At 38.8% G+C, this 144,179-nt stretch overlaps 4 protein-coding genes across 6 annotated transcripts in view; 2 read left to right on the top strand and 2 right to left on the bottom strand.

The window, feature by feature from the left end:
* The window catches only part of cadm2b (cell adhesion molecule 2b), a gene marked incomplete at both ends in the record, with an annotated part of 61,203 nt that extends 22,802 nt beyond the window's left edge, over positions 1 to 38,401 (top strand). Inside the window, 5 exons of the mRNA XM_079823337.1 lie at positions 6,117 to 6,278; positions 6,954 to 7,044; positions 8,748 to 8,926; positions 38,047 to 38,169; positions 38,283 to 38,401. Coding sequence (XP_079679463.1) covers positions 6,117 to 6,278; positions 6,954 to 7,044; positions 8,748 to 8,926; positions 38,047 to 38,169; positions 38,283 to 38,401 — 674 coding nt within the window. The remainder of the gene's footprint in view (positions 1 to 6,116; positions 6,279 to 6,953; positions 7,045 to 8,747; positions 8,927 to 38,046; positions 38,170 to 38,282) is intronic.
* Positions 38,402 to 55,933: 17,532 nt separating this feature from the next.
* On the bottom strand, positions 55,934 to 65,563 carry bach1a (BTB and CNC homology 1, basic leucine zipper transcription factor 1 a). Of its 2 annotated transcripts, XM_079823811.1 has the most exons (5): positions 65,420 to 65,563; positions 64,530 to 64,784; positions 62,115 to 63,347; positions 60,829 to 61,035; positions 55,934 to 58,008 (listed from the first exon to the last, which is right to left on the bottom strand). In XM_079823811.1, the coding sequence occupies exons 2-5, from the start codon at positions 64,767 to 64,769 to the stop codon at positions 57,655 to 57,657; spliced, it is 2,034 nt and encodes a 677-aa protein (XP_079679937.1). In that variant the 5' UTR covers positions 64,770 to 64,784; positions 65,420 to 65,563; the 3' UTR covers positions 55,934 to 57,654. The 2 variants fall into 2 exon arrangements, with proteins under 2 accessions (XP_079679937.1, XP_079679938.1); XM_079823812.1 differs by lacking the exon at positions 65,420 to 65,563 and having other exon boundaries at positions 64,530 to 64,879.
* An 839-nt stretch (positions 65,564 to 66,402) lies between these two features.
* On the top strand, positions 66,403 to 101,479 carry mipepa (mitochondrial intermediate peptidase a). Of its 2 annotated transcripts, none has more exons than XM_079824583.1 (19): positions 66,403 to 66,881; positions 66,967 to 67,140; positions 68,255 to 68,343; positions 69,493 to 69,579; positions 69,926 to 69,989; positions 71,131 to 71,313; positions 71,468 to 71,624; positions 72,939 to 72,987; positions 73,349 to 73,409; positions 73,565 to 73,617; positions 74,711 to 74,864; positions 74,974 to 75,051; positions 79,248 to 79,452; positions 79,552 to 79,661; positions 80,633 to 80,707; positions 81,221 to 81,337; positions 87,397 to 87,518; positions 88,182 to 88,255; positions 100,388 to 101,479. In XM_079824583.1, exons 1-19 carry the CDS (start codon positions 66,738 to 66,740, stop codon positions 100,486 to 100,488), a joined length of 2,097 nt encoding a protein of 698 aa, XP_079680709.1. In that variant the 5' UTR covers positions 66,403 to 66,737; the 3' UTR covers positions 100,489 to 101,479. The 2 variants fall into 2 exon arrangements, with proteins under 2 accessions (XP_079680709.1, XP_079680710.1); XM_079824584.1 differs by having other exon boundaries at positions 66,583 to 66,881; positions 66,986 to 67,140.
* Positions 100,774 to 135,389, bottom strand: tnfrsf19 (tumor necrosis factor receptor superfamily, member 19). The gene is made up of 10 exons (XM_079824585.1): positions 134,929 to 135,389; positions 134,099 to 134,184; positions 132,936 to 133,046; positions 123,699 to 123,877; positions 117,809 to 117,894; positions 107,900 to 108,061; positions 106,485 to 106,607; positions 106,190 to 106,292; positions 104,405 to 104,649; positions 100,774 to 102,009 (listed from the first exon to the last, which is right to left on the bottom strand). The coding sequence occupies exons 2-10, from the start codon at positions 134,165 to 134,167 to the stop codon at positions 102,005 to 102,007; spliced, it is 1,083 nt and encodes a 360-aa protein (XP_079680711.1). The 5' UTR covers positions 134,168 to 134,184; positions 134,929 to 135,389; the 3' UTR covers positions 100,774 to 102,004.
* Between the last annotated feature and the right edge of the window lie 8,790 nt (positions 135,390 to 144,179).

The raw sequence follows: 144,179 nt of genomic DNA, 5'->3' as shown, positions 1-144,179 counted from the left end.
CCCCAACCCGTGGTGGAGGCGTCCGTCGAGATGACCTTGCGGTGTGAGATGGCTCCCATCGTCACTCCCCTCTGGTACCAGTCGGCTACTAACCAGGGCTCTAGGGCTGACACGCAGCCCTGAGTCACTCTGATCCTGAAGCCACCGGACGGCCAGGCCCTGTGAGGCACTCGGGCGTTTAACCAGCATTGCAGCGGGCGCATGCGCATTAAGCCCAGCTGGAGCACAGCTGCAGCTGAGGCCATACGTCCCAGCATCCTCTGAAACAGCTTGAGAGGTGCGATTTTGCCTGGCCGAAAATACGCAGCCATGCGCCGAACTTGGCGCGCGCGATGGGGTGACAGGCGGGCTGACATTGCCACAGTGTCCAGATTCAAACCCAGAAATGAGGTTGATTGCGTGGGCACTAATGAGCTCTTGGTCCAATTGACCGTGAGCCCTAGGCTGTCCAGATGGCTGAGCAGCATTGCCCTGTGGGCGAGGAGCTCGGCCTCCGACTGCGCCAGGATGAGCCAATCGTCCAGATAGTTCAATACTCGCATCCCTCGATTTCTCAGAGGAGCGAGGGCCGCGTCCATGCACTTCGTAAATGTACGGGGTGCTAGTGACAGGCCGAACGGAAGGACGGTGTATTGATAAGCCTGGCCGTCGAAGGCGAATCGTAAGAATGGCCTGTGACGCGGCGTTATCTTGATTTGAAAATATGCATCTTTCAAATCTAGGGAAATTAGCCAGTCTCTCGGGCGAATATGCGCGAGGATCTGCTTGGTCGTGAGCATCTTGAACGATCTTTTCATAAGAGCTTTGTTCAGACGCCTCAGATCCAGAATCGGTCTGAGCGACCCATCCCTTTTTGGCACGAGAAAATACCGGCTGTAAAAGCCTGACTCGCTCATAGAGTGGGGAACCGGTTCTATAGCCCCTTTGCACAGCAGCGTGGCTATTTCTGCTCGAAGTAGATGTGCTACTTCCTCGCTCACTCTCGTCTCTGTACGCGCACAGAAGCGCGGAGGGCGGCGAGCGAACTGCAGAGTGTAGCCGTGCTTCACTGTTTTCAGCACCCATTCTGATACACCTGGAATGGCTTCCCACGCTCTCGCGTGCGCCACACGGGATAGAACGGCCTCCGGGCTCGAAACGCCGCGCTTCGCGGGTTTGACGGCCCGTATAGGAGGGGCGGGCGCAGTGCGCGCGCTCTCTGTGCTGTGGGCCAGCCGATCGCTCGCGATGGCTGGCCGCCCTACACACTGCATCTCTGCCGCTTCGAGCGGGGAGTGGCTTGTGTGCGGCCCTACACTCATCGCTCCGGCCACCCTGGGCGGAAAATAAATGGTGTGTGGCGTGGCGCGTGGCGCCTGAGGCGTAATGTTCGCGAAAATGTGTGAGCGCGTTTGAGCGGGCACAACTCTTACGCGTGGAACATGACCGGTTAAGAGTGGCTGTGTGACAGCGCGTGTGGTGGTTAGTCGTGGACGCAAACAAGCGGACACGTGACCTAACTCTAGCACTCGAGCGGCCGGTGGCCGCTTTATGTGAGTGGGGGACACAGGGTTTATAGTGCTTGTGTGCAGGGGTGAACACAGAAAAGTGGGCACATTTACTGCATTTGAAACACATAAGGCGCGAGCCGTGCGACCAGAAATAATGCAACTTTTGTGATTTCTCTGGTTCGCCGTAAAAACGGCGGTTGTTGACAGGCGAGAAGGCATTTTTGCCGGCTCGTTGGCTGCGTGAAATCCATCTGCAGCAGCCACAGTGGTGGGGGCTGACAGGAAAAAGAGTTTTGACGGTGGTCCGGCCGCGGCGGGACTTAACCGTCGTTTCTCGCCTCTTGCTAGGAGGACTTTGGAGGCTCGGGCTTCAGCGTGATCCTAGGCCGGGGGCCCCGAGGTGGAGGCGGCTTACCACGGCTGGAAGAGCGCGATCTGGGGCGGCCGCTCGGTCTTCTCTGAGACGAAGGGGGCCGCGCTGGGCGCTGCGCGGAGCTCGTTGCTGGCTGGTCACGAGGACGGCGAGCAGCGGAGCTATTGCTAGCGCCGGGGCGTCGAGGCAGGAAAAGGTTCATGGCCTGCGTCGTTTTCTGCACTTCGGAGAAACGGTCGACGATCCCCTTGACCGCTGGTCCGAAAAGCCCAGACGGAGAGAGCGGGGCGTTTAGGAAGGCCGCGCGCTCTGTTTCTCGCATGTCCGCGAGCGTGAGCCAGAGGTGGCGCTCAGCTACCGTGAGGGAGGCCATAGAGCGTCCGAGGGCCTGTGCTGCGGTCTTGGTGGCGCGAAGGGAGAGATCCGTCGCGCTTCGCAAATCCGTGATTAACTCAGCGTCACAGCATTTCTCGTCCATGTCGCGGAGGAGATTAGCTTGGAGGATTTGCAGCACGGCCATAGAGTGCAGAGCGGACGCAGCTTGACCGGAGGCAGCGAAAGCGCGGCCGATCAGCGATGACGTCACTCTGCAGGCCTTAGACGGGAGGGCAGCCTTTGAGCGCCAACCAGAAGGCGGGCAAAGGTGCGCTGCGACCGCCTCTTCCACCGGAGGGATAGCGTTGTAGCCTTTCTCGGCCGCGCCGTCAACTTGTGAGAGCGTCGAAGAAGCCTGAGACGAGACCCTCGCGGAGAATGGCGCATTCCAGGACTTTGCGAGCTCCTCGTGAAGCTCCGGCAAAAAGGGTGCAGTCCTGGAGGTGGGCGCACGGCGGCGACTGTTTAGGAAGCATCCGTCAAGTCGGTTCGGCGCTGCCACCTTGGGCGGGGCCCATTCGAGGCCTAGCTGCTCGACAGCCCGGGTGAGAAGGCGCAAGAGTTCGGCGTCCTCACCCGCTCGAGAGCGTCCGGAGCCCCGGACTGAAGAGGATGCGGAAGACCAGTCCTCGCTGTCGGAAGCCATGATGGAGCAGCTGTCGGCGCGTTCTGCGGCCGCATCCGCCTCATCCCCGGAGGCGGCAACAGAAATGGCGGCCTGGGGTGGGGGCGGGGAAGGCGAGAGTGAAGCGGGCGGGAAAGGTTCCGGCGAGCTTCTCTCTGCGAGCTCCGGAGTCCGCTGCGAGCGGCGCTTCTTCTTGCGCGGCGTGGCAGGGACTGGAGGGATATCATCTTCGAACAGGACGAGTCGAGCCCGCAGGGTCGACATCGTCAGTTCTTCGCACTCTTGGCATCCGCCAGCGTGGAGTGCGGCGGCGGCGTGATCACGGCCCAGGCAGAGAGCGCAGATCACATGGCGGTCCCCGGAGCTGAGCTGCGCGTGACACGAGCCGCAGGTGGAACGAGACATTTGTATCAACGCTCGGCTCTTTTTGTGAAAAGTGTGACGCAGCGGCGACAACACTTTGAGCGTAAAAGGATATGGGGCTGCCGGATAGCAGAGCAGGCACGGAAGGCTGAAGGTGGCGCGATGCTGCCGGCTTCCTCAGGCGCTGTCCTCTGCTTGCTTGTCTGCGCGGTCACGGCGGCGGGTTCCAGATCCAGCGATGCGAAGGGCTTCGCTGAAGAAAAGAAAATCGAATATGCAGCCCGTGAGCCCTGCTTATATACACGTGGCCACGCCCCACCTGTAGGCAAATGAAGCCAGGTGGGCGCGAAGCGCCCTCATTGGTCGCCACGTCACGCGGGCTCACCGATAGGCTGCTGCAGTTGCCAGCAGAGCAGCCAATAGCACGCTGGAATAGCCTGCTATGGTCTGCCAGGCTGCCGCACTGCGTTGACAATGTTACAAAATTAAGGATAATTTTGGGTTTTTCAGAAATCTCGAAGAAAGAATACTTTCCCGTAGCGTAAGGAACTTACGCAATACGAGAGAACCTCTCGTAAGAGAACATGAATGTGTTTTGAGCTTGTGTTCACCACAGACCTTATTTCAGCCATTTAACCAAAACCCCATTCAAAAAACCCATTGACTTTGGGACGAGGGAACCTGAAATGCTAAAATGCTAACTCGCTTCCAAGTTTTGGCCAACAAAGTGATGTCATACCTGCACCCCTCTGTGCTTAATTACTACTGTTAGGGATAACAGTTTAGGACCCAAGACCAGTTGTGAAGAATGAAGAGCAAGAGTGCAATTAATTAAAGAAAAGTTTACTGAAGAATAGTTTGCAGTTTCATCAGCAGAAGCTAGCTTCAAGTCTCACAAGGAGTTCGTAGGCTGCGCTCTCCTAAATAAAATTTATCAAAGTTATACTCTTTTCAAGGTCTAGATACTTCATTACTGCAGGTTGAATGATTCTGATTGGCTAAGAGAAAATAGACAGTCATAGTAAATTTCCACATATTGTCAGTTAATCAGATGCACGTCTTCATAGATCACTTGTTGACGCTTTCACCCCGGAATTAGGCACATAGTGACCTTCCAGGTCTGGAGCAGGCGCCAGCTTGCCCAGAAAACAAGTCCACCCATCTCCTACGATGCTTGTAGTCCACCTCCAATCCTGGGGTGCGTTTCCCGTACAACGACGTAACTCACTGCTTAACTACCATAGTACGATGCATGGTTGAAGAAATCAACTAGCTAGTCACGACTGTTTCCCGAAACCGTATTGTCGCAAATATGTCGTTCAACCACGTTGGTTAATGATGTCACGCAGGTGGTGGAGTAATAAATGCTTTTAATTAATTATTTTGAGATCGAATTCATGCTAGATTTTTTGCTACACATTATGGATATGGCACCTGAGGAATAATTAAAAATGTTCTCAGTTATTTTGCTTTATTTCCAGATTCAAATAGGCTCTTTTTTACGTACTAGAGCACGTCCGCATATGCGCACTCTTCAAAAACGGTGCTTTAAATCTCTTGACAAACTAAAAGACATTAATGACATTTGTATGTATTCTAAATAAAAGATATAGGTTGTACTGAATGTCAGCTTGCTTATTTTGCTCAAGATAAGGATTTATTAAGTCCACATGTCATGCAAACAAGAAACTATGCTTCTAACCACAGGTCGAGAGCTGTCGTTGCAACCACACAAGTTTGCGACGCTGTTTGCGAACGTTCGTTCGAACGATGGTTTCGGGAAACACTGACTGGTTGAACTATGTTGATAACGACGGAACTTGCGACCATAGTTGGCTAACGATGCTTTTGGGAAACGCACCCCTGATCTGTAACACAGAATACTGCGCACATACACAGAGACACAGTTGTATGGAGTTGTTGGAGAGTCAAACCTAAAAACAGTTCTCCAAAACATACAGTTAACATGTTCTTCTCCTCAGAAAGAAGTACAGGCAATAGTACAGGCAATATTCTTCTATTCATTAGTGTTTCAGTAAAAGGAAATCATATAAAATGAATAAAATATAAATATATACAAAAAAAAAAAAATATATATATATATATATATATATATAATATATATATATATATATATATATATATATATATATATATATATATATATATATATATATATATATATATATATATATATATATATATATATATATATATATATATATATATATATATATATATATATAAACACATAATTCAGTCAAAAGGAATGAAACCAAATATTCAAGAGAACATTCAAACTTGAAGAAATAATTTAAATCATCTTTATATGTAGGAGGATAGATATTGATTAGGGCTTTGATTATACATTTAACTATATATATATTTCAGAATCCACCCCCTTCACTACTCAATCAGGTCACTTTATCTGACGAATTACAATTGTGGGTTAACGCAGTGCTGTTTTACTTGGTCAAAACTGTCATACTAAAAATATGTTTGAGTGTGTTGAAAGTTATGTTAATGTTACTCTGTGCATTAGCTCGATGGCTGGTATGAGACACTTGTTGGACAATGCAGTAAGATATCAGTTAGAATATCATATTAATAAAAGCTTGTGTTGCTAAATGGCATTCAGTTAATTTAAATATTTAAATTAAAACTATTACTTCAAATAAAGTTCTTTCTGACTATGCTATGCCAGCCACTTGACAAAATAGTGTTGCCTCTGAGGCATGGTACAAACATGTTACTCGCGGTAATTCAAGAAATGAGTATCACAGAACACTTAATAATCATAATTTATGATCTACTAAATGAAGTACCTTTATAGTACTGTATGTGTAACATTAGCTTGATAGGTCTTCTTGTTGTGACTGTGTTTTGGCAGGTCAGAAAGAGGTAAACGCCACTGGGAGGTCATTCACGGTCAGGAGCAGTGTACACCTCAAGGTGGACAGGAAGGACGATGGAGCAGCGTACACCTGCGTGGTGGAGCACGTAGCTCTGGGCTCTTTGCCGCACCAGGTCACAGAAGTGCTGGAGGTCCACTGTGAGTCATGATTTTGGATCAGTTTCCCTCCTGACTTTGGTTTAATGTAAACTGGTATTAGATCATCTGAAATGGGACATCTACCAGCACTAATTTGAAGAGCGTTATGTGTACAGTAACAGCAATTTAGCAAAGTTTAGTAGTAGTGTAACCGTAGCTCAGTAACTTTTCCATTATTACGTTTATTTTACCCCAAAGAAAGTGGTGTGTTGTTGCAAAGTGCTAGATTTTTACAATATCTGATTGTATAATGTATATATAATATTTACAATAAAGATCCTTTTTCCTCCTACATTTTTTTTTTACATTTTGTTGTGTTTTTGTTGTGTCTTGTGTTGTTTTGTTTTGTTTTGTTTTGTTTTGTTTTTGTGTCTTGTGTTTTTTCTTTTTCTTTTATTTTTGTGTCTTGTGATTTTGTTTTGTGTTTTTATTTTTGTTTTGGTTCGGTTTTTTGTTTTTGTTGTGTATTGTGTTCTTTGTTTTTGTTGTCTTGTGTTTTTGTTTCATTTTGTGTTTTTGTTTTGTTTTTGTTGTGTCTTGGGTTTTTCTTTTTGTGGTATCTTGTTTGTTTTGTTTTTTTTTGTGACATTTTTGTTTTGTTTTGTTTTTTTTGTTGTTGTTTTTTGTTGTCTTGCGTTTTTTATTTGTCTTGTGTTTTTTGTTTTGTCAATCCAGATCCTCCTCAGGTACAGATTGTGCACTCAGTAATAGTACCTCAAGAAGGCCAGTACTTCAAACTGGAGTGTGTATCCAAAGGCAACCCACTGTGAGTGCAGCTTTCTTTTAATCACCTTCCTGAACATTGTTTGAATACGGTTTGTCTTATGAAGTTGAACTTGCAGAATCATCACATCTCAAGGCGGCCCTTATCTGCATGCCGAGAACAAAAAGCAATAATACTAAATCAAATTGTGATATTTGGGAGAGATTTAGTGAGTCATATAGTCGTCTAGAGGCAGTTGTAACTCTTTTAGTGTGACCTTTCTGAGGCAGAGGACAAAACCATAAAAAGTTCCTTGAGCAGAAATGATAACAAAATGAGAGAAAAATATTTTTACTAAACCTATGGCCTATAATGAATACAGGAGCTGAGAATTTTTTACATATTTACAAAGGAAGTACAATAGGGCGACATTTACGTTGATGAGTTCTTGTTTTTAAAAATAGCTTGTTAGAGAGCAGCAAAAGGAACTTGAACGCTTTTTTTTACTAAACAATTAATTTCTAACTATTTTTTTTTAATTAAAATCCTGTGTAGTGTACCTTCTCCTGTACACTGGGGCAGGGCCGTAGCTAGGAAATTCTGGGCCCCCAAAAAAAAAAATATGATGTGGTCCCCCAATGCCCTCCACTCATATCATATACGGTATATATACAGTAACGGTGGGCCTATAAGATATGGGCATGGAGGCCCACATCTGGTACCATGCACCTAATAAGGATTTCTTACAAAATAACTAAACAGACAAATAAATAAATGTAAATAAAGGTTATTGATTTTACTTATTTTACATACAATGTTGTATATAAATATTATATAAAAAATGGCATTAAGTGATTAATAATGTTGTGTACAGTCATCAAGCAATTATGCAAGACAACAAAAGACAAGAAATTGAAAATTATTTATAAATATAAATATTTAAAATTATAATATATATATATATATATTTTTAAAGTAGTCATACCAGCTATATAATAGGCCTATAAAATGTATGTCCAGTCAGTCTGGTGTCTAACAGCTGAGATAAATATTCAGAAATGAAAAAGGATGCAGTCTAATGTAAAATAAAACTACTGAAGTTTCTCTTAATTTTTGATGAAGATAATGTGCTATTTTATTAAATAAAGCTACTAAATGTATCCATCAATAGCAGTGAGTTGTATTCGCGTTTTCTTGACAGTAGACTATTGTTAAAAATATCAGCAGCCGGCAAGTCTGTAATCCTTGGGACACTCATATTTTTCTGCATATTGTTATACAAACCAACAAACTACATAATAGTGCAAAAAGACGAGGACTTTGAGCGTGTTCCGTTCGGGCGGTGCGCACTGCGCAGGTATACAGAGATTGTACAGTACCAGAGTGCGTGGGCGGCGGGCACGGCAGGCATGGCATCCCATCACATTCTCTCCCTACAGTGCACTAAAAGAACGTTAATGTTAAAGAATGTTTTGATAGACTTAAGCAATTTTCCTGGCCTCCCTTTCCTTTTCATGGCATTACTGGTACTCAGATTTTTTTTACTTCCACTGTAACATTACTTCTAACTTCAACTACTGTTCTCGGAGCAGCCTCAACTATGATTGGTTCTGTTAACTAGTTGGGGTGGGTCTTTCTGTGTCTCTCTGCTGTTTGCCGCTGCTTGAGCTGAAATAATTTATAACCATTTTACTAAACCATTTTTTGGGGAGGGGAGAGAGAGGAGATCTACATAGCCTCAAGCTAAATCACTCTGTTGTTTTTAGGCCTGAGCCAGTTTTTTGGACGAAAGATGGAGGCGAGCTTCCTGATGTTGATCGAATGATCGTGGAGGGTAGAGATCTAATCATTACCACACTGAACAAAACAGACAACGGCACATATCGCTGTGAGGCCAGCAACATCCTCGGCACCAACAGGGATGAATTTACGCTGTATGTGTATGGTAAGTACTTCTGGGTCAACATCATCTCTGGAGGGCAATAAATCCATAAGTTTATTTTTTATATTCTCATGTGTTATCATTATTTATTTTATTTGTGAAAGTTTATGTTAATATCCATCGTAATCTGCATCAAAACACACATACGCACTCAGTAAACTCCTCCTGGCCTAGTTTACCAGTGTTCTTGTGTGTTGGGGGTATGTAGCAGAAACTGCTGGTGGCTGCAGAATTTGCCACCAAAGTGAGACGAAGCCAGAAATGATAAGTTGGTTCTCCAAAACAGGAAGTAAAGCACACAATTAAGGGTCCACTGCTAATGCGGATAACATTTGTCAAGCTAAAATTGGAAGGAAGATACAGAGCGCCTGGGACAAAGACGGATTTGTAGCATCGCTTTTTAATAGGCCCAACAGCAGTCACATTTTTTGTACTAAAACAAAGACATGGGATTTGTCACAGCAGGAGGGTCCTTTATGGACGGATGCCTTTTGAAAGTTGAGCCCACAACTCTCCGTGACTTTCTGTTGCCCTAGATTTATTTGGCCACATTAACAAGACAAACAGACACACAAAATAAAGATCTTCACTAGTATAGAAGCTCAGGTTAACCTTCATCCTTCCCTCGCATCCTGTAACAAATCCTTTCCTTGCAGGTCAAAACGACCCAAAGCCCTAAAATAATACATTTTTTGTCCAGAAAGCTTATATCATTTCATTTTTTTTTTTTTTTTTTTTTATTTACTTACCTTTAAATTACTAGATTTTATCAATAAATAATATAATCTAAGCACTTTCGTCACATTCTTTCAACGTAAATTCTAAATAACTCTCCAATACATGCAATCAACAGCTCAAAATATCTATAATATATGATTTTTTGTGAGAAAAAAAAATATATATAACATGATATTTCAACGCTATCTCACGACTCATTCGTACGTATCTGTACGAGATGGCTAATTTGTACGAATTCGTTCGTCCTCACTCGTATGATTTGTCTAAACCGCAGTGACTAGGTTTAGGGGCGGGGTTTGAGGTTAGGTCATTCGTACGGAATCATACAAATTATCCACCTCGTAAAATACATACGAATTGCCGTGAGAACAGGTTGGATATTTCATGCCTTTTGCCACTAGATAGCCTTATAATTTTATATGGAGCAAATGAGCTGTTCCGCTGCATCATAAAGTCTGGTCTCGCATTTATCTCTTCAGTATTCATTCAGAGACACTTGTAGACATTAAAAGATTTTTTGTAGCATTTTTAGCTTTAAATTTGAGCATTTGTTAGGTTTTTCTATGTATACTGAAGCATTCCTTGCATTCCATTTATTCCTAGGGGGTCAAATTGACCCGCGAGGGAAGGATTTGTTACTTTTTTTTACCACATAAACCACATAAACTCCTCAAAGTCAATTTGTTTTGTGTGTATATGTGGTTCAAGTGTGACAAAAGTCCTGAGGTCTTGAACCACTGCGATGAATACTCAATTTAAAGAAAAACATTTTTTTAAATGATTTTCTGATCAAAGTGACCAAAAGGGAAGGATGAACCAATAACATCTAATACCTGGAGAAAGCATTAGCATAATGCTATATTAGCGACATGCCAGACAAATATTTTTGAATAATTGTTATAATGAATTGTTATAATTGAATAATAACACTTTTAGTTCTATGAATAATAACACTTTTAGTTCTATCAGTTACTAGCAAAGACCAGCCAAATCATGCTAATCAGTCAAATGTTGACCTCCAGGTTAAAGAAATGAGAGGCAGCGAGATACAGACAGGTGTAGAGAGGAAAAGAGGGAAAATCTCATTCACATGACTCATTACCTCTGCTTCTAATTCATCTAGATGTCTGACTTCACCCAAGTGATATATATTACCGGTAAGCCCTTCCTCTCAGGATGAGTTGTCCGACTCGGCTCTGGAATGAACCTAATTTGCTAATGGTACGACTGCCAAGTGGCAATAAATGTCAGTTGAAATCACACAGTCTCTATTCATCTCCAGTTAGCGTTTTAATTTCCGTTTATTAATGTGTCTGCTGGCTAGGTACACTTTATTTTTCCAAGGACAGATAGAAATGTGAATGTCTGGTGTTTAGGAAAGGCAATAAATGCAAAGCAGGATGGCAAATTCTGTTATTTTAGTATTCTGTTATGGCAAATTGGGCCGTGATATTTAACATTACTCAGGTTTGTTTAGTGTTTGATCCTTAGAAATTAGTATCATAAGGAATTGAATGATTCCGATTCTGATTTCACTCAACTATTTTGGTTCTTTAACGATCCCTTTAACAATAATTATTTGCTAACCCTTGTGCAAAACAAAAGTGTGATAAAAATTTATAAAAAATAAAATAAAACCGTACTTGCAGATAATTTAATATTAATGAAATAAAAGGCTACTTTTGTGTACTTAAAGAGAGTTCGCTTTCATGACCATGTTTCTCAACAAACTTAAGTAAACTTTTGTATACTTTTTGTGTGAAGTGCACTTTGTGATCATGTCAAATTAAAAGTTTTATTTTAAAATAAATTTAAAATAATTTTGTTTTCTTTTGTTGCACTAATGAGACACTTATTTTGATGTGTTGACTAACATGTAAAGTACTTATAATTTTTAACCGTATTGTGTTATTCAATGTAACATTTAAAGTTAATATTATTTTAAATGTTCTAAATTGCAACTTTATCATTACAAATGTGTAATTACAAATATATTTAAATATGGCATAAGTTTCGATAGAAAAGGTATATACCATAAATGCTTGTCAGTATATTCGACGGAACACTTTAAACATATGTCAACATATGCCACTATGTTGGGCTGCTCAGGATGCTCAAATAAACATATCATTGTTTTCATAGTACCACGTTTACACTTTTTGCAGAAACATGCTAGTAATATTTGTATACGTATTAAAATATACACATCAGAGTTTGAGGTTTTTTTTTATAAATTCTATTAAATAAATAAAAGAAATGAATGATAAAATAGTAGTATTTTAGTATTATAAAAAGCCCATAAAGACAAAACTGAAACCTCCATATATTCATAAGTCAAGCCAGCCGCAGCGGACAATTTCTAGAAAGACAAGCATGAGCTAAAACAGCAGTGTCTACAGACAATCCAATTGCTCCTCTAGATGTGAAAATCCATGTATTGGTCTGCACGCTCCTATATATCTGAGTGTTATTGAGCCGTTGAGAGACCTGTGACATCTCTCCTGCAGGTGTAATGTATAGTCTAATCATACCCAGCAGTAGGTCGGAGCAGACGAGACTCCCTCTGGCTACTCTGAGCCCCGAGTTCTCCTCTGACTTTTAAATGAGCATCAGCATTTATGTCTCATGGGTTTAATCCAGCTCTTGCTTGGAACTGTAAAATATTTATTGCTTGCTTCTTATAATCAGCGTGTGTTCGCTATACCAACCCCCTCTCAATTAAAACCAAGAGAACAGATGAAAAAGAGTTTCGTTTACTTGCTCGAAAAAGCGTGCAAACATCCATAAAATTGGCGTCTTTTCAGAAGTGCGCCCTGCTGCCGGAGCAAGAGATGAAATGCTTCCAGAGGCACTCGTGGGGCATTTTGACCCTAAACGAAATCCTTGCCAAAGAGCTTGAAACTGCTGAGTTGTATTTATACTTCTTTTAACTTTTTCCTCCTCTTCAGTCTTAGGTCTTATTTAAAGAGCTAATTATGTATCGGTAATCAGTTCGGAAGACATGTAAAGGAAGAGCGTGGGCGGCCCACGCCACGCAGAGACTGATCAAAACAGCCCGCATTTGAAGTACAGGCTGAGGAAAACTAGCAAGTGATCACGTAGGTTTCTGATGTAGAAGTCAAGCATTAAACATTAAAGAACCAAAAGAGGAGCATTGACCAACAAGAAAAACAGAAAATAAACATGTTAATAGAGCGGTTTTCGCATAGTTTTGGACAAGATCTTTAGAACAAGGCAAATGGGTGATGTTTCCACAAATCCAGGCCATATTAGTTAGTCAGAAGCTTGAGGATGTGAGACAAACCTCCACAGACTGTGTCCCAAAATGAGACTACCTCTAGAAACATTTATATTTTTAATATGTTAAATATGCTGTAAATTCAGAAGTAAATTCAGTGCCTTTCTACAGAAAGAAATGGAAGCTTTTTCCTCCATGGAATAAAACGATTTAAAAGATAATTGTGACTTTTTATCTTGCCATTCGGACTATTTTTCTCACAATTGTGAGGTTTTTATCACGCAATTCTGAGAGAAAAAAATCTGAGTTGTAAGATATAGAGAAAAGAATTATGAGATCAAAATTACCTTTTTTATTTTTTATTCAGTGGAAAAAAGCTTCCATAGAAAGAATGTGTGCTTCACAACAACACCGTACTGCATAAATAAATATAAATATTATATACTTTTTTTTCCCTATATACCTGAGGCACACCAAAAATAAAATACATGAAAATGTACACTAGCATAAAAAAATGTGGGGATAATAATACATTTTTTCAGCAAAGATGCATTAATTTGACCAAAAATGTCAATAAAGACATTTATAATGTTACTAAAGATTTTTGTTTCAAATAAATGCTGTTCTTTTGAACTTTATATTCATCAAAGAATCATGAAAAAAAAGTATCATGGTTTCAGCACAACTGTTCTTAACATTAATTATAATAATAAATGTATCTTCATCATATTAGAATGATTTCTGAAGGATCATTTGACACTGAAGACTGGAGTAATGATGCTGAAAATTCAGCTTTTCTTTCACAGGAAAAAAATACATTTTAAAAGATATTAAAATAGTAAATGAACATTTTAAATTGCAATACCATTTCACAATATTACTGTGTTTACTGAGCATAAAGGTCTATTCACACCAAGAACAATAACTATAAAGATAACTATATTAGCGTCCACACCAGCGGACGATATCGTTTAAAATGTTGGAGCTCCTAAAGCAGGATGGATTCTGATTGGCTGTCAATGTTTCTATCGTTTAAAATTCTGTTTGGTGGAGAAAGAGTTAAGAGACTACTTTTCTAAGAAAATGACTGACCCCAAACTTGTGTCTATTTTGTAACTTGTGATACCCTCAGTGGCAACCTATGCAAAATCTCCATCAACAACACTAAAAACAGGCTTAATGTTCTGTAGACAAAGCTTAATTTCATACTTTTTTTATGGTGAAATATAGCCCAGACACGTTCTTGTCAGGACTCGTGAGATTCACCCACATCAGAAACCCTGGGGGAAACGCACTCAGCCCGCAGCACAAATGAGCCGGGAACAGTCACACAGCGTTTGAACTACAGCGGGAATGTTGATCTTTTCCTCTCTTCCCATCTCTGTCTTTCTCCATCTCTCTCGCTGCCACTTCATGTCACCTCCACCTTTTTACATCAGACATTCTTTTTTTTCCCCTGATTGTACAAATTGGACTAAAAGGTTTTTGGCTCCAGTGTTGAGGGAAAAAAGCTAGCCACAGATGAAATTCTGGTTGTCAGTCTGTCAAAGAGGTGAGAGATAAAAGGCATTTCTAATCAGACATCTGCTCTGTTTCAGTAAATCGAAGGACAGATTCTCCAGTGTGAACGAAAAAGCTTGTGGGGACAAGCAACATTGGGTCTCATTCACTAGTTATTGCGTGGATTATTGGTATTTGTTTGCACAAGACAACAAAAAAAAAATTACGATACGTGCATATGCACATAAATTTTTTTCTTAACCTTGTTCTGATATCAATGAATTTGGAGGATTCTAAAGCCAAAAGAATACTTCGTTTTTTTACGCCTATGTGAGCGTATTCGCACAGTCGAACGCACAACCTTGCAAAGTATACTTTTTTTAGACTGTGTTTTACTTCAGGCAGAACTGACAGAACGGCAGTTTCTTTCAGTTTGTCTCCTCCATTCCTGTTTTTGGTCATCCAGTTTGAAATGTTGACTACAAACATGGAGGTTTTTCAGATTTTCCGTCGCAGCGTTTTCTCTCTTTTCAGGATTCTTTGCAGCTTTTAGCTTCTGTAAAACTGAAAGTAACTCACTGTTGTCTTCTCTTTGAATTCTTGCACCCGGTAACCATACAAAGTCTACATCATTATGACTAAAAGTTTGCTAAGAAGTATTTCCTACTAAAGCAAGGCGGTATTTGACTCTGGTCAAGCGTATCCACAGCAGACTGGTGGGAGTGCCTTTGGATGGCAACATGCCCATTGCATCATGGGTGTGGAAGTCTTCCTACAGATTTGAAAAAAAAAAGGCTGTTTCCTCTAGTCAGGTAGCACCAATTTTTAAAAAAAAAAAAACTTTCTACTGTATAGGCAGCCAAGTTTTATTGAATGTGAAGTACTCCTTTAAGATGTGGTCACTTGAGCGAAATTTTTGTGAAATTTCACATGAAAAAAGGTCCATTGTCGATAGTGTTGAGACGTATGAAGTACATCTTACACTTTCAAGCCAAGCTGCTTTCTGTTGGTCAGCACGTCCAACATGAACATGAGTGAAATCTAAGTGTCACACTTTTTGCCTTACATGAAACACTCAATCACGCAAGTGTTTTATGCTAGTTTCAGCCTTACGCAGTTGTAATTTTCACGTCCAGCACCACATTGTTTAAATAGCAAATTATCTCGTGCCTATCTGTTCGCCCATAAGCGTGCTGGTCTGAAAACGTTCAGGCGCATTGTTGGCACGTTTTTGAGGCAACTGAAATCGACTGCGCCATTGACCCACAAAAACCTTGTCTAAAGTCAATAGGGCAGTATTTTTTGTGTTATTTAAAGGGAGCGTTAGTAATTTGCACTATAGGTGGGTGCACAACGCGTATATATTCTGCTTGTTCCTCACACAGAGACACACAGCAACACAACATTTTTACATTTTTAAATATTAAAAGTAAAAGGATTCCTCTCTGGAGAAGCGTTCAGTCTTTCCGCTCGCAAATTCCACCATGTAAATAGTGAATCTGCCATGGTGCAAGCGCAACTGGCTTTTAAATGGAATGGGAAATGAGACTCTGATTGGTTTATTGCACGTTACGCCTAAAACACACCCATTTATCTTTAAGAGTCAAGGTACAACCCTTTTGGAATCGTGATGCAGATTTCACACACATACTCTGTGCGTACACATTGTTAGTGAATGAGACCAATTGTCCCAATTTGTCTTGCCCGTTCTTTTCATCTGTGTAAGTTAAAGAGGCTAGTAACACAAATGACTAAACTGGTATTAATGCAGTAAAAAATATCTTCATCTTCAGCGGCTTGAAATACAGAGCGATTTGCATGATAAGAAACATCATTACAGAGCAGTGCAGCGGGACGTAGCAGACATAAGAGATTAGCAAGAATGTATAGATATGAAAATGTGCAGATGGATGTGTTTTGCAGGATGTGTTAGTTCGTACAAACCACATTTGTACTTGAAACCATTATGTCGTCCCAGTCGTCCATGTTCCATCATTCTGACTGCAGGTTAATGCTGTCGGTTAGTGTCTTCATTAATGGGTTTGAGTTTTTGTGGCCAGTTTTTTTTTTTTATTCTTTCCCCTTGTGATGTCCTCACCCTTGTCTTCCCTTACTGCCCCTTTCTGTCTGCGTCCATGGCAACAGCTAAAGATTTCCCAGGTACAACTACAGGTAAATATTTTTTGCTGGAGTGCTGACATCATCATTGCGAGCCAGGGCGCTGTAATGTCGCTTGTGGAGTGGTGGATCGGGTTACGCCAATTAACCTCCTCCATAGCATGAGCTGGGAGCCATTGCCTTGCATGGGAGCACTGCTGATCTTTGTGAAATGTCATGGTGCTCCATGGTGCTGTCATTCACACAAGGGACGCTTTTGGCCCACTTACTGGCGTCAATGAAAGGAAATGTATCTGATTTCTGTTAGGAAGAATCTGTAAACGTTAGAAATGCAGTTTATATTGTAGAAGGGTCGATGGCACAAGGATAGGCCTAAACCAGATAACAAAATATGTAGCTTAAAATGCATGTTTTTTAGAAATGTACATTCTACAGTCAGTCCTACTATGGGCAATCATTATTTATTTGTAATTTTTTTCCAAGAAAAAGCATTTTTCTACAAATTTGAACAACGTTGAGGCCATTTCAACGTCAAATGTCAAGTGGTGTAACCAATATATTAATGATAATACATAAGTCTGTAAACAAAACATGAGCCGTCACTGACCCACAAAATAGTTGAGCCTTAGTGAAAAAAAATATATTTTAAAGTTTTTAATGAAATAGTACATTTTATATAAAAATAAAACTCTTTCCAAGTCTTCTTTAGTTCTTTTTTGTTATTATCTCTAATAACCAGACTGACTGAATCTTAAGAAACCAGCACTCAATTCTTGAAGATAGCTCAGTGTCCTTGTAGACCATTTGAAAGGAGTAAACACAAAGCTAAAAAACCCTAGCTTTTAACTCACTAGAACTGAGTTGCAGCACTGGCTGTTAAATCGCTGCCATAAAAACATATTATATGTCATCAGTGTGTGCATGGTATGGCCTTTTGAGAACATGTTTTATTTTGCTATGTACAGTTTATGTCCTGTTTTGTTTCGTTTTTTTGTGAAACATTGATTTTTCAGCTTGGTCGTCTATTTTACTGGGGTCTCTGTGCTGAATGTTCCACCCCCATGTGTTAACTATTTGTCATAGGTCAGATTTCCTTAGCCTGCTCACCCATGAGGGAATTGATTTTAATTATTAGCAACTGTAATTTGTTTTTAAAAATCTAATCATATTTTATGCCACCCACACCATATTCCACTGAACATGAGCTGCAAAATGAGTGTGCGAGATGACAGCGCTTACAGCATGTAAAGATATATCTCAGGTGTAATCTGTGTTTAGAACACAGTTCATACTTTTAAGGAACTTTTCCAGTTTAAAGCAAATTAAGAAATTTCAAATTATTGTTGTAATGAAAATAACAAAATACCATCCAGAATGCCTTGCATTAAACACAATTTATGCTTGTTTTTGCAAACTGAGGGATGAACTGTAACTGTATTCTGCTTGTTTCTGCCAGGGAATAAAAAATATGTAATTACAATCTCAGAATTGCGAGTTTATATCGCGCAATTTGGACTTTGACTCACAGTTGTACGTTTATATATAACAGATCTGAGAAAAATGCGAGAAATAAAGTTAGAATTGTAAAATATAAATTCAGAATTCTTTCGCAATTGCAAGTTTATATATCGCAGTGCACTTTTTTCTCAGAATTGTTAGTTTATGTCACACAATTTGGACTTTATGATTTGCAATTGCGAGATTTTATCTAACATTTCTGAGACATAAAGTCGCATTTCTGACTTTTTCTCGTAATTAAGTTATAAAGTCTGTATTGCGAGCAGTGTTTGGTAAGTTATTCTAAAAAAGTCATGAATTACTAGTTACTAATTCATCAACTGTTAGATAACGTTACTAATTACTCTTATTTTATATATATATATATAATTTTTTTTTTTTTTTTTTTTTTTTTTTTTTTTTTTTCGTTATTACTAATTACTTTCTAAATCCCTTATCAACCTCAACCGGTTGAACAATACAAGGATGAAACGTCTCTGGTTACGTATGTAACCTATGTTCCCTGAGAACAGGGAACGAGACGCTGCGTCAGCTGACGCTACGGGGAACGCCTCCAGCGTGACAGGTGCCTGAAATCACAATTACAAAACGTCAATCCTATTGACCGGCGACAGCCTATGACGTCATCAAGGTGCAACCAGGAAGTATAAAAGGGCGCCTTGCCAACATGACAGTATCTAAACATCTGAAGGGACTGTTTGGCAGGAAATCCTTGAGGCATGGCAAAGCGACGCAGCGTCTCGTTCCCTGTTCTCAGGGAACATAGGTTACATACGTAACCAGAGACGTTCCCTTTCGAAAGGGAACTCGCGCTGCATCAGCTGGCGCTACGGGGAACGATATACCAACGCCGCCATGCCGAAAGGAGTGCATGCCCACTGGCAGTGACAACTGTCAGGACAAGCAAATTCAACTGAATGAACCACTCCCCTTCTGGTCACATTAGGCTGTCAGTGACAGCGCTCCCTACGGTCAAAGCCCAAGCTATAAACCTGAGAAGGAAACTTCGCATACTACATGAAGTCCTACCCTGGCCGCTTGAAGGCCTGGAACCAGCCCGTTCGACAGAAGGGGTTCCTTTAAGGGAACGTGGCAGGGGGACCCGAGGGAACCCGTGCCAGTCACTATTCGGGAAGAATTCACCGAATGCCACCAGGGAGGCCTGACCTAGCGACCTCTAAGTGGGACACGTCAGTTCGGCCAACCCCTGTCTGCTTAAGTACAGAGCCTCTGGTACTTGCCTCCGGAGAGACATCCTGCTAGGGTACTGCAAAAAAGGCAGTGTCCTCCACCAGCCGGACCTCAGAGACGGGTTATCCTGGAGAACAGCGCTCAGCGAAGTGCTTTCTAACCCTTGCTAGCGAGGGGAGTTTAGCCGCTCGATCCTAGGATCTACCAAGCACTTATTTTAAAACGTGCTCAGGAGGCCTAACAGGCCTACAGGCTGATCCTTGCTGGGAGGGGCCTCGAGGGGCCTACAACTGACGGATCAGTGCCAAGCGGCTATCAGCTCACAGAAGACTCTCACTTGAGAGGAGCTCCCAAGCCTGCCTGGTAGGTAACCATGCTGTAGGCGATCTATGAGAGTCCCTTCCTGTAGGGACCGCATAGTAGCAGCGTCGTCTCGTCATGCTAGGGTATGAACACCGCCTTCAGGTGCTACCGGCTAGAAACCGGCGCCTGATAGCAGGTGACCACCAGCTGTCAGCGTAAAGCCAGTTATCTGTTCCCTCCTAGGGAACTCGTCCCCCAGGGAGGCCAGAAGGGGCCTCCACCTGGTAACCTGTGCCGACTGCTCACGTGTCCAAACCACGGAGCTCGCTCTCAGGGAGGCCTAGCAGGCCTACCACCTGACCGCAGTCGAGCTAGCCCTCGAGGTAGCTGGCAGAACAGGGACTCGCTCCGTCAGGGAGGCCTAGTGAGGCCTACCACCTGTTTAGTCGTTGGGCGTTCCTTCAGGGAGGCTTAGTTAGGCCTGCCCCCTGACAATAGGTGCGCTAGAGATAGCTTTTTCACAGTGTCTAGACTCATCTAGTGACTGCGAAACCGGAACATGCCCTTAGAGGAGGCCAGGTGAGGCCTACAATCCAATAGCGAATCCCCCAGGGAAGCCGTGCCGCTTGCTACCTGTTAGCAACCCATGCTACCATGAGGTACCGGAACTGGGGACCGGGGAACGATCTCAGGGAGGCTCGCCGCCTACCACCTGATAGCAGAACGTGCTAGTCCTCCAGGGAGGCCTAGTGAGGCCTACTACCTGCTAGCACTCCACGCTCACCGCCACAGAGACTGGGAACCGGGAACTTGCCCTCAGGGAGGCCGGGTGAGGCCTACTACCTACTAGCAGCTCGTGCTAGCCATCCAGTGACTGGAGCCCGGGACCAACCCCTCAGAGGAGGTCCAGTGAGCCTGCTTACCCCACAGCAGGCCCTTAAAGAGGCTTGGTAGCGCCTACCACCTACTAGCAGCTCGTGCCAGCCGTCGAGGGACTAATGCCCAGGAATACCCCCTCGGGGGAGACCGGGCAAGGCCTGCTACTCACAGCAGGCTCTCAGGGAGGCCTGAGGGGGCCTACCATCTGAGCCAGGGTAACCCAAAAACGGGAGCCTACCCCTCAGGGAGGCCTGGCAGGGCCTACCTCCAAATAGGAGGTCTGCAGGTTCTATGAACCCTGCCGCGGATAGAAGAAGGCTGGCTGCTGCACCCGGGCTGACGGTAGCTGTCTGCTGCTGACGAAGAACTGGACATCCAGTTATCACCTGGGGACTCATCCCCAAGGAGGCCAAAGAGGGCCTACTGGTTGACGAGGTTTCTGATGAAGTTGACGTCGACGGAAAGAATCCTCCGGGGCCCACCTATGGGCCACGACGTCGAGACTCTCTTGTCCTGGAGTCCGCTGCCCAACCAGCTGGCCTTCATATGCCCGCACCTGGGGCTGGCTCCATCCCAGAGGCTAAAGGGCCATCGCGATAGCGCAGTCTCACAGGGCATTGCATACAGACATGAACCTAATCACATTGCCAACAGCAGTGCACTCAGCAAACAAATGCTTAGGAACCCTCTAAAGCGAGGGGAGTACAACTTACGTCACCTGCTTCAGGGCGGCCGCCTTACTTTCTCATACAGCGGTCTGCCGTTCGTGCAAGGACGTCAGCCATTGGTAATGCTCGGGCCTCAGGGGAGCATTCGATCAAACCGCCGCTTTTTGCAGAAGGTTGCGATGTTCAGCTCGACCCGAGCCCTAAAGAAGGTGGAGCAGAGGACATAGAGCATACAAAAATGTAACCCACCGGCCGTACCATCCTCCAGGATGAGGCCGGGGGCCACCAGATGGTGGTGGCCACACCAGCTCTGAAAGGCGGGGCACAGCAAAACTAAAGTCTTAGACGCACACAGCGAAAGACGCTCAGCCCGGCCCCACGACCACTGGCAGGGTCGCTATCCCTGCTGCAACACCTACACTGCATTACTAAATAACCCCAGAACGCAGAGAAGGGGGCGGGCCTTGGCCGGACTACTCTGTAATAAGAGGAGGCTGAATCAAGGATGCAGAAAAACAAGCACTGTTCTTATACTGAAAGACAGGCCTAGGGGCCGACATACCTGCTTTTAAAGGAAGCGCCCCCCATCCTTAGCAAAGCCTAGGCCAAGTGGTGCGGTGCTAAACCTGCACTAGATCTACCCAGGGCTCGGGAAAGAAATATTATCACCCCTTACATAAACAAGCCCAACATGGCTGGGCGCAGATCTACTACAGCTCACGCATTAGTGCTTAACCCGGTCGTAATGCTACTTTATACTTAAAGCTAGGAAAACAAACAACTCGCGCCACAAGCCCGCGAGCAAGGGCGGCAAATACAAACACTCACATAAGTGAGAGAGATAACACGGAGAGGCGGTAGATCTCTACTAGCTAAAGTATAGCATTATGCACAAACATATAATGTTGCAAAGAAGATCGTTCTTAGCTTACTCACGGGGAGCTGCAGGCCCTGCGATGTCCAGCGATGTTCCATAATCCCCCAAGCCCTCTCAGGAGAGCGAAAAGCGGAGTCCTGAAAACATTAGTTTAGAAAATGTTTCACCCTTCTCGAGGGGGACTCACCACTCGCTCTTCTCGGCGCTTCAACCCAGCCATCAAGCTAGTATACGACCACCATCCTGAGGGGGGCGCTTTCACCAAACAAACCAGGCGGGCCGTCAGAATCTTACATTTTCTGCTCATCATTGGCCCAACGGCCTGATGTAAAGCGCCCAGGGGAAAGCACAGGAGGAAGGGAAAAAGGCAGAACTCATCTGCGCGCCCTGGGAGGCGGAGTCCGCTGCCTGCGCTGGTTCCGGTTACCAGCACCGGCTTCCTTCCTCTTCTTGTTGCGGGTGTCCCGCCTTCTCTGCGCACCAGTCCTCCACGGAGGGGGCGCTCGAGAGGCGACGCTGGTTCGCTGGTCCCGTCTCCAGTCCTCAGATCGTGACGGGCCAGGGACACCCGGCTGCCTGGGCGCGGTCCCGGACCTCAGCGGGATGCATGTTCTAAATGCCGCCGAGCGCGCCTTCGCCTCCCTGAACTTTCCGACCACCGCCTCCACGGAGGTGCCAAAAAGTTCAGAGGGCGAAACCGGGGCATCCAGGAGAAAGGACTTCTCTTTCTCCCCGATGTCTGCCAGGTTCAACCACAGATGTCTCTCCATGGCTACCATCGCCGCCATCGAACGACCGATGGCAAACGCGGTTTGTTTGGCAGCCCGGAGAGCGAGATCCGTGGTCCGGCGCAACTCGGTCACCGCATCAGGGGTTAGTCCCTCCCCCTGATCGAGGTCCCTCAGCAGGTCCGCCTGGTAGGCTTGTAACACCGCCATGGTGTGCAAAGCCGCTCCAGCGTGACCCTCTGACATGTACGCCCTGCCGTTCAAACGTGATGTTGTCCTAAGAGGTTTGGTCGGCAGGGTGGGAGCCCTCAGTGTCGATGGCCGCCCAGAGGCGAGATAGTTCGCAAACGTCTCGTCCACGGGCGGCAACGACACATATCCAGCCTCAACCAGTCCCTCGACATCAGCGAAGTTAGCTCGCTGATGCCGATGGATGCGGGCTGAATAAGGCTTCTTCCATCCCTTCGAGATCTGTTGATGGAGATCTGGAAGAAATGGAAGACTCCCGGGAGCTGGGCGGTCATGAGCGGAGAGAAACCGGTCATCCAAACGATTTGGACGCACAACCTCTCTCCTTGCGCGCTGCCACGGCAGCTGCAGTCTACCTGCAGCGCGCTCCATGACCTCCACCAGCTCCCCGTACATGGGACAGGATGGATGTGAGGTTTCAGCCTCAGCTGACTCACCAACCTCTTCATCCATCCTTTGCTCAGTCGGAAGAGCCGCAGACGAGGAGGAGGAGCCCAAATCCCGCTCCTCCTCCGATTTCTGCCCCTCGCGTTCTGGATCGTCATCAGCGAGCACCACACCAGTCTCCAGACGACGAGCCAGATCCATCTGGGAACCCCAGGACTTCAGACGCCGCTCAGCCTCAGCTCGAGCGGGGCCGTCCCCAGATGCTGAACTCTCTCCCCTCGAGAAGAGAGCCAGACGAGAGCGGAGCGTCTTCAGGGGAAAACGCTCGCAGTTTGCACAGGAAGCTCCCTCGAGAACTTCCCGTGCATGCTCCTCACCCAGACAGTAAACACAGAGTGTGTGTGTATCCTCAGGTGTAAGATACCTGGTACACGGTTCCACACATCTACGGAAGTGGCATTGCTTCTGAGCACACTTCATTCTCTCGATTGTAACTTTCTTGACGCTTTACGTGAAATCGGCAAACAGTCCCTGAAGACGAAAAGATGCTGTCATGTTGGCAAGGCGCCCTTTTATACTTCCTGGTTGCACCTTGATGACGTCATAGGCTGTCACCGGTCAATAGGATTGACGTTTTGTAATTGTGATTTCAGGCACCTGTCACGCTGGAGGCGTTCCCCGTAGCGTCAGCTGACGCAGCGCGAGTTCCCTTTCGAAAGGGAACTGCTTTTAATTCTATCAAATAAATAATATAAAATTGCATAAATTGTTCTTAAACTGACCAAAGTATTTAAAAGGTTACATTAAAAACATAAATTTTTAACAGTAGATGTTACATTTTGATGTTTTATACATAATTGTATAGTCTATACAGTATTTAATGCAATTACATCAGAAGTAACTGTAATTAAATTCCAGATCCCATACTTTACCTTTTTCCAAGGGAAAAGTAGTTAGGGACCCACTTTATATAAGGTGGCCTTAACTACTATGTACTAATAATTTAATTAATCATTTGATTCATTGCACTTGTACATATATGTACATACATGTTTTTACATTGTACTTACATTTTTAAAAATGACCTGCATGTAATTACATCTGTAATTAATTTATGTAGTTACATTTGTAATTACACTGTTGACACTTCCCTTACACCTAACCGTACCCTTAAACTTACCCATACCACCACACCTGTTTACCCGTATCTCACCTCAATATCGGCAAAAGTATTTTGCAATACAATTTGAACTACATACAATTTGTACATTGTACTTATTTTTTGATGTAAGTACATAGTAGTTAAGGCCAACTAATATAAAGTGGGGCCCTAATTAGTAATTAATTACTTAATGCATTAACACCCAACACTGATTGCAAGATATAAAAATCAGAATTGTGAGATAAAAAGTCGCAATTACTTTATTGCTTTTTTTTTTTATTCCATGGCACAAACAAGCTTCCATAGGCCACAAATGCTGTCAGCTTAACTTGTTTTGAACCTGGAACGAATTAAAAGTGTTGCCTATAGACCTCATTTCTTATCTCCGCAGACATTTCTATGGACAATTTCACAGGGTCTTTGCCACAAATTATAAATCAAGAAATCAACATTAATTAATTCCACAGTGATTTATTTTGATGCAAATGTTCATTTAAAACGTATGAAGATTCTGATTGGGTGTGTGTGCGCCATAAAACACATTTGTTCTGTGCCTCTGGCCTTTCACACAATCTTAATGGAATTCATTAACGCTCAAGCAAAATGACTTACGTCTTTGGCCACATGTCGCCATCCGTGAATGAGACTAATGATCTCTTTACTTTCATAAACTAGCTCCATTTCCAAAGGAGTTCAGTATGTCTTTGCTCCATCAACAGAAAGATGCAAATCAAAGTCACTTTCAAGGAAAGTCTCGAAAGTCGGCAGCCATATTTTCAACACCTCGGGCATCCAAGACCAAGTCCTGTCTACTGGAATGGGGAAATCCTGAAATCTCTCTCTCAAAAAAAAAAAAAACCTTTTGATCTCACAATTAAATAACATATTTCAAATCACATAAATATTATTTCTTGTGCTCAATTAGCATTAATAAAAATCGCATTTTTCAGCTTAAACCAGCCAATGCGCACAGTCATAAGTATCTGTCTGAAAACACAGACTGCAATGTCATGATGACTTAATCAATCAGCAATTGGCTATTTATTTAGAAGGCGGGAGTTATAAGGCCATATTGTGATGGTGTTGCACTTTCTCCCATTCATAACTAATATGAGTGCACCATCTTTGTATAGATAAAGTCTTTGATACATTGCTTCTGACCTCCGTTAGCCAGCTGTAAATCTCTGACCAGATACATTTGGAGATGATATAAGTGTTTTCTATTCCATATATTTATTATGCAGATAAAGGGGGAAAATATTTATTTCCAGTGTTGGGGTAACACATTACAAGTAACTTAAGTTACATAATCAGATTACTTTTTATTAACCAAGTAATGAGTAAAGAAACGCATTGCTTTTAAATTTACAACTAAATATCTGAGTTACTTTTTCAAATAAGTAACAAGTTTGTTTTCTCATTTATTGACTTCTACTGTACAAGTGCGAATTTGCATTTCCTTCAGCCTGAGACTTATTCATTTCACTTTTAGTGTGAAAGGATCTTTACATTTTTCCAAAAATATAACTTTTTCTTTTGTTAATTAAAAAACAAACAAGCAAGCCCAGCCCAGGTGAGAAAAAGTAAATTAGCGCATTACTTTCCATAAAAGTAACTAAGTAACGTAATTAGCTGTTTTGTTTAGAGAGAAATGCAATATATTAACACATTACTTTTAAAAGTATCTTTCCCCAACACTGGATATCTCTCAAAAATGTCTTTAAAATAAATCATTGGCATATATTAATGTTACCGTGAACCACAAAAGCCGTATATGGAGTTATGGACAAAATATTGCTCTAGAAGTATAGCCAAGTGACAGCTGAATTTGAGCAAAATGCAGCAAAATTTGGAGCCTTTGATATCAACAACAAAAGAAATGGGAAACAGTTTATCCTCCCTCAGCTGAAAAGCACAATACTATTCAACATTTGAGGGTCAGTAAGATTTTTTTATTTTATTTATTTGTTCTTTTTGAATGTTCTATTTGTCAAAGAATCCTGAAAAACATGCACTGTGATTTCTTAATATTAATAATAAGAAAGTTTATTGAGCACCAAATCAACAAATTAGAATGATTTCTGAAGGACACTGGAAACTGGAGTAAAGATCCTAAAAAATCAGCTTTGCCATCACAGGAATAAATTACATTTTTAAATATATTCAAATATAAAAGAGTTCTTTTGAAATGTTAAAATATTTCACAATATTACTGTATTTTTATTAAATAAAATGCACTCTAAAAAATAATTTAGGAGACCTGTTACCACAACTTGGTTGCAAGTTAAAAATTCAAATGTATTGTTTTAATTAAACCTTTCAAGTTGCGAACTTAATTTTCTGTCATTTAAACTCAAATTTCTGCATTAATTGGCTTTTTTAATTAAGTTGTAGTGTCTTAATAACTTCGGAAATTAGGCAGTGGATTGTTAGTTCCCAGCATGCTTTACATAGGACTATGTAAGCAGAATAAATGTTGAAATGAAGTGTTTTATTTATTTGTTTTTAGTGAAGGGAAAGACCTGTTAGTGTTTAATGCTGTTATGTTCGACATTTTAAAGAGCTTCTGTAATGTTAAAATTTGTGTGGTTAACATTGTGCTGAGGAGTAGATACATGAAGGTAAAGACTACATCGATTCTATAAGTGATGACTGCTCTAATGGCAGTGAAAAGTAATACTTGTTCATTAAATATACATGTTAATTGGTTTTCAGGGCTACAGCTTTGGACGTTGGAGCAACTTAATGTCTTTGAGTAATCAACTTATAAAATGTATGCTACAAATTAAGTTCCCCTAACTCAGTGTAGCTTGTTGATTGAAAGTAAATTCACTCAAAGTTGTCATAACTCGAAGAAAAAAAATCATGCAAATTGTTGCGTTCATTTTTTTGTTGTTGTTGTTGAGCCAACATTATTTTTTTTAGTGTGGTGAGCATACAGTAAGAGACTTTCAAAAACATAAAAAAAAATTATATTTTGAAAGGTAGTGTATATATTGTAATATTTGGACTATGAACAATTATATTGTATGTTGCATTTTGTTATTTTGACTTAAAATTGTTTTTAAATAAATTAAATTAAATATATTAATATTAAATATATAAAATAAACAAATATCAAAGCACATAGCCCTATACCTTCTGTCACTTTTATAAGTGCCACAGAAACACAGGAAAGTTTTGTGGGTTAAGTATTAAAGTAAATGCAGTATTTCTTTTTTTTTCTAGCTTGACACAACCAAGGTCAAAAACAGCAAGTATGCTCCCACATGTAAAATCACGAGAATCGATATTAAAGGACCTTGAATAAAAGAATCAAAGTGATCAGTGTGAGTGTGCATGTGAATAAATTAGGAGATATTACCGTTAAGCTCTAGAATGTGAATCCTGCCTTTAATTTTAGATGATGTGCTCCACAACAAGACAAACATCATTATTCTTATCCCTGCTTTAAAACTGTCTATTCATGAGATGCCATAATGAACAGAAAATATCCTTATTATCAAGGGATATGCAAAACTCTACATTTCTAAGCAACAGCCACCTACAAAGCCGAGACGGCAAAGAGGAATTATTGCAATAGAATAAATAAACTTTTTAAATTGTAAATGTGTACAATTCCTGAGGCTCATTTAAATGGAGAAATCATGAAACTTCTACACAGCTCATTCAGTTAGAGTTGGGGGCAATACACTGAACTATAAACAATACATTTTATATTTTCAAACTGCATATTCATAAGAAAATAAAAGACATCTTAAGAAATAATGGCTTTACTAGACATGCAATAATTTTTTGAAGCTAAAGCCCATTTTGTTTTTCATAATGGCACAGAAAAAGATCCATAGTCTCAATTTTAGATTTTTTCCCCCCCAATTCAATTCAATTAAATCTAAATGTAATTAAATTGGGCGGCAAATACAACACAAGCTTTCCAAATTGAAGTAAAGCAAATCTCATGAATCAAGATGGCCTCTCATAAAGCTTACCATTGTTTGAACTTAATTTCCACGTGGCTTTTATTTTGCCTCAAAACAAAGCACAATGTTAATTGAACAAAATGGGTTAATTTATGTGTTAGAAATGGATCTGCAGCAGTCCCTGTTCTACACATCTCCCAGGGTCACTTTGCCAAGCGCAGCAGAAGTGAGAGCCATTCATCACTATGAGCTAATGAGAGCAAGTTCCAAGTGCAATAAAGACACATAGTTAAAGTTTACACCCTTGCAGAAGCACTGAAACGGCGCCCAACGTAGGGCCAAAAGGTGCTGTGTCAGGACACGATCGCTCCAAGTCAAAGAAAAACCATTTTGTCCTGTTCCCTTCAAGCGAGGTTAAAGGGACATTTCACCCAAAAATTAAAATCCTGTCACCCTCATGTTGTCCCAAACCTGTGTGACTTTCTTTCGTCTGTGGAACACAAAATGTGATTTTTTTTTTTAAAGAATATCCTAGCCTGAATAAGCATTTAAAGGTACAGTAAGTGATTTCTGAGAAACACTGTTGATATTTGAAATCAATCCGAACAAACGCACCCCTCCCTTCATTGCATGGGTGGATGTCTATTCTGAAGCGAAGCAAATCAATGTTACTCATGTATGGAACAGAAACAATGCAACCTCTGTGTCTGTTTTCAGTCCCTCCAGCGCTGGAAAGCTTTTCTAATATTAACATTAAAGCAACACTATGTAGTTTTTCAATCTTAAAATAATGTCTCTAAAATGATTTCAGTGTAGAACAACTCTTAAGCGGACGAATTATACCGCCGCTGATACCTAAGCATAGCCTGGTCTTACCAGACTCTTGTACATTTCATTTGTACATAGAGTCTGGCAACTCTCCATTGACAAGCGTTTACTTCCTTGAAGGTGGGAACTCTGTTGAAGTTTAAAACTACTGGATCTGCCAAGAGTCACCCTAGATCTGCCTAACCAATCGCTAACGTGACGTATGTCACGCGCCGTTCGCCTTTGATTCTCACAGTGTCAGTGATAAAATCTTGTGCATTCGGATTGTGATTTATTCACGGTGGAGAGGAGAGTTTTGTGATCGGAACGCGCTGCTCTCGTGCAATCATAACATGATTGTATATGCTGTAAATAAAATTTCATATGCTTGGTATGATAAGAATAAATGCTGCCGTAAATAACGGCCCAATTCAAATGTTTACGTGCTTTTCTTCTTTTATTTTTTGAGCGGTGATGAAATATTTTGCTCTTGTAAACACTTGCCAGCATTTAAAGAAATACAAGTCTAGAAATGCATCCAAATTACAGCGCACGGTGCTCTGCAGGGGTCTAAAAAGGATATAAACAGTGAATTTTGAGGTGATATATTCTTGAAAACTCAGAGATGTGATTCGGAGAGCTATTACATTACCACACGACCTTGGTGTTTGTCAAAAGCAGTCGGTAATTCAGTCTGGGGTTTTTTCGCGGGTTGTGGGAGACGGACGGCTTCAGCCAACTCCTTCAACACTAACGGAGCGAGCTGAAAAATACTTTTCCCGGACCGCAACATCATGGCCACCAACAAAACTTAGCAGAGATTGTTCTTGCTCCGTGTAACAGAGTTCGTGTGTTCAGGGAAGAAGGAGGCGGGAACCGGCGAACGTTTAACAACTTTTAATCAAATAATAAACAAAATGAAAGTAAAGCGGCAGCCCCTCACAGACGACTGCCACGCACATACATAACAAAACGTAAACAAAACACAACTTAAAATCCAGGCCTGGTCCTCTCTCGTCCTTCACCGGTGTCGCTCGTCCTCATATGCCTCCGTGCTCCCTCATGAGAGGACTCGAGACCGGTGTGTCTCTTTCTCAATCACGCACACCGATCTTGCTCGCTCGTCCACCTCGCCACACTCTGGCTATAACTTCTGGGCATTCGTCAGCGGTGCCACACACTTGCATCTTTCACCGGCGCCATTACTGAACTACAACTCAAACTAGCGCACAACATCAACGTCATCGCTCTCAACCACTCCCTCTGTTCGCTGAAGGACCGGTAAAAAATTGTTCAGGAGAAAACCTAAGCATATACAGCAGTCCCAGACGTAGTACTGAAGGAAAATGAAAATTGAACGGAAGTACGTAGGAGGGCGGAGCCAGGCTAACCTAAGCAGCCTCCAAGCGCTGCTCTGCCACACCCTCCAAGTTTCGTGTTCGGGTTGGTACCTGTGTGACTAGTTCATAGACATAAACAGAGAGAAGTATCTCCGGCTACAATGTTCTTACACAAGACACATGCAGTTTTGTTTATTAACCGCTAGAGCGCCAAAAGATAACCCTTGTTTTTCCTGTGATATTCCTCTGACTTTTTCTCTATTGTAATGTCTCTCAGCCATCTCTCTTTCTACACTCTTTCTTCAAATCTCCCTCTTGCTCACTCTCTCTACTCCCTCATCATGAGTGGACACGCCCCCTACTGCTGATTGGATACAAGTGTGTTGTGCTGCTCGGTCCGATCTAGCCTGGCTCCGCCCTCCTACATACTTCCGCTCAACTTTTCATTTTCCTACAGTACTTGGATTGCGGTATATTCTCTGTTTTTCCCCGGTCAAACTCGTGCACTAGTTTGAGATGACAAACGTCACGATCAAACGTTAGCAATTGGTTAGATCCAGAGTGGCTGTGGGCAGATCCAATAGTTTTAAACTTCAACAGAGTACCCGCCTTCAAGGAAGTTAACGCTTGTCAACGGAGAGTGGCCAGATTCTCTGTACAAATGAAATGTACGACAACAGCGTTTCTCAGAAATCACTTACTGCTCCTTTAAGCTTGGAAAATTTCACAAAATCTCCATAAATGAGGAGAAACAAACCAAAATTGAATTTGTTATTCTCTTTAGCCCTTTCTTATAAGAAGTATCATGAGCAAATCCATTATTTTTTTGTCAGAGATTTTCAGTGAGTCAATTGTTTCGGTTCGCAAAATGGATGACTTGTTCACTAATTTTACTGATCTGATTCAACTCATTGACTGATTTGGTTGCAGTGATTAACAGCACACAGAGGGACAGATTTTCAGTGAATGACAACTTAAAGTTTGTTCCTGGTACTCATGAACTTTCATTATGGGAAAGAGTGGCCAAGCTATTCATAAAAAAAAAAATCACCTTTTGTGTTCCACAGAAGAAACAATGAGAATTTAAGGGTGAACTAATCCTTCTACACATTCAAGGCAGGTAGTGACAGCACTAGCTGTCTAGCGGACTACGCTATCCACAGTGGGGACTTAAGATTCACGACTCCAGGTGGCGATTTATTCAGTAGAAGTTCAGAGGCGACCGAATTCCCCTAGTCTGCGCTCGCACACTCAAAGTTAAACCCAGGAGACAAATCAGCCTGCCGCAAACCCCTGCCGTTTTTAAACTTGCTGTATATCGCCATGGATTGAGTCACTTTGGTCCTTGCAGGGCTGTGTGAGATATGACAGGTCTTTGGTAGCTGTTCAGCATTCATGTGTAATGATAAATCCCCCCACCCCTCCCTCCTGCTGCCTATCGAAAGACAGTATAGAACATTGGCTTTGAATTGATGTTGTTTGGGCTCCAAAACTCAAAGCAGCATGACATGCTGGGGATGATTCTGTGATCCAGCATGGAATAAACACCAGTTTGCAATTCCCCAATTTGACTGCATGGGAATGTCATATGGCAGTTTATATATAGGAATGCCCAACCCAATATTCCCTAAATATTCAGTTGCTACAGAAAAGGCATTCTAAAAGCTTTTTCAGTAACATTATGTTATTAAAGCATCATGATAATGTCAGGGTGTATGTCAAACACTTATGATTCATAAGATTATGAAAATGGTTTTAATGACCAGTAATGACATTATGGGTCATTGAAAGAAATGAAGCAGCAGCAGTAAAAACACATCAAGTACTGGATTGTTTAACCTATTACCTGTAATGTGTTTTAAACATATAAATGTTATTTGTTTATAAAATTATCCCATCTTTTGTTTTAAACTAGATTTGTATATTTTTTTGAGAGGTGCTTTTCCATGCAAAACATAGTTAACTATCCCCGCCAACGCTTTTTTTAAAAGTTGCTAGCCAGTATAGTTGATCAATGTTACAACATTTTCATGGCCCCAAGAATATTTAGTTGTATGAGTATCTGAACATGCATTATGTCAAAGGAAAGATTAGGGCTATCTATATGGGATAGGCTATCTACATAACAATGTAACTAAAATTATTCAAACTGACAACAATATACCCCAAAATTACATTTTATGAATATAAAATTCCCATGCCTTAGGCGGCAGGACAATTTTAAGGTAGGCCTATGTTTACTTAGTATATTTACGCTAAGGGTTTGTTCTCACTCGATACAATGCATTTTAAACAAACAACAACAAATGTTTTATTCTAGCTTCATGCATTCTTTTTTTATCAACGCTTGCATGTGGGAAAGTTTAATTTGAAAAAGCACCATTTTGAACAAAAAGCTAAGAAAATTGTGTTTTTGTCAAAGAGTACAATGTGCATAAGTGTTTTGATCTGGAGATTCTCTACTCTTTCAGAAGTTGCGTAATAGTTAGACAAACAAAAACAACAAAAAAACGAGATGGAGAAATCTTAAAGGTTCACCCAAAAATGAAAATTCATTAATTTCTCACCCTCATCTCGTTGAAACCTGTAAGACTTTTGTTCATCTTCGAAACACAGATGAAGATCTTTTCAATGAAATCTGAATTTTTAAATGAGAGCTTTCTGTACCTCCCACTTTCAAGCCCCAGAAAGGTAATAAAGACTTCATTAATGTAATCCATGTGACCCAAGTGGTTTAACCCCAATCTTATAAAGCGCCATGAGTGCTTTGTTTGCACAAAAAAATATATATATTTACAAAATATTCATCTAACATGCGTTTTTTGGGGGCTTGAAAGTTGTAGTTGCGTAGTCTGTCAGCTGAGGGACAGAAAACTCTCCGATTTCATTAAAAATATCTTAATTTAAGTTCCGAAGATGAACGAAAGTCTTACAGGTTTGCAGCAACATGAGGGTGACTAATAATGAAAAAAATTCATTTTTGGGTGAACTATCCCTTTAAGAAATCAGTCCTACAAGTTGAGTAGTACAAAAATGCCTAGGTTACGATTGTAACCTCGGTTCTCTGAAGAGGGAACGAGCGTTGCATCGATGACGCTATGGGAACACAATGCGTGATGAAGTCATGAAGCACATGTCAAATCAGTCCAATGGTGAGACGAGACGCCAGAGCGGGTGACGTTACAAACCAGGAAGTTATATAGCCTGCCCAAAACAAAGCCGCGCTAGCTTCAAGAGTCTGAAGTAGTCGCTTCTGACAGGCACATCGGAGATATGGCAGGATGATGCAATGCTCGTTCCCTCTTCAGGGAACCGAGGTTACAGTCGGAACCTAGGCGTTCCCTTTCAAGGGAACTCCCATTGCATCGATGACGCTATGGGAACGTCTGTACCAACGCCACCATAGTGAGAAGTGTCCAGTGTGAAATTAGACAAGCAGCACTAGGACGAGAGCACTTGAGACCCTGGAGTAGAGCCCAGAGTAAAGTCCAGAGAGTAAAATCTGACGAATGTGTGCGGTGAGGACCACTCTGCCGCATCACACACTTCTTGCAGAGACACTCCTGATATAAGGGCCTTAGAGGCCGCCATACTCCTAGTAGAGTGAGAATGAACCGCCATAGGGGAAGGCTGTCCGACTGACTCATAAGCAAGTGAGATAGCCTCAACCACCCACTTGCTCATTCTTTGCTTAGATGCGGAGGACCCCTTATTAGGAGGCCCAAAGCACACAAATAGTTGCTCAGAATTACGCCACAGGGCTGCTCTGTGGACATAAGCATCTAATGCCCTAACAGGGCACAGCAAATTATTCTTCTCCTGGTCCGCATTTTGGAAAGGTGGAGGACAAAAAGCCTGAAGAACAATGGAACTGGCTACATTAGTAGGAACCTTTGGAATATAACCTGGCCTAGGATGAAGGAAGGCCTTAACCATGCCAGGTGCAAAATCCAAGCACGAGGGTGCCACCGACAGAGCTTGCAAATCTCCTATCCTCTTAAGAGATGAAATAGTGAGGAGGAACAAAGTTTTTAAAGTTAGAAACTTAGCAGGAACCTCCTCCAGCGGCTCGAACGGAGCCTGGGACAGGCCCTGAAGGAAAGTAGCCAGATCCCAGGTCGGCACCCTAGTGCGAACTACAGGCATCAGCCTCAGAGTACCACGAAGGAAACAAGATACCAATGGATCTTTACCCAAAGACATGCCACCTAAAGGAATGATGATAAGCACTTAAGGCCGCCACATAAACCTTCAAGGTGGAAGGGGATAAGCCTGCAGTGATACGGTCCTGCAGGAACTCCAGCACTGTACCAACCGGGCAGTTAACTGGATCCCACTGGCGGTCACTACACCAAGAAATGAAAACGTTCCACTTTAGGGCATAAAGTTTCCTCGTGGAAGGAGCTCTGGAGTGTAGAATGGTCTCCACAACCTCAGTTGAGAGACCTGCCCCTATGAGCTGGGCCCCCTCAGAGGCCAAGCCCACAGGTTCCACAGTTCTGGACGGGGGTGAAGAATTGAGACCCCTGCCTAGGACAGAAGGTCCCTCCTGACAGGTAACTCCAGGGGAGGCCCGTCGAGGAGAGATATTAGATCTGAAAACCATATTCTAGTAATGCCTAAAGTTGAAGACACACTAGCGAGTTATCTTTCCCCTGATACAGCATCTTCCCTAAAAGCCCCGACATTTCCCACTAAACCAGTAAGAGTGACATCATCTTTAGTGGGAAAAGCATACTCAGCATGTCAGTGCTGCAGGCATACCAGGCTGAGTTGCTAGGTGATATGAATGAGGGCGGGGGGATTGGCCCAGAGGTAGTTTGTGAGGTAGTTTGTGAATTTCGTCGGGCCACAGACCTGTTTCTCAGAGCCACCAAGGAGACGGCTAAATCAATCGGCCGCTCTATGGCAGCCTTGGTGGCTGCTGAGAGGCATCTCTGGTTGAATTTAAGTAACATTAACGGCGAACCGGCAGGGAACACCTGAACGGACTGCTCTAGGACCCTCCTCGGAGGGAGCGTGCATCCCAGGACCACTACGTTTCCGGGTGGACCCTGAAATACACACTCGCTGGAGACCGCTTTGCCCTGTAACACCAGAGGTGGCAGGGTTGGCAGAACGGCCCCCTGAGAGCAACGAAGGGAGACGGGCACCGTATGATGAGGTGTTGACCGCTCTACTTCGTGGGGGACTGCCCTCATTGGTCTGACACCACTGGCGTCAGGACCTCTTCCCCGCAGCCTTCTTGGAGATAATAACAGTCCTCAGATCCGCTTTACCCCTTGAAGCCTGCGGCAGAGTGTGCTTCCCGCGTCCCCAATCTTTCTAAGGTGGAGCACGAGATGCCACGCTCCGTTTCTGTGTGGCACAGTGTGAGGAACTGGCTTTAGATGTTTGGGGCTGCTCCCTATGCTCAGCAGCCCCGGCGATATGTGAGCGGCGGGGGAGGAATTTTGAAATGCAGCCGCTTGCTTAGCTGCCTCCTGGAACCTATCGACGACCGACGTAACGGCATCGCCGAACAGGCCCGTAGGTGACAGGGGTGCATCCATAAGGAAACTCTTATCCTTCTCCTTAATGTTACTTAAATTCAACCAGAGATGCCTCTCAGTAGCCACCAAGGCTGCCATAGAGCGGCCGATTGATTTAGCCGTCTCCTTGGTGGCCCTGAGAGACAGGTCTATGGCCCGACGTAATTCGCAAACTACCTCTGGACCAATCCCCCCGCCCTCATTCATATCACCTAGCAACTCAGCCTGGTATGCCTGTATGGTGTGTAAACATGCTGCAGCCTGACCAGCCGCTGAGTATGCTTTTCCCACTAAAGATGATGTCACTCTTACTGATTTAGTGGGAAATGTCGGAGCTTTTAGGGAAGATGCTGTATCAGAGGTAAGATAACTCGCTAGTGTGTCTTCAACTCTAGGCATCTCCCCATAACCGTGCTCTTTATAGTTCATTATAGAGGAATAGTGTGATGTTTGTGGACTATACACTCTATATGAGACCGATTTCTCCCATGATCTTGCCACCTCAGTGTGGAGATCAGGGAAAAAACGGCAAGCCCCGACATTGAGGTTGTGACCGCGATGGCAGAAAACGTTAGTCTAGTTTGCTTTTAGAACGAACATCTTGTGTATCTGCTGGCCAATCAATATGTAATTTATCAACCGCTCTGGTCACAACCTCAACCAGCTCCTCATATGCGCAAGACTGAGGTGGCGAATCCTCAAACTCTCTCATGCTGACGCTCTCCAGCTCCTCAGAACTCGGGGCGGAAGAAACCGTAGCACGGGCTTCCAAACCCAGAGTGAGATCAATAGATCTATCAGGTAAAGGCAGAGATAAGGCTGGGCCCGTCTCTAGCCTCGCTGATAGATCCATCTGCGATCCCCATGACTGTGATCGGCGCTGTGCCTCGGCAGCAGCGGGACCAAAGCCATGGGGAACGCGAGCCTGAGCATCCTCGCAAAAGAACGCCAGGCGGGATCGGAGCGTCCGCAATGGAAGCACCTCACAGTGCTCACAGCCAGCGCCCTCGAGCGCTGACCGTGCATGCTCCTCTCCCAAACATGCAACACACAGAATGTGTGTGTCCCCACCCGTAAGGAAACGCGGGCAAGGGTGCACACACATTCTAAAATGCTGCTTGTCCGCCATAGTGTTTTTGATTAGCTTTATTTTACTGAAATAGAAAAAACACTTGAAAAACCGCTGAAAAGATTTACAGAGCGCTACTGAAGACTCAGAAAGCTAGGGCGGCTTTGTTTTGGGCAGGCTATATAGCTTCCTGGTTCGTGACGTCACCCGCTCTGACGTCTCGTCTCACCATTGGACTGATTTGACATGTGCTTCATGACTTCATCACGCATTGCGTTCCCATAGCGTCATCGATGCAACGGGAGTACCCTTGAAAGGGAACAAATTACCCAGACCTGAACCTACCCATGAATCTAATGGGAAAAGCACATAAAAGTCACAAGCAAATGTTAACCATTTCACCATGTCGTACAAGTTTTGGCTTATGTCACATTACTTTTTTGATGCGCATCGGATTAAAAGGCTAAACTTTGTACCAAATAATATGTTTATATGCCTCAAACAAGCACTTTTTTAAAAATGCATATTTTGGAAATTAAATTTGCATCTGGGTCTCTAGACATGGTCTGGGTAAATCGGTGGGATTTTTTTTTTATTTCTGTCTGGCGGACGAAATTATCCCGTTTTATCGTCCGCCAGATGAAAATCAGTCTGATCACTTAGAAAGCCAACCTTTCCTCAACAACCTGCACAATTTAACACATCTAAATTGAATGGGATCAAGTGAAAAATGACTACCTGCTCCAGCTGAGATGCTTACAACAGTATTTAGTGAATTGTGGGAAGTAATGTGGGTGTTCATGCGTCTTATATTAACACACCGACCCATAATTGGCTAATTATAGCGGTTGTTCCACTGGCATCTTCTCATGCCATCCTCTCCATCTCCTCCTCCTCCAGATCCTAATGCTCTGACGCAGCACGGCCCCGACCACGCGCTCATCGGCGGAGTGGTGGCCGTGGTGGTCTTCATCACCCTGTGTTTCATCATCGTCCTGGGCCGATATCTGGCCAGGCATAAAGGTACGGCTTCCCTCCCCTCTCTCGCCCCCTCACCTATAGTGTGCAAAATGCTTCAACATGTCCACTGTTGTACCTTATGTGTCTATGTGACCTATGTGGGACTGTGTGGACAGGGACATACTTAACCAATGAGGCCAAAGGAGCGGAGGACGCCCCTGACGCAGACACTGCCATCATCAATGCGGAGGGGAACCACGCACATGCAGAGGAAAAGAAAGAGTACTTCATTTAGCACCTCTGTTTTTTTCTGTTCAGTATTGTCACGGCAACACTGCGAGCCAGCAGAGGAGGCGTTATAGCGCTCCGCTCCCTAACAGCACTAGTCTGGTCTGGCTTTGTCTCTGTTTGCAAACCTCTTTAAGGCCAAATTCGACACGCCACCTGCTGTAAAAGAATGTTGCCTTTTTTAAAATGATTCCTAATCGTCCAAAAAAAAAAAAAAAATTATTTAAGTCAGTTGAGTTTGTAACTGTAACACCAGGTCCATTTAGGCCAAAAAACCCTATCCCACCCCTCCAAAATGACCCCCGTTTGATTTGCCAAGTGCCAAAATATACAGACATGTGCTTGTCATGTTTGTTGCTGTGTTTATTCATTTAATTTCCCAGTGAATGCTGATTTCTCAACCACCCTCACTGTGCCTGTTATATACCTTTTTACAGATATTACCAGGGAGCGGCAAGAAATGTGGTTCATCTCAAGTCGGAAAACCTTGGCTTTGCCAATAATTACGCTTTAAGACAAGAATATGTGAGATGTATAATGTAAATATCATGTACTGTCTTTGTTTTTTGTGTGCGTGTCTGTTGTTTTCCATTGTGAAAGTGGGTGTTTTTTTGAGATACGCCCTGTAATAAAGAATATGCCCAAGAGATACGGACAATTATGTAACGTACGGACTCCTGAAACAAGCCGGCAGATTGAAAATGGCAGGAAGTCGATGAAGCACAAATGAGAATTGGTGTGTAACCATTAGAAGCAAGATTATTTTCTATTTCCATCATACCTGTCTGTATATTCTTGCACTGTTAATATTTTCTCCCCCGAGCGTTTATTTCAAACCTGAAAATGTACCAAACATAAGCACAAAGTCATTGTAAAATGTCATTGGTTTAGACAGTCTCAGGATGAAAAGAAGAGCCTAATTGAATTTGTCTTTTATCACTGGAGTGAATTAATTTCTGTTCTCGCTTTGTGAATTGATCTAAACAGCCATTTGTTCGACGTTTGAATGGAAGTTCGGCATTGTTTCATTTCGATTCGCTGACCGACCCTTGTTAATATTGCTGTATATTATTTTGCTAAAGTGATTATTGGTGGAATATTGTTAAACTATAGGATCCCATATATATATATATATATATGAGAAACAAATGTCAAAATATCTATTTCAAGTGTCCCATACATTTAGTTCCTATAAGTGAAGAAAATATTTGTTTGTTAGTTTGTTTTGTCCCAACCCAGGGAATGTATATAATGTGTATACTTAAGCATTTGGTAAGCTGTTTATTTAATTGAATTTGGAATCTTTATTGCTTTGTTTTATGCTACATGTGTGCGATTCCATTTTAGCCTCTCTACACAAAGTATGTTCCGACGGATAATTTTCATTAATACCAATTTATTGGGTAAATCTGATGGACAAACACAATACATTATTATTAGTGCTTTTATAAGCTTGTGAACAGGTAGGACCATTTGTTCATGAGAAGGTCAGAACAACAATCACCATTATTGCCTTTGTGTTTGCAACCAAACATACGACCACACATTGAAGCTCTGGAGCAGCGTAACCTTCAATGTACGTTTTTACGAAAAACATGTTTCCAGTGTTCATACTTTATTTCACTCTTTATAACATCACTAACTAGAACTAAGACATTTTTCTAAGAACTTTTGATTTGCCCTATGGTTTTGTTTTTTCTTTGTTTGTTTTTTTGCTGTATGGGAAAATGTGTGAGGTTGCTTTTACATTAAATATTCAACTTTTTCTAACTATGCCTCTGTAAGAAAAGAAAAAAAAAACTCAGAGTACTGAGTAAAATATGCACAAACTCAGATTTGTTTTTTCTTCTTCATGCAACACATAAGTGAAAATATATGTCCTACTTATAAATGTATATAACTTTGATATACACCGATCAAGCATAACATTATGACCACTCAGAGGTGAGGTGAATAACACTGATTATCTCTTCATCACGGCACCTGTTAGTAGTGGGATATATTAGGCAGTAAGTGAACATTTTGTCCACAGTTGATGTGTTAGAAGCAGGAAAAATGGGCAAGTGTAAGGATTTAAGCGAGTTTGACATGGGCCAAATGCTCATATACAGTGCCCATACTGACCCCTATCCACCTCTGAAAGCGCCAACAGTGGGCATGTGAGCATCAGAACTGGACCACTGAGCAATGTAAGAAGGTGGCCTGGTCCGATGAATCACATTTTCTTTGACATCACGTGGATGGCTGGGTGCGTGTGCGTCACTTACCCGGAGAACACCTGGCTCCAGGATGCACTATGGGAAGAAGGCAAGCCGGCAGAGACAGTGTGATGCTTTAAGGCCAGGGGTGGCGAACTCCGGTCCTGGAGAGCCTCAGTCCTGCAGAGTTCAGCTCCAATCCTGATAAAACTCACCTGCCTTTAGCTTCCTAGTAACCCTTCAGACCTTGATTAACTTGTTCAGGTGTGTTTGATTAGGGTTGAAGCAAAACTTTGCAGGACTGTGGCTCTCCAGCACCGGAGTTCGCCACCCCTGCTTTGGGCAATGTTCTGCTGGGAAACCTTGGATCCTGCCATCCATGTGGATGTTACTTTGACACGTACCACCTACCTAAGCATTCTTGCAGACCATGTATACCAGGGGTGTCCAATCCTGATCCTGGAGGACCACTGTCCTGCAGAGTTTAGCTTCAACCCCAATTAAACACACCTGTACTATAGCTAATCAAGGTCTTATTAGGCAAACAAGAAACTCCCAGACAGGTGTGTTGAGGCAAGTTGGAGCTAAACTCTGCAGGACAGTGGCCCTCCAGGACGGACTTTGGACACCCCTGATGTACACCCTTTCATGGAAACAGTTATTCACTGGTGGCTGTGGCCTCTTTGAGCAAAATAATGTGCCCTACCAAAAAAAATGCAGGTCAGGGCTGTTTTGGCCACAAAAGGGAGACCAACACAATATTAGGATGGTGGTTATAATGTTTTTTGCCTGATCGGTGTATATTGATAATGTTAGATTTGGATATATATATATATATATATATATATATATATATATATATATATATATATATATATATATATATATATATATATATATATATTAGGGGTGTAACGTACACGTATTCGTACTGAACCGTTTCGGTACAGGGCTTTCGGTTTGGTTCGAACGGTTTCCGAATGCAATCTTTATCAGTTAACAGTCGGCTTCTTTTAAGCACGGAACACACTTCAATCCGAGTTTCCACACAAACATATTAAGTATTCAGTCCATTTTATCACGAAATTCAAACGATAAATGCCGTTTTGACGCTCTTTAATGTGGCGTGACTGATCACTGATCACAGTTCAAGCGGCCGCGCAACACGATCATCTGTGAACGCGATCGATCATCTCTTCCTAAAGAATAAACACGAATTAGCCTATATATATAGGCCTATATATTAATTATATCCTACTTAACCTGTTAGTGATGTCTTGATTATTTCATGTATGTTTAAATAGCCTAAACCTGTCATGAAAATGACAGACACTGTGTATAAATGATTATATTTCAACAATGATTTGGAGAAACTATTTTATAATTAGATTTAGAAATTATTGCAAAAACGACGTTATGTGAAGTTTACATGTTTGCGTATGTTATTTGAGTATTGATAGACCTAAAAATAAATAGCAACTGAATTTAGGCTAATAGTTTGGGCTCTGTTGTTAACCTTTAATATTAATGTGCAATCTTCAATAAACTTTTAGTTATAATTTGAATTTTTAAAAGTAGAAGGACAGATACTTTTTTTTTCAGAAAAAACACTGTTTAATACAAATTTTAAAAAGCATTTTGTAGAACTGTTGTACCGAACCCGTACCAAACCGTGACTTCAAAACCGAGGTACGTACCAAACCGTCAGTTTTGTGCACCGTTACACCCCTAATATATATATCAAATTTCAGGGATGTTTCCTCCGAGGGGGGGGCAAGGGAGGAAGAAAAACTGGATGAGCGAATAATCTATATTACAAAAATGAAACAACGCAAGTATTAAAAAGTCACTAGTTTTTATTAAGTAACTGTCCAACAGTGTGCAGTGAAGTTACAATGGGATGCCGCCATAGTGTGCATATAACACGCGACTTTGGGCTTCTTTTTTTGGCAAGTCGCGTAAAAAAAATCACGTGTTGCGGGTTGCGTTTTTTGGGGCTTATTTTTAAAAAATGTGTTTGCTTGTTAGGAAAATATGACAAGCAACTTCGTTTCTTTACATTTATGGTCGCAGTTTTGTCCAATACATTGACTGACACTGTCTTATCACAGCAATAGCCAATCAGTGCAATGATACAAGTGCTGTAGTAATTCATCCTCATACATCCCGCCTCCTTCTCAAAAATTGCGTTCAACGTGCAGGCATGTGACGTTATGAATGCACGTAATGATAATTAGTAGACGTAAATAGACGTATACATTTTCACAAACAATGCCACCAACAGAGATGTACAGAGATGGAGAGGAAACAAGGAGAGACACCTAATTTAATTTTAAACATATTTTTATAATGTATTTATCATTACAGGCTATAATAAAAAAACAAGTTGGCTATACTAATAATAACAGTAGATATGGTTCAAATTGATTTTATTATAAATATGTGGCTGTATTGAAGCGCTCCCTTAGTGCTTGCCTGCGTCCCAATGTGCACACTATCCATCCTAAATAGTATGTGACTTTAGTCATTTTCAGTACTATTTAGGGCAGAGAGTATGCACATTGAAATGCAGGGCTTATCTTTTTCACGGTTTTCAGTCCATGTGTTGGCTACTCGCTGCTCCTAATATGTGTGCACTAACTCTGACTATGGATTACCATAATTGGCCTTCACGTCACTTTTTCTCTTTTTCCATCTCCAAACCTATTCTGTTCACAGCTGATCGGAGGCCATTTATTGCAATTTGATGATTTTTGTAAAATCACATCTGTTTTTGCTTTTCAAACTCCGAGAGGTTTCAGTTTAATATGTTGCAGGCTCATTTATTGATAAAAAAATAATTGATCATAAAATAATTGATGATAATAAATAATATAATAATATTGGGCTTGTTTTGGGCTTGTTTTTGAAGCTGCGGTTCCTTATTTGTCGCGAGAGTTGGCAACACTGGATGCCGCATCTCTTGTGCCTCTTCTAATGCAGAGTTCACACTGCATGATTTTAGGCCCGTTTTTTACTCGCTGAAAGTCTTTGCGAAATCGCCTTCAAATGCCTGAAATTTGAGGCAAATCGGTGCTGAGAATTTGAGAATTATCAAAGGTCCGATCCAAGAAAATATTTGGCATGCTAAATATCTGAACCTGTCAGCGAAAATCCCTGCTGTGTGAAATGTGTTCTGACTGAAAATTACATCAGCGATGACCTACAGCCAATGAGAGAGCAAGATACAGGGCAGCGGGAAGTTCGGGGAGGAGTTATAGACCAGAATATCAGAATTTTAATAGATATATTTACAATTATATCAAACAGAAACAAAGCACAAACATTTGCTTGACCAGCCACAACAGCAGCACATTGCAAAATTATTAGTTTACCTCCAACTCTCTTTGCAGAACACACAATCCCTGCTCCCCATGTCTCCCCAACCATTTCCTCCCCCATGATCTTTTTTTTCTTTTTCTCCTTTTCGCTGCAAATCAGAGCACAGACATTTTGGATCCCAAGCGTCTTTCGGGCTATCATTTTTAAAGGCCCCCTGAAATCTAAATTTAAGTTTTTTAGCTTTTAGTATGACTATGTTAGCCTTAAGGTTAGGAATAAGCTGGTGTGTTCCAAAACAATTACACAATTCGCATTTAGGAGATATAAGCATTCAAAACTTACAGTCTCTCACTTCCGTTAAAATGAATCACAGATTTTGATGACATCATCGCAGACTTCATCTTCTCGTCACATCTTCTGTCCAATCAAATTGTCTCTAGAATCTGAAGCGTCCCGCCCCCTACATTATAAATAGATGCTGAAGCTGCGTCTGAAATCGGTCAGTTGTTCACACATTTATTAATTTCTACATGGTGAAAGGCACATAGCGCACTATACATGCAATAGGAAACAATTCAGACATTTAATGCTTTCAGTTGAGGCGAATGAAGTCTGGTTTCACGTTAGTTTCACGCGCACTGCGGCAGCACACACACATACACACACCAACGGCTCTGGTCTAAGGTTAAAGTGATTGGCACAAATATCAATTTTGATCTTGATTCAGTATCAATATTTATTTATTGTTTGAATTTGTATCGTTTATTGTTTTGTTATTTATTGTTTGAATTTCGCATTAAAACCTAAAAAAAATTAAAAAGCTTAGACTTTGTTTAAAATCAAAAGCAGGTTTGGCAGTTTTCTCCCAAATGCGTGAGAGTTGGCAACCCTGGACTAGAGACACGAAAGTGCAGCGCAGATCATATGCGCAAGTAGGCGCAGACAACAAAACATATCGGACCCATTTAAATTCTGCACAGAATGCTGTATTTCAAAGCGGCATGGATAAAATTGTGATGATAAACGGTTAGAGATAAGGAGGAAACTGTGGCTTTACCAAACAGAAAGGCTCTAGTCAAACTGTAGTATTGACAAAACGCCATTGGCTGTTTCAAAAAAGGGGAGGAGCTGCTTACAGCTGGAGCCGTTTCAGCGGAAATTACGTCAACACATTGAATAATGCTGCGCGTTTCAAATTCCAGTCTCACGCGAAAACTCTGGCATGCACGCGTGATCTTGGCCAATTGAGAATGAAAGGGGGATAGTCACGTGAGAGGAGGCAATACCTCCATCGCGCTATGATTGGTATGATCGGCTATGATTGGATGCGATTGGTTCACGTGATAAATCCCGCCTCTTTTTTTCAAGCACATTCTGGAAATCGAATCGGCCTGAGTGAAGACAATGATGGCATAAATGGGAAGACTGATTAAAAAGTAAGTAAACAATTCTGCCACTTAGATATCACTACTTTATGTCACATCAAGATAAAACTTGAAATGGCCTGAAAACATGATGACTGTGGGGGTTTTAGTGAGCAATCAGCTTGATGAAAGGTAGGCTACATCTTCATGTCTGTGAAAAGCTGAACATAAATAGTATATAAAATAAAAATCCTAAATGTAAGCTAATATTATCAATATATAAATGTTAAATCAAATTATAAATATTAATAATAATATAAAAAAATGTATTATTTATAATAATATAACAATTTTTTGCAGGTTATTATGTGAGTAAATCAGGTCCTTGAGCTGGAATGATGGAGTAATATTTAATATATGCTGAAGTGGGCTTGTATTGTGAATTTCATGGCTGCACACTGCCACCAAGAGCCTGAAGCTCTCAAGGCATGAGTATGCGGCGGTACTTCTTTTCTCAAAGCTTTGTTTATTGTCTCCAACTTTAAGTGGCTTTCTGCAGAAAATTTTAAATCCTGTCCTTCTTCCCACTGTACCACCATGGTGACAGCTTTACATAATCCATAGTGCGAGTTGCCAGAAAAATTACAGGAAAGGATTTGAGGAGATCAAAAAAATTCAGAAGGAGCAATGCAGTGTGTTCAGCCTTAAATCTAGACTGAGGCTTAACAGAAAAACCAACACAAAACCATTACATTTCTCTGCGCTCACAAAGATTGAATGATGTATGTTTAAATGTTAGTTAATGCTGGTGGGTCAACTTCAATTGATGGAATTAGCCATTAAAACTGAATAGACATTACAACACAACAACTGAAACTGATCTATTTTCAAATGGGTACATCTATGATCATTCAGGGCTCTGGGCCAATTAAAAAATGAAGCTAAATCTAACTTTTTAAAAACAGAACATGAGCTATTGTAGTTGTTGATGATGTTTAGTAATGGTATTACTACCACCACTACTACTAATTTCATCATAATCATTGTAATCCTAAAAATAATGGTTATCTTACCTGATTTTTTCAAAGGAACAAGTCTTCATAGTTGTTTTTAGTTATAAATAGGCACATATCTCAGTAACCATGAGCATTTGATTTAGAGGTTCGAAAACAAAAATGTATATATTTTTTATAGGAGTGGTTTTGCATGTTAATTTCATACATCTAGTTCAAAGATTGCAATGATTTTTATTAATTTTATTAACCAAGCTAAAATTGTTGGAACCTGCCATCTGCATAACGTCTCAAGATACTTAATTATTAGGATTGATATTTTCCCAGTGCAGTTAACGGAATATTATTTGGCTTTTTCCCAATTTGCTGTTCAGCTGATTTCAAAGCAGTAGTGAGGCCAGAAATCTCCACGTGGGTGGATCTTTCTGAAATAGGGAGGACTTCTGTTCTGTGCCTCTGTCCAATGATGTTATTTACAATTATATCAATGTTTTTATGAACAAAAAAAACCCCAGTTAGGGTGACGACATCAGGCTCGCAAAGATAGACATTTAATTATGTATTATAAACATATGCATACTCCCTAATTTATATAAGTGAGTCAAAGACATAGGCATGAAATGCAGCAACTCACTGAATATTTTTGGAATCTGTTAATTTACAAGAACCATCTGGATTAAGTTCACAAAAAAGAATTGGACATTGAAAAGCCACATATGAGAGAAAGGTCTGTTTAGGATGAACCAATTCGGGATAAAGAATCGCACTTTCCATTCCGTTTCACTCGCATATACGTCACAATAGTGCAACTTCAGTTTCATGCCGACTTTAAAGGGATAGTTCACCCAAAAAATGTTAATTACCCCATGATTTACTCACCCTCAAGCCATCCTGTATATGACTTTCTTCTTTCAGACAAATACAATCTGAGTTATTAAAAAATGACCTGGCTCTTCCAAGCTTTATTATGGCAGTGAATGGGGGTCCTGATTTTGAAGCCCAAAAAAGTGCATCCATCCATCATAAAATTAATCCATACCGACTTATGGCCATACGCATCGATTTACGGCGAAAGAGTAACCCCTGACCTTCGGCGCATTGATGAACACAGAAGCGCAGAGGATAGAGCAAAACAAAACAACAATCATGAAATAGAAGTCTAAAATTTTCCAAAAATTTTCCCTGTCTAAAACTTTCCTGTAGCTCAAACAAAAGAGTGATGGCGCTAGCAACGCCCAGATCATGGGTTCGATTCCCGGGGAAAGCACAAACTGACAAAATGTAAACAATGTGTACCTTAAAATGCAATGTAAGTCGCTTTGGAAAAAAGCATCAGCCAAATGCATAAATGTAATAAATGTAAAACGAGAGAAACGTCGGAGGAGCTTGAGTTTGTTGCCCAGGCCTATTTGTATGAACCGCGAGAGGCATCTACTCTCACCTAATCTTACGCTACTCCTAAATCCGTTATACATCGCATCAGGGGTTACTCTTTTTGCATAAGTTGAAGCTAGTTATTTTAGTTCATAAAGTTTTAAATATGGATATTTTTCTTATGACAAAAAAATAATCGCTTTGCTTCAGAAGGCCTTTATTAACCCCTTGGAGCCGAATGGATATATTTTATGATGGATGGATGGATGGGTGCACTTTTTTGGACTTAAAAATTAGGACTGCCATTCACACCCATCATAACGCTTGGAAAAGCAATGATATTTTTTAAATTAACTCCGATCGTGTTTGTCTAAAAGAAGGATGTCATATACATTTAGGATGGCTTGAGGGTGAGTAAATCATGGGATAATTTTCAATTTTGGGTGAACTATCCCTTTAAGACAAACCAGTTCACTAGAATATGCCTGTACTATATTACGAGAGAGCTGACAATATGATTGTTTGCCAAAGTAATACAAATGTGACATCAAAAACAGTGTTCGTTGCACTTCACCGCTAATCATTCCACATGCTGTAGAAATATTGGTTGTGACTCTGCAGGCACGAAACTAATTTATTACATTATATGTATTTGTAAAAATACACATTACAAACTATTCATTTATGAGCCAAAACATATGACCACTCAGGTAAAGCAAAATTCGTTGATTATCTCCTAACAAGGCCACATGTCAATTTCTGGGCAGATTAGATGGTATGCAGACAATTTTTTTGTTATGGAAAACATGTTGGATGCAGGAGAAATGGGCAGGAATAAAGATCTGAGGGACTTTGATAAAGGCTACATTTTTGTGGTCAGACGACTGGGTAGCATCTCTGAAATGGCAAGCCTTGCGAGTTGCTCCCAGTCGGCGGTGGTGAGAGACAAGAGTGGTCCGAGGAGGGACAATCCAGTGACAGGGCATTGAGCGACCAAGGCTTCTTGATGCGCAAGGGCAACGAATGCTATCCCGTCTGGACCAAACTGACAGAAGCCCTTCTGTGGAACAAGTCACACTAAATTTGAATGATGGTTATGGGAGGAATACGTCACAACATTGCATTGCACCCTGATGCATATGGGGCTATGTCTACATTAATCCTAATTTGAAAATGGCGTTTTCATATCAAAACGCTCCCTGTCCACACTAGCATTTTCCAGAAGTTGCTCATCCACATTGAAACTGAAAATGCTTAAATCACCATACTGCATATGCGTAAAACATACTAAATCACAAGATGATACAGAGAGAGCAGACATAATAAGCTTTTATTTTTCTGGCACAATCATTTTATTAGCAAAATATCCCACCTCTCAGTGTTGCATCCAGGTTGCACCCAAAATCGCATGGTCTAAAACGCTATTATCATCATGTTTTGCTGCAGGACAGCAATTGCGAGTAAGTTTTCAGTCATCAATGCAGGAATGCCATATGAAGACTGTAGAAAGGAACTCCTTAGCAACACTATGAAAGTATACAGCAGGAACAACAATGCCGGTATAAAAATAGAAATCTATTAGACTGGGTAAACCCAGCCTGATCTGCCGGCGATTTGATTTTGCCCGCAGCTCAGGCTGGAAACCTGTACATTAATTAGGGCCTGAGCACCAATGGTGTGAGGACCCTATTGGAATTGCTCAGCCTATTGTTATTCCTCTCCCAAATTAATCGCATTTTTGAGGGCCTAAACATGCTCGAAAAATCACGAAACTTTGCACAAATTTACATCTGATATTTTCAGGGCTTCAGAATTAGGCGTGGCAAAATGGCTCGTTAGCGCAGTTTTTGCCATTTCCAGACGTTGTACTTTAACAAACTCCTCCTAGAGATTTAACCAGATCAACGTCATATTTGCACAGTTTAATCTAAAGGCCTTAGCAATGTTAAATGTCCATGGCAACCTGACAAAGTTCAATGCTTCACCATAAAACAGGAGGTTGTTGTAACTCGGGCATACAATGTCCGATCTGCCCCAAACTTCACATGTTTTATTAGAGTCCTGACCTGAAGACTCTACATGCCAATAATCTGATACAGTCATAGCGCCACCGGGCAACAGGAAATGCCTTGTTTTACATTGTGATTAACTCCTCATTGAGATTTAACCAGAACAACATCATGTTTGGTGAGTCTAATTTTGGTGAGTCTAAATTGTGAAGATCTTGAGTTTTCGCTGACGGGCGTGTCCGTGGCAGCCTGAAAAAGTCTGACGCCATGACACAGGAAGCTGTTGTACAATGTCTGACCTGCCCCAAACTTCACATGTTTCATAAGAGTCCTGGCCTGAAGACATCTACATGCCAATATTAGTTAGTCATAGCGCCACCTGCTGGCAACAGGAAATGTCATGCTTTACACTGTAATTCACTCCCAGAAACTCATTTAAATATGCCATGAAGTCCCAAACATGCTAGAAAAACATTAAATCATGCAACACTTGGCTAAGTGCTAATGTATGCGATTAACGCAAGGAAGTTGTTGTAACTCAGGCATACAATGTCCGATCTGCCCTAAACTTCACATGTTTGATAATAGTCCTGACCTGAAGACATCTTCACGGCAATATTCAGTTATAGTCAAAGCACCACCAGAAGGAAGGAAGGAAGTGTGGCACGTCAAAATAACGTTTCTGTATTTCTACTACATTTACGCGCTTAAAAGCATCTCGCTCACTATTCGCTGTTTTCCTGAGGCCACTGGGTGGCAGTGGCCCCGGGAGCAAGGGCCCTTTCATCGCTGTTGGCAGCTTTAATTTATCTTGCTTCTGTTACACTTTTGCGGGAACCAATCACAGACTGGCTTATCCACCTAGCGTGCTATTTGCGGGTTTAACACAATGACGGATAGGGAAGCGACGGATCGATGCTCATTGATCACGCCTCTTGTGGTCTGATTGGTTGAAGGACTATCCAATTGACCTATCGGTAAGCCCCTCCCCTCGAACGCAGATGAGCCAATAGCAGTTGAGTATCAGTTGCGCTGGGACCGGAACTCTGACATTTTTAGGTGTCAGCGCCATAGAGAAACATTGGAAAATCCGAAGCTCTCATCGGTTTGATGGTGTTTATGCAACAAAAATGCCAAAATGTCTTGCCTGAGGTACTGCAACAATGATTCCAGGGATCCTGAGAGGATTTTCTCTTTGTCATACTCTCGATTTGAGACAGGGGAAAACATATAAGGAGATTAAAAAAACAAACACTGGATGGATTTTTATCATTATAGGATGGTTGTGTACAGGCACTGCCAACACAAATTTCCTTACAATCAACTTGTAAAAGAGCATGATCCATTATATGACCCCTTTAATCACGCCTCTTGTGCAGTAGAAAATACATTGCAGACTCCCCAGACCAATGTTCATTCTTAAAAGATTGAGCTTGGTCTGTTGATAGCCAGATAAGAAATATATGAGGGTATGGGTCACATGATATGCGTCACATGACTAAACACCTCCGTTTTCACAGTCCACACTACAACGTGAAAACGTTTTCAAAAAGCTCCGTCTTCATTGACAAAAACGCTGTTTACTTGGTAAAAGTGATGAGACCAAAATGCACTTTGGGATGACGACAGTGTGGTGCTCTGGGCAACGTTCTGCTAGAAAACCCTTGGTCCGGCCTTTCGTGTCAACATCAATTTGACATGTGCCGCCTACTACAGTTAAAGGTGTTGCCCTGGCCTACAAATTCCCCAGATCTCAATCCAATTGAGTATTTGTGGGATGTGCTTGACCAACAAGTTCGATCCACAGCGGCTCCACCTCGCAATATACAGCACTTGAAGGATCTTCTGCTATCTGGTATCTGGGCCGACACTATATGTTTCTGTCTGGATATCTTCAGGGGTCTTGTAGAGTTCATACCTCAGTGGGTCGGTGCTGTCTTGGCAGCACACGAAGAACCAACAGCATATTAGGCAGGTGGTCATGTTTTTGCTCATCGTTGTACGCGACATGTTTTTTTTGTGGTTATTGATGTTTTATTTACATAGGCTACCATTAGCATATTCTGGCAGCTTTTATTGGGTGGACCAGTCATCAATGACTCTTTATGCCAATCACTGGATGCAGAGAAAAATGATTTTAAAACAAATCCAATAACAGATCGAAACAACAACAGCCTATCAACCAGCATCTCTAAATTAGCATTTCATTTCTCATTGCATTGTATCGCTATGCTGCCGTGGTTTGATTATATGCGGAGTATCCCTTCCTGTCATTGTATGGCATGTTGACTAGCCTACACCACCGGAATATTTCTAAGCACACACCTCATTAAAGACCTTTGAGAGGAAAACAAAACAAAATAAGTAATTTGGAGATCTTTAGTATGCACTGAGGAGGTAAACAAATGAGATCACCTTGAAAGGACAATTAAGAATGAAGCTAAGAACCTGTCGGGCCACACAGAGTAATTACAACTTAAAAGATAAATGATTGAGTTTTTAATGGTGTTCTGAATCTAGTTAGTTTCAACACAACAAGGAACGATCAATACACTCACAGAAGACCACAAACGTACCCAATTGGCAAGGTTTAGCTTTAGAATGACTGACTTTGAAATGGCAATGACAACTGGCATGGCGACCTTGAGCAAATGGACCAACAGAAAATGGGTTTTTCTGATTAAAACCAATGTACCCTAGACATGGAAGATTATTTAAATTCAGTGCGGGAGGGCAAACCAAACACAACTTTATCTTAATAGGGAGCTTTAAAAGGAATTCACTATAAGACTGGGCTGCTCAAGATGGAGATTTACCTTCCTGCAAAGGACAAAATAGATTTTTAAGGTTTGCCTCTTGTACTTTTATTTTACAGCAAGCTAGAGACTCCAACCCGATTGGTGGCAAAATCGTATGCATTGCTATGATGTGATTTGTACGAAAACGTACATACAATGTACAATTGAACTGTACTGGGGCATAAGCAGATCATATGAAAACGTATGATTACAGATTATTAAAAAAAAAAAATGTTGCCTCCAACCCGCCAAAACGCAATAGATTGTGTTGAAGATTCATATTCTGTGATGTGGTCTTATAAAATGTGGTGTTATAAAAACACATTTTATAACAATCCCTCCATTGCACATCGTTCAAGCAATATGAAAACCGTTTTTGTCATGCACAATTGTTTTTTAATGGACAGTTAATGCATTTTCCTTCTGTAAATACAAACAATAAAATACAACCAAAAGTGCATAAGCTGTCTATTGTGTCATAAATGTCTGTTAGATGGAGAGAAGATGTGAAAGATGACTAACCTGAACTCTAATAACACTTGTTGATACCAAAAAGCCTTGCCCTGTCAGTGCAGAGTGAAAGGTAGCAACATCTCTGGTCTTTCCATGTTGCTTGAGCGCTGCTGGAATGCCGGGGATGGATGGTAAAGGGTCTCCAGTGACATTTCCTCTGGTCACAGAATTCAGATTCTGATAGAAATAAAACATGTTTTTGCCTCTTCATGTGCCTGGATGGAGGCCTCATGTTAGAGAGTGGATTGGGCAAGGCAGGGATGAATGGAGGTAATTGGGTCAGGGAAGGGATCACTAAAGTAGGAATCATGGTCGGCCTTGTCAGCATCTTGCTTTTTTGCCTTGGGAAACAATTTGATAAAATTTATTTAGGGCCCATCATACACCCAGACCAATGCGATGCCAGGCGAAATCTTTTCAGTTATCATTTTCACATCCAGCGGCACGTTGTTTAAATAGCAAATGCACTCGCGCCCATCTGTCCATCTTATTACACACGCATGGATGCGCAGAGCACACAAACATTTTTAAATATTAAAAATAAAAGGATTCCTTTCTGGAGAAGCGTTCAGTCTTTCCGCTCGCAAATCCCACCATGTAAATAGCGAATCCGCCATGGTGTAAGCGCAACTGGCTTTTAAAGGTAATGGGAGATGAGACTCCGATTGGTTTATTGCACGTTACGCCCAAAACACACCCATGACTCATTAAGAGACTAGGTACAACCCTTTTGGACCATGTGCCTGGTGTGCCAACCATTTTTTCCGTCGTTAAACTAGCAAAAGTGGATTCGGACACGTCCTAAGTGCACCTGTGCCTTGTGCTTCAGATCATGCGCTCAGATCATTAAAATAGAGCCCATAGTCTCTTAAAATTATTAATTTTTACCTTTATTTGTGCCAGAAAATGTGTGAAAACAGCTTGAAATAAATTAATATTAAATTAAAATTAAAAAATTAATGTAGGCTACATTCGGTTCTTTTAATCTTAAAAAAATGGACCCACTTTATATTAGGTGGCCTTAACTACTATGTATACTAACATTTTAATTAATCATTTGATACAATGCACTTATTGTGTACATGTTTTTACAGTGGGGCTGAACAAAATTCTACATTTATATAAAAAAATAAATGCTTAAAGAATCCATTAAGATGAAATCAAATTTGTGCTAATGCTTGCCTATCCATTGCGATCACAAACAAACAACTGATCTAAACAGATTGCACTAAAGTTGCCTCACATCAACTCTGAAATGACTCCTTTGAACAAGCGAAAACATATTCATATCCCATATTCCTCCTCGGATCACTACCTCCGTGTGGAGCTACTAGCCTCAAACGCTATATCAGCTCGTTCCTTAGGTTGTTTTCTTAAAGGGTTAGTTCACCCAAAAATGAAAATAATGTCATTTATTACTCACCCTCATGCCGTTCAACACCCGTAAGACCTCCGTTCATCTTCGGAACACAAATTAAGATATTTTTGTTGAAATCTGAAGGCTGAGTGAGGCCTCCATAGGGAGCAATGAAATGTACACTCTCAAGATCCATTAATGTACTAAAAACATATTGAAATCAGTTCATGTGAGTAGAGTGGTTCAATATTAATATTATAAAGCGACGAGAATATTTTTGTGTCGAATCAGCGAGTCGAATCATGATTCGAATTGCGTGTCAAACCGTCAAACTGCTGAAATCACGTGACTTTGGCGCTCCGAACCACTGATTCGATTCGCTGATTCGATACGCAATGAAGCTTCATGCAGCAGTTTTGAAATTGGTTATCACTATATGAGTCGTTATTTAGGTTTTTTTGGCGCACCAAAAATATTCTTGCGCTTTATAATATTAATATTGAACCACTGTACTCACATGGACTGATTTAAATATGTTTTTAGTACATTCATGGATCTTGAAAGTGTAAATTTCATTGCTCCCTATGGAGGCCTCACTCAGCCTTCAGATTTCAACAAAAATATCTTAATTTGTGTTCCGAAGATGAATGGAGGTCTGACGGGTATGGAACGGCATGAGGGTGAGTAATAAATGACATTATTTTCATTTTTGGGTGAGTAAATGATGACAAAAAAAAATATTTTTGGGTCAACTATCCCTGTAACAGTGACGGCGGGCCCTCCCACTTGGAGCATAAGCCGCTCCTGCTTGGAGGTCTCCAGGCTGTAGCGATACCTACTTGGAACTTACCACTCCCATCTGCACTTTTATTAGTGTGTGTGCAGAACCCTTATTTGCCCGGTTTAGAGTAAGAGTTTAGAGTTAAGTATCTGCTTGTGTTGTGTCTTGAAAAGGTTCATTTGCTTTAAAAAGTGCATCCTTGTACTATATGCGCTGCGCATATTACATGTATACAATAACAGTGTATTTAAAATCATGTAGGGTCTACTTGTGTCCGTGTGTACTCGCTGTCCATATTACATGATTATTCTGACCTCTTGTGGTGAAGTTACTCAACTGCTGACAACCACTGGCCTCCATCACATCTTGAGAAATGTTCCCATTTTGGATTTTTATTTTGAAATTGTTTGACTTTTTTAAAACATCAGCATCTTGAGAAATGTTCCCATTTTGGATTTTTATTTTGAAATTGTTTGACTCTTTTAAAACATCAGCATATGTCGAAAGTGGTTCACTAATGCACACTTTCTCTTACCCAGGAGTTTATCGTTTAAAACAGGGCTCAGGGAAAAACAATAACGAATTGTGTGGTAGCTAGAGAGGATGGTGAAATCTGTGTGTTTACGAAACATTACTGTTGTGATCTATCACCTCTTCAATAGTGACCCTTTTTAAAAATCAAGCTAAAATATGCTTACATGTATATTTCATGCATTACATTTTAAAAAGGTTGATTTTATTTGTTCAGCCTCTGTTATCACATTACTTTTAGCAAGCACCACTGCATTTACACATTTAGTGGAAAAAAACATATTATTGACATTTTATTTGCTACTATTTGTTAAATATGGATCAAATGGTGAATTATACAGTGCATTACATGACAGTATTTTGGTTACAGGGTTAAACAAAAAAAAAGTAAAAATATAACATTTCATTGACGCTACAATGGCAAAATTAACAAGTTATATTTTTAGACTAAAAAGTGTACAGACATTAACATTAGTTAGTTTATCTAAGCATTAAAGTCAACAAGAAACAGCATACACATCCATTTTACTTCCATGTGGAGTAGAGTCAAACAAGACATTTGACCTGAAGTACATGAAAAGTGAGCATTCTGTACCACAATGAGAGTTCAAATAATGCCTGAATCGCTATTTGTGTTCCGACAGCCAATACACTGCATTGCCAAGATGACATCAGCTGAAAAGGGTATTACAACTTTTCATTGAAATAATGTGGTATGAAGAATCATGCACAATAAGACCAGAAACATGTATTAAAGTAAATAGGATTAATCATGATTTTATGTTGGCCTTTTCCAAACTCATTCCACTTTAGCAAGCAAAAAGTGAACAGCCTCTAAACCTTTTTTACTATTTTCTTTGTTACCTTACTTTAGAGAGACTATGGATTCAATGTATTTTTCACAAATCCTACATGATATGCATGAAAACTTACATGGCAGTTATTTAAATGTTACTATATTTATGCATATACGAATACTTAAAAAAAAAAAACACAGATGCATATTCAATACAGAATTCTCATGCCGGTAAGAAGAAAGACGTATTAGGCTACACTGGAATGTACTTGTATGCTCTACATCGCATAACAAAATCATAATCATTAACATAATAAAGAGAATTACAATGATTGTCCATAGTGGCAGTGTAAGTAAAAAATAATGCTAGCAATTAATCCAGTCATTCCTGTTATGTAGTACATTTGCAAGTCTCCATTATACATACAAATACTGTATATAAGTGTATAATTGGATAAAATATAAAACTGAAGTCATATTCGTTTATCTAAAAAGCATAAAAAGGCATTTATTGTATTTTTCTCGAAATGTTAAATGCAAAATGGGGATCTTAAATATTTCCTGTGTCCTTAAAATCACTTTCCACCCTGTTATGTATTTTGAAAAAATCCCTTTAACTAAAAAATGCCATCAAATTTGATGGAAAAACAACAGCATAAACATGTAAGCAGTTAACTCGATAAATTATTTGATGTATTGTGCTTAAGTAGATTTTCTTACTTTTCCACCCTGTTGGACAAAATGTTAAAAAATTGGTATGACTGAATCAAAATATCAAAAGATGTTTAAAAAAAATATCAAAATTGATTTGAGAACTATCAATCCATAATAAAAACAAACCGTCTAATTCCACCCTGTTATTCATCTCTTGCCATTATCTAAATAATCATGTTATAATTAGCAACGTTTATGCATATGAGCTTCGGCAGAGAAAAATGAATACCCCTTGTGTTGTATTTTAAAGTTTCAAGAGTTCAAAATGTGTGAAACGTAACAGGAACGACCCCTATGCAAGGAATGAAAGGCATAGTAGCATTTCCATATGAAACTCCTGGTAATAGTGCAAATTTAGTCACATCCATACTTCAAAACATTACGAAAGTGCTCCTAATAAGAAAGTCATGCTCAAAAGTGTAACTGACGGCAGCAGAAAGGTAAGCTCCTGAGTAAAAATGAAATATCAGACCGCTTTACTCTGTTGTACATCATGGAGCTGGATCTGTAACAGCACTCTGAACGTCGTCTTGCAGGGAGGCAGCGGGCGAACTGAGTGCAACTGTGTCTCCTTCAGGACAAGTGTCTGGAAGAAAGGTGTTCAAGGAGGTGTTCGCATGGTCGTCCCGGTCTGGTCCAGCCAGGCTGGGAGAAGCCATGGGGGTCAGGAGGATGGAGGTGGGACAGTCGGAGGAGACGTACCTGGCCAGCGCTTGCAGCTGCTCAGACTGCGGTGAGGTGTCCGTACTGAGGCTCTGGCACAGGCCCGAGAGGTTCTGACGCACATCCTCCAAGCTGAGCTTCAGCTGGTTGCGATCTTGCAGTAATTTCTCCTTCTCGCTCCTCTGATAAACGTGGAAACAAAAAAGGAGATCCATTTCAGGATTGCATTCTGTACTTTGACATTCTTTATGGTCAAAAAAACATTCATAACACATGCTATTGATTTTCTTAATGTGCGGAAAACGGTACATGTCCGTTTACTCAATCTCCATTTGAAAAAGGGACGATAGAACCAATATAATTGTAGACTTTATATACTAAACTCTGATAATAATAATAAATTATATTATAAAACTGCTTCCAAAATATAATGTATGTATACTTGCTCATATTTAATAAACCAATGTACATTTTCTTAAGATTTAACATTTTTATTACTTTATTTCATGGCCATTTTTTTTTTTTTTTTACAATGAAAGTATCATCGATTACACAAAACTGTAACTGTATTTTCATTATCAAGGTGATTCCAGGTATCACAGTTTTTACAGTCATTGTTCAATGTCATGATAATTTTAATTGTGATTTTTTTTTTGGTCCCAATAAGTGTGTAGTGAAATCTATCTAATCTGGAAATAAAGCAAAACAACAGAGAACAAAGATAAGAAAATGCCATGTTTGTTATTTACAGCAATAATCTGAAATTAATTCACATGAATTTCAATTCTCAAACCAATTAATTAGCAGAAGTTATTACTCCACCACCTGTGTGACGTCATTAACAGCTCTTTACGGTTTCCCCAACGGAGTTCAATTGACGGATGTGCGAGAATTAATACTTTTTTTGTGACAAGCTAGTTCATTCCTCCAACGAAGTATTATACTATGGTAGTTATGTAGAGTTGCGTATGGGACCTTTTAACAGGTCAACCTTGAGCCCTAACAGATTCAAAACATTAATTTGAGAGTTCAAGACTGATTCTTTTGATTCATCCATTAAAACGGTCTAATTTCTCATTCCTCTGTAAATGAGACTACAATGATCCTGCTGCATGTTTGATTGCTCTAAACTAACAGTTTACTAACAGTACTCATTCACTAAGCATGCATACACACTAATTTCTCCTTGACGTCTGCGTACGAACCTTTTCATTATTGATTCATCAATAACTTTTGTTCTAAAATGTATTTAAAATGTATGAAAAAATGTAGGAACAACTAAAACCCCTCGTATGCATAAATCACACACTTGGTGGCCTTATAAACATGCCAAGATGAAATTTTAAACAGATGTAGGTGTAGGATTCTGGCTAAGAGGTCTGTAATGTCTGTTGTAATGTCTGTAACCGCCCTTTTTTTCACAGGATTGGATCCTATCGAAGTGAACTCCAGATCTGATTGGTGCTAATGGGACCAAGAGGCAATAAAAGGATCTGCAGTGCCTGAAGAGGGAGCTCTGCTCAACCTGTGATTTCCTGTTGTTCAATTGCACGTGTTGTTGTGCATTTGCTACAGTGTGTTGCTACTGCTAGCTGGCCTGTTGATCTGCCTGTTGTGTGCAGTGTGAATTTTGGTTTTGAGTTGATAAGTGGCTGTCAAGCTCATTTCCTTTTTTTGTATATTTTGTAGATTACTGTACATATCTTTTCCACTCTTGGGGGAAATGTGCCAATTAGGGGGGTGAGTGCCAATTCTTTTGTAAATACTGTTTTCTCCTGTTTTTCATCAGATAGGGTTATTTGTTGTATTTGTATTTGTTTTCTTTTGTTAGGGAATTTCGTTTTTTCCTGTTAGGAGTTTAGCTGGTGTTTGTTTGTTATTTTGGCCTTTGCTCATCCCTGATACCTTGTTGCGGCCTCACCCTAGACGGGGTCGTAACACTGTATAAAAGGTGTGTATTGTGTTTAAACTTGTTTTGAGGATGGCACTTTTGGATCTTGTGGCGAGACACATTGTACGATTTACGAAAGATGACCAATAGTGGCAATTTCTGTGGTCGTGGATCCTAAACGATGGTCCTAAGTCGTACAGTAGGCCAGGTTCAAAGACGGCCGTTGTCATGGTCTTGCAACCAAAGACTTTAATTTTCTGGCAGTGTCAGAAATTTAGCATGATCATCCCACAGTGTTTGCTTACGTCTACTGACTAGCCAATAAAAATGCAACATGAAATGGCATATTGATCAACGCAACATGGCGCCAAAGCTATTTACCTCAAGCTCCATTCGCAAAATTGGCATGCCAAGTTGGCCTCTTTTCCCTACAGCCATGACCGCATCAATATTCTCCTCTTTCAAGTCCTCCTCTTTTTTTTCCAGTACACATAAAAACCACAACTGCCAAACTGCAATTCATCTTGCTCTATTTGTTTACCACTAGTGCATGCTAATGACGTTTTATTCTTTTACACTACCTTGAGTCGTAGCCTAAGATTCAATAGGTGTCATAATTTTACAGTCTACATACATGTCGTACCCAGGTTTGTTAGGACCATGTTGTACAGTGTGATTTGTAATGATCTTATAGCATTGCCGAAATCGCACAGTCTGTAGCAGGTTTTAGAGAACATACTGTTTGCTGAGGGTGACAAAAGAAAAGGGTGTGCGGAATGACCTTATATGGAGATGGCTTGGGCGTGTTTATGTAAATTACTTACCTTGGCCATGCGGTCGCTCATTTAGAATACTCCAAATTCATCAACATTAGAATAAGGTTATGAACAAATTGATGTGCGTACGCACGTGTTGTGAATTAGGTGGAAAGTTTTCATGAAGTTCAAATAGTGACCCAGTGTTTATGTCAGTTTTTAGAGTAATCCTTCTTGGCTGATTCAATCACAAGTGGGCACTGCTTCATACATGGGTAAATGGGGCCCAAATTGTTCGGATCGCTCAAATAACATTCGGAGAACATTAACAAAATGTCACTATAAAACAGACATACCAGTTTCTTGATGTCTCCCTCCAGCCAATAGATACAGTCTAGCTTCCTCTTGCGGCAGCGCTGTGCAGCCACGCGGTTCTTACTGCGCCTTCTCACATCCTGAACAAACTCCAGCTGTTCTGCAGTCAGCTTCTCGCGTTTCAACATCTGCAGGAATGCTCTCCGGGTCATGCTGGAAATTTGCTCCACAGGGAATGGCAAATCCACCTGGGAAGAAAACCGTGACGTCAACACTGCATTATGGAGGATGTTCAGTTTAGAGGTTGGTTACATTTTTTTCAGTAGAGACTAGTGTTGTAGTCAAGACCACCTAAACTGAGACCAAGACCAGAGAGTGTTGAGACCAAGACTTTGTGTTTGTGGGGTTGAGATTAAGACAAGAAGACCAAGACAGGGCGAGACCGAGTCAAGACTAATACCGGACCAGCACTTCATTTAAAAATCAATATCTACTGTCTAAGAAAGGTCTTATTATTCTAATTATATTTATTGATTAAGTATAAGACACTATAGAGCTGTGACCAATCAAATCATTTACAATATAATTCATCTTAGTGTTGCAGAGATTGCAAAGAAGTTGCATCTGAATTGGTAAAATTACACCTGCATAAATGTTTTGAAAAACATTTTGAATATAAATAAAATGATAGGTCTACTTTTAAATATGAAACTGAAATCAAAACACTTAATCACTGAGTCACATAATCATTTATTGAACCGATTTGTTCAAAGCAGCAGATTCATTTAGTAGCGAAACACGTTGCCGAAATAGCAAAAACGTAATATTAACTTCTTGTTTATTGAATGTTTGTACAAAATCACTATCACGTTTTCAATCATGCTCATATTCGTGAACATTTTTGTGGGCATTTGTATTCATTTTACTTTTTAGAGACAATCTTGCATTGATTTCAAACCCGGCACCACAGTAACAAAAGAAATCACATTAGAAATAAGTTATTGATTGCATTTTAAGCAGTACGTTTTACATCAAATCACATTAATGATGTAAAAAAAGAAATCAGACAATGCCCTGGCAATTTAGTAATATCCCCGCAGTTGTGGTCTTGACCAGTCTTCTTAGTCTGAGACCGAGACAAGACCTTCAAAAAATGGTCTTAGGACCGGTCTCGGGTACTACAACACTAGTAGAGACTGAAACTTTTATTTGAAGCATGTCAGAGAATCTCAACCATGTACAAAATATTGGTGAAGTTTGCAATTTGGCACCAAACTCCACCTCTAAGTTCATGAAGTTTTGCAACCGTGAGTGCTTGCATGCTCACCTCCTGCACTTGTTCATTGCTACCACATTGTGCACAGTCTCCATCCGATTCACACTCAGAGTTTTCCCTTGAGTTAATTGGGGACATGCAGGGACTGTCTCCTCCAGTGTCCTCGTTGGACAGAGTGTGTCCTCCGCAGTTCTGTCTGTCACTGGAGCTCAAGTCCCTCAGGAAGGGACAATCATCAGGTGCAGCTCCCAGATCCAGATGCTTCAACCAGTGGAAGTCTGAGCCGTTTCCTGCAGATGACTGGTCGATAGAGTCCAAAGGCAGCGGCTCATTTAACGCGGAGCTCAAATCCGGCCAAAAGCCCTTCGCAAGATGCTCAGCCACTTCCCTTTCCACTATGCTTCGTTCAGTGAAGCCATCTTTGGGGGTCAGTTCAGAGAACGTTTGTTTGTTGGAATCAAAGACCTGGCTGTCGTCTGTGCCAATGCTACTGAGGTCTGGAGCGCAAGAAATCCCGTCCAAAACCCCGCTTGACTCCACAGAATTCAAGGGACATAGTTGGCTGCAATTGGTGGGTGGCATTAGAGACCCTTCAAGTTGGTCAAAGTGGCCATCTGTGATACTGGCTATGTTCAGGTCTTTATCCGTAGGTGGTTCACAACGTACCTCCATTGCTAGTTCCTTCTGGAATTGTTCCTCTATTGCTAAAATGTCCCCACTACAGCCAGATACAGCCGAATGCAACTTCTCATTGTCACTACTTGAAGTGGACAAGAAAGGACAAACTTCACCGGCCACCACAGAAGAGGAAGGCAACTGTGGGCCACAGTTCTGCAGGCAAAACTGGTCTTGGCCATCACCCATGTGGTATGAAGAGCTTCTTGTGTACAGCGGGGATAAATCTAACTGCATTTCTTTGCCATTTGAGACAGGGGGACCATCTTTAGGACTTTCTACAGAGGATGTTGTAGATGCAGCCTGCATGACTGGTCCTGCATCCTGAGATACACAATCTTCTTCAGTTTCAGGGTTTTGGTCACTGGGACTGCAGACGGCATGGGATTTCTTACTGGATGCTTGGCTCTTGCTTTTCCCTTTCAATTTCTTTGAGGTTCCACCACCGTCAGAAAACTTCGGGACGAGGAATTCAAAGCAGGCTTTATCGAGGTTTTGGAATCCAAGAAATTCGGCGCATCTGTGGATCTCCAGGATGTTTTCTTTCGTGAAGTGAAGTTTTGCAGTGTAGGCAAACTGCAGAAGAGGCTCAAATCCCTCCACAGTGACCTTGGGAGATTAATGATCTAGTCATGATTACTGCATGAATAAATCATTTACAAATTGCATTACTGAGTTATTACTGTAACGTAGTTTGCTCAGTTTAATCCCAATATATAAGGCCTAATTTGACAGCAATGCAATGTAAACAATTTTTCAAGGAATAGTTCACGCAATAATGAACACTTTGTCATCATTTACACACCATCATGTCATGATATATGTATATATACAATACACTTTTCCATATTATGAAAGTGAATCAGGATAAATGGGATTATGAAAAAGTGTCAAAAAGAAATGTAGAACTTTTAAACCATGTTCATGAAATGTTTAAAAATGTGGTGTAACCATCAAGTAAAAAGTACAAATATGTTGAACACATGAGTGCTTTATTTACATTTCTATTTTATTATTATTATTAACAAATATCATGAATTGTTAATATCTTTATTTATATATAGATCTTTATATATTTATATAATATCTTTATTTTGGGGGAGTCACATGACATTTTGCAACCTGCATTATCATAAAAAGGTCAAATTATCTGTTATTTTAAGAAACTTATTGACCTTAACAAACAGTTATGAGGGACAGCAGGAGTTCTCTCTGATAAAATGTTGGTCAGACCACATCACATTGATTTGTGGACAAATATTAATACAAAAAAGTTCTGGTAAGTAATAATCATAAAAGATTCATTATTATTCATTGTATTATTTTAATAAGGCTTTTTCTTCATTATGGTTTTAGGACAGTTGCATCAACATTACATTTTTTACTTTTTACCCTTTTTTAAATTAATAAATATAATTATATAATAATATAATAGGCCTATTTAATCATAAACATGGTAATCATAAAAGTGGTGTATTCAAGTAACAGTATGCATGTATGTATGTATGGATAAATGAATAAATATAGCCGTGCAAATAAATAAAAATGTGTCATGTCATTGACCCTCAGACTGACCTTCATTGGGTTCAATATATATTCATACGCGAGTAAATGATGACATAATTTTCATTTTACTTTGAATTGTTTGTTTTAGAGTTTGCGCAGATTTTTTTTTTTTTAAACAAATGTATCTGTTAAAAAGAACAACAAATCATAAAGAGAAGACAGCTTAACCATAGGTTTCTCAAAACCTCCAGGTTCAACCCATCCATCCACCATATCAAGCATTACCTCATCCGGTAAGCTGACAGTGAGGTTTGGTCGGCTGTGGTTTGTCAGTCTGGTGTAAAAATAGTGGCTGCAGGAAGCCAGCACTGAAGAGTGTGCTCGAAAGCTCCTGCGCTCCACTTCAACCGTCACATCACACAAGAGCTCCTTCTGCCTCAGTTCCTCCAGAGACCGAAGAACATGATGGCTGTGAATAGCGGACTGAAAGGTGAAAACAGAGGTCCGGGGGCCATCCACAGACATGACGCAGGGGTTTAGCTACAAAATAACAGATACATAGACACAACTGTGTAACAAGGTGAAAATACAGAAAGAGATGCATCAAGTTACACTTGGGTGGAGTGATGTCCAGCTCAATACATGGTGATGATGAGGGGCACGTACAGTACACAGATGCATTTACAATTAAAGAAATGTAGAATGCAAAAAGTGAAATATATAAATACAACCAACATTATCTTACTTTATCAATGTTAAAATATTTGAGTAACCATTAGGATAAGTAAACAGAGTGACTGAGCATGACTCTGCAAAATAAGTATACATTAAAAGCATGTTTTCAGTTTACGGCTAAACAAAAGATAGCTAATCTTTCTGTATATGTGTCAATCATATAGTTAAACGAATAGTTTTCACTGGATGTGTCAAAATAAGCCAAAATGAGTGTTGAGCAACTGTGCAAACATTTGTTTATGAGCTGGCATAAATAAACATGGCTTAACTATAATACCTGGAAGTTCCGACTTGTCAATATGGCATAATCTTCGAAATGATAAAACAAAAATGGGAACTAGCCAGTGGTTTATAATGAAACTGACATTGTTTTAACCTATCTTAACACAAGCATGTTTACCCGTGGGGTTCGTATGTCTGTAAAGGAATATAACACTGACCTGACATATCACTGGAGAGCAGAAGCCGTCAAAAATCCCGCTCTGTCCATCGCTTTTCTAGTCTAAAAGTAAAAACGGATTAAAGTTTGACAGCGAACGAGCTCCATAATGCCTGTCATGTGACTGTACAGTGCGGCAGTGAGTGCGCGTCACACATCACGCACAGAACGTACTGCGTCATGCATCTAAAAACCACGCCCACCTCCATCTCCTTAGATAGACACGCCCACCTCCATCTCCTTAGATAGATAGATGGATAGATAGATAGATAGATAGATAGATGGATAGATAGATAGATAGATAGATAGATAGATAGATAGATAGATAGATAGATAGATAGATAGATAGATAGATAGATAGATAGATAGATAGATAGATAGATAGATAGATGGATGGATGGATGGATGGATGGATGGATGGATGGATGGATGGATGGATGGATGGATGGATGGATGGATGGATGGATAGATAGATAGATAGATAGATAGATAGATAGATAGATAGATAGATAGATAGATAGATAGATAGATAGATAGATAGATAGATAGATAGATAGATAGATAGATAGATAGATAGATAGATTACATTATATTATTTGGGAACATTTCAATTATGTAGCCTCCAGTGAGTTAATGAACTCAAATTATGAATTATGCATATAATTATTATTAGTAGTCTCATTTTTTTATGTAAATGTTTAAATTGATGTTAAACAATTATGTAAAATAATAATAATGATAATAATAATTATTATTATTAGTAGTAGTAGTAGTAGTAGTAGTATATACAGAGAACTGATGCTAAGTCAGTTAGATAATGGGGGATTTTGAAATAAGGGAATAGGAGAAAGAAAAACGTAAATGTTGATGTTAAACAGATTTTATTATTATTTACAGAGAACAGTTTTCAGAACCTTTATTTTGAAAGGAGAAAAAAAATTATTTTGAAACACCATGAGATGATTCGCTTCATTTTCACTTGCTGTTTAAACTCACTTTAACATCTTTGGGTATCTTGTGAATCGTTGTGAATAATCAGACCACAACTGTATTCATAAAAAAAAAAAAATAATTATGCATATTTGAACGTTCTTATATAGCGAAATATGATTTTAGAAATTCACACGATTTTTTAAAGTGTCGAAAGTGCTTCTTTAAATCTAAGCGTTTACTGTCATTGGAAGGAGCATGTCAAACCTACTGCGGTGCTTTTCCGTTTGTTGGAGTTGTTTATTCTAGTTAGTTTAGCTGTCGGATGTTCTGGCTGTGAAGAGTGAATTGAGAGTAGTTGTTGAATCGCATGCTGACTGCCATCAGCAATGTCAGCGTACAGACCGCTGCTGTATTTGCTCAGGCAAGGGACGGTAGCCCGGGTCTGTAGGACAGTCACCACCTGGTCACCTGTAGGAGCTGCTTTCAATGCCAAAGTCCAGAGGAGACTAGACCTCCTCCACCAAAATGGGGTACGTACTTGTCTGTATCTATGTCTAATTTCAGTTGCTGTTTGATTGACTTTTAATAGCGTAAAATGCAAACCGTGTATGTCAGGGGTTGTTTGGTGTCCCAGAGCTCAGCTCCATTGAAGGTTTTGAGGTGGTCCAGGACAGAGCCCTGCAGGAGACAGAGCAGCTGGTGGAGAAAGCCTGCCACTGCACCCCAGGAGTCCAGACTGTGGAGATATTTGACAAACTATCAGACAGCCTATGCAGAGTGGCAGATATGGTAAACAAGTTTTATTTATTTTTTTTTATATATAAATAAATAAAACTAATAATAATAGAGGATTACACATGAAAAATGTAGCATACTGCTCCTCGGCAGGATATATTTTTGTGGAAACCATGGTACATTTATACAGTTTAATGAATAGAAAGTTCAAAAGAACAGCATTCATGTAAAATGTAAATATTTTGTAACATCATAAGCTAAATATATTTATTGTCACTTTTGATCAATTTAAAGCATCTGTGCTGTCACAAAAATAAATTATGTATATAGAAATAAATAAATAATTTCTTAGGTGGTATGTGTCAAAGTAACATCCACATGGATGGCAGGACCCAATGTTTAATAATATATAATATTAATAATAATTCCTTACATTTATATAGCACTTTTCTGGGTACTCAAAGCCGAACATTGCCCAAAGCATCACACTGCCTCTGCGGGCTTTCCTTCTTCCCATAGTGCATCCTGCGTGAAAACAGAAAACGTGACTCATCAGTCCAGGCCACCTTTTTTCATTGCTCCGTGTTCCAGTTCTGATGCTCACGTGCCCACTGTTGGCACTTTCAGAGGTGGACAGGGGTCAGCATGGGCACCCTGACCGGTCTGCGGCTATGCAGCCTCATACGCAACAAACTGCGATGCACTGTGTATTCTGACACCTTTATATCAGAACCAGCATTAACTTCTTGAGCAATTTGAGCTACAGTAGCTCGTCTGTTTGATCGGACCACACGGGCCAGCCTTTGCTCCCCATGTGCGTCAATGAGCCTTGGCTGTCTATGAACCTGTCACTGGTTTACCACTGTTCCTTCCTCGGACCAATTTTGATAGATACTGACCACTGCAGACCGGGAACACCCCACAAGAGCTGCAGTTTTTGAGATGCTCTGACTCAGTTGTCTAGCCATCACAATTTGGCCCTTGTCAAACTCGCTCAAATCCTTACGCTTGACCATTTTTCCTGCTTCTAACACATCAACTTTGTTGGACAAAATGTTCACTTGCTGCCCACTAACAGGTGCCGTGATGAAAAGATAGTCAGTGTTATTCACTTCACCTGTTATAATGTTATGCCTAATCGGTGTGTGTATATTTATTTATTGTGTAGGCAGACTTTATCAAGGTGGCACATCCTGACGTGTCCTACCGGGAGGCTGCAGAGAGGACTTGTATAAACATTGGCACTATGGTGGAGAGGTGGGCCTGGATTTATATCCACTTTTTTATATATTTATATATTGTTAGTATTTTCACATAAAAATGTTTTTTATTTTTATGTAGTTTCCAAACATTCCTTTTGCCATTAATTGTAATAATTCAATGAGATGCATAAGTTGTCTGTCAACGGTCGGTCAGTCAATCTGATCTCATCCCTACGAGTCTGTCTGTGATTACATGAAGAAACTGAGACAGATTAAATCCAGAAGAACTGCAGCAAAATCTCCAGGATGCTTGATGGAACCTACCTGCAAAGCTACCTGAAAAACTACGTCCTAGTGTATCTAGGACAAAAGATCTATAACAAACTTCATGAAATCAGCCCTAATGTTGGAAGAAGTTTCTATCAAACCGATGGGACCAGATTGTTTATGCCCATTCCAGGATAGGCCATTCCAGGATGTCACACACGTTTTTAATTCTAGGAGAAGATCCACCAACATGTTCTTTCTGTCAAAACTCTTAATCATTGAAGCTTAGATTTAGCTTTATCTAGTTTTTATCCCTGTGAGAAACTTTTTTTTATTCAGTTAACTCGTGAGGAAATGTTTAACAAAGTTAAACCAAATATAGTTTTAGAGTTTGTAAAAACCTGATAGAGTTTTACCATAATTTTTTCTCGCCATGAAAATTGCCACAGAAGCTGGGATGGCGTTAAAAACAAACAAACCTAGGACAAAAGCTGTTTTAAACTCAAAGGGTGGTCACACCAAATATTGATTTGATTTAGTCATAGAAGTTAACTAATAAATCAAATCTATTTATGACATTATTTTTGAAAGCAGCCTCACTTTACAGCATTTTTACACAAGCGCCTTAAACTTTTTACAGTCCTGTAGCTTTGCAGGCAGGTTTCTTTGAGAGTCTTGGAGATGTTGTCACAGTTCTTCTGGATTTAGTCAAAAATCTGTCAGTTTTTTCAGTTTCTTAATGTAATCCTAGATGGACTTGATGAGATCAGATAGGTAAGATCAGATCTCCGAGTGGAGCAGTTGACAGACAGTTGTGCATGCGAAAATCTCAACTGGATTATTACAATTAATGGCAAAAGGAATCTTTGTAAATGTAAACTGATAGTTTTGCACAGTTTTTTCCCTGAGATATTTTGGTTTTTATTTTGTCTTACAGGCTCAATACCAATGTTGAATTGTATAAGAGCTTAAAGGACCTGTTGGATGACAAAGAGATCTTTACCAAACTGGACCCGGAGACGAGGTATAAATCAGATCATCTTTTTTTATTTCATGATAGAGGTGCACGGCACGCGTTATGCTCCATGGGTAATCATTATGCCAGTCCATGCCATCATTTATTTGTTTGTGCATGGAAATTATATCTCTATCTATCCTATTATAAAATAGGCATAGTTTGCAAACCTGTACCTTACTTCATGTTTGATAACTAATCAAGGTTTTACATATAATTTTGTGAACATTTAGTGCCAAATGCTGGCAAACAAGTTCATGCCCAAGCATGAAATCCCAGTCAAATTGATCTTGTTGTCGTGTTTTCTTTGTTAAAAAGAAATTGTAATATTCTCTATATGGTTTTATTGATGCAGAAGAGTGGCTGAACTGTTCATGTTTGACTTCGAAATAAGTGGAATCCATCTGGATAAAAAAAAGGTTTGATTTATTATTTTTTAATTAATTATTCATACATTTTTTTTGACTTGTCTCAGTTAGAGCTGCACAATCATTAAAAGTTTGCGAGCTCGATTCAAACACCCTGCAATCTTATTCCTAAATGACAATGTTTGGACCTTTGACTAGATCTCAGCGAACATTCAAATCTGCTTTCGCGCTGCCGCTGACCCAGACAGAGCAGTTGTCATATATAAAGTACGAAACGGCACACAGTATTGATATTTCTGTCATATAATAATTCAAATGATCACCGAAGAACTGGGATAAAAGTTCATAGTTCGGATATAAACACTGATGTCATTAAAATATAAAAAAATACAAATAATTCATTCAAATTATTATTTTTTTTTAAATAGACTGCAGCAATTAACATTTTGTCAGAACCGCTAGTAGTATATTACATGTTATTTTGTTTAGTTGTCTGTTCAGAGGAAGCTTGTTTCTGCCACAGAATAAAAAATAAAAAGGTAATTGACTTTTTTAGCTATAAAGTCAAAATTGTGAGATATAAACTCTGAGGTAACTTCAAACTGTGAGGTAAAAATCTCATTCATGTTTGAGCGCTCTGAGAGATTTCTATTTACAGCGTGTTTTTACAAGCAGTGAGCATTGTAGCCAATCTCAATCATATCTGTTGAGGGCGTGAACGAAATGGTCAATAAGAGGCGTTGGTCAGAATCCACTTAACACCGCTGAAAATATTTTGTTTGTTCAACGTGAGGCGCACGCTCACAAATCCTTTCATTATAACCAACAAAGTGTAAACACAATTTCAACAAAAGATTAATTGTACAATTAATACAGCTTTTTTATTATAACGAGAGTTTTCGCGAGATTGCAGAATTCAATGAGCTTGTGCTTTAGAGATTGAAAGCCTTTTGCTTTCTGTTTACTACAACATGATGACTGCGATGATTGACAGTGATGACCAACAGATGAGACCATTTTTTTTAAAGTACTTAATTCACCAGTTTTTGCTCTGGTACCGAAGTTGGTACAGAGAACTGCAAATTTCACTAGTATTGGTACCGACTATACTGACAACTATACTGACAGTAAAATACATTTGTGTGTAAGACACTGCTATGCATCTCGCAGATTACCTTTTCCTATTTCACAGAGGAAAGAGGCTGTGAACTTGAATGTGAAGCTGTTGGATCTGAGCAATCAGTTTCTCATGAGCTGCCACATGCCCAACAGAATAGAAAAGAGAGCTCTTCCTGAACACATTCACCAGCACTTCAGTAAAGATGGAAAGTACATTCAGATCAGCGGCCTGCATGCGGACACACCTGATGATCTGGTACATCACTTTCCTTGATTAGTACCATGTTGCATAAATATTGATTGAAATGGTTACAAACTCTTTTAATATTGTACATTTTCCTTTAGACCCTCAGGTGGCTTTGTGTGGTGTAACTGGTGTTTTTTTTTTGTTGTCTGCACATATTTTTCAGGTCAGGGAAGTTGCGTATAAAATTTTCCTCTACCCGAATGCAAATGTGATGCGCATACTTGAGGAACTGCTGGCCTGTAGAGATAAACTGGCTCGCTTGGTTGGTTATGAATCTTATGCGCACAGAGCATTAAAGGGAACCATGGCCAAAAGCCCAGGTAACATACTTTGTCTTTTTTTCTTTTTTCTCATTTTCATATTTTGCCTTTAAACTTGTGTACTTTCTGTACCACTAGCTGCACCAAACAGAACGGCAAGAATAATGATTGTTTCTTGTGAAGAAATACACCATTTTATATTATATTTAGTGCTGTCAAATCGATTAATCACATCCAAAATAAATGTTTGTGTTTACATGATGCGTGTTTGTACTGTGTATAATTATTTTGTATATATACATAGACACATGCATGTATATATTTAAGGGGGAAAAAATTATAATATAAATGATATAAATATATTTACAGTATACACATGCAAATATTTCTTAAAAATGTATGTGTGTGTGTTCAAATATACATCATAATTATACACAGTACACACACATTATGTAAACACAAACCTTTATTTTGGATGCGATTAATCGTTTTGACAGCACTAATTATATTATATTGCATTATCAAATATTTAAAGGTTCACTAGGTTACTTTTACATTCTTGTAATAAAACGAGAATCAACATCGGCTTGGTTTTTCGGAGATAGCGAGAGCATGTACTTTTTTGTCAGAATCCAACTGTTGTAAAAGTGCCACAGATTGCATTTTTTTTACTCAACAAGCGAGTAAGTTATTTTATTGAACAGATCAATTGCTCTCAATAAAATGTAGCTCTCTAACAGAGTTGATTGTAAAGCATTATCTTTTGTGAAGGGTCATTCCATTTTGGTTGTTGTAGCGCTGTGCTAGCAGTGTTTAGCTCTAACTTGCCTCAGCACACCTGCCTGGAAGTTTCTAGTAAGGCCTAGTAAGGCCCTGTCCCAAATGGCACACTTCATGTGCACTTTCGGTCTTGTGGACTTACAATGGCCGCTGCGTGCGCGTGTCCGTTAAGTCCATGAGACTGCAAGGTGTTCCATTTGTCATTTTAGGTCTCAGAAGGGTGCTCGCGAGCGCCCCCTTTGAGGTCGATATGCGCCCTCGATGCGCACTTCTGCCGAGCCCGCACTGGTGTGGTTCTTCCCGGCAGTCAAAGCGGCATTACGTTGTGAAAGTGCGGACTCCGAGGAAGACCGTGAGGGTTTAGGGTGCCATTTGGGACAGGGCCAATGACCTTGAATTAGCGGGTTCAGGTGTGTTTAATTGGGGTTGAAGCTAAACTCTGCAGGACCGTGACACCCCTGAGCTCTCAAGCACAATCAAAAAATGTTTTGATTGTGTGCAGTTTTGTTTCAACTGCTAGAGTGCCAAAAGCTACAAAGTGTACCATTAATATTATTGGAATACAAGTTTATGACAAGGTCTGTTTCTCTACAGAGGCAGTGATGAGCTTCTTACAGCAGATCACCGACAAGCTCTCAGACAGGTTGAGTTTTCTCTCTTCAAAATTTGACAGTTGCATAATAATGAATATATTATGTGCAAAAGTTACAGTCTGTTTTTATTAAGAAAGCTTAAGCCTAATTTGTCTATCACGGTATTGTCATTGTCTTATTCTAGCAAAGGTGCCACTAGGTGTCGCTGTCAACAACATTATAAATGTTGTTGCAGCTATTTGAAGATACTACATTGTATTGTATTGGTTGCATGTGTTCCAAAAGATACATATTTTTAAAAGAATATGTATATTTGTGTATATGTATGTATAGTATATCATTTGTTTAATGTAAAATATAATGTTTATATATGTTATATAATATAAAAAACAATATTTCTGTAAACCTTAGGACTGAAAAGGATTTTGAAATGATGAGGGATATGAAGACAAAACTCAACCCCAAAAATTCTGTAAGCACTGCTCAATTATCTCTGATATTTGCATTTTCTGCTCTCATATTGCATAATCTTGTAAAATTGTACAACTTTCACAAACGTAATAATACCTTCAAGTTTGTTTAAGTGAGAAATAGTCAATTTAAACTGAATTAAATCTTTCTCTGTAGGAAATAATGCCATGGGACCATCCGTACTTCAGTGGTGTGATACGTGCAGAAAGGTGAGAGATTTGAGAAAAGCGTCTAAGAATCTAAGAATTTTCTCCTTAGATAATACACTAGACTACTGTTTAAAAGTAACAGTATTTTTCTTAGCTATAAACACAATTTTGTAACTACACACCAACTTGTACAAATCTCAGACTGTCATGTCAAAATCAACTATTTTAGTCAAAAACATATTCTCTTTTGTCTAACTTTGTCCTCAGATGACGCTCAAAACCTAACAAATGCACAGACTACTTTTCTGAACACAAGTCAGATCTATTCAAAACCGTGTCACAAAAACCTCTTATTGTTATTCACGAATCCTCATCTAAAGTAGTTGCTGTGTCCTGTAATTATACTGTATGTGTACGTAGTATAAAAATCCTGTTGATGACTCTTCTCCAGTGTTAGGAGGCATTTTCTAAAGCACAATCAGTTGTGCTCCTATTTATATTATCCTGAGATTGTGACTGGTGTGTCATCAGTTTTGCTACCTAATGTTTACTCATGGATAAATGTGTGCTATTTGAGTTCACATCGTGATGCTTGAGTTAATTATATTATGTGTTTGTTTTTTTCTGAATAAGAATATGGTTAAAGCTGTGTAAAATGAGAGCATTTTGTGTAGAGTTTTGCAGAAATGTGTCTTTGATTTGAGAACTGAATGAATAATTTTGGAAAGTGGGCCAACTGAATCAGTTCTACTGTGTTAGCATTCGAAAAAACTGTGAAAGTAATGGTTTTATTCAGCAAGGATGTAACAGTAAAGACATTTATAATGTTACAGAATATTTCGTCTTCTTTTTTCTTTTTTTTATAGTTCTTTTGAACTTTCAAAAGATTAAAAAAATATGGTTTCCACAGAAACATGAAACGGCACAACTGTTAACATTTGATAATAGTAATAAGAAATGTTTCTCAAGCACCAAATTGGCATATTATAATGATTTCCGAAGGTTCATGTGACACATGCTCTGATTTGTGCTGTATGATTTCCACAGTTCTTGTCACATCCTTGTAATTTCTCTTTTGTAGGTTTTAGTGAGAAAAATGTGAATGGACATTCAGCCTTTAATAACATGGCATGTTTATGTTTTGTCTTTGCAGATTCAACATCGAGCCAAGCCTGTACAGTCCGTACTTCTCTCTAGGAGCGTGTATGGAAGGTCTGAATGGTCTTTTCACACAGCTGTATGGTGTATCACTGCTGGCTGAGCAGCCCAGTGTGGGGGAGGTTTGGAGTGAAGATGTGCGCAAGCTGGTGAGATCATGCTTCTGTGTGATTAACAGACCCAAAGGGCTTAAATGAGAGCTCATCGTCAGGTCTAGCCAACTTCTTTTCTAATGTCACATTTTAATTGTCCCTTCAGGCTGTGGTGCATGAAACAGAGGGACTGCTGGGATATATCTACTGTGACTTCTTTCACAGACCTGAGAAACCTTACCAGGTGAAGAAATCAGATAAGCCATCTACTCTTGTTGTCCTTAGTTTGTCCATCTCAAATTAGTATCTGTTATACAGTGTTATACAACAATTAGTTCCAGTCCTCTAATTTGATTGGCTTGAGTGGTGATTCATACTGATATTCAGTTACATCATTACACCAGTAGGTGGCAACAAGTGAGTGAGTGTCTTTATGAGTGAGTCACTCATTGCATTTGAAATCAAATAATTCCCTGCTATATAGTTTCAGAAAAACAGTACGCCAACAAAACACTGTAGCTCTTTTTTTCTGCATCATAAATGACTTGCGTCTCTGAGTGTGCAGACGAATTGCAATAAATGCTGTCGTGTTATCTTGCGTTTGGATACCTGGTGTTTGAGAATGCAATCATGTGAGACACTTCTGGGAAGTTATTATACCAATCATCAGTTTTGACATTGTCTTATTTGTGCTTTTTTCAGCTGCTTATAAACATATTAGTGCTGGGAATCGATAAAAAAAAGTAACTAATTAATCGATTTTTTTTATGTAATTAATTGCGATTAATCGTAAGTTTTTAATATTTTGATATTGTAATAATTTCAGTTACTCTCCCGCGCACTTACTGTCCCGCGCATCTCATTTCCTCACAACTCTTTAAGTTCATTTAAGACGTTATTTAACTAATTTATGACTCCAAATATGAGAATACTCAAAATTCTCTGTGTTGTTGTTATTGTTTGTTCAAGAGCAAAAGAGAACTTGATGTGAGCAGAAGACTGACACGAGTCTGTCTGTGCGTCGAGTGTGTGTGTGTGTGTGTGTGTGTGTGTGTGTGTGTGTGTGTGTGTGTGTGTGTGTGTGTGTGTGTGTGTGTGTCCCTCGATTAGCTGACATGAGACGCAGCCACACAGACAGGACACTGACACACACACACACACACTCTCTCTCACACACACACACACACACAGACAGGACATTGACATACAGCGCGTTCTCTTGTGTCTTGTCGCGCTTGGAAGCATTTACATGAATAGGAGCGTGATCATGTAACGCTAGGCAAAAATGGATATAAAAATGGACGCTGCGTTATTTGCGTTAAATATTTGTAATGCTTTAAGCTGAAAAAATGTATCGCCCGCGTTAACGCGTTAATTTGCCCAGCCCTAAAACATATTAATGGCAAAAGTGTAATTACAGGCGTTGACGTGTGGTATTTGAATCTCAAAAAGCGTGCGCTCCGTGGGTTTGGTCGCATTACCGGATAATGAAGAGGCTCGCGAACGACTGACATCTCTCTGTTTTCAAACAGATTACATAAACACAGAATATTTGTCTCATGTTTGTGTGATAAGTTTTCACTAAGCTACAGGTCATTTTCTGAAGACAATCAGATTGGACATCATTGTGAGAGAGGCTGCAGATCGTGCATCATGTTTGTTTTCTTTATTTTGCAGAAAGCACAACAATTTGTTTTTTTCTGACTGTGCACGAAAAAAATGTAAACTTATAATCTGAGTTGGACAGTAACAAAGTACATTTACTTGAGTACTGTACTTAAAGCTACACTGTGTAACTTTTTTAGTCTATTCTTGGCTAAAAACACTTAGTTCTTTCAAAAATATATGTGCTCATTAATGTATATTTACTTCTTTCAAGTAATAAAGTATTCTCGTAAGTTTATAATATGCCATTGAAAATACATAAGGTAATGGGATCTAACGGTGGTCGCCATGTTGCCCCTCCATCTTGAAAGTACATTAGCCAAAGAGGGACATACCCGTAAATTCAAGCTTCGCCTTTCGTGTTTTAACCGGTTTTAATACTCGATGGCACTGTACAAAATTCTCTGCCTCGCGCATGTGCGCGTCAACTTGTTCAGACTTGTCTGGTGCATGTGCAGAGAGTTTTCATATCAGCAGCGTCCAGTAACAGAGTTATACAGAGTTTTCCTGGCTTGTTAATTCCTCAAAAGTCTGTTTTTCCTTGTGTGGTATTTCTGTGTGTTAACAACTCTGTAAGTAATAATAGTTATTGTCATTGTAGATGTGTTTCAGAGTGTGTCATCGCGTAATTCAGTTGATGTCACCTCAGAAGTATTTTTGTGTCAACATACAATAGCGTAATGCTCACCTATTTGAATAATCATTCAGTTATTTTGTTATCAACAATGTTTATTCGTTTATAGAAAATATTTGCTTGTAATGTATGTTGATGGAAATATGTATCAGGTCTGATCAGCATATTAACAATTGTTATACAGAGCGCACTGCAGTGCTAACGTTAAAGCAGCGCACACACACTTTTGTAACCGGACACCACTTGTTAGCAGCAGCAGCGGCAGCTCCTTTTAATGCAGCTGCATTTAGCGCCTATATATGGTACAATAAGCTCTGGTTTACGGTTACATTATACAAATGTAACTTATAAGTATAGTTATACAGTTCTTAACTGTTTATGTATATGTACCATCCTTATTTGTTCTCTCACAGAAACCACATTTATGTACATATCCACGCAAACCTGTTTATGCCTTGCAATTGGATGACTGAATAAACATTACTATCATCAAAGTTCACTCTGGATTAGCTGTAGTTCTTTCTAGCCGAATAATTAGGCCAGTTGAGTTCCAACCATCCCACTGCGCACAGAATATCCCACAGGCACCGTGTCGAATGTGGACGAGGTCGAACTGGAAGCCATGTTAATCTTGGACTAAATCGGCCACCGTAGGAGTTGAAACGAAATCAGAATTGTGAGGAACAGAAACTAAAATTCACTGGATGGTCATATACCTTTTCACCACTAGATGGGGGAAAATATCACACAGTGTAGCTTTAAGTACACTTTTTGAGTATCTGTACTTTACTGGAGTATTATTTTTTAGGGATACTTTTACTTTAACTTCACTACATTTGAAAGACAAATATCATACTTTTTACTCCACTACATTTCTATCAAGGTCCTCAAAAGTCGAAAGTCGTTTCTGTAGCAGCTTTAAAAGTCAGTGGATGATTTGTTTCTTCTTTAAAAGGTTTTTTTTTTTTTTTTTTTTTGCAGACAGCCTATCAGTAATCACTCTTGTATAGGGTCATGTGAAGTTTCCCAATTTTTTTTTAACACTGATCAGTTTACAGCAAAATGGAAGAAGACGGTTCCTTGGCACAGTGTGTGCACCCTTGGCCATACTTAAAAAGTATGTTTCAGTTTTCTCAAAAGATTAAAGATTAGTTTAGTTGGCATACACTTTGATGCATGTCTCATAAAATGTTAAAAAATGTAAATGTCTGGGAGAAAGAGAAGAGTAAATATTTGGGAGAATATCAGATGCGTATCAGTGTATAGGGTCCATGCATTCAGCCTTAAAGTGACAACAGCTTTGTAAAGAGCTTTGTAACTTTTATACAAGAAATTGAAAATTTCAATACTTGTATAAAAGTTACAATGCTCTATACAAATGTAAAGAAATTAGTTTAAGGTGGTTGTATGCTAGCATGTCGGATGGAGCATCACTGACTGGCTTAAACCACCTTGGTGGCATAATGTGCATTTATACAACAATGCAACAATAATAAATTAATGCATTGACATAAAAAAGGAAATTTACTTTTGATACTTAAGTATTTTTAAAAACAAATACTTCTGTACTTTTACTTATGTAAAAATCTGTTTTTAGAACTTTCACTTGTAACGGAGTAATATTTGACTAGTAGTACTTTTACTCTTACTCAAGTAATAGAGTTGTGTACTTTGTCCACCTCTGCTTATAATGATGTATAACACTTGCCTGAATGATAAAAAATGACTTATCAGTGCCAAAGAGACTCAAATAACTCTGATAAGAAAAAAAATGAGTCGATTGCCCGACTCGAGGGGATTAATACACACATTCATATATAGAACATACTTCGTAACGATTAAAAAAAAAAAAAAAGTAAGTTTGAAATCAAATGTAGTACCCACTATACAGTATGTGATTTTGGATGCAGAGATTGAATCTTTCACTCAGCCAATTCATTTAAAAACATCAAATCTTTATGAGGGAGTCATTGAATTATTAATTCAAGCGATTTGTTAGGAAACCGATTCATTCAGGTACAAATCTTTGCTGATTTTAGCTAAATTAAACCAACATTTGTTTCGTTTTTTTTTTTTTTCCAGATAATTTTTTTTGCAGCCAATCAGTATTAATCACTTCAGCTTGTTTGTGTCCAACTCAGGACTGCCACTTTACCATTCGTGGTGGGAGGCGACTGGATGATGGCCAGTATCAGCTGCCGATGGTGGTCCTGATGCTAAACCTGCCCCACCCCACGCGGTCCGCTCCCACATTGCTCAGCCCGGGCATGATGGAAAATCTCTTCCATGAGATGGGCCATGCCATGCACTCCATGCTGGGACGTACCAGCTACCAACACGTGACGGGTACGATATGATCAACTCATTTTGTTCACATTTGTGGCCTTCAGCTTTTACAACTTCATCGGAGCAGCATAATCATGGTGACCTTGTTTTTCTCTTAAGGAACCCGATGTGCCACTGATTTCGCAGAGGTGCCCTCTATTCTCATGGAATACTTTGCCACAGATTATCGCGTGATCAGTCAGTTTGCTCGCCACTACCAGACTGGACAGGTACACTGCAATGTTCATGTTGGTCATGATCAGTTTGATCATTATTTCAAAGATTATTTTTAAGGTCCTATTATGTTTGTGTAATGTTGCTTTTTGTGCAAAGTTAAAATCAGTCTGCAAAGCACAAAGTCCACTCCAAAGGAAGTTCTTTTCTATTTCAGTAAGCTCTGTTTCTGAACTTCCTGAAATGGCTCCATTGTAGTATTTGGTTTTCTTACAGTAATGCTCACGTCACAATATTCATAATTCCTAATTTAAATAATTTTGGCATACGAGGCCAGGTTGAGTTAAGTTAGTTTAGGTGTTTTTCTACCCCAAATCTAAACCCCCTTTTTCAGCCTTCCTAAGACAGACAAACTTAGGAACATCACATTTCAAATGAAAGAGAGGTATAAAAATAAATAATTACCACTGTGAAACGTCCTACACAAGTCGTGCTTGTGAAGTTGGTTTGGGTTTATCAGCTTGTTATTGTTAATTGTTATCGGACTCTGGCTTAACGCCATAGTTGGCGTAGTAGTAGGTTTTACAGCGCCTCTCTGGTTGTAGTAAGGGGCACAAGAGGTGAACTAATCACAAAAGACTGGGGCCAGCTATCCAATCAGAGCAGACTCCACTTTTCCGAAGGCAGGTTTTAAAGAAACCGAAATGAAAACGGAGCGTTCAGACAGAGGGTGAAAACAGGTGCTGCAACAACATAAATTATAGGAGATTTTTTTTTTTTTTTTTTTTGTTACATTAAATTATGTAAACGTATTCTACTAGACCCAATAAATAAAATTATGAACTTGTAAATGAGCATAATAGGACCCCTTTAAATTCTAGTTCTATACAATAAATTAAAATGTATGGTTATTTTTTTTAAACGGAAGACCATAGCACCATAAAAGTAGGAGATACAACTCCCAAGTCTTCTGAAGTAATTTCTGGGTGAATGTTTAATAGAAAATATCATTTTATTCTCATTTTAGCCTTTGCCGCAGAGCATGGTGGCCCGTCTTTGTGAGTCCAAGAAGGTCTGTGGTGCGGCTGACACTCAACTTCAGGTATCTTCTCATTCAACAACGAGAAAGATTTCCAACATAACCACATTTTTGGAGTGTAAAATATAACTTAAATGAGCTGGATTTTCCAGAGAGAGAATTATACTTTTTAGGGTTAATATGCTGGGCCATATCTTAAGTATGCACTGATATGAAACTTTAGTAGATTTTATATATATATATACTGTATGTGTGTGTATATGTATATATATGTATATATGTATGTATAGATATAGATAATATATAATTTATTATTATTATTATGGCCCGTAACTGATCTGATGATGAATATGATTTTTATTAAAAAACAGTATTCACAGTAAAGCTCCAATGTAGAACAGTTTTGAATTAAATTTTTAACCATTTAGGTATTAATGGTGTACTTTTAAAACCTAACATTGAAAAACACTGTATTGTTTTAATTGGAAATCTAATTAAATTGGATCTAATATTGACTGAACATTTTCATAAATGGTTTGGTATCTGAACGCAGTTTTTGTAAATGTTTCTCTTTAGGTTTTCTATGCAATCCTGGATCAAGTTTATCATGGAAAACCACAAAATCAATCAACGACAGATATCATGATAGACATGCAGAAGAAGTATTATGGCCTGCCATACGTCACTAACACAGTAAGTGTGTTTCATTTGAGTTAAAAAATATCATGGGTGCAGTGTTTTTTCCCCATGTAATAATTTGTTTATGTTTTTAATAATGTTTTTAAATGTTGACGCCACCATGTTCTGCATTTTTCTGCCAATCCATTCAGTAGAAACGGCTTTAATGAAATAACTTTGATTTATTTAATGCCCCTAGAAATCGTTACTGCACAAAAAGCACATCTCCCAAATGTAGGTGGTCTGTTGCCCTGAAATGAAGTGATCCACTGGCGTTATTGAAGTTAATGAATGTTTGGGAATCGTTCCTTGACTAATCCGTAATAACATCTTATACTCCCGCTTCTGAAGTACAAAAACACATCAACACACCTAGGTAGTTTAGTTTTGGCCCCTTTCCTGCCCTGTGGTTTTTCTGCACAGACACTGCACGGTTAAAGGATTAAAATGCTTTTCTCCGCTCTCCGGCCCTTTTCGGGGGCCTTTTTTGCAATAACAAAGCAGAGATATACTTTGAAGAAGCACTCCCTGGGGGAAATATTTGAAAATCTTCTTTCAGAGTCTTTTTGGAAGGGAAAACCTAGTTTGAAATGCTTTTCTCAGCTCTTCGGCAGCTGTAGAGATGGCCGCCTGAGAGCTGGAGCGATTTAAAACACATATTTTATTTCGGAATGGCCTTCATAAACCATTCATCCTGGCCTGTAATTATGTGGAGCCACTGGGAATCAGGCCTCCCCCAACTCTAAATATTCCCCTCTCTCTTTAATTGCCTCAGCCGTAATGTCTTTACCATCGTCTAAATCACCCAGCTTCCCCCTTCTTATCCGTTATTACTGCCTCTCACGGGAACGCAGCTAATAGTATGCGTGTGTCTTTCATTCCTGTAGGATGCATGTTTTATTGACTATTAAAGAACAAATGAAAGCTTTTCTCAGTCCACATATGGCCGTAAAACCCTCGGCATGCAATTCTGTTGAAGTATCACAGCTGTTTTGACACATTATATCGTTGAAGATATAAAACTAGATTTTTACCTGACAAATTTTTGGCCTGACAATCTTTCCATGACACACACAGGAACATTTTAGCTGACCCTCCTTCAATGTTCACTACCCTTCAAAAGTTTTAGGTCAGTAAAATAAAAGAAGTCTCATATGTACACCAAGATGGCATTTATTTGAACAAAAATACAGTAAAAACAGTAATATTGTCTAATATTTTTACAATTTAAAATAACCATTTTCTATTTGAATATTTAAAATGTAATTTATTTCTGTGATTCAAAGATGAATTTTCAGCATCATTACTCCAGTCTTCAATGTCACATGATCCTTCAGAAATCATTCTAATATGCTGATGTTGAAAACAGAAGTTGTGCTGCTTTATATTTTTTTGTGGAAACGCTGATACATTTTTTCAGGGCTTTTTAATGAATATAACGGTCAAAAGAACAGCATTTGTTTAATTTCAGGATTTATTTTGCCCATTTTATTGTCCACCAGGGGGAAATTTAAGTCTTATTGCTGAACAAAAATAGCATACCACACCAAACGTATTATACCACAAATCGCACAGTACGACTTCGGCACCAAAGGTTCATACTGAGGTTTGTTCAAATCACCAAATGAGTAATAATAGTGATCCTTGACCATTAATAAAGAGTGTGGCCAATGACGGAGATGGTTAATGACTCACAGAGAGAGCCGTATTTACAGTTGTTTGACTTATGCTGACGTTGATTCGGTTTACTAGGGCATTAATAGTGTTCTGGAAGATAATGTCAGCTGTTAGAAACATGGACCAGATGGAGGTTCTTGTACTGTTGCTAATATTTGGGAACATTTGCGCAGTGTTGCATTCCTCTGGCCGCTGAGATGCATGATGGGATGCAAAGAGCGTACATGTCCAAAAAACCATGGTATTACCTTGTGAGAGTTGGTTAGATTTGATTAGCTCAAGGCCTTAATGCAAAGTACTGTAAATGTGATATTCTTATAAATGTAGATTTTGAAGTATCTTGTGGCCGGCAGCCTGACAGAACCCATCTGCAGTGAAAATATTTCCATAACCCAATACAGATTTTAGGCGAGTGTTGATAGTCAAGTAGCTGTTCTGTTTTGCGAATGTTTAGCTTTCGGATGATACGTCTCTGCAGGAGTGTGTTTCAGCTTACTGAACTCATTAGGGGCCATATGGGATATGTCTTGCTGATACTCTGGGGCTTAAGTCTTTATTCTACAGCAGTTTCACCTTCCTCAACCATAATGTGTCTCTCATAGTGCTGTTTACACAACCCTGGCTCTCTTCAACAACCTCACAGAGAAACACTTACACACACACACACACACACACACATTCTGTGTAAGAACAGACTGTCCAGCATGTCCCTTACTAATCATTATAGCCAGATGTCTTTGTGGAGTCCTTAATATTCTGTAGCATGATAGCATTGCTTTTATAATGTACCGACTACAAAAGAATATAACGCGTGTATCTGTAAGATTCCTACGTTCAGGAGGTTGTAACACTCTGATGTGAATCATGTATTTAGCGGACCGTAAATAAGCCTAATGTGCCTAATGTTTCCCTGGGCCCTGTGATAGGAGAAGAAGGTCCTCTATGGTATAAAGCCTACTTTTGTTTGTTCGGTTTTTTTTTTGGGGGGGGGGGGGGGGGGTGTTGTGGGTTTGTTTGTTTGTTTGTTGATTTGTTGTCTTTGTTTTGTTTATGTTTGGTTTGTCTCCTGGTTTGTTTGTTTGTTAGATTTCTTTTCTTTTGGAGGGGGTGTTGTTGTGGTTTGTTTGTTTCTTATTTGGGATTTTTGTTTGTTTGTTTCTTGATTTGTTGTCTTTTGGTTTGTTTATTTTTGGTTTGGTTTGTTTTGTCTCCAGGGGCCCGTTCTTCGTACGTTGCTTATTACATCTGAGATGATTTGGCAGATCCCAGATCTTTTAATCGTGATAACTGATCTCAGGCTAATTTGGTTCTTCAAACGAATTTGCGGATTGGATTTAAAATATCTGGATTAAATGATCTAAGATTACTGAGCGTTCTTTTTTCCCCTGAAGAGGGCAGATGCATCGATACTCGAAACCACGATCAGCAATGCAGCGATTGGCTGGCGTCAAGACAGCAACGTAATGACATCATATAATTAAAAAGCCACCTGGCAAAAAACTTGACAAATTACACACAAAAAAACCCCCACGAATTTCTGAACCTTTATAAGGAAACAGCCAAACGACCAAACCAACATAAAAGTTATAATAGATAAATGATAAATGGTTTTTTTTTTTACATGATTACCAATTATTTATATTCACAATTTTATACAGTATTTGTACACCCTTTACATTTTTATTTCAATGTTGTAATTAAATTTTTTATTCAATTTGAAGCAGATTTGTAACGTGACAGTATTCAAGTTTCTTATGGGTCAAGATCAAATTATCCTCTCTCGCGCTGCATCAAGCCACTCCCATAATATCCGTGATCACTTAATGCACGGCTCAGATTAACTGTACAACATGTGTGTAAACCAATAAAATTAAAATTATATAAAGTAATTATTCCATCACAAATAAATCACTCAATCAAGTCTATAGTATTATACACAACATTATACATTCTCATATTCATATACAATATAACATTTTTATATTATTATTATTATTATTATTTAAAATTATTATTATTGCCCCTGGTTCAGTAATGAACTCTTGTAATAAAGTAGCAGTGGCTGGGACAGATTTTAAGTATCACCTCAAGATGCAATCTAATCCTGTTTACATGAAATAAGCCTGCTCCCGAGCAGGTTTAAGCTTACGGACCTGTTACTATGACAGCAAGTCCAGGATGAGCTTCGAAGAACCAAACAATCCAAGATCATGCCAAATCATCAACAATCAAATCCAGCTAACTGAGTTAGCTACGTACGAAGAATGGGCCCCTGGTTTGTTTCTTTGTTTGTTTGTTAGATTTCTTTTCTTTTTTTTTGGGGGGGGGGGGGGGGGTTGTTGTGGTTTGTTTGTTTGTTTCTTTCTTATTTGGGATTTGTGTTTGTTTGTTTGTTTGTTTGTTTGTTAATTTGTTGTCTTTTGTTTTGTTTATTTTTGTTTTGTTTTGTCTCCTGGTTTGGTTTGTTTCTTGGTTTGTTTGTTAGAGTTTTTTTTTTTATTTGTTTGTTTGTTTCTTGATTTGTTGTCTTTTGTTTTGTTTTGTTTATTTTTGTTTTGTTTTTTCTCCTGGTTTGGTTTGCTTCTTGGTTTGTTTGTTTGTTTGTTTGTTAGATTTTTTGTTTGTTTTGATTGCTTGGTTTCTTGTCTTGCTATTTTATTTGTTTTCAGAATCAAAAAGAGCTTTATTGCCAGGTATGTTTGCACAAATGAGTAATTTGTTTTGGTGACAGAAGCTTCCACAGTACAAACAGAATGAAAGTGACAGGACATCGATAATAAAAATATAATAAGTAAATGTAAATGGGAAATAACAATATATAAAAAAAAAAAAAAAATTTAAATGCACAGTAACACTTTAGAATAATGGTCATTAGTTAACATTAGTTAACTACATTAACATTAAATAATAATGAACTGCACTTATAAAGCGTTTATTAATCTTTGTTAATGTTAATTTCAACATTTACTAATGCATTATTAAAATCTTGTTAACATTAGTTAATGCACTGTGAACTAACATGAACAAACTATGAACAGCTGTATTTATATTAACTAAGGTTAACAAAGATGAACAAATACAGTAACAAATGTACTGCTCATGGTTAGTTCATATTAGTAAATACATTAACTAATGTTAACTAATGACCATTATTCTAAAGTGTTACCAAATGCACAATATACATAAATAGACAATAGACCGTATATGTTTTTACAGGTATGTTATGTACAAATGCAAGGAAATAAGCAACTAAGAAGTGTGGTTTGTTAAATAAATAAATGTTTAAAAAGTGGTGTATTGCACATGTTTAGTGCCAAGTGGGGCCATTAAATGTTCATGAGATGGATTGCCTGAGGGAAGAAACTGTTCCTGTGCCTGGCCGTTCTGGTGTTCAGTGCTCTGTAGCGCCAACCAGACGGCAACAGTTCAAAGAGGAAGTGGCCTGTGTGTGAGGGGTCCAGAATGATTTTGCCATTATTTTGTTTGTTTGTTATTTGTTAGTTTTTTTGTGTTTAGTTTGGTTTGTGCTGTATTATTATTAATATTTGTTTTGTTTCATTGTATGTATTTTTAGTTTTGTTTGTTTCTTGGTTTTTAGTTTTGTTTGGTTTTATTTGTCAGATACAGTAGAGAGTCACCGGATTTTGGGGGATGGGGGCAAATTCAGGTATGCGTATCCTGCATGAGCACCCTGGCTGTGTCAAGACAATGCGAGACCCACAAAACCACTGATGCGACAGAAAATAACATTAAAGTAATTGCAGATTTGAACGTTTTAGTGGCAACGTCACACCTGTAATTACAGTGATGAAGAATGTCTTTCATTATTCAGTATATCAAATAGCAGTTACAGTTGACTTTTTGAACCCAGCTATGTTAGACTAGCTGTAGCTATAAACTGATTTTATCGTATACCAACAGGTTTGTTGCCCCTATTTACTGTCATATCAAGCGTAGTGTGCTCGGTTCATTTCCTGCAGGGATAATGGTAACAGCGGGTGTCTAAGCACGTCTCCATCCCTGAGTGATTGCGTTTGAACTACTGAGCTCTTTCAACACGAACCTAGCCTGTGTTTTTATGGCGAAATACTTCCCCGGCTTGCACCCACCCAAAACCTTATCACTGTCTTTAATTTACCTCTGAGTAAAGTAGCCATGGGAAAGGGCTTTGCACCATTTGTGCTCTGGGAATGTAAATATTTAGTGATGAATATGGTCCTGAAGGCATTGTGGAAATATCTTAACTTGACTGTTCCACTTAATTGGGTGAGAGATTGAATGTTGTTAGCATCAGCATGTTTCCAGGTTAGGAAATAACTTGGCAAGCGTTTACAGAGATGTAACAGGAATATTCCTACGGCAGCTTGTGATTAGTTCACCTGCACCTGTCTCTGCAGGCCTGGCAGCTGAGGTTCAGTCACCTCGTCGGCTATGGGGCGAAGTACTACTCGTACCTGATGTCACGGGCGGTGGCCTCCATGGTGTGGAAGCAGTGTTTCCATAAAGACCCCCTCAACAGGTTTGTGAAAGATGGTTAAATCACCCTTGTATTGCACACTACATTTTTTTTTTACTCTAAAGTTTGTTCCCAAATGGGGTTTTAGGAGAGATGTCATAGAAGAACCATTTTTGGTTCCCCAAAGAACCTTTTAGTGAAAGTTCAGAACAATTTGGGCTGTGAAACTTGGCTGGTGGTAGCTTTTTTCAAAAACAAACCTTTTCGATTAGGAAACTTTTGTCCAATGGAAAGGTTCCAGGGATGTTGAAGACTCTGAACCATATATGCCAATAATAAAGAACCTTTGTTTTTAGTGATTGCAAGCATAACCTTCATTAATTGTATCTAATGAATGATGCCATACCATTTCAATCTATAAAATGTGTTATTTAAATATGTGATAAATGTGTTAACATGTAAGAGTGCACAAACATATAAAGAGGCCTCGAAGTTAATAGGCACAGACTGAAAACCACAACTCCTGTTTTCATTTCATGGGGTCTTTCAAAATACCAGGATATCTTAACTACTCCACTGTGGTTTTGTTCTTTAGCACTTCCTTTTGTTTGGACAGTTTTGGACATGTCAGGCAGTTAGAGGGGGAACATAAGGGTTTATGGGCTTGGATTGTGGGAACGATGCTGGTAGTGTAAAGTAAACCTCTGTCTGCTCACGTTGTTGCAGGGAAACCGGAGAGCGTTACCGTAGAGAGATGCTGGCTCATGGAGGAGCGAAGGAGCCTATGCTGATGGTGGAAGGTAAGAAAAAAGTCTGCACCTGAGAAAATGAACACAAAGTTAGTTCAGTTCAATCACTGCCATTTTGCTTTGTCCCTTAAAGGACAACTCCGGTGAAAAATGAACCTAGGGGTAATTAACACATGGTTACCGAGTAGATCGTTCTCTGGGATGCGTTTTCCTGAAAATCGAATGTAAAGAGTTTTATCTCTAAAAACAGATTAGATTATAATGCTAGTATATGGGGCATAGAATAAGTCAAATTAAATCGCTAGGTAATACCACTAACAAGGCTCAAAATAGCCTCACACTAACACGGTCGCATAATGAGGGTCCCTACATGCAAACCGAAGCATTGAGAACTTTGTACAAACAGTTTGATAAGAAGATACTTTATAAAGACAGTACATTATGTGTATACCATAGACCGTAAAAAAATATGGACGACGCGACTTCATTGACTTCCGCTTACCATAGTTGAAGCTTTCGGAGGCCCGTACACGGCGCTGACATCTTGGGACCGAGTCTGCGCAGTAGCGATCTCGGGACCGGAGTTGCGCAGTAGAGAGCAGGAAGTAGAGGTGCGATTATCAAAAGCCCGCCCACACTCTCACAGATGCAGAACAATTAATTATGATGGTGTGAAATAAATAGTTATGGAAATGTAGAAATGAAAGCTAAAGCTCCAATCTCCTCCCAAAAATCCAGAAAAAAGTCTGTTAGTGCCTCAGTGACAACTTCACTCAGAGAAGCCGTCAATCTCAAATTACAGAAACCATCTTTTTAGCATTGAGAACTTTGTATGTGTACAAACAGTTTAATAAGAAGATACTTTATAAAGACAGTACATTACGCGTTTACAGACAGGAGCCATCTTGGAAAACAGCCTCGACAATTCGAGCCACGGTTGAATAATCCGCCAACTCTTTAGTGTGTATCCTTTGGAAGCACTAGTCTCTGTTGCGTTCAGTTTTTTAAAAAATTATTTTTATTTATTTATTTTCTCTGTTGCGTTCAGTGCTTTCTTCCGGAAACAACGGACCATATGAGAGATTCCAAGTCACAGTTCATCACTTAGCACAGCGTTCGTGGCTCGACTTGTCGAGACTGTTTTCCAAGATATGTAAATGCGTAATGTAAATAAAGTATCTTCTTATTAAAGTGTTTGTACACTTACAAAGTTCTCAATGCTTCGGTTTGCATGTAGGGACCCTCATTATGCGACCGTGTTAGTGTGAGGCTATTTTGAGCCTTGTTAGTGGTATTAACTAGCGATTTAATTTTACTTATTCTATGCCCCATATACTAGCGTTATAAGCTAATCTGTTTTTAGAGATAAAACTCTTTACATTCGATTTAAATCCATGTGTTAATTACCCCTAGGTTCATTTTTCACCGGAGTTGTCCTTTAAAGAGGAAACATCAAAATTGACCTCATTTTCTGACCTTATGTTTCTGGTTTTATATTGAATGATTATTCAGTGCATGTTAATTACGATGAAATCATCCCGCGTGTGTGTGTGTGTGTGTGTGTATATATATATATATATATATATATATATATATATATATATATATATATATATATATATATATATGTATATGTATATGTATATGTATATGTGTATATATGTGTGTGTGTGTGTGTGTGTGTATATATGTATTGGTATCGACTGAAATTTCTGCATCACTGCGTTCACTTGCTTATTTTCCCTATTCCTTAACCAGTTATATATTTAATTATTAATGGTCCGGTTCAGAGGGGTCCTCCTTAGTGTGCCGCCGCCCCCCTCCTCTGGGCCGGATCACAGTGGAAGTGGAACAAGAGCCACCCTAGAGAGAGCCTATAGCCTGGGCCATTTTTATCTGCTGGTCTCCTCGCTCTGAGCTGGCCGGATCCCAGGCCTCTGGTGCTGAAAAGTCCAGGCTGGATTAGATGGCATAGCAGAGAGGGGAAAGTGACGGACTGACGGCCATGCTGACTGAAGCCCTGTGTTCTCCAGCCATGGGCGGCACAGAGGCGTCTTTCATGGCCTTCAGCTTTCCCAGGGACCTCTATTTTAGTGCAGAAGGAAAGACTGAAAGAACAATAGCACAATCGAGCACCTGGGCTGGGATATGTTTTAGCGCTGCAGCACACAGATGGTGACATGCATGAGTTTTAGACACAGGATCACAGGAAGGTTGGGTTCACCTTGCTTTCAGATGTTCTTTGATGGGGTTTCAATTCAAATAGTTTGTGGCCTTTATAGCCAAGTACAATATGCATCAATATGCAATCATAAAGAAGGGCAGATCTTATAAATAACTACAGATTCTCTGGATTAGACCGTGAAGGAAATATAGTGGTTGAATGGGCAATAAAAGAATACTGGTTTATCTAATTCTGTATTGATAAAATGCCGCCCGAGAGTAGTCCATTGTCACAATTGACAAATCCCAATTCAGTATGCAAATTTTGTGATGACGTCATTGCTGTTGGGTTTTGAATACTGAGCATTCTATCAGTGAAAATTAATCGGGGCGGGGTTCATGCATTTCTTAAATTATGTTTAGAAAAAACTAAGATGGCTCATGAAAAATTTTAATTATCTAAAAAAATTTAAATTGAGTGCATGATGTCGCTTTGTTCTGACTTTAAGGTATAGCTCACCAAAAAATGAAAACCTGTATGAGTTTCTTTCTTCTGTTGAACATAAAAAAAGAATGAATTTTGAAGAATGTCGGTAACCAAACTTTATTTCCCCCCATGCAATGGAAGTCAATGGGGTCCATCAACTGTTTGGTTACTTCTTCAAGGTATCTTTTGTGTTATTGGTTTAGAAACACAATAGTTTTACCAGAATGTTTGAGGAAAAGCAATACATTGCTACCTTGTGATTTATAAATGTTATATCATACAGTAATATAATAAATATATTCAATAATAATATTATATAGCGATAAAAGGAGGTTTAAATGTCCGGATCCAAAACTATTTACACTACCTTATGATACATTTGTGACATTTTTGAAGGATGCCTTAAACTAATCAAAAGTGACAGTTAAGACATTTATGATTTTAAAAAGTAAATGATTGTCATATGACATCAATGATTCTCACATCAGTTTAAAGCAAAAACTCTAGGCAACAACACCCATTAATCAAAAGTCTTGTGGACACATATCTATTGTGAGTTTTTGAGGCCTTAATTTTAAAACTTTTTTTATTTTTTTTTAAACCATGCATAAACATTTTTCTCTCAAAAATACAAGCATGTACATACATGTTGCTCACAAATTATGGTAGCCCAGTTTGTGCTGAATACAGTGTAATTACACTTTTGCCATTAATGTGTTTATAAGCAACTGAAAAGAGCATGTCAAAACTTCTAAAGGGCCCCAAAAGAGCTCAGACACCTATGGGGTTAAATAAATGCTGTTCTTTTTAACTTTCTATTCATCGAAGAATCCTGAAAAAAATTATCATGGTTTCCACAAAAATATGAAGCACAACAACTGTTTTCAACATTGGTAATAATAATAAATGTTTCTTGAGCATCCAATCAGCAGATGTGAATGATTTCTGAAGGATCACATGACACTAAAGGCTGGAGTAATGATGCTGAAAATTCTGCCTTGACGTCACAAATGAATTACTTTCTCAAATACATTTGAATTGAAAACTGTTATTTTAAATAGTAAAATATTACAGTTTTTTTTGTTCAAATAAATGCAGCCTTGATGAGCATAAGAGACTTCTTTCATTTAAAAAAAACCTGACTCCAAACTTTGGATCAGCACACATGAGCCAAAACATGCCTAATATTAGGTTATTGGTCCTCTGTATGCTGCCAAAACAGCGCCGACCCACCGAGACGAGATGTCCTGCGGTATCTGTATCTGGCACCAAGACGTTAGCAACAGATCCTTCAAGTCCTGTATGTTGTGAGGCAGAGCCGCCGTGGAACGAACTTTTTGGTCCAGCACATCCCACAGATACTCAATTGGATTGAGATCTGGGGAGTTTGGAGGCCAGGGCAACACCTTGAACTCTTTATAATGTTCCTCAAACCATTCCTGAACAATGTGTGCAGTGTGGCAGGGTGCATTATCCTGCTGAAAGAGCCCACTTCCACCATGGGAACACCATTGGTATATGCCAGGGCACCACCATCTCTCAAGACCTGAAGTGGTGCAATCACATTGACTCCATTTGTGAAAAAGCAGAGGTTGTATTTCCTGCCACAGGAGCTGCTGACACAGTTCTACTCAGCTGTCATTGAGTCTGTCCTGTGCTCATCTATAACTGTCTGGTTTGGTTCAGCTACCAAATCAGACATCAGGGGACTACAAACGACAGGCTGAGAGGATTATTGGTGCTCCCCTGCCCACCCACCAGGACCTGTACTCTTCCAGAGTGAGAAAGAGGGCAGGTCGCCTTGCCATAACTTCTGACCCAGTCGCCTTGCCATGACAATTTGGCCTTAGCCAAAGTTGCTAAGATCTGTATTTCTGCTCATTTCTCCTGCATCCAACATGTAGATTATGAGAACTGATTGTTTGCTTACTCTCTAATCTACCCAGACCTTAATATGTGGCCTTGCTAGAAGATGGTCAACGGTATTCGCTTCACATGTGGCTCATCGAAATATAGTCCGTAATTCAAAGGTTAGGAATCTTAAATCTTCATTTAAATAATTCATGACATTACATGTGAACTCTTTGTACAGACGATCAGATGTTAATGCTTCTGTTGAAGCTCAATGTGCACTTTGGATCATCTCAAATCATGCTGGAGACCATGATCATCAGGTTTTGTTCATCAAAGCAAAGGAGGCACACACACCAAATGCTAACCATTCTTTTATTAAAAACATTTGTTGATTGTTCAACGTTACTCAAATTGATATGCTCATTACTTCATTTGGAACTAAATGAACCAAATGCAAAATGGAAGCAAGTAGAATTTGGAACCTTCTAACTAATATTTATGTGAACAATTGTTTTCATACAGACAATAAGCCACATGATTCATGTGCATAATCCTTGGAACCTGAGCTTTCTTTTTATTTTCTGACAAAGCTTTGAGACCTCCAGTTTTAATTACAAAGTCAATGATGAAGTAATTTCAGCCTTAAGGTATATCATGAGCTTATTGCTTTCAACTCGCGACATGTTTCAAATAGTTCCGAACGTCAAAGCCGTGGAGTAACCAGAAAATCTCTTCATCTGCTGGGAGGGAGGCTGTAATTATCTTCTTAGTCTTTAAACATTGCTCAACCGAGTCTAAGCAGTATGCATGGAGACCAGGACTGCTGGAACGCATAACCAAACCTTCAACTCGAGAGATTCGGTTGCACAATTAAGTCGACCAAATAGTATCTTGTGTCAAGTCCTCATTTGACCTCTTGTTAACCCTGTCCTCTTTCATATGAAACCCAAACCAGCACTACCTGAGTCATGTTCCACCATGTCTCGCTGTGCCCACGTAACTGCACAACCTCAAGGTGTGGTGTACGGCGCAGGAGCCAAAGAACAGCGTTTAAACAGGGATTAATTGAGGAGAGATGAGCCTGCCTCACTTTGATGTGTCCTTAGTTTCATCATCCTCCAGTCTCAGTCATGAGCTATTCTGACCAATCACAAAGAGCCTCCTCATCCTCTTGTTCTCCATGGATAAACGAAGCTCTCTGTGAAGGGAAGGCGTTTGAAAAGGCATGTCGGACATTCGTTCTGTGGTTGACCTCCATTTCAAAGCACACACAGCTGGATTGTTCAGGGCATCCTGAACTAGAAAGTCCCTTTGATTCATAATAAAACACACAATGCACCTGCGCTGATAAATATGGCGACTTTATTCCGTCCATCCCTGCAAATGTTTGATCCTGTCAACCAGGTGATCATGTTCCCACATAAAAAGATGAATTATTCCTCTGTGGTAAGGTTTTATATATACACACACACACACACACACGTAGTTTTCTTGTCTCGAGTGTCACACGGTCCTTCAGAAAAGATTCTAATATGCTGATTTGGTGCTCAATAAACATTTATTATATTAATAGATTTTTTTCAGTACTCATTGAAGAACAAAAGAACAGCATTTATTTGAAATATAATGATTTTGTAACATTTTAAATGTCTTACTGTCACTTTTGATCAAGTTAATGCATCCATGTGGAATAAAGGTATTCATTAAAATAAATCTTACTGACATATGTTATACACCGATCAGGCATAACATTATGACCAGGTAAAGTGAACACTGATTATCTCATTATTACGGCACCTGTTAGTGGGTGGGATATATTAGGCAGCACGTGAACATTTGTCTTCATATTCGATGTGTTAAAAGAAGGAAAAATGGGCAAGCGTAAGGATTTGAGCCAGTTTGACAAGGGTCAGTCAGAGCATCTCCAAAACTGCAGCTCTTGTGGGGTGTTCCCGTATCTATCCAGTATCTATCAAAAGCGGTCCAAGGAAGGAACAGTGGAGAACCTGTGTGGTCCAATCAAACAGAGGAGCTACTGTAGCTCAAATTGCTCAAGAAGTTCATGCTGGTGTCAGAATACACAGTGAATCGCAGTTTGTTGTCCACCACCAAAAGCGCCAACAGTGGGCACGTGAGCATCAGAACTGGACCACGGAGCAATGGAAGAAGGTGGCCTGGTCTGATGAATCACGTCAGGGTTCCAGACTGCGACTAAATGGTAGCATTTTGCGTATTTTTTTTCCTGCTGGTGCGACTGAATTTGGTTGGAGGTCGTACTGGTGCTACAACCGCGGTGCCATTTCTGTTACATTTGAGAAACATTGGACGGCAAATGAAACGAAAGCGGAACGGACCCGCACTACTTGTTTGAGCTGTGCTGCGCGGACGTTTATCAGCTTGGAGCAATAATAGACAACGCAGCGCGAGCTCATACATGGGCCGATCTCGATCACGTGACACGTTACTAAACAGCGCTGAGAGATCCAGTGAGAACGCATTTGAATTCACCACAGTATTAATAACATCGCTACTGCGAGACCTAGTGGGAAGCGTTTGGTGCAGAATTCTCTTTTATAAACCACAGATATCAGAGCAAACAGAGCTGACGTGGAGACCAGGAGAAACATTTCAGGGGTTTCAGTCCACAAATCATAAACATTCACCATGTATTTAATGTAGTAACACCCCATTGTATTGTGGAAGAAATTAGTCAAATGTTTTTTTTTTACATTATTCATCTCAGTACAACCTTTTGAGAGTGAAATTCAAACACTTTTCAAGTGTTTCACACTTTTTCCAGCACTTCAAAGCTCTAAATATTATCCAATTTTAATATTATTTTTAGTGTGATGATTTGTAAAACTAAAAGTTTAAAGGTGCTGGCCACTTTATGGCAAAAAACAAAACAAAACAAAAAACCCATTATAACCAGTAGGTGGTGGCATATGAGCACTTATTTGACAGTTCCACTTCCAAAAGTAGGAAGTCACAAAGTCTCATGGAAAACTAAAACTTTTCTTCAAATTGTGACTGGATTACACAGAAAACAAGGAAAGAGTGTTCTAGGGATGCACCGAATCCAGATTTTTGGGGTTCGGCCGAATACCGAATCCACTGGTTAAGATTCGTCCGAATCCGAAACCGAATACCGAATCCTACTCCCATCCGCAGTGCATTATCACAGTAAACACATTAATGAAGTTAACAACGTCCACAGCAGTGTAGGGATGCTACTGACCATTAACTGTTTTGGTCAAGTTTACTAAAGTAAACATTGTCGTGTATGTTCTTCTCGCCGCTATTTCATGATGGTTTATAGAAAAATGACCCTGAGTCGTCCTCTGTCGTTTCAAAGAACAACCCAACAGAGAGCGCAGGAGGCGCGCGCTAGGGTTGTGCCGACATCGAGATGGAGCGCCACCACCGTGATGCCACGCCCCCGTTGCGTGCGACACACACTAATCCTCTTCTATAGTATTAGTTAAACTAAAAACTTAGCAGGGATTGCTCTGTAAATTAAATTGAGAATGTAACTAATGCATATATGCTATTTTAAATACTGTAGTCTATGCCAGATATATAGCCTAGGCTACATTTTGAAATCATTTGAGGCTGAAACATCCATGCGTGTTTATTTTAGCACTTCGGTCAGTGAAACAACACAGCCTATAAAACAAAAATGATTTTCAGTAAATAATGGTAACCTCAAGAATATATGAAAATTAAATATTAGTTAGAAAAATATTTGATTCATACTATTTCCCAGCAAAGATGCGTCATATAGGCCTACGCTCTGCACTTTGAGAGGAATGGGACACTGAATAGACACCTTCTTGAATATCTTCGTCTTCATATGTTCTACTGATGTTGCAAAGCAACACTTGCTGTAAAATGTCTGAAGAGCGGATTTTATTTTCCACAGGGTCAAGACATTTAGGCAATGTTTGATTATTCACTGCCAGAGAAAACGAAACTAAAATCACCGGTGTGTGGGAAATGCGCTATTCAAATAAACCAAACTTGACGCGCCTTACCAAGTTTAATAACAAGAACAAACTGTGTTAAATACAATTTGAAGTAAAAAGGTATTCGTCTTACAGTGTTTTTTATACTTTCCCACAGTAAAGGATGTGAATAGTTAGACTTAATTATAAACAAACGAAAGGAAGAAACGTTTATAATCCCCTGCGAACATGGCGACGTGAGTGAAGATTTGGGAAAAGAAATGAGAGGTCCATGTCCATTGGGATAAAATAAAATAAATGAGCTCAACTCTTAAGTGGAAGGAACCTATTTTTTCCCCCTCACGTGCAACCTAGCGGATGAATCATTATTTGGGTTAGTAAAAATAACGAAATTATGGTTTTAAGAGAATAGTATATTATCTACCTATTTACCTAATTCCGGTTCTTCAAAGCTAACGGATTCAGTGTATTTTCGTTTTGTCATCTTAATTTGGTAATTATTTAAGTGAAAAATATTTAGTGTAGGCCTATATATTTTATTAATTTTATTTATATTTGATCTGATCTATAGATCTATAGGCTGTTTGCACGGTAAAATAAAATACATTTTGGCTGCTGTCTGTAGATTCCTTCATGCACAAGTGTTCATGTATTCTCTCGGGTTTCATATGCAAATGTTTTAACAGCGGCTGTTGTTTAGGGTCCTTGTCATCATGAGACAAATCGGCATTGCAAATTGAACGCGTAGCTCAACTTGAATCGCCTTCTTTTGACTTAAAGTATACTGCCACGTTTTCTGTTCATGAGTTCCATTTTCACTTTCAACAGCGGCGTCATTACGTTCGACCAGCGGGGCGCGCATAGTGCAAGCCTATAGGGTTCAGGTTCGGGTTCGGTGGAAATATATTCTGAGGTTCGGCAGAAACCGAACCCAGTCAAAAAGCCCAATATTCGGCCGAATCCGAACCCGAACCCTGGATTCGGTGCAATGATAGTATAGAGAAGAACAATAGTACATTTAATAAGAGTGGAATATTAAAATTTTCCTTATAAAAATTTGGTTTTTGCACATTTACTGTTGTTAATAAAAGTTGACGTTTTCTGCATAACAATTCAAGCTCAGCGCTTCACTGTTAAATTTCCAATAAACAAACATGCACTATTATTAGTAACTGCACTTGTTAACAAAATGCAAAACAATAGTAATTTTATGATTAAATTAACCTTAGGATTCATTTTCATCCAGCCACTGCTCGCAAATGTTAGTCTGGAGCTGTTAGTCTGGAGCCCTGTATTATCAAAATATTTATTAGTAATACAGTGGAAATGAGTAGATTTGATTAGCATGTTGATTTACGGTGTGCGCCCCTAAAATTTTCAGTTGGGGTGAAAAAAGTTTGTCTGGAGCCCTGCACGTTTTCTTTGACATCACGTGGATGGCCGGGTGTGTGTGCGTCGCTTACCTGGGGGACACATGGCACCAGGATGCACTTTGGGAAGAAGGCAAGCCTGCGGAGGCAGTGTGATGATTTGGGCAATGTTCTACTGGTAAACTTTGGGTCCTGCCATCCATGTGGATGTTACTTTGATGCTTACCACCTACCTAAGCATTGTTGGAGACGGTATTCCCTGGTGGCTGTGGTCTCTTTCAGCAGGATAATACGCCCTGCCACAAAGCCAAAATGGTTCAGGAATGGTTTGAGGAGCACAACAACGAGTTTGAGAATTTGGAGGCGACCTCAAAACCTCAATCCAATCGAGCATCTGTGGGATGTGCTGAACACCTCGCAACTTACAGGGCTTAAAGGATCCGCTGCTAACATATTGGTGCCAGATGCCACAGCACACCTTCAGGGGTCTAGTGGAGTCCATACCTCAACGGGTCAGGGCTGTTATTAACAAAAACATTTTAAGAAAGACTTTATAAGGCCTTGGTAGTAATAATTGCACACAAACATTCACACATTTTAATTGCTCTAATTTATTTTGATTCGATCATTCAAGAGCAATAAGAAAAAATAAAATATTATATCCCAACTCGTTCATTCCTTCATATTTATCTGCTATCTTTATTCTCACTGGATATGGCTCTTATTTTTTTCCCCCTTTTCAAAAACAAGAATATACAAATTGAGTCTGGATAGTCTTGTAGTCTAAATCCCCTCTAGAGTGAACTCAGGAAATGAACATCATTATAGAAAGTGCCATTGATGCTGGAGACGTCTAGTCCTAGTGTGATTTATTCGGAGATTAAATAAATAGTCCACGTTACATCTTTAGCTGTCTGAACAGCATCTGTGTTTCTGTAGCAGTCAGCTTAAAACAACATGAGCACAGTAAGGTATACACATTGAGGTGTGACTATTTACTGTTACAGTCATAATGCCAGCATTTCTTTGTTTTTCTTTTTTTTAGTAGTACTGGTCTCTTTCATGCCCAAGTCATGTCCAGTAGGTCAGAAACCACCTATTTAGCAGCTTGTGCTTAAAAGTCTATAGAGCCCCTAAAGGGACATGGTGATGGGGAAAAAATGAAATGGAAGGAAAAGTTCACACAAGCTTTGTCATTGAAATAAAATGAACACATTTGCACATTTTCTTGGGGGAATGCAATACTTTTGCAAGAGAAACAAATGTTTTGCGCATTAATGCATAGTTTGTCTCACAAATGTTTTTAAGAGAACAAAAAGTTTCACTGTGGAACGAAAAGTTTCTCAATGGGACGCAAATGTTTTGCAAGAGAACGCAAAGTTTCTCACTTGCTTTCCACAGAGAAACTTTGGATTCAATGACAAAGCAAAGTTTTCCTGGGAACTCAATACCATTGTGAGAGAATGCAAATGTTTTGCGAGAGAACGCAGAATTTTCTCGGGGGAACGTAATAGTTCTGCAAGAGAACACATATTTCGTGAGTGAATACAACTTTGCAATATAATTTTTCCTCCCATCTCAAATCCCATCACCATGTTCCCTTAGGAGCACTGTCCAAATCTACATCCGGTGTATAAGTCATTATGAATTGTAACAAGGTAATGTAATCAAATAAAGCCGTCGTGTGATTGTGACCAGGTTTCAGATTTTCATCTTATAATTTAGTACAGAATCACAATGTTTGTCAGAGCAAATATTTACACTACTTGTAAAATTTGTTTCGTTTTGCAGAATTTTCAATGGGAATAATGTGGGTCAGAGTTGCATGAGATTTTAGTGCAGCCTGTTGCTGTGTGGACTTGGCCTCCTCAGTGTGTGTGTGTGTGTGTGTGTGTGTGTGTGTGTGTGTGTTTTAGAGGTGACCTGTGCAGGAAAGAGGGGGAAGGGAGGAGGACCTATTTACATTGGCAGTTCTACAAGGGGAAATGAGCAGACTTCAAAGCGCCAGCACAGAGGAATTGTAAATCGAGTGTGCACAGTTTAGCAGGACGGCTCACTGTTATTGGCTGCACTGTGTTCACTGAGCAGGGCAGAAAAAAACGAAATGCGTCAACCTGTGGAAGATCATATTGTCATAATGTAGCATGGGAAAGATAAAACCTCTGCTCTTTTAGATGCTGCTTCTCTGCCATAGTAAATTCGGCTCAGATTTACAGTGCTTCTTACCCAATGCAAAGTATATGGTAAACATTCACCTAAACAAGTCATTAATGCAGGAAAGTCATCCTGCTATAAACGAGTCTATAAACGTAACTGGAATTTGCCCTTCTTGTTTCATGTCCAGGCATGTTGCAGAAAAGACCCTCCATCGAGGACTTTGTCAACGCCCTCGTGTCTGATCTGGACCCTGACTTTGAAACTTTCATCATGGACTCGGAAGGCTGAGCATGTTTGGTGTTAAGTTGAGTAGTGTAACTTTATCTTCCCTGCTGTAATCGGTCTTTACAACTGCCTGAACAATCAATATTCATGTATTGAGAAGGGAAGCAATTCGTCAAACACAATTGACAATTGTTAGTGAATTTCACAAAACCTGTCAATAACTTGTCCAGAAAGTAAGTATATTTTGTTCAAAGAAAATGTTCTTTTTTTTGTCACATTTTCAAGACAAAAAGAACTGCAAGTAATGCAGAATAAAATAAATACATTCAAATAATCACTGTTCTTTTTAACTTATTTTTATTCATCAAAGAATCCTAAAAAAAAGTGTCACAGGTTATTAAAAAAAATCATATTAAGCATCACTGCTGTTTCCAGATTTGAGTAAAGGCTGATGAAAAGTCAGCTTGGCATCACAGAAATAAATTCTATTTTAAAGTATATTAAAAGAGAAAAATATTTCACAATATTACTGTTTTTCCGTGATCAAATAAACGCAGGTTTGATGATCAGAAGAGACTTCTTTCAAAAACATCAAAAATAGTAATGTTTCAAAACTTTTGACCAGTACTATATATATACACTTCTCACTTTCAACTGCTTTTCTTCCCACAAATTTCTTGACGTGTAAATATGTTTGAATCTAAAAAGATTCAACAGCTGAGACATAAACTGAACAAATTTCAGACATTTGACAAACAGAAATGGAATAACGAGTCCCTGTGAAAAAAGGTTTTTTTTTTTTGTCCATTTTTGTTCTGATTTTGGGATAAAATATGACGTTTTGTGACATTCACCATATGTGATATAAAAGAGGGTTAATATTGTTGGTTAGTAATTAAACACATTGTATTGTTTGTTCTCAAAAATAATGGTTCTCAAATGTGAATTTACTCAGGCCTTCTAAAAATACAGTGCTTTGTATATTAGACTTTGTATACCTTTCTGACAAGCGATATTTTTGCAAGCCATCATATTTCCATTAAAACGCTCAAGCAAATCTTGTAAAGTTTTATTTACAATTTCACCAAGTTCACCAACCATCAATACGAAAAGCAAGAGTGAAGGCACAAGATGAGTATCTACATTATAAAAAATATTGTCCTTCTATTTCCTATAATACAATATCTACAATTCAGCACACTGGAGATCACACACACACACAAGCGCAGTTTGATCTATGGAACTGGAATGTACTGCAAAGAGTCTGCAAACCATTCAGGTCGACTGCAACTAATAATACCTGCAGCCAAACCTTAACTTCAACCCACCTGAACAGGTAGTCAGTGCTGGGGAAAATAACTAAAGGTTTCCTTACAAAAGAGAGTCTTTCGTCTTACGTGGTTTTGTTTAGACATTAGTCTCTTTAGACCTCTGTTGAGCGTCACACACTGCTGGAGAAAGACGGCGAAACACACGTTCTCAGTGTGTAGCCTGATGTAATCTGAGGTGGGATCTTCCTTTGCTCTTTCTACCTCCAGAGTGACTCTCAGAGGCCAACAACAGGTGAGATAAGAGTAGGTCATCCTGGAACAAGACAAAAAGAGTGCAAGAACAAACATGTTAATCGCTTGGCAGTGAATCAGTCAAAGTAAATTAAAACTCGTCTCATGAAGTCTCTTAATTTATGTAAATTAGCACAGGCACAGAAGAGCAAGATTTGGTCTGGTCACTTTAAGAGATAGTTCTCCTATTTTTTTATACAATGGAAGTGAATGGGGACTGGGACTTCAAGCTCCAAAAATGACACTACAAAAGTAGTTGATATGACTTGTGTGCTATATCCAAGTCTTTTGAAACCATATGATGGTTTTGTGCGACGTTTTGGTTATTCACTGAAAATGTTATGCATGTTCAAATATTCAACTCAAAATAAAAATTAAAGCTTGTATAAATGAGATGTTGTATGTACAGAGCAATGGTATCATGGCTACAAATTAAGAATTGGATTCTATTTCTTATTTATTCATGCCCTCGTTTAAATTAATAGTCCACCCAAAAATCTTGACACCCTCATGTCGTTCCAAACCTGTATGACTTTCTTTCTTCAGAGGAACACAAAAGAAGATATTTTGAAGAATGTTGGTTCCACTGTATGGTCATAAAATACAATGGAAGTCAATGGGAACTGCAACTATATACACACACACATTTGGACTACTTTTTAACTACTTTTATGGGGTTTTTTTACGTCATTTTGGAGCTTGACAGCCCCAGTCCCCATTAGAAAACATTATGAACAAATTTCTCCTTGTTCATTCCAAGACAGATTTGGAACATTTCCTTTTTGGTTCATAATCTCACATGTCAATGGTTAAATACTAAACAAAACAAAAACAGAAATCTATCTAACCATATAATTCCAAACGTCTTGATTTATCTTGTTTAAAAATCGATACTATCTGGTGACAGATAGGAAAGGAAAGGCATGACTTCACGTGTTTCACACCAGCATGTTGTTTGACAATCAAAAAGCCCTTTTATGTGTTTCAAAGGAAATTGAATAATTTGTTCCTTTCATGTTGAGCTTTTCACCATAAGGCTTTTGTTTCCTGCGATCGCAAGTGTTTACACACACCACCCTCGGCTCTTGATGGCATAGACAGTTTGTCAGTCGCTCATTTACTTTGGCTCTCATAAACGCAGAACACAGAAGCGGAGTGTTTCAACATCTCAGTTTCCATTCGGCTCACGTCTTGAATTCTGTTGCGAAATTTGGAGTGTGTTAATATGGTTCAGCTTATAAAGAAAATGAATAATAAATCCCTCTATTGCAGACTCCCCTTGATTTTATTTATTTATATTGATTTCAGAAACACTTTACAATAAGGTTTCATTTGTTTACATTGTGTAGATATCATGAACTAACAATGAATAATACTTTTGCAGCAATACTACCATGCAAAAGTTCAAAAATACAGTAAAAAACAGTGATATTGTGAAATATAACATTATTTAAAATAATGTTTTCTATTCAATATTTTTGTGGAAACTGATACACTTTTCGGAATTCTTTGATGAATAAATAGTTTAAACAACATTTATATGAAATAGATTTTTTTTTACATTATAAATGTCTTTACTGTCATTTCTGATCAAATTAATGTATCCTTGCTGAATAAAAGTATTCCCTTTTTTTTTTTTATTACTGACCCTAAAAATAACTGACCCTTTACATAAATTAACATTAGTAATTTATAATGGCTTTTTAATTTAATTTAATTTATTAATAATGCACAATGAACAATAGTGTTGTTCATTGTTTGTTCATGATTACAATCTATTAAAGGGATAGTTCACCCAAAAATTTAAATTCTGTCATCATTTTCCCACCCCATGTCGTTTCAAACCCGTAAGACTTTCGTTCATCTTCGAAACACAAATGAAGATATATTTAATGAAATCTGAGAGATTTCTGTCCCTCCATTGACAGCTACACATCTTGACGCTTCAAAAAGTTCATAAAGAGATCGTAAAACTAATCCATATGAATTGAGCAGTTTAATCTGAAGAGACACAATCGCTTTATATGTTGAACAGATTGAATTTAGGCTTTTATTGACATACTTCGCTAATGGGACCGCACTTGGAAGTTGCAATTGAAAGTACAATGTTAGAATTTGCATTTTGTGTACTGTTAATGTATATTCTCAATAAACTTTAAAACTCATTGAGTTGTTTTATGTTCTGTTGAACGTCATGGTCTACATTTCCCATCATTCTTTGTGGCAGCATGAGAATATGCCCAGCAAATCCAATTTATTTAGACCCAAAATATTTAAACATCATAATTATTACTCTTAAACAGGAATCTAAATGCAGCATTGATTCACAAATAGTTTGTCCCTGTAATACATTTTCTGTAAGTCACTTTGGACTAATTATTATCAGTATAATGCGTTTCACCTGTAGCATCACTCACCTTCAATTGTAGACAGCTGTTGCTGAAGAGGCCGACTGTTTGACCCATCCTCAGGCTCAGCTGGGCTCAGGCCTGAGATCTGCAGGTCACGCTCCTCGTCCTCTTCACACGAAGAACATGTCTGTGTGGACTCCTGGGCGTGCTGGAGATCGTCTGTGGTTGTACTGGTCTGAACGAGCGGCCAGGCCTCATCAAGTGCACATCCCACATCTGCCTGGCTGGTTCCCAGTGATGGGTTCACCAGTCTGTTGAGACGAAAAACATATGTCAAATTTCATAGAGTTCAATGGAGGGATAGTTCACCCTAAAATGTAAATTAAGTCATTTAATCAGAAGACCAACGGCCAAGGTCAGGATTTTCTTTAAAGAAACATTTCACCCAAAAATGAAAATTATGTCATTAATTATTTACCCTCATGTCATTCCAAACCTGTTAGACTTTCGTTCATCTTTGGAAAACAGATGAAGATATTATTAAAGAAATCTGAGAGATTTCAGTCCCTCCATTGACAGTTACACAACTACCACTTCAAAAGTTCATAACGAGATTGTTAAACTAATCCATATGAATAGAGCGGTTTAGTCCAAATTTTCTGAGACAGAATTATTATTATTATACATAATACATACATTCTGTGATACTTCACTACTCATTGCCATTATATATGGACAAGTTCGAACAAGACGTATATATTTTTTGTATTCTCCTTTTGTGGGTCGAAAAATAAAGAAAAAATAAAGTGCATACCGCATTAGAACAACACCAGGGTGAGTAAATGATGCCATAATTTTCATTTTAGTTCAAAAGTTTGCGAGATTTTAGTTAATAAATTGATACTTTTATTTAGCAAAGATGCATTAAATTGATCAAAAGTTACAGTAAATACATTTATAATGTTACAAACGATGTCTAATTCAAGTAAATTCTGTTCTTTTTACATTTCTCTTCATCAAAGAATCCTGAAAAATTGTTTTTAGGTGTATTCTTTTCAACTGTTTTCAACATTGATAATCATAAATGTTTTTGAGCAGCAAATCAGCATATTAGAATGATTTCTGAAGGATAATGTGACACTGAAGACTGGAGTAATGATGCTGAGAATTCTGCTTGGACATCGCAGCAATAAAAAAAAGTAAAATATTTTCAAATAGAAAAAAACGTATTTTTTATAAAACAGTTAAACTGTATTTTGTATCAAATAAATACTAACCTCAAACTTTTGAACGGTAGTGTAAAAATATCATTAAAAACCACTTTGTGTATTGTAAATATTATGATGATATTTACTTCAAATAATTGTGTAAGTAGTAAAACAATAAAAATGCAAATGGGGCAAAAAAAAATTATGATAACCGATGTATTTTTAGACCGATATGTTAGCAATTATTGTTTGGTAGTCGTAAGCCACATGTGTGAACTGATATTAGGCTAATATTGTAGATCAACCGCTGTGTTGGGTTTTGCTCAATGCTATGTGGAAGAAGCAAGATCATTTAATAATCATATTACCATGTGGTGAACCTATGATAACTCATATTTAAACAACTATTGCTTTGTGTTGTTGGCCAGATAAAATGACATAAGATCATTTTTCAGTGCACCAAAACGCCACAAATCCTTACAAGTACAATTTTGGCTGTATTATTTGTGTCCCCTTCAAAAAATTGCCCTTGAGAAATTTTATGTTTATTGTCCCCCCCAACTGTTAGATGATATTTACGCCCATGCCAAACCTGATCCTTTATAATCAAGTAAATGTGAATGTGTCTGCTTGAAGGACCCACCCTTCATTGAGACTACTCTGAGAGTGAAAGGGCCGACTCTCACGGCCACGGCTCTGGCTCCAGGTGTCATCGCAGCACAGAGACGGGATCAGGTGTACAGGACCTGGAAAACAAACCGCACATGAATCTAATATCATGACAATCAACATTCCCATTTAATAAAATGCTCATCTGACAGATAATTACGGGCTAACTGACATGTTTGGACTCGTCCAAGAGCTCCAGAAAGAACACAGGATTCCTCCGTAATATTCTGTCGTATTAGTACGACTTCTGTAAGGTGTGTGAAACTCACCGCAGGTCTGTCCTGATCCGTGACGGCAGTGACAACAAGGCCGCTGGGAAAACTCCAGAACTCGCCGATCTAGACAAGACAACTCTGAGCCCACATAAGGACCTTCATGGGACCTCAATGAAACTGAGACATCAGCACATGAAACAACAGCAAAAACAAGCATGAAAACACAACCTCAGGTAGCTTTTAAAAAATAGCAGGCAACAGTGACATGATAAAAGATGCCAACATTGAATACATTATTGATATAAACGCCGCACACGTCTGGGGTCAGTAAGATATATATATTTTTTTTAAAGAAATTAGTACTTTCAGCAAGGATGCATCAAAAGTGACAGTAAAGATTTTTAAATTGTCTGTTGAACTTTCTATTCATCAATTCAGCTTTGCATCACAAGAACAGATTACATTTTAAAACATATTATAATTTTTTTTTTAAATCAGTTGTAATAATATTTCACAATATTACTGATTTTTTTTATGAAATAAATGCAGCCTTAGTGAGCGACTTCTTTAAAAAAAGAGACTTATTTTAAAAAAAATCATTACTGACCACAAACTTTTGAATGTTAGTGTAATTAATTAATATTAATAATCTAAACTATAAACAATCCACCTAGAAATATAAGCTGTGTCCCAAATGACACACTTTACACTATGTACTCAAACGTGTAGTGTATGAACTTCATAAGGTTATTTTGTCATTCAACATCAGAGTCTGTGCTACCATTCAGTGCTAACTGACTAGAGAAAACAGAGACAAAAAGGCTGTTGTCTTCCCTTTTGACAAAGGTAGGAAAACTTCCACACCCATAATGCACTGGGCATGTTGCCATCCAAGACCACTCCCACCGGTCTGCAATGGATATGCTTGACCAGAGCCAAATATCACCTTGCTTTAATAGGAAATACTTCTTAGCAAACTTTTAGTCATAATGGTGTCAACTTTAGAATTCAGAGTAAACGTTTAGTGGGAGTGAGTTACTTTAGGTTTTCAGTGAAGGATCCAGGGCTTGTAGGTAGTGACTAAAGGCCGCAAAGAATCGTTAACACAGAGAGAACGCCGCAATGGAAAATTTGGAAAATTTCAAACCGGATGACAATGAACACGGTGTTTTAGGCCTAATGGAGGGGAAAACTGAAAAAAAACGGCCATTTTCACTAAAGCCATGGAGCTGTCAAAAGTCCACTGGATGGTGTGTTTTGCGTCATACAGTGGACTTTTGCTGACAAATAAACGTGAATTTCTCAGTCCAGGTAACACAGACAACGAGTAAACATTTTTAATATCTATTTAATAGCCATAATTATAAAATTATACAAGTATTCCACAAGCTTTATAATCATAAACCACGTCTTATACTAAAAGAGTGATAAGCACAGAGATCAGAGGATTCGGCAGTAGTGTGAGTCACCTGGTTTCTTCTCCAGAAGTTGTCTCTTACAGTAGATGACACACAGGATGAAGAGGGCAAGCAGGACTGTGGCCAGCGCACTGCAGATGACGGCAGCTAGAGCCATGTCTCTGGGGCTTGTCACTGGAGGCTGGAGTGGGACAAGATTCACTCGCCCCATACCTGGCAGGTACACAGGAGACAGGAAGTGAGGTCACTAAGCAATTGAGTAAAAACGAAACTGGAGACGCTCATTTTTATTTTTGTTTCTACCACGAAACTGAACAATTTAAAAGATAATTGCGTGTTTATACAGTATCTCACAATTGTAAGTTATAAAGTCAGAATTGCGAGATATAAACTCAAAATTGTGAGTTATAAAGTCAAAAGAATTGCGAGATATAAACTTGCAATTGCGCGTTATAAAGTCAGAATTGCGTAATCTAAACTTGCAATTGCGAAAAATAAAGTCAGAATTGCAAGTTATAAAGTCAGAAAAATTGCAAGATATAAACCTCGAAATTGCGAAAGTCAGAATTGCGAGTTATAAAGTCAGAAAAATTGCAAGATATAAACTCGAAATTGCGAGAAATAAAGTCAGAATTGTGAGTTATAAAGTCAGAATTGCGAAAAAATCTGAAACTTGCAATTGTGAGAAATAAAATATGAATTTCGAGTTATAAAGTCAGAAGAATTGTGAGATATAAACGTACAATTGCGAGTTATAAAGTCAGAAGAATTGTGAGATATAAACTTACAATTGCAAGAAAAGAAGTCAGAATTTTGAGATATAAACTTGCAATTCTGAAAAAAAATTCTCGCAATTCTGAATACTTTACTCAGAATTGTGCCAATTTAATTGTCACAAATGCGAGATTAAAAAAAAGGCACAATTTCAATTTGCTTTTGCGTTTCCAAATAAGATTTTCATCTTCGGGGCACATCCTGGGCATGTTGCCATCCAAGACCACTCCCACCGGTCTGCAATGGATATGCTTGACCAGAGCCAAATATCACCTTGCTTTAATAGGAAATACTTCTTAGCAAACTTTTAGTCATAATGGTGTCAACTTTAGAATTCAGAGTAAACGTTTAGTGGGAGTGAGTTACTTTAGGTTTTCAGTGAAGGATCCAGGGCTTGTAGGTAGTGACTAAAGGCCGCAAAGAATCGTTAACACAGAGAGAACGCCGCAATGGAAAATTTGGAAAATTTCAAACCGGATGACAATGAACACGGTGTTTTAGGCCTAATGGAGGGGAAAACCAAAAGACCCAGCTCGAGTGTGTGTGTGTGTGTGTGTGTGTCACATATCTCCTCTCGCTGTGGTTGCGGCTGGGAATGTGCTCCAAAGAAAACGGGGTTTAAATAGCAGAAATGTCCTGGAGGTGAAGGGCACATTCCCAGCCTGCCGATAATTTTTCACCCCTTTACCCCGGGCCAGTCGGGCCTTCACTTGCCAGTCTAGCGAGCCCATTATTAAGAGGCAGATCAAGGCCATGGGCAGTCACTGCTATATGTTTGAAGTCGGTTAGGGAATGTGTAATCAGCCTGAGAAAACAGCTGCCACAGTCTGAAGGCACCACAGGAACTCTGATGTCACTGTCTAGAAAGCCTTCCCTACCCTGAAGACAACAGCCATCTGAGAAAAAGCTAGGGACTATCAAGTGACTGATCTAGCCTGAAGAAGGGGTTTTACACTCAGTCTTCTACTGACACCGACTATTAAGTCATCGAGATAATTGGGGTTATCATGTTATCTGGTGTGTACATCAATGTATCCGTCACTTAGGACTTGGAAAATGGCTGTGTGGCGAGCTTTAAAGTGTGTAAGTTCACATAAATGGTTATTTCGCTAGTAGGAGTTAAACAATTAGCAGCTTAAATTTGCGCACTGGGCAATGCGTTAACAACTACGTGAGGTGCACAGGAGACTCTGCATTCACAATAGACCATTCATTTTCTTCATAGGGGAATAGATTTTTAACGATATCTTATAAACTTTTAAAGACCTGCTGAGAATTCAGAGGTTGTTAATTGATGGTATGTTGGAACCATCAGCCTGCATTATTTCCATGCATCTTTTTTAAATGATCGATGGAATTCCTGGTGAACAACTACACTGCCCATGATGCTGTACAGAAATTTCCATAGATATATATGCATAGATGCCTCATAAGCTGCTGTTTCTATGGGACGCTATACATAAGCCGTACATACACTATATTGCCAAAAGTTTTGGGATGCCTGCCTTTACAAGAACTGACAAAATGTAAAAAATGTGTACCTTGAATGCAATGTAAGTCGCTTTGGATAAAAGCGTCTGCCAAATGCATAAATGTAAATGTAAATGTTTACATGCACATGAACTTTAATGATGTCCCATTCTTAATCCGTAGGGTTTAATATGGAGTTGGCCCACCGTTTGCAGCTATAACAGCTTCAACTCTTCTGGAAAGGCCTTCCACAAGGTTTATGAGTGTGTTTATGGGAATTTTTGACCATTCTTCTAGAAGCGCATTTGTGAGGTCAGGCACTGATGTTGGACGAGAAGGCATGAGAGCGACCCATTCATTCACAAATGTTTGTAGAAGCGTCTGCATGCCTAGGTGCTTGATTTTATACACCTGTGGCCATGGAAGTGATTGGAACACCTGAATTCAATGATTTGGAGGGGTGTCCCAATACTTAAGGCAATGTAGTGTTTGTCATATTGGAACAGTCAAAGCAGGTCGATGAACACTCAAGAGCAAGTTGATTGAGAATCTGCAACTGTAGTTTTTACGCATGTATGAATATCTATATCTGCAATCCACCTTCTTTTTTAACACGGAAGTAAGGTGTTTTTCGTGAATGTGCGAGACTTCCGATTTATTAACCGCTATAGGAAAATAACGAGAAGAATATAAAGTACAGTGAACTGTAAAACTGTTTGTGCTATAAACCAGCGTGTTGATAATTAAAACAATACATTCAAATAATATGGTAAGAAATACCAGTTTGCAATATAAAGCAGCATAATGAGCTGTTTTGTACAGCTAAAAATAATTGGAAGCGAATGACACCGGAAGCCAGACACATTAAAATTACAAATGGCCATGCACGCTCTTACCTGGAAAATAAGGTGGATAGACTTGATGATTTTCATAGGATTTAGTTTATCATTAACACAATACAAGACAAAGCTGTTAGCTAAATAACACAACATTAAAAAGTTTCCATAGTTTAAAAACGTGTAGTATTTAGTTAATACATAGAAAAACACAAACCTGTGAAAGGAAATCTCTGTGTGTTCAAGAATTAAAAAATGTTTTAAACCAGAGGCTGCTCATTGTCGTGGCATCTTGGAAAACTCATTGATTTTTACTGTGAGGGATGACATTACCTGACTGACATGTTGACCGTTCCAAGATGTCTGACACGTCGATGTGTCTGGAGCGGATGATTGTGGCATCTACGTATACGGTCACAGTGATTTTGCCAAGTAAGACATGTACTTGGATCAACATCTTTGTTGACCGTGGAACAACATTAATGTCCGAAAATGTAATCCTAGCCCTATCCTTACCCCTAAACCTAATTGTACTCATAAATTATCCCTAAAATCAGAGGGAAATGATAGGTGAATAACACTGATGTAGACGCACATAACCCTGATTTTAAGGTTTTAACCCTGGTTTTAAACTTGGCATATGTAAACTTGTCCCTCGAATCTGATTGGTTGATTGGAATGTTGTTCAGGATCAACAAAGATGTTGTACTTGGTGATATAATTAATTACATTTATATAGCGCTTTTCTAGGCACTCACTCAAAGCGCTTATACATAGAAGGGGGGAATCTCCTCAACCACCACCAATGTGCAGCATCCACCTGGATGATGCCACGGCAGCCATATTGCGCCATATATCACATTCACCCTACGGATACATACCTATGGAAAATTCAACCAACCAGAGGACCATAAATTGTGCCAAAAGAACACTTTAGTGCAATAAAATAATATATATCATAATTAACATCTTCTAATAATGGATGTTGATAGAAGCGATCTACTATTGATCATCGTTCTGAATCCGATTCAGACACAGTCTTTGACAAATGTGATTTTCTCGGCTTTTTTTTTTCAAAATGTTTTTTTTTTTTTAATGAAACCTACCCACATTTAAAAAAAGAATGCATGCGTTTTTTTAAAGCAGAGGCTCTGTTCTTTCTTTTGATGTATTGCATGTTCAGATATTCATACAAAAAAATGGGGGTGATGAAATTTTTGTGAAAATTATCAAAAATGCTAAAGCTGTTTAGAAGCCATTTTTGTACTTTTGTTTGTAAAAAAAAAAGTTTATAATGTTGTGATTAACCTTGTAGCTGGATGGTTTGGTTCATGACCTATAACTCTTTAACAAGGTCTCTGAAAAAGTGGGCGGGCACTAACGCACTCAATTGATTTCAGTAGAGGTCAAAATAGTCACAATCGTCAAAAATACATATGCAACACAGTTCTGTGCAATTAGACTTCTTCACGAAAATGCAAAAATCTAGTTAAATGTAAAAGAGTTTTGCATTGTTTTTTGTTCAATGCCAGCAATGTAGAATACATCAAAAGTTAAGTTAAGTACAGACATGCCTACTGCTAATCCTACACGGTCAGATTTCGGAACAAAGACAACAACACATAGAAATAAAGACTGTGGACTTCTTTATTCCGATGTATTATTTTGCTGTAATGAAGTTAAATATGAACCAGATATTTGTTTAACATCTTTTCATTCATTGGATGAACACAAGCATTCATTATTTGCTCTATGGTAAATTAATCATTAAGCAAACATGGGCTTGGCCTTCACAGATACAAGTGCTCTTTGTGAGACAATGTCAACATCAGTTGAGCCCTCAAAAGATGTTTCTTTGTTAAAGATGTGTGCCTTTGTGCAGTTCGTTTGAAGACATAATCAAAACTGTAGGTGCAGAGCTCATCATTTAGTCCTATAGTGACCTTGTTGAGCAGCTGGATTTAGAAAATTTTTATCATTGTTATGCAGTCGCTAAGGTGTTGCTATAGGGTCCTAGGCGGTTGCTAGGTTTTTGTGAGTGCTTGCTAAGCGGTTATTTTCTGTCCCAAGTACAACATCTTTGTTGTTCCTGGAACAACATTCCAATCAACCAATCAGATTTGAGGGACAAGTTTACAGTTTATGCCAAGTTTAGGCTTAAAAAAAGTGCTTCTACATTAGTGTTATTCAGGTTTGTTCTGGTTTTTGTAGAACTCAATATGCAATATCCATAAGCTGAATTATCACATTAACGATGAATTAAATGCTGCTAATGTGTATTGCAGATAGATATTCATACATGTGAATAACTAGGTTGCAGATGCACAATCAGCTTGAACTTGAGTGGACACAGACCAGATTTGACCCTTCCTATGTGGCGGGCGCTTACTTATAGCGGCCCATAGCAACATACACCAATGGGGCTATATGTATATACATCTATGGTTGTGACTGGCAGTGAAGCTATACAACTGACACTGATAAATCATGTGACAATGACAACACAACGGATGTATTTCGTCCGAATTTCATTCATACTATCAACATCCATACTATTTAGAACATACATTACACAAAGTATTTGCTAAGAAAAGTATGCCAAAAGTTTAATTGGTTGTGAAAGTCATGGAGCACTGGCTAGCACACGCTGTGCAGGTTTGAGTCTGATCTGCATCATGTCCTGATCCAATTTCCATTCTCTTTCCCCAATAATTTCCAGTTTTTTTCCCCAAATCAAAAATTGCACATATGCAATTAAACTGAAGGCGAAAGATGTTAATGAGCAGAATCACATGAAGAACCAGCATTGCATTTGTACTTCTATCTAAACCAGTCATGTCTCAGTGCCAGCAAATCTGGCCCAGCTGTGTGCTGTCCTCCTTCCCTTCACCTCCCCCAAAACCAAAGCGTTTCCCCTCTTATCAGCGGCCCACAGCTGCAGCAAACACAGACAAAGGGCGGCCCTTGAAAAGATCTCACCTGCTGATACTATCGCAGCACTGCACTCCATGAGCCAATAGACTGTTCTCTTTGATATGTGCGGCTGTTGACTTTAGAGAATGCCACACTGAAACACATGGCCTTGAGCCCGAAACAACTGTGGGGTAGGTAGTATAGAGGATTGTGTTGATCTAGATCCCGAAATTCCAAGCAGGTTGCCGATTAAACGCTCCATAAAAGAACGACCGTTATTCACTTCATTAGTTGCCCAGGTTGGGGTTTTTAAGCTGAAGTGTAAAATTTAGCTCTGTTCTAAAACACAGGCAGCATCATAATCATAATGAAAACACATAGGTAAAACAAAAAAAAACAGTTTTCATGTGAAATGCACAGGACACTCGATTCACAAGTGATTTGAGTACAGTTTGAGCAGCACAATAATCAAAAAATTACTATTATATTATTAATGTATTACTATTATTATGTATAATGTTATATTACATTTTAAACAATTCAACAATATTTTCAATAATAATAATACAGTAATATATAATAATACATACTTGTGTTGTTTATTATTCTTATTTTTAATGTTATATTATATCTAATTAATATATATTAAGATATAATATACTATAATATACGTATTATTATTATTATTAATGATAATAATAATTTGCAATTAATATTTTAATAATTGAAAAATGTTACATATATTATAATATATAAATATATATATATATATAATATATATATATATATATATATATATATATATATATATATATATATATATATATATATATATATATATATATATATATATATATATATATATATATAAATAAATATATTTTAAAAATCCAGTATTATATACTTGTGTATATTTAATATTTTATTAATTATATTATATTATATTATATTGAATACTTGTGTATATTTTTTATTACTATTGTTATTATTACTACTATTTTCTACTACTATTACTATCCTATTTTTTCCAAAACTTGAATGCAGCCCCTATTCTCGTGTGTCCTGTTATATTACGTTATTATCTGCTTTTAATCACAGGATTGTCTTTAATGTAGTGCTTCATCAGACTAATCAAATCAGTCCATCAGTGACCCACAAGACATGAGACTCCAAGATGAAAGCCAAATGTGGCGTAATCCCCTTCAGGTCAAATACCAAATCACTCATTCATACTCTTGCGGTTCAAGCTTTCTTCAATATGTACAATACAGCAATGGTCGCCTTTCAAGCTGGGCTGCTTCAGAGGCTCTAAATTCAGTAGCTTTGTGCTTGAATCCTAGATGTGTTTTGCAAAAGCAAAAATGCCATTCTCACCCATTACCGACCCAGCAGCCGCCCAGCTCTCATGTGACCCCTTCATAAATTGGCTTCTCATCAGTTCAGATGCTTGGATTGGACAGCTGTGAGGGGCTCTGCCAAATATTTAGAGCTATCCCATGACAAGAAAAGACAGCAGCAGATGAAACGCATTAAAGCAGCTAGAGGAACCCATAAAATGCTCTGTTTTCTTCCTTTCGCTCTCAGGATGGGCCAAGGAGACCAGAGTGTTTCTGGATTTATGGTTCTCTCTTAAGACAGACTTCCTCATGCAGCTGCGTGTTTGCCCCGGGCCGATGTGGGGGCTATTAAAACCATCAGGCCTTTGAGTTTTCACCGCCCTCTGTCAGATAATGCCAGAGGACAGGAACGCTCTGGAGTTTTTTCAGCCATTTGGCACGCACAAAGGGTCAGAGCAGCTTTGAGTTCCTACATCAGATTCAGTTATGGTCTTGAAGTAAAGCTACAGAAGTGTAAAGGAAATTCGTAAACGGAGGATAATATACTGTAACTCAACAACTTCGTCCACAGTCCAAAAGGAGCATTTAATAAAACTTGGCTGCAAAACTTCTCTTTTTGATACCTGCAACTTTTTCACTAATTTACCCAACACACCTACAATTACATGAAGTCAACTATGGCATTCAGACACTTTTTGCTTTGTGAAATACACAATAATTCTCAATGGCAAACTCACAATTATTTTATTTTATTTTATTTTATTTTATTTTATTTTATTTTATTTTATTTTATTTTATTTTATTTTATTTTATTTTATTTTATTTTATTTTATTTTATTTTATTTTATTTTATTTTATTTTATTTTATTTTATTTTATTTTATTTTTGTTTTGTTTTGTTTTGTTTTGTTTTGTTTTGTTTTGTTATTAAAAACAATTTTCAATAACCAATAATTATTTTAATTTTCTGTATAAAGCCAAAGCTCTTTATTTTATTTTACATTCTGTATTCTATTATTTTATTTGATAATTTATGGTATAGTTTAATTTTAAATTCTTTTTAAGAAAATAGTATTTTATTATTTATGGCAGTTATTTAAACAATTCTCAATAACCAAGAAATCTATTTATTTTTGTTTAAATAATGCCAAAGCTCATTGTTTAATTTTAAATTGATTTTATTTTATTTCATTTTTTTATTTTTTTTATTTGTTTATTTTATTTGATTACTATGTGGCTGTTGATAAAAGAAATATCCAATGTAACCGAGCAATCATTTTCTGAATAGAGCCCAAACCACAAGTAATTTCTTTCTGTCTTGGAAAAAATTTAATTATGGACATTAAGGAAAAAACGAAATGCTAAAGAAATGACTGGTGTCCCCTCCTCTGAAGACTATTCAAATGAACACATAATGATTACATAATAAGCCAGAGTTTATACAGAGATCACATTTTTCACATACACGGGTGGAGCTGACCTGTATGCCTGTAGGACTATGCATCTGGCGAAGGAGTGTTAGACCTGGCTCAAACTCTGCTCTACAAACACGCTGCAATCTCCACATGCAGCAGCTGCAAACGTCTTAAACTGCATGCGTCTGTACAATGGCCCTCAACGGTGGGTAAAATGAGCCCAATTAGCACCACAGACTGCAGGAGAACAATACACTGCTTTGTGAAACGCTACGTGTTTAACATACCCATGTGTATGTTTGCGGAAGAGAGCCATGCAGTTTCAAATAGTTACACAGAGAGCTGTGTTTATTACCTAAGCCTGTGTTCTGACTTGTAATAAGAGGCATTTATTCGATTGTAAAATACTTCTGTATGAATCACCAAGACTGAGTGGCTCGTCATCTCACAGATTATTATTAATGCAACTGTTTGTATGATGGACCCTTTTAAAGGATTACCCTACAAAAATCTGTCATTATGTATTTCACCCTGATTATGTTTTTGATTTCATTCTAAGCAAATGTGGACCTCCAAAAATTCACTGATAATCTTGCCCTTCGCATTAACTCTCATTCGCATGGTTTCTATCTATGTGATGCTATGGGATGTAGAATATAGTGCACAAGTCAGGTGGACAAATTTTGTGGTGCTTTTTTGTCCTTTTATGAAGCTCAATGGCCACTTTAATGGTATGGAAAAGAGCAGCAAGGACATTCTGCAAAATATTTTCTTTTATGTTGCATGGGTTTTTGAATGACATGAGAGCAGGATTATTATATTTAACTAAAACTATAACCATAACCATAAAAAGTGTAACTTGAAATTAAATAACTATTAAAATAGTAATGGATTAATAATAACTGAAAACGTATGTCAACTTAATTGTAAACAAACATTGTTCATCTAGTTGCCAAGGCATTTCTCATTTTCATTTAGTTTAATATGATGTACTAAAATAATTAATTAATTAACTGAGAGTAATTGATGACATCATTTTCACTTTTGGATGAAGAAACCTTTTGAAGACATGATCAATGACGTTCAAATCAAACTGTGATCTGATGCTGATGGGGGTTTTTTTCCCTGAGGAAATGAATGCACTGGATATTTTCCTCAAGGACTGAAATACCTTCAAAAACGTTTGAATTTAACATGAATCAATAAATGTGCTTACAGTGCGGTTCATATGGTGGCGGTGGATCTCCACATGGGATGCACTCCATATCCTGAAATCCACTTAACTTCGTCTTTCTGTAAAATCTGTAAGAAAACAATGCATATTAATAAAAAAATATATATATATTATAAATGTCTTTATTTTCATTATTTTGATCAATATAATGTATCTTTGCTTAATAAAAGTGTTATTTTCTTTAAAATATATATATTAATTAGTAATTTTACTAATTTTAGCGGAAGCTAAATTAATTTAGTATTTGTTTATTAGTAATGATGCTAAAAATTCAGCTTTGCGTCACACGAATAAATTACATTTTTAAATATTTTGCATTAGAAAACAGATATTTTAAATTATAATAATAATAATATATTACTGTTTTTACTGTATTTTTTATTAAATAAATGCAGCTTTTGTGAGTATTAGAAACTATTTACAAAATATTAAAATAATTAACTATATTAACTATACTCTAACTATTCTGTCTATATCAATATTTGCTGAGAAAAGACACCAACTGCATATAATTCAAAGAGATTACATTAATTATTGTTGCATATTATTAAACAAATGGATGGACAAAAAGTGGCTTTAGAAGTCAAATACAATTTAAAGCAATTCAATTTACAATCAAACTAGACTTACGGGCTGTTTACACAGGACACAATCTTTTCTGTGATATTTGTTAATTGTTGGATTATGTACACATGCATTTGTCTTTCTGCTTTTCAATTGATTATCTCTGGAAAATCCATTATTAGAAAATTGGATTAGGGGGCAATAATTACTTGACAGCCCTAATTAATGAATCAACATTGGAGGAAAACTATCCATTATAATAGCAATATTCCACCATTAGTTACAGTAACAGCCCTAGAAACACATTTTTCTAAAATGATGTAGATGAAGGTAATGAGAAGAGTTGCCTTCAGCATGTTTTACTGTGCCAAAGCGCTTAATTATGGGTAATCATAACGTATCTGGTGAGAGCAGGATGATGCTATGGGGAAACCAGTAACTCTTGCAGCGGTAAAGAAAAGCAGGTCTTCATAAACCTGACATGTTTCAGCTTCTAGGGCATGTCTGGGCACAACCAACGGCCTTGAGTTGATTTCCCTGACCTGGACTTTAAACTGAGAAATTGTCTGCTTAACTTGAGGCTGGAGGGCTAAAGTGCGCGTAACTCATGTCAGTCGAGTTTAAAAAGCTTTCTTGAGAAAGACTGAGCCACAGCTGCACGTAAATACTTGGGTTTCAGAATGACTGTATGCTCTCAAAAATAAAGGTTCTTTATTCCATTCATTTTTCCCATAGGGATTTTTTTAAATCCTTAAAGTTAATCACAACATTACAAACTTTTATTTGAAGCAAAAAAAAGTATTTGAAAATCTGACAAAAAGACTGGCCACTACAAAAAGAACTACAAGTATTTTTAGAGTGTAGGAAGACCGACTTTATTACATAATTTGCGGTGCTTCAGAGCCTTGCAGAAATCTTTTGACACAATTTGCTCCTAACAACTCAATGGGTGGGAATTTCCGTACAGCATCATGGGTGATGTAGTTTTTTTTTTGCTGTTATACACAATTTGTTTTTTAACCTAATAAATGGAAAAATGCGAACAGATGGCTTCAGCAAAAACATATACCATTGATTAAAAACTTCAGACATAACAGCAAGTCTGTCTTTAAATGTTTATAAGTTATTATTAAAAAAAGCAATTAACCTATGGAGAAAAGTTTTTAGTTCTGGAACACGACTGTTGCATTTATGGTTCCATGAAGAACCTTTAACATCCATGGAACTTTTCCATTGCACTTAAAAGGATAGTTCACCCAAAAATTCTGTCATTAATTACTCACCCTCAGAGACTTTTGTTCATCTTTGGAACACAAATGAAGATCTTTTTGATGAAATCTGAGAGCTTTTAGCTATGTAACTACCACTTTGACATCGTAAAACTAATCCATATGAATTGAGCAGTTTAGTCCAAATTTTCTGAAGAGACTCGATCGCTTTATATGTTGAACAGATTGAATTTAGGCTCTTATTCACATATAAATATTCATCAACTCTCACATATCAGTTGTGATGAATGGAAGCTCAAGCATATTCGCTTGATGAACGAGAACCAATGAGGTTCATTCTTCTGTTATGCAGCACGTTTGAGCTTCCGCAAGAACCAATGAGGTTCATTCTCGTGTTATGCAGCACGTTTGAGCTTCCGCAAGAACCAATGAGGTTCATTCTCGTGTTATGCAGCACGTTTGAGCTTCCGCAAGAACCAATGAGGTTCATTCTTCTGTTATGCAGCACGTTTGAGCTTCCGCAAGAACCAATGAGGTTCATTCTTCTGTTATGCAGCACGTTTGAGCTTCAGCAAGAACCAATGAGGTTCATTCTTCTGTTATGCAGCACGTTTGAGCTTCCGCAAGAACCAATGAGGTTCATTCTCATGTTACGCTTCACGTTTGAGCTTCCGCAAGAACCAATGAGGTTCATTCTTGTGTTATGCAGCACATTTGGGCTTCAGCAAGAACCAATGAGGTTCATTCTCGTGTGTTACACACCATGTTTGAGCTTCTGCAAGAACCAATGAGGTTCATTCTCGTGTGTTACGCAGCACGTTTGAGCTTCCGCAAGAACCAATGAGGTTCATTCTTGTGTTACGAAGCACGTTTGAGCTTCAGCAAGAACCAATGAGGTTCATTCTTCTGTTATGCAGCACGTTTGAGCTTCAGCAAGAACCAATGAGGTTCATTCTTCTGTTATGCAGCACGTTTGAGCTTCAGCAAGAACCAATGAGGTTCATTCTTCTGTTATGCAGCACGTTTGAGCTTCAGCAAGAACCAATGAGGTTCATTCTTCTGTTATGCAGCACGTTTGAGCTTACGCAAGAACCAATGAGGTTCATTCTTCTGTTATGCAGCACGTTTGAGCTTCCGCAAGAACCAATGAGGTTCATTCTTCTGTTATGCAGCACGTTTGAGCTTCAGCAAGAACCAATGAGGTTCATTCTTCTGTTATGCAGCACGTTTGAGCTTCCGCAAGAACCAATGAGGTTCATTCTTCTGTTATGCAGCACGTTTGAGCTTCAGCAAGAACCAATGAGGTTCATTCTTCTGTTATGCAGCACGTTTGAGCTTCAGCAAGAACCAATGCGGTTCATTCTTCTGTTATGCAGCACGTTTGAGCTTCCGCAAGAACCAATGAGGTTCATTCTTCTGTTATGCAGCACGTTTGAGCTTCAGCAAGAACCAGTGAGGTTCATTCTCGTGTGTTACGCAGCACGTTTGAGCTTCCGCAAGAACCAATGAGGTTCATTCTCGTGTTACGAAGCACGTTTGAGCTTCAGCAAGAACCAATGAGGTTCATTCTTGTGTTACGCAGCACGTTTGAGCTTCAGCAAGAACCAATGAGGTTCATTCTCGTGTTACGAAGCACGTTTGAGCTTCAGCAAGAACCAATGAGGTTCATTCTCGTGTTACGCAGCACGTTTGAGCTTCAGCAAGAACCAATGAGGTTCATTCTCGTGTTACGCACCATGTTTGAGCTTCAGCAAGAACCAATGAGGTTCATTCTCGTGTTACGAAGCACGTTTGAGCTTCAGCAAGAACCAATGAGGTTCATTCTCGTGTTACGCAGCACGTTTGAGCTTCAGCAAGAACCAATGAGGTTCATTCTCGTGTTACGCACCATGTTTGAGCTTCCGCAAGACCCAATGAGGTTCATTCTTGTGTTATGCAGCACGTTTGAGCTTCAGCAAGAACCAATGAGATTCATTTTCGTGTTAAGCAGCACGTTTGAGCTTCAGCAAGAACCAATGAGGTTCATTCTCGTGTTACGCAACACGTTTGAGCTTCCGCAAAAACCAGTGAAGTTCGGCTTTATGTTCGCTGATGTTTATATGTGAATGAAAGACTAAATTAAATCTGTTCATCATATAAAAATTGTTTTATGATCTTTTTACTAAAGGTCCCATGGCATGGCATTTTTCTATTATTTTATAATGTTTCCTGAGGTGTACTTATATTGTTAGTATGATTTTTACATCATAAAATGTCATCAGATCTTGTAGCGGAGGGGGCGTGGTTTAACGAGGTCTACCAGGCACGAGCAGGCATGAGCCTGTTGCCAGAGAGACGGATGGACCTGAGTTTACTTCTCATCAGTTCTCAGTTCAGTGAACTGTTGTAGTTACTAGCATATACTTCAGGTTATTAGTTTATTTCTAGTCGGAGGGGCTGTCACTCATGTCAGCAAGTTAGTAACTTTAGTAAATTATGGATCAGCGCTGACTGGAGACGCGAACCGTTTAGAGCGATTCAGTCCGATTTGGTGAACTGATTCGGTTCACTAAAAAGAACCAGTTTAAAAGAATGATTAGTTCGCGAACCGGACATCACGGACCAGAGACGGAGCATTGCTAACAAAGTTATTTATAGTAACTACTGAGTTATGAGAGAGCTGTTAGCGCAGGTTTATTTTGTTTGTATCTGAAAGTTCTGAATAAACACGAGTCCCAATCACATCGAGCCCGTCTTCCTCCTTATTCTACGAACTTTGTAACACATGCAATGTACCATTACAGCTGTCGAGATGAATGAGTTACGAGTAAGTGTTGATTATAGCATTATTTTTAGATATTTTGTTCATATCATATGAAAAGTGTCAGTGACGCGCATTGAGTACACAGCGCAAACAAAGACACAACAGCAGTAATCGAATGTAATCCAGTTTATTGTGGGGCTAGGCTGGCTAGCCCGGATGTGCTCACGCTTACCCCCCTTCTGCTTAATCTCGCGCCGCGTATGGCGCCTCTGCTGTGGGCCAGATGCAGTACTGGGGGTCGGTGATGTTGAAGGCCGACCGGTCAGTGCAGCCCGACCTCCGGCGTGCGTGAGGTTTATCTCTAAAGATGTGACTCTGCCGATGTTGGGCAGAAACTCGCGACTGTATGCACATTTTAGGACAGATAGACGCGACGAGGACGTACAAAAACACTGACTCACAAGATAGAAAACACAAAAACACCGTTCTGTCGGGAGAGAGAGAAGCCGCTGCGTGTGCACGAATAATAAATAATTAGCTACACATCAGAAATCATTGATCACAGATCAGAAGGAGCTGAAAAAAGACTTCTGTTTTCATTTGTACATCCAAACACTGAGAAACTGCCAGCATTCACTGGTTCACAAGCCATGATCTCTCAAGGACAAATATATGGGCGTGCCCAATTCTCTGGGCAGAGGAAAGGGAGGTAACCGTTCCATTTATGACTTCATAACAAGAAAATTCCAGATCAGCTCGTCTGGGCTCTCATTTTCTCAAAAGGCAGAGAGAGACAGCCAGAACTCGGTTTTACACCGATCAAAATTTCTAGCCACTTGGGGACAATATTCAGGCTAGGGGAACTCATATTAATGTTGAAAAACCTCATAAAATGAAAATGTCATGCCATGGGACCTTTAACTTTTAAGTTAATTGTAAAAAATTAACTTAAAAATTACAAAATTGTAGTTTCGTAGCTGTCAATAGAGGGACAGAAAGTTCTCAGATTTTATAAAAAAGATCTTCATTTGTGTTCTTAAGATGAATGAAGGACTTACGGGTTTGGAAAGACATGAAGGTGAGTACATAATGACAGAATTTTCATTTTTGGAAGAACGATCACTTTAATGTCCTTTATAGTAGAAAACGGTTCTTTAGATTTTTAAAATCTTCTTTACTAAGATTTTTTTTTTTCATTGGGGAACCAAAAATGATTTTGAAAAATGAAAACCCCCTTTTGAAACCTTTATTTTTAAGGTTATTATAGACCTACTTGATCTTGGAAAACGCCCATCATTCGTTATTCTGTATAATAGCACTCCTATGACTGACTCACCCGGGCAGGCAGTCTCCGCATACGGCGTTGTTGGTGGTGGAGCAGTTCCCCTTCTGAAAGCGGTTGAGTAGGGAACAGTCCAAACAGGGCTTGCATTTCTGCAGGCTGCGGTCCTCTTTGAAGCGACTGGCTCTGCAGGGCACACACTGGGCATCCTCCCCATAGCCAAAGCCACATTCCTGTGAGGATTAACAGAAGATATCTCACTGCCGAGGAAGGGAAGGGCCAGGGAGAGCCACGCAAAAAAAAAAAAGCGCCAATGTGGACTAACAAGAAGCCGAGATTAAATAATGATCACAGTGTGTGTTTGTGTGTGTTTGTGTGTTTGTGTGTGTGTGTGTGTGTGAGTGAGAGAGAGAGAGAGAGAGAGAGAGAGAGAGAGAGAGAGATCCCCCTGTTGAACAAAGGCCAAGCTTCTTTTGAGAGAGTCTATCTTACACAGGCAATAATCTCCCTGACTCTCACGGGATCAATGGACAGCCTTCTGCTCCGGGCCCCCGAGGGCTCCACATTTGAATCAGAAAGGCCCACGGGACGCCCATTGTTGGTTTATTGGGAGTTTATTGCAGAGGTTTTGTCAGGCCTGTCTTCGGCTAAAGTGTGTCTGAGAAATATTGATATTGAGAGGTTTTGGTATGTGAAACGCAGAAAAAGAAAGTCCTTTAAACAAAAAGATTTACAAAGCATAAAGATTTTTAATAATGCAAACACTTGCACGAAAAAGTGTTTCTAGCCACAGAATCAGGAATGCACATACATTTTTTAAATTAAATTAAAAAAAATAATTATAATTATATGTTTAAAATTGTAAAAGATACAAGCTGAATGAAAGTTCTATGTCGGGTACAGATGTATGTAATTTATTTCATTTGATAATTTATATCAACCTTAAATCATCAAAAACAAAGACTTTTTTTTTATCTTACTGACACCAAACTTTTAAATTGTAGTATATGTATATATATATATATATATATATATATATATATATATATATATATATATATATATATATATATATATATATATATATATATATATATATATATTTATAGATATAGATTTTGGAGTGAAATATAACCCAGACATGTTCTTGACAGGTTTCGTGAGATTCACCCAGAAAAGTGATCTGAGTACATACGCAAATCCAAATCACGAAGGAAACTTGAGGAGAGGTCTCAATATCAAGTTGTGGGGTCGTGGAGAATTCTCAGCGCTCTTGAATTATACGAGACAACACCCTTTGCATTGTTCCCTAAATACAGGCCTATTTTATTTCAATAAAAGGTCCAAAACTGTGCAGTTTGTATGATAATATGAGGCCGATTTTGCTGTACTCATGCACAGCCTAAGCAAAATATAACAAATAGACCACAGAGAAAGTGTCTACATGAACAAAATGAGCATGCTTGCCATTTTAACCGAATGAACAAACAATAGTACAAAATACAGTTGCCTTTAGTTTAACAACTAGTAACAGAACACCAGAATTTTGCACTCAAAAGAGACTGAAAATTCAGCTAGGAAGATGTTCTAATGGGTTTAAACCGGTCTTTCCTCGAACTGTGACCAACAACATTTGTTGGGCAGGTTTCTGTACAACATGTTGCAATTTGACGTTTTGCCACATTGAGTTTGACATTAAGAAGTGAAATGTAAGCAAACTTTTTTTCCACGCTCCAGGAACTAAACTGAAATCTTAAGCGCCGCTTAATTAGCATTACTCAGAAGAGCCTTTTCCCCCTCTAGGTCCACCCACTTCAATAAACAATGCCAGAGTCTTTTCAAAACTCTACTGACAGTAATCAATCTGGAATACGCTTGTTTGTTTTTAATCCTTTCCACATTGATATAATTCTTGGGAATCTTGCAGGGATATATTCAGCTTTCACTGAGCCAGATTTCTTAAACCATAATTGAAGCAGAGCTGCATGGAATTCAAATTATGTCTTATGCATCCATCCAACCCAACAGAGATCATCAATCAAGGCATTTATCAATGGAACCAGCAATATGACACTAATCTACTGACTAAAAATCTTGTCCTTTTTTAATACGTGTCAGTTACAGAAACAATAGATCACTCAAAAACTAAAATGTTCTACTTTATCTACTCAATTTTTTGCATTTTCAAACTTACATTCTTTATGAGGGACCAATGCAGTGGTTGGAATGGATTGATGCAAATGAGTTTTGACATCTAGGGTGCAGCAAGATTTTTGGCGAATTACTTAAATTAGAGTTTGTTTCTCATACAAAGCAATTCAGAGGCATCAATGTAGTGCACACAAGTCATCTTTACCACTCTTAATGTACTTTTATGGTCCTATATTTCACAATTTGGCTCAATGTACATTTTTCAAAACATCTCTTTTTGGGTTCCGAAGAAGAAATATGACATAATATTTACTTGGGCTGTGGTGTAGATGCTGTTTCTAGAAGACTGATATGACGAGTGATTTCATGTGTGTGAGTGTGTGCAACCTATTTCTCAAAAGTTTTTTACTTCTTTATGTGTAAAACTTTTTTAAAGGTCCCGTTTTTCGTGTTTTTTTTTTAGCTTTGATTGTGTTTACAGTGTGCAATATAACATGTGTTCATGTTTCATGTGTAAAAACACAGTATTTTTCACACAATTTACTTATCTGTATACTGCTGTTTTCACTGTCCTCAAAACGGCCTGAGAATTTCCTCGTTCTATGAAGTCCCTCCTTCAGAAATACGTAACGAGTCCTGATTGTGCCAGCGGTTCCCGTGTTGTGATTCGACAGCAGCTTAGCTCACGTTGCCCGGAAAGGTCACGCTTCGTACCATAACGGGGAGATGAACGCGCTCAAACTACAGCCCCTGAAGGCCAAACAAAGGTGATTTGACTCCGGGATGAAAATAACAGCGTCTGATGGCGACATGGCGACAAACGCAACCGAACCGAACCGAACCGAACGCAACGCTAAGACGCTTCCTCTTCTCCACGAGGGAGCAACAAGACCACGCCCCCTTTTTCACGTATTCTTATGGGCGGAGGTTAGTCAACAAACTGTTCTACTGACGTAATTAAAGCAGGAAATAGCAGGATGTAGTCCAAACCGGCCGTTCGCTGTAGGCTTTGAAAGGGAACTTCTGTTAAATAAAATATCTCGCTTGGCATTGAACTTTGAGCTTTATAATTTTACAGGTATTATTTATGCTCTAACAGCAACATTACACACTAACTAAAGTTTGAAAGATGGGATCACGAAGAACAGGACCTTTAATAAGCAAAAAAACGAATGAGTACACCTTTAAGACTTTTAAAATCAGCACAACTACTTTATAAACAGCACAATCTGTAATCGTGATCCATTAAACAAACACACCTCTGACAATCGCATTCCTACCAGTAGCATTCCAGCAGAGGACTGTAATTCAGAGAAAAGTGAGAGGACTTTTGTGGTTTGATATCACTCTGCACAATTGTTTTTTTCCCCAGCTGCCCCTTCCCAAGTCAGGTCACTGTTACCCGCCTGCATTTCCACCACACTGAGCTGGATTAGAGAAGAGGCTCATATATCATTAACGTGGAGATCGGCTTCAAACAGGGGCCTTCTTTCTACACCGCGATCCAATTTCCCAGCTCCGGCACACATGGATTACTGGCCTGTATGAGAGAGCCAATGACAAGAGGTCTCCATAAAGCCTGGCCCCGGTTTTAGCCAATGTTAGTGAAGACCGATTTGGCTCTCTCAACACAGGTCCTCCAAAGTCTGCATATAGGGTGCCTGAACAGAATGACAGCTGTTGTTGCCTGCCCGCAGCCCTTATAAGACCTTTCTCTCCAGCAGGGCATGAAGGATTGGGGGGGGGGCGGTGAATAAAAGAGGCATGGTCACTCCGTTTGAAGGCATGATGCCATTCCCGGAGAGATAATCAACGGCAGAGCAAAGGGAGAATGAGAAATCTAAGGAGCTCTGTAACCCCCTGTGGTTTGTCTGTTGGAGTCTGCTGCTGAAATCCTCCAGCATTCAGAAGTTTAAACAGATAGATGAACCAATGAGCCAATGAGGTTCCTGAATGTGGCTCAGAATGTGTCTACGTGTCAGAGCCATGGCTCACTAGCTATCACTATGAGCTGTGGTGTTCATAGGGGCAGTGGGAGTTTGAATCCGGATGGCATCTTTTCCTAATCCTAGCTGGACACTAGATGAATACAAATAAGGATTCAGGCACAAAGATGTGGCTCAGAATGTGTCTACATCTAAGAGCCATGGCTTAGTAGTTATCACTTTGAGTTGTGATGCTCATATGGGCAACAGGAGTTTGAAACTTGCTAGCAACATTTCCAAATCCTAGCTGGACAGCAGATGAATACAAATAAGGATTCAGGCTCCCAGATATGGATCAGAATGTGTCTGCATGTCAGAGTTGTGGCTTAGTAGCTATCACTATGGGCTTTGGTCCTAATCTGGGCAACATGAGTTTGAATCTTGCTAGCAATATTTCCTAATCCTAGCTGGATGCCAGATGAATATAAATGAGGATTGGGGCTCCCGGATATGGCTCAGAAAGTGTTTATGTGTGCCATGGCTTATGTGTGAAAGTGTCTATGTGTCAGAACCATAGCTTAGTAGTTATCACTATGAATTGTGGTGCTCATATGGGCAACATGAGTTTGAATCTTGTCAGCAACATTTCTAAATCTTAGCTGGACACCAGATGAATACAAATAAGGATTCAGGCTCAAAGATATAGCTCAGAATGCATCTGGCTTAGTAGTTACCACTATGGGCTGTGGTCCTCATATAGGCAACATGAATTTGAATCTTGCTAGCAACATTTTCTAATCCTAGCTGGATGCCAGATGAATACAAATGAGGATTCAGGCTCCCGGATATAGCTCAGAAAGTGTCTACGTGTCAGAGCCATAGTTTAGTAGTTATCACTATGAGCTGTGGTCCTCTTATGGGCCATAGGAGTTAGAATCTTGCTCTAAACATTTCCTAATCCTAGCTGAATGCCAAATGAATACAAATGAAGATTCAGACTCCCAGATATGGCTCAGAAAGTGTCTATGTGTCAGAGCCATGGCTTAGTAGTTATCAATATGAGTTGTGGTGCTCAAATGGGTAACATGAGTTTGAATCTTTCCAGCAACATTTCCGAATCTTAGCTGGACACCAGATGAATTCAAATAAGCATTCAGGCTTAAAGATATAGCTCAGAACGTGTCTGCATGTCAGAGCCGTGGCATTGTAGTTATCACTATGGGCTGTGGTAGTCATACGTGCAACAGGAGTTTGAATCTTGCTAGCAACATTTCCTAATTCTAGCTGGATGCCAGATGAATACAAATGAGGATTCAGGCTCCCGGATATGGCTCAGAGTGTGTCTATATGTCAGAGCTGTGGCTTAGTAGTTATTACCATACGCTGTGGTGCTTATATGGGCAACAGGAGTTTGAATCTGGCCGGCAATATTTACTAATCTTAGCTGGACAAAATGAAAACAAATAAAGATTCAGGCTTCAGAATATGGATAAGAAGTCTCTTATGACCACCAAGGCTGCATTTATTTGAGTAAAACAGTAATGTTATGAAATAGTATTACAATTTAAAATAAATTTAAAATTCCTTTATTCCTGTGATGTAAAAGCGTATTTTTCAGCAGACATTACTGTGGTACTCAAAAGGGCAACTGGAGTTTGAATCTGGCTCAACATTTCCTAATCATATTTCCCCCTTAATTTCCTGTCCTCCCCAGTTATCAAAGTGTCAAAAGCAGACACAACAAGTAAAATGGTCAAAAGACATCAATACACACTATAATGCCTTAACAGACATGTTACAATGATAAAGTGATCAGGCCAACTATGCTACTGTATATGGACAGACATTTGAGCACTCATGCTTTATTTTACATGTTGGGTAACCTCTAATGACAGATATGTCAGATTATTACTGTAAAAATGAGGAGTCAATAAGGCAGCAAAACACTCAACTCAAATCTTTACAAAAGCCTGTTTTCACAGTCCAAAATCATCCAAGAACATTCCTGCCTAGAGAATTCACCAAACCAGTACCTGCAAGTACCATTTTCTCCACTATCTCAAGATCAGATTTGAGTGAGAATGCCAAGCAAAACAGCAGGATGGATGTTTGATAGAGGAGAAAGCTGGATGAAAGCATGTTCAGACACACAAGTGTTTTGAAGTAATCTTATTTAAAAAAAAAAACTAAAAACACTCTATTTAACTAAATTACCCTGAATTCTCCTGCTCCTTAATACTTTCTATCAAAGCAAAGCTTGAATGTCCCACTTAACCCAACAGGTCAATTTTAAGGGTGAATCTTACAAAACTGTCAAGACCATGTCATATTTTACCCCAAAACCAAAAAAAAGAAGAAATGATTATAGCTTGCAAAAATAAATTACGCTTATTTTTAGGACCATTATATGAAAATGTCATTACATTACTGTAATATGTTTAATATAAGGGAGAAGATGTGCTTAATTGTCATAAAAAATGTCACAATGCAAAAAAATCATAATGGTCCTAAAACAGACTGCAGGTGTGTTGATTCTGTTCCAGAGAGAATCATATAAAGCAATAGTTGAAAAGCAACTCGTATGCCTTTCTTTCGTGAATTTTTGAAGAATATCTTGACCACACTTTTCCATACAACAAAAGTTGATGAGGACTGGGTGTGTCAAGAAGTTCTTCTTACTGCATCATGCAAGTAGCAGCAATCTCAAATTTGTGAACCAATATTCAGAGTCAGATCATTTCAATAGTGATACGATAGCGAAACTTTGGTGCTTGTGTTGTAAATTGTATTTAAATATATATTGTATGTCATAAAACTATTGGAGCTTGTGTTGCCACGTCACCAATGACGTCCAAAGCGTTAAATGTCGAGTTCACAAAACCACCTGATCGACTTGTTCTCGATTCAAACTGATTCAGTTCTCAAATTCAACTTACTGACCCAATGATCCAGTCGTAGTGGTTTACAGCATACTGGATGTAACTGCATCTAAAATTCTTCTATTGTTTTTCACAGAAGACATCATACAGGTTTTGAAAGACATGGGGGTGAGCAAATGATGACAGAACATACATTTTTGGGTGAATTATCCCTTTAACAATTACAAAATACCTATCAACAAAGCTGTTATCGCCTTTTCAGGTGAAAGACAGTGTGTAGGTGGGGATTTTACTAGCTGTTTGACTAGTCATGGATCTCTGAAAAACTGTAAAAAGGGCGTCATGTGAACCGTCTGGAAGAGCTTCTGTATAAAACCTTAAAACAACAAACATGTTTCTAAGTTTCTAAGTTTAAGTGTAATTTCTATAGTAAAAATAATGACTTTTAAAAAAATATATATATATTTCCCAAACACTCCTCCCACCTACCATTGGTCACAACAAATGGAAACCGCCCCCAAAGCCACGCCATTGGTTGAACCACTGTTGGTGTTGTCGGGCAGGTCAGGATGCTCAAACCAATAAAGCAATGTTTTGATAGCACCACAGAGATAAAGGGTCCTATGTATCGAATGACGCAGGTGCACTTATGGCGTGTCCAAATACACTTTTGCTAGTTTAACGGTTGAAAAAATGGTCCAAAAGGGTTGTACCTAGTCTCTTAATGAGTCATGGATGTGTTTTGGGCGTAAAGTGCAATAAACCAATCAGAGTCTCATCTCCCATTCCCTTTAAAAGCCAGTTGCGCTTGCACCATGGCGGATTCGCTATTTACGAGTGAATTTGCGAGTGGAAAGACTGAACGCTTCTCCAGAGAGGAATACTTTTATTTTTAACATTTAAAAATGTTTGTGTGCTGCTGCGCATCCCTGTGTGTGTAATAAGCAGAGTGTACGCGTGTTGTGCACCCACCTATAGCGCATATTACTAATGCGCCCTTTAAATAAAATAAAAAAATACTGCACTATTGACTTTAGAGGTTTTGTTGGTCAATGGTGCAGTCGTTTTCAGCTGCCTCTAAATAGCAACGCGCCAACAATGAGCCTGAACACACCTCGTTTTCAGACCAGGGCGAACAGATGGATTTGCTATTTAAACAACTTTGCGCAGGATGTAAAAACGATAACTGCGTCGGGCTGAAACTAGCAAAAACACTTTTGTGCCATTGCATTGTGCCAGGTGTATGATAGGGCACAAAGAGTTTATAATTTTCTTTTTAGGAAATAAACTTACTCATACTATAGTATCTGAATATTAAACAGGGATGAAATAAAACGTTTTAACAATGAAACTAAACTAAAGTAATTTAAACACTGTTTTTCTGCATGATATTGTCATTGGCTCTAAAGAATAGAGTAAACCACAAGTGCTTGAATGGAAAAAGCAGGCAATCATTCACTACCTCCTCAGGCCCCAAAGCATTAATTGGCCGAAAACATCTGATGCACTGAAGCGTATAACCAATAAGTGTGTGTTCATGTGTACCAACATGAAAGTCATGCGGTTAAAAAAAAGCTTCTGCACTACATTTGTATACTTTCAACAGCCTGATGTACCTGCATTTACCCAAGCATAAACTGTGTAATGATTTCCACACTTCAGAAATACCCCAGACCTCGGTTTAGATTAGGTGGATAGTACAAAACCACTTAATTTCTTCACATGCCATGTTTACAAGGCCTTGAAATTCTCAGGGGTGGCAATGACATTAAAAGCCTTGGAGAAAAAAACAGAAGATTGTGAGCAGGAGAGGATAAGAAGTGTGGGTGTAACTGATTAAAGCGTGGCCAGCGCTCTACAAAGGAGAACAGCGGTTTACCCTCTCTCTTTATGAAAAGAAGGAAGCAATAAATAATTGGTCAGGACAAGCTATTCAAAACATTGGCATCCCCTCTCTATTGGTGAACTCTTTGCTTTTGGCCTGTTTGGACTAGAAGTCTTTCATGAACTCTGTGAAACTGATGGGAACGCGTCTCTCTGTCCCAGATTCGATCGCATACATGGCTGGAACGGGTCTTTTTTAAAAACAGCTTGAAGTAGAAGCTTCTAAATATATTTGCACATTAATTTGACTGTGGTAGGTGAACTGAAAGGAAAGAATTCCAGAATTAAGCTCAATGGGAACCCATTCAAAGGAACAGAGTGCTTCGGATATTATTTCTTGATTTAAGATGTAATCTTTTTCAGGAAATTAAAAGTACAAGTTTTATACGTGCACCAATGTTTCAAATTAGGCTGAAATAAAAATGAAATAACCTAGTGCAGAACTGGCAAACCTTAGATAGCTCTTGTCCAGCATCGCACTGCCGGCAGGGAATACAGCTCCCAAACATATCCTTGTATTCCTGTTCCCTGCAATCTCTTCTCTCCTCTGCCATAACTGCAAACTGTGAGGGACATAAAGCCAGCATGGTTAATTATTCCATAATTTCAGTGGAGGTTTGATGATTACACTCAAGAACAGGCAAATACACTGACATTCAGAAGGTTTGGGTTAGTAAGGTTTTTTTTTTTTTTTTAAGAAATTAATACTTTAAAGACTCAATAAGGGTGCATTAATTAATTTATCAAATCTGATTTATAATGTTAAAAATAATTTTTATTCCACATGTTTATGTTTCATGGTTTCCACAAAAATATTAGGCAGCACAACTGTTTTCAACATTAATAATAATGAGAATTTTTTTTGTGTGTGTGTGCAGCAAATCAGCATATGGGCCCTTTTAAAATTTCCGGGGTTCTCAGAAATATATATTTTATTTTTTATTTGCTCCAATAGCAAAATGACAAAATCCATGCTGGCGTTTCCACGACTTTCCAAACAAGGGAAAATTTAGAGAGATTGATTACGTTGAAAACTTTACTAGATTTGCAATGTTGATAACTGTGGAAACGTGTCATCCCAGTCCATGAAAACAAAGGGTCCGTTAGAATGATATCTGAAGGACACTGAAGACTGGAGTAATGATGCTGAAAATTCTGCTTTGCAATTACAGGAATGAAATTAAAATATAAAATATATTACAATACAAAAAAATGTGTATTGTTTTATTTCACAATAGTACTGTTTTTATTGTATTTTTGATCAAATAAATGCAGCCTTGGTGAGCATTTGCAAAACAAAACAAAAAAATCTTACCAACCCCAACTTTTGAACAATATCAATAGATTTGAACAATACTTATTAATCAATAGGTTATGACAACATATGCTCATCAAAATAAGTAAAGCAATTTTCAGCTTTTTTAAAGTTATACAAGATTCAACTTTTTAATGTAATTTAAGTTGAAATGACTCAAGTTGATTGTACTTAAAAATTTTAACAATTTTTTTTTTTTTTTTTACTGAGAGTGCATCTCAAGCAAGTAAGTCGAGTATTAATTTGTTACTTCTTAAAGTTTAAGAGTAAGCAAAAGGAGTTAATATGAACCAAACGTACCATAACACACAGTGGAAGGACGAGTATCCTGTGAAGAGTAAACGCGGAGAGGATCAGTGCCCGAGGCATTCTGAAGGTCTTTCCCACTGTGAAAGCAGAAATCCTTTGATGAATGATTAATGGAGGACACTTTTTGCCATTATCTCTCAAAACTGTGTGAACACTAAGCAAACAATGATTATTATAAATCCATACCCTTTGTGCCTTTTTTTTTATAAATAGATGGTCTTTAATACTGTCTGTTAAAATCAGACAAAAAATAAAATGGCTGAGTTGGGGGAAAATATTCCTCTGTATCATTATATTAGCTTGTGTATCATTCAATTCAGATTAACAACATGCCGATGCCGATAATTAAAAATATGACAAGTGAATAATAAGTGTAAACTACATAATGATTAATAACCGTTTATTACTAGTGGTCTGAATCAGAAAAAAAAGTACCCCACCCCCCTCCTTGAAAAACATAAATATTGGCCAATAATGATTCATTTATATGGTGGTTATATATTATAGATTTTATATTCCATGGATAAATCCACATATTAAGATCTAATGTTATAATAGGCTACATTGTGTTGTGTGTGTGTTACACGTCTTCAAAACATTATAAGGTAGAGGCCTACTGTATAAAATTGATAACTTTTTATTGTTACTTTTTGTCCTGGCATAGAAAAAGATTGTAGGCTAGTAGCCTACAGGATGAAATAAAATATGCACATTGTATTAATGAAGGTACAGGTAGGCACTGTGTGTTTGTCGTCTAGTTCTGAAGATATTGATTTTTGGATTCATGTGCAGCGCTGCAACTGTGTGCAAAACTTTCTTACCGATAAATGCGTCGCTCGTGAGATTCCGGTCTCCTACGGAAAGCTGTTCAGGATGCGATCCAGCGCGCTCGCCGCTGAGGTCTGACCCCGTCCCGAGTCCAGCACTGAAGTTAAAGCTCAGATCAAAGACTGCGGTGTGATGCCTGCAATCTGATCTCCCATCAGCATGTACATCAAAGCTTCACACACGTCCTGGACAAAGCGCTTTACTCGAGCCTGTTGACTCACTCACACCCCTCCATATGTTAATCCGAGAACTCCGTGCAGATGAAATGCATGATCCCGAGGCAGACGTGGACTGAAAGCGGCCAGCCACAGCTAGGTCTTGTGATCTCTCTCTCTCTCTCTCTCTCTCTCTCTCTCTCTCTCTCTCTCTCTCTCTCTCTCTCTCTCTCTCTCTCTCTCTCTCTCTCTCTCTCTCTCTCTCTCTCTCTCTCTCTCTCTCTCTCTCTCTCTCTCTCCACTGCTGCGAGAGTTTGATGCAGAATTCCCTTTCATCTCAGTGACGTCACTTGCCGCGCAGCCATTGGCTGGATTCTGCAGAGGAAACTTTTCACATCCACTTTGATTTCTTGACATCGTATCATTTGCACTTATCTGACTCCAAAAACGTATTTGAAGAGTTAAGTCACACTTAAATGCGAACGTTATTACGTTAAGAATATCAAACCAAGTGTCATTTAGACCTTTTTAAGAAAAAAAGACAGCACCGTTAAAAAAAAGAAAAAAAATGTTTCACAAAATTAAGTTTGTTTGGAAAAGCTGTTGCCTTTTGTTTGGAATGGATCTGCTGAGTGTTCAATCAAACGCTGTAGTAATTTGTAATGTTCAAATGTGTACTCGTACTGGATGCCTTCTGCTGGTCATTTCAGAGAATTACAAATTATTTCTCTTGTAGATGCCACGGACCATTCTAAAAATGTAAAGGCATCTATATAGTGTCTTGTATAAAGGCCCAGTTTATATTGTGAGTATTGAATGAATATTATTAAAGGATTCATTCACCCTCAATCCATCCTAGGTGTGTATGGCTTTCTTCTTTCTGATGAACACAATCAGAGTTATATTAATAAATATCCTGATGCTTCCAAGCTTTATAATGGCAGTGAACGGGGCTCACAAGTTTGAAGCTCAAAAAAGTCCATCCATCCAGTATAATAGTATCCATATTTAAAAACTTTATGAAGTAAATTTTCTAGCTTCCAGACCGCCTTCCGTATTCAACTTACGCAAAAATTGTAATGCCTCTCGCAGTTCGAAATGCTTAACCTACGTCCGACAAGGTACATTATGGTTCTCCGTTGTGTGCTCTGCTCTGGGCCACATACAATACAAATGATGATACAAAAGAAAACCTCTAAAGTGATGGCAAATCATATGTGGTGAAAATTTGGCCTATGTGTTTAGCCATGTCATACCTAGACCAGATGTGACAAAATGTTTCCACATTTGGTCCAAAAGTTCTTACAATCTGGTATGTTGATACGGACTGGAGCTGTCTAGTTCCAAAATGCATAATAAACAAATAATAATCATCATGCAGTATTTTTTTTATATCTTTCAAATAACAAATATATGTGTGTGTGTGTGTGTGTGTGTGTGTGTGTGTGTGTGTGTGTGTGTGTGTGTGTGTGTGTGTGTGTGTGTGTGTGTGTGTGTGTGTGTGTGTGTGTGTGTGTGTGTGTGTGTGTGTGTGTGTGTGTGTGTGTGTACTGTAAAAACTGATGCCTTAAATCTTTAAGTAAAATCAACTTGGATGTTTAAGTAATTTCAACTTAAATTACATTAAACAGACTTTAAAAAAATGTGTTGAATCTTGTAAAAAAAAGTAGAAAATTGCTTAACTTATTTTGATGAGTTAAATCAATGTAAAAACATGTTGTCATAACTTATTAATCTTTTTTTTTTTTACAGTGTACAAGCTGTGTTTACAATCTTCACTGGAGTAAAAAGTGTGACAACTAGCCCCAGTTTCCCTATATCACAGGATGGACAGGAATAGTTCACTTTGCAAGAGAAAAAAATTAAAGCCATCTTTTGGACAAATGAGGGCAAAATAGTTTTTTTTTTTTTTTTTTTTTTTTTTTTATACTTTCTTTTATCTGAGCAGTACAAGACTTGGCTACTTTTCCTAAGTTTGCCACCTGAACACACACACACAAAATTGACTCGATTCTACAATGTTAAGTGCTTGGGGGGAAAAAAGTCCTTAATCCCTTCTTGTGGACAAAAATCGGCACCCATAGGAATGAATGGAAAAAACTCTAATTTCTAGAATTTTTTTTTTGTCCAATAAAAATCAATAAATCCAACACAATGCAGCAGATCATATGAAGGAGTGAGCTATACAGCATTCTCAATGTGGCAAACACTCTCACACACACACACACACACACACAAACACACACATCCACAAAAGCATTGCATTGAAAGCCTTTGAATGAGCCTATAACAGAGTGAGTTTTATTTTTATTTTTTGTCAAATAAAACACAATCACTCACACATACACAAACAAATGAATTCTATTGTCATCTAGTGGCTTTTGATATTGTAGCTTTAAAAAGAATTAATACCATCATAGGTCACCAGATGTCACCAAAGTCACCACATTTTTAGGTTTTGGCTCTCTGGACTTGCTGATATGTTTTTATTTTTTATTTTTTACTGAAGTTAAAGAAATAAATATAACATTAAAATAAGCATATTTTACATAAAAAAATATGGTACTTTTAGTGGTAAATAAATTCATTAATACCCCAAAAATCACAAAAAAGACAATTTGATCAAAGATGGTGATATAACATTTATTTAAAAAAAAAAATTGGAACCTTCGTGCCCAAATGTGTTCATGAAGAAGGGATTAAGGGCTGTTATGCGAGGGTGGCTTGAGGGTTAAAAAAGTAGACTTACAGACTTTAATTTCCTGAAGTCCACATTTTTATTTATTAAAGTCAACATGAAATGACTATGGAAAAAAAACTAATAATAATAAATTGTATTTTATAAAGTATATTCAGTTGCTGAAAAGGCAGAATGACAGATGAACTGCTAAAACAGAAGCTAGATTTTTGTTTTATGTCTACAGTGGTAGATTCCTTAAATATTAACTATATACATATACATTTACATTTTAAACCAACCCTTAATTAAAATTGTTAAAATTATATTTCATATAAAAAATAGAGATCATTTCATGTACTCCACTTCATGTTGTTCCAAACCTGCCAAATTTCAGCAGTTTCATGATGCTGTGTTTTGAAATCGTCATCATATATAAGTCGTTATTTAGGGTTTTTTTGTGCGCAAAAACTATTCTCGTCTTACGGGTGTCGAACGACATGAGGGTAAGTAATTAATGACAGAATTTTCATTTTTGGGTGAACTAACCCTTTAATACGTATTTCCCAAAACGATCTTAGTTAAGTATGCCTTCTGTAAGTCATACCTTTGTAAGGTTATCACTGCTATCACTGCACTTTACCTTATCACTGCTGGCAGTTCATTCCGGTAGTGGCCACCACTGTTTCTTTACATCTCAGTCTATAGCCTACCAATATTCTGCTAATATTGGCTTGAAGAGTTTTCATGCAAAAAATACAATTGTCATTAAACTGATGTTTGTTAGCTTTTTAATTATATTATCCAAAGGTACATCAGCTGGCAAAAACCATTATGGAGTCTATTTAAAGGGAATGATTGTGGAGCGGAGTTTGGTCAAACTATAGCTGTGTCTCATTTCATTAAATTTCGAAGGCTGCGTCCTCCGGAGGACACATCCTGTGAAGGATGCGGTATACAGAGTGTCCTTAAAGGGATAGTTCACCCAAAAATGAAAATTCTGTCATCATTTACTCACCCTCATGTTGTTCCAAACCTGTATGAGTTTCTTTGTTCTGCTGAAAAATAACAGTAAAGAGCTGGCAGCAGAGACGCCAGCAGTATACCGTATTTTTTACGGTAATCATATGTAAAATGACTTTACGGTAGTAGTCTGTAAACCAGGAAAACAGTATATTTCTGTATTTCTATAATTAACAGTAAAGAGCTGGCAGCAAAGACGCCAGCAATATACCGTCATTTTTACGGTAATCATACGTAAAATGACTTTACAGTAGTAGTCTGTAAACCAGAAATACAATATATTTCTTTAGTCGCGTTGTTAAATGATTTCACACTGTTCACAATGTAGTCGCACTGTTAAATGATTTAAATGCAGCATATTTCTGTGATTATTTGGAAATTACAATAATATTGTTTAGGTTGTTACTTTAACTTCTCACAGTTTACTGTAGACAGGCACAGTAGATGTGCCTGTCTACAGTAATATGTGAGAAGGTCAATTTCCAAATCATTTCCAAATAATCAGAAATATGCTGCATTTTTTTTTACTGTATTAGAAATACAATAGATTTAACAGTTTCATATCATGCAATATTGATAGCAATTAACTTTATTATTCTCTGGGCTAATTGCTTAAGATATGCATTATTGTGAATATTATGCAAAATAAGCAATACAAACTTCAAAATCAAACACCTTTATTCCAAAGAGCAATGTCAATGTCAACATGAATACAAAAACAAAAAAAATAGAAGAAAATAAACATCAAAGAAGAGATTTCTAGTAGCAAACAGAAACAGCCTAGTGTCTGCTTTAGACTATGGCAATAAACTTAAAGGGATAGTTCACCCAAAAATGAAAATTAGCCCATGATTTACTCACCCTCAAGTCATCCTAGGTGTATATGACATTCTTCTTTCAGATTCTTCTTTTCATTTCATAATGCTTACGCTATGTCTGACGAACGTAACTGGTGTCAGATGTAGCGTAAGCATTTTGAATTGCGAGAGGCACAACACTTTTCCCATTAGTTGAAAAAACAGAAGGCGATTGGCCAGAAGCTAGATAATTTACATTTATTTATAAAGTTTTAAATATGGATATTTTTCTTACACAAACGCATCGATTCACTTCAGAAGCCCTTTATTAACCCCCTGGAGCCGTGTGGAGCAGTTATATGATGAACAGATGCACTTTTATGGACTTAAAAAAACAGAAAAAAAAACAGAACAATCACTGCCATTATAAAGCTTGGAAGAGCAGGACATGTTTAATATAACTCTGATTGTATTCGTCTGAAAGAAGAATGTCATATACACCTATGACTTGAGGGTGAGTAAATCATGGGGTAATTTTCATTTTTGGGTGAACTAACCCTTTAAATTCTTAAATTGCTCGTCAGAGACTGATCTTAACCCTAACCAAACGGGAAGGGTTGACTAGATAGTTTACTTTTTTTTATTTAAGACATAAGTTTGAAGACTTTTAAGTCACTATTAAGACTATTTAAGGAACGTTAAGACCTTTTTGATTATATGAGTAAGAACATTCAGCATACAATCATCGTTGGCACATTTTTGGGGAAAAAAAGCCCACAGGCTCATGTTTTTCCTCTTAAAATAGTCCTGTGAGTTAGATTAAAAGTCAATTTAAAAGATTTTCATATGTAATCTGCAATGTATTCTCTGCTGTCTGTAAAAATATACTTTCATTTTGAACATTTGGAAAACAAACTTAAGAAGTACATTTTGAAAATGTGCATTAAGGCCATTTTGAAACTATTAAAGTACAGTAGAACATTTTGACAGTATGCATCAATAAAAAACATTTAAGGTTCATTTCATTTCAGGTTACCTCTTCAAATTGTCCTGTGAGGTATGTATTTTTACCTCTTAAAATAGTCCTTTGAGGTAGGTTTGTGTTTTTACATTATGGATCCAGGAGAGATGACCATCACTTTAGTAGCAGCTGTTCCTCTCTGCAGCATTACTCCAGTGTTGCCACTGTCAAACAACAAAAAACATTCATAATAATAAATAAACTATAACATCAGGAATGTACAGTATACACTCCAGGCTAATGGTTATAAAGTTAATAAGTTCTTTTGTGGCTTAATTTGGCAATGCTAGACTGTCAAAACAAAGAGAGCGAGATTAAAGAGCTCACCGATCTATATGAAGTTCCATTCAAAGTCATGGAGATTCTTCATTAGTATGGCGACGTGTATATTGACTGAAGAAGACTTCTTCAGGACGATCACACCTTTCTTCTTGAAGACAACCTTGCCACTTTTGGCCTTTGTCCCTCTCTCTGGATTTATACCAATAAAGCGCCTGAAATCAAAATAGTCTAAGATCAGAGTGGGATCAACAACATACTGTTTTGTGTACATTAAATTAAATGTCTTTTTTGTCTTTCTTCATTGCACAAATAGAGTGGACTTGAATGACATATAGAAGTGACATCAAATGGAATTATTATAAAGCCTATAGTCCAACTAAATACCATGTGTGTGTGTGTGTGTGTGTGTGTGTGTGTGTGTGTGTGTGTGTGTGTGTGTGTGTGTGTGTGTGTGTGTGTGTGTGTGTGTGTGTGTGTGTGTGTGTGTGTGTGTGTGTGTGTGTGTGTGTGTGTGTGTGTGTGTGTGTGGGCATGTTTTCGTGAAATATCAGGACACAAATGTGTATAATGACATGGGTATGACATAGTTATTACAAAAAGAGGGTGAAATATGAGGACGTTCCCCATGTCCTCACTTTTCAAAATGCTTATAAATCACACAGAACAAGTTTTTTTTTCACAGAAAGTGAACTGCACAGTCTCCTGTGAGGGTTAGGTTTAGGGGTTGGGGCAGTGTAAGGGGATAGAAAATACGGTTTGTACAGTATAAAAACCATTACGCCTATGGAATGTCCTCACATTTCACAAAAACAAACATGTGTGTGTGTGTGTGTGTGTGTGTGTGTGTGTGTGTGTGTGTGTGTGTGTGTGTGTGTGTGTGTGTGTGTGTGTGTGTGTGTGTGTGTGTGCATGCGTGTGTGCGTGTGTGTGTGTGTGTGTGTGTGTGTGTTGTAGCTTGAAATGTACAGTACTAATACCATTTTACACCAAAAAATACAAACATTTTAATTTAATTTAATTGTATATATCCATATAATCATGACAAGTAATGAAGGGGTTTTACCTCTGAATGAATTCCAAAGCACAGGCTGCCTGCGCATCTTGATACTGAAGGTTGAATATGTAGTGGCAGACACCTCTAGGGAACAAATACATTATGCTTACCATAATAAGATTTTTAAGAAGAAAAATTATAAAAGGTCAATAATTAGTAAACACTAGGGGAGAGTAACCTAGTGGCGAATGAGGTAGGCTTATGAAGTACCTACAGTCAAACTGCTAAATGGATTTGGCATTCACAATTTAAAGGGTAACAATTTTATTTTTACAGATCTTGGGGAGTTCTACTGCAAATGTTACCAAAATTAAACAAAAAAACTACCCAAAAGTAATAATGTTTTGGCTATTCAAATCTAAGCCTCACTGTTAAATGACATGTTCAAATCCCTATCAAGACAAGCTCCTGAGCATCAGTTTGATATCAAACATTCTTGGCAATAGGAATAAGATTTTAATTACCGTTTAATTTGTAGATGCAAGACCTGATGAATGTTGATAAAGAACACTCAATGATGTGCAGCACGTCATCTAAATTGTGCGTCCTCTTCTGGAAAATCTCCTATCCAAATGATGGTTCCTGAAGTCCCTCCAGGAGTTAATGGCAATGGCAAAATTATTTCTGTATTTTTTAAAGAAAATTGACCAAAAGCAGTAGCCTCAATTTAAAAGACTAACGTTGTATCAAACATCTGACCGTGCTCCAAATTCCCCAGTCAACACTCAGTTTCCAAAAAATACTGTAATGTCCTGTAATTTAAAACAGCAGCATACTGTTTAGGGCCTCAGTCCTGTTGCTTCAAGTTAAGCAGCCCACAATGCATTGCTAACTACAGTACTAAACTGTTTAACATGAAAACAGTATTTTAATGTTGCAAATTGGCTGTAAATTTACAGCAATTGCTTACAGTGTACCATTGTAGGGAAAAAAATACTATGGTAGTCAATGGTTGCTCTATCTGCTTGGTTACAAACATTCTTCTAAATATCTTCTTTTGTGTTCAGCAGAACAAAGAAACTCATACAGGTTTGGAACAACATGAGGGTGAGTAAATGAAGACAGAATTTTCATTTTTGGGTGAACTATCCCTTTAATCAGAATTAAACAAGACGTCCTTCGTAGGACACACAGGCAGGAAGTATCACGTTGCTATGCCAACATGTTCACAGCATTGTTGCGCTCTCACACAAGTTATATGAATGAAAATTATTTATAACTTGAAAATGACTATGAAATGTTTCTTGCCTTGACAGCAAAGTACTGTTCTAAACGTTTAAAAATCACTAAACACTTGTAATCCTGTTTACCACAACTATTCATTTGAGGTAATACAGCTTAAAAACAAAAACAAGCTTGAAACGACTTAAATTTAAACATATGGCAGCGATACAGTAACCGCTAAATCAAACACAGTGCCGTTCGCGGAGCCATTTAGTGTGCATGTGCACTATTTCATCCATGAAAACTTTAGTCCCCTGTCTACCATGTCAGAAGCTGCAATTCAAAATAAATTTTCAAAAAAAATCTTGTTGGTCCGACTTTGTCAAGACAAACTCGACGGAGCTAACCCCTCAGCCCTGAAATTCAGCTGCTGCCGCTCTTCTTTCTTTTTTCTCCGCTGTAGCTGTTATGTTTCGCGTGTTGCGCTTTTATTGAGTAGGTCATCCAACAGAATCTAACAGAAATTCAGTCTACTTAAGTCCAAAACACCATAGACAAACTTTTAGTCAACTTTTGTTGAAGGCTTCCACTTCCACAGGCACAGACACACACCCGTCCGACACTGGGAGGCGCTATAATAATGCAATTTGCATTTATAACTGTGGAGCTCAGGAGTTCTCAACTCTGGCCCTCGTGGTACACTTTCCTGCAGATTTTTTTATTGGCATATTTTGCAAAAATGTACATTTGGTGATATGGCTCTGTTCTAAATTACCCATCCTTTTCATGAGCACCACGAAAAGCCAAGACAGGGAACAGCAGCAGGGCAGTGAAATCCCCCATTTAGAACAAGGTATGCATCAATGACAACAGAATGACATTGATTAATTTAAACACAGTTTAAGGAGGAGCTGGGGTGGAGGTGGGTTGCAAAGCAGCGTGCAGCAGAAGCAGCCAAGCAGGCAGGTTGAACTGAATCTACACTTAAGTTAGGCGCCCTGTTTGAGAGTTGCCAATTGAGTGCATAGGAATCGGATCAGCTGATATGGGCAGGGTTGGAATTTTTCCAAT

This window comes from Gobio gobio (assembly GCF_949357685.1).
Source record: "Gobio gobio genome assembly, chromosome: 8".
NCBI classification, from domain to species: domain Eukaryota; kingdom Metazoa; phylum Chordata; class Actinopteri; order Cypriniformes; family Gobionidae; genus Gobio; species Gobio gobio.
Note: the sequence above shows the minus strand (reverse complement) of the source record. Positions and strands in the feature narration are given on the sequence as shown.

Excerpts from the sequence above, each read along its gene's own strand:
- mipepa (XM_079824583.1), top strand. The coding sequence starts at position 66,738 with ATGTCAGCGTACAGACCGCTGCTGTATTTGCTCAGGCAAGGGACGGTA. Across the intron at positions 71,314-71,467 it reads CGGACACACCTGATGATCTG|GTCAGGGAAGTTGCGTATAA; the intron begins GTACATCACTTT and ends CATATTTTTCAG. Across the intron at positions 74,865-74,973 it reads GTGAAGATGTGCGCAAGCTG|GCTGTGGTGCATGAAACAGA; the intron begins GTGAGATCATGC and ends TTGTCCCTTCAG.
- tnfrsf19 (XM_079824585.1), bottom strand. The coding sequence starts at position 134,167 with ATGCCTCGGGCACTGATCCTCTCCGCGTTTACTCTTCACAGGATACTC. Across the intron at positions 106,608-107,899 it reads ACTTCTGGAGAAGAAACCAG|TTTCATTGAGGTCCCATGAA; the intron begins GTGACTCACACT and ends CTGATGTCTCAG. Across the intron at positions 106,293-106,484 it reads CGGATCAGGACAGACCTGCG|GTCCTGTACACCTGATCCCG; the intron begins GTGAGTTTCACA and ends TTTGTTTTCCAG.
- bach1a (XM_079823811.1), bottom strand. The coding sequence starts at position 64,769 with ATGTCTGTGGATGGCCCCCGGACCTCTGTTTTCACCTTTCAGTCCGCT. Across the intron at positions 63,348-64,529 it reads CTGTCAGCTTACCGGATGAG|GTCACTGTGGAGGGATTTGA; the intron begins GTAATGCTTGAT and ends TAATCTCCCAAG. Across the intron at positions 61,036-62,114 it reads GCAATGAACAAGTGCAGGAG|GTGGATTTGCCATTCCCTGT; the intron begins GTGAGCATGCAA and ends TTTTCTTCCCAG.